This window comes from Ananas comosus, linkage group 22 (genome assembly GCF_001540865.1).
Source record: "Ananas comosus cultivar F153 linkage group 22, ASM154086v1, whole genome shotgun sequence".
NCBI classification, from domain to species: Eukaryota; Viridiplantae; Streptophyta; class Magnoliopsida; order Poales; family Bromeliaceae; genus Ananas; species Ananas comosus.
This window is the reverse complement of record NC_033642.1, coordinates 9,084,500-9,222,863: the sequence shown is the minus strand read 5'-3', so window position 1 is coordinate 9,222,863 and position 138,364 is coordinate 9,084,500. Positions and strand designations below refer to the sequence as shown.

The 138,364-nt window shown below is 37.4% G+C and overlaps 19 protein-coding genes across 26 annotated transcripts in view; 5 read left to right on the top strand and 14 right to left on the bottom strand.

The window, feature by feature from the left end:
• Positions 1 to 3,706, bottom strand: part of LOC109727340 — a 5,076-nt gene extending 1,370 nt beyond the window's left edge. The window contains exons 1-10 of one of the 4 annotated variants that reach the window (XM_020257423.1): positions 3,661 to 3,706; positions 2,418 to 2,558; positions 2,094 to 2,149; positions 1,861 to 1,997; positions 1,593 to 1,637; positions 1,282 to 1,335; positions 989 to 1,093; positions 676 to 882; positions 509 to 594; positions 1 to 219 (exon numbers count right to left, since the gene is read on the bottom strand). The exon at positions 1 to 219 is cut by the window's left edge and continues 662 nt beyond it. In XM_020257423.1, the coding sequence (XP_020113012.1) occupies positions 1 to 219; positions 509 to 594; positions 676 to 882; positions 989 to 1,093; positions 1,282 to 1,335; positions 1,593 to 1,637; positions 1,861 to 1,997; positions 2,094 to 2,149; positions 2,418 to 2,527 (1,019 nt within the window). In that variant the 5' untranslated portion in view covers positions 2,528 to 2,558; positions 3,661 to 3,706. Of the gene's footprint in view, positions 220 to 508; positions 595 to 675; positions 883 to 988; positions 1,094 to 1,281; positions 1,336 to 1,592; positions 1,638 to 1,860; positions 1,998 to 2,093; positions 2,559 to 3,660 lie in introns of those variants that run through there. The other 3 variants (XM_020257422.1, XM_020257425.1, XM_020257424.1) reach the window with 3 other exon arrangements.
• Positions 5,444 to 9,965, bottom strand: LOC109727136 (U-box domain-containing protein 33-like). Its single transcript, XM_020257035.1, has 10 exons — positions 9,783 to 9,965; positions 9,309 to 9,430; positions 9,049 to 9,143; positions 8,732 to 8,809; positions 8,358 to 8,505; positions 7,962 to 8,078; positions 7,607 to 7,723; positions 7,029 to 7,355; positions 6,187 to 6,853; positions 5,444 to 5,787 (listed from the first exon to the last, which is right to left on the bottom strand). Exons 1-10 carry the CDS (start codon positions 9,952 to 9,954, stop codon positions 5,738 to 5,740), a joined length of 1,893 nt encoding a protein of 630 aa, XP_020112624.1. The 5' UTR covers positions 9,955 to 9,965; the 3' UTR covers positions 5,444 to 5,737.
• LOC109727332 (U-box domain-containing protein 33-like) lies at positions 11,106 to 17,089 on the bottom strand. The gene is made up of 9 exons (XM_020257412.1): positions 16,945 to 17,089; positions 15,997 to 16,118; positions 15,671 to 15,792; positions 15,187 to 15,291; positions 14,318 to 14,699; positions 13,849 to 13,989; positions 12,877 to 13,338; positions 11,845 to 12,606; positions 11,106 to 11,594 (listed from the first exon to the last, which is right to left on the bottom strand). Exons 1-9 carry the CDS (start codon positions 17,015 to 17,017, stop codon positions 11,409 to 11,411), a joined length of 2,355 nt encoding a protein of 784 aa, XP_020113001.1. The 5' UTR covers positions 17,018 to 17,089; the 3' UTR covers positions 11,106 to 11,408.
• Positions 19,234 to 25,235, bottom strand: LOC109727059 (U-box domain-containing protein 33-like). The gene is made up of 9 exons (XM_020256931.1): positions 24,631 to 25,235; positions 23,484 to 23,605; positions 23,123 to 23,244; positions 22,737 to 22,841; positions 21,884 to 22,271; positions 21,594 to 21,734; positions 20,970 to 21,485; positions 20,030 to 20,761; positions 19,234 to 19,583 (listed from the first exon to the last, which is right to left on the bottom strand). Exons 1-9 carry the CDS (start codon positions 24,965 to 24,967, stop codon positions 19,398 to 19,400), a joined length of 2,649 nt encoding a protein of 882 aa, XP_020112520.1. The 5' UTR covers positions 24,968 to 25,235; the 3' UTR covers positions 19,234 to 19,397.
• On the bottom strand, positions 31,230 to 35,524 carry LOC109727060 (U-box domain-containing protein 33-like). The gene is made up of 8 exons (XM_020256932.1): positions 35,177 to 35,524; positions 34,558 to 34,679; positions 34,288 to 34,409; positions 33,574 to 34,027; positions 33,278 to 33,418; positions 32,653 to 33,183; positions 31,663 to 32,369; positions 31,230 to 31,544 (listed from the first exon to the last, which is right to left on the bottom strand). The coding sequence occupies exons 1-7, from the start codon at positions 35,508 to 35,510 to the stop codon at positions 31,692 to 31,694; spliced, it is 2,382 nt and encodes a 793-aa protein (XP_020112521.1). The 5' UTR covers positions 35,511 to 35,524; the 3' UTR covers positions 31,230 to 31,544; positions 31,663 to 31,691.
• LOC109727197 lies at positions 37,879 to 40,485 on the bottom strand. The gene is made up of 4 exons (XM_020257192.1): positions 40,463 to 40,485; positions 40,265 to 40,362; positions 39,294 to 39,406; positions 37,879 to 38,201 (listed from the first exon to the last, which is right to left on the bottom strand). The coding sequence occupies exons 2-4, from the start codon at positions 40,347 to 40,349 to the stop codon at positions 38,121 to 38,123; spliced, it is 279 nt and encodes a 92-aa protein (XP_020112781.1). The 5' UTR covers positions 40,350 to 40,362; positions 40,463 to 40,485; the 3' UTR covers positions 37,879 to 38,120.
• On the bottom strand, positions 41,164 to 49,523 carry LOC109727196 (beta-amylase 2, chloroplastic). The gene is made up of 10 exons (XM_020257191.1): positions 48,389 to 49,523; positions 46,479 to 46,718; positions 46,305 to 46,391; positions 46,005 to 46,208; positions 45,459 to 45,653; positions 45,170 to 45,334; positions 44,703 to 44,963; positions 44,194 to 44,412; positions 42,248 to 42,467; positions 41,164 to 41,723 (listed from the first exon to the last, which is right to left on the bottom strand). The coding sequence occupies exons 1-10, from the start codon at positions 48,962 to 48,964 to the stop codon at positions 41,695 to 41,697; spliced, it is 2,196 nt and encodes a 731-aa protein (XP_020112780.1). The 5' UTR covers positions 48,965 to 49,523; the 3' UTR covers positions 41,164 to 41,694.
• Positions 50,637 to 56,811, bottom strand: LOC109727134 (pentatricopeptide repeat-containing protein At5g14770, mitochondrial). The gene is made up of 6 exons (XM_020257034.1): positions 56,802 to 56,811; positions 51,959 to 54,910; positions 51,452 to 51,515; positions 51,192 to 51,339; positions 51,004 to 51,103; positions 50,637 to 50,926 (listed from the first exon to the last, which is right to left on the bottom strand). Exons 1-2 carry the CDS (start codon positions 56,809 to 56,811, stop codon positions 52,080 to 52,082), a joined length of 2,841 nt encoding a protein of 946 aa, XP_020112623.1. The 3' UTR covers positions 50,637 to 50,926; positions 51,004 to 51,103; positions 51,192 to 51,339; positions 51,452 to 51,515; positions 51,959 to 52,079.
• Positions 61,896 to 65,675, bottom strand: LOC109727471 (cytokinin hydroxylase). The gene is made up of 4 exons (XM_020257608.1): positions 65,330 to 65,675; positions 64,625 to 64,854; positions 63,185 to 63,793; positions 61,896 to 62,585 (listed from the first exon to the last, which is right to left on the bottom strand). Exons 1-4 carry the CDS (start codon positions 65,625 to 65,627, stop codon positions 62,154 to 62,156), a joined length of 1,569 nt encoding a protein of 522 aa, XP_020113197.1. The 5' UTR covers positions 65,628 to 65,675; the 3' UTR covers positions 61,896 to 62,153.
• LOC109727308 (probable serine/threonine-protein kinase At5g41260) lies at positions 76,368 to 84,545 on the bottom strand. 3 transcript variants are annotated; one of them, XM_020257372.1, is made up of 12 exons: positions 84,312 to 84,545; positions 84,072 to 84,231; positions 83,739 to 83,959; positions 82,296 to 82,431; positions 81,406 to 81,539; positions 81,217 to 81,322; positions 79,947 to 80,032; positions 78,891 to 79,079; positions 78,116 to 78,280; positions 77,666 to 77,779; positions 76,871 to 77,163; positions 76,368 to 76,752 (listed from the first exon to the last, which is right to left on the bottom strand). In XM_020257372.1, the coding sequence occupies exons 2-11, from the start codon at positions 84,151 to 84,153 to the stop codon at positions 76,918 to 76,920; spliced, it is 1,479 nt and encodes a 492-aa protein (XP_020112961.1). In that variant the 5' UTR covers positions 84,154 to 84,231; positions 84,312 to 84,545; the 3' UTR covers positions 76,368 to 76,752; positions 76,871 to 76,917. The 3 variants fall into 3 exon arrangements, with proteins under 3 accessions (XP_020112961.1, XP_020112960.1, XP_020112962.1); XM_020257371.1 differs by having other exon boundaries at positions 84,072 to 84,219; XM_020257373.1 differs by lacking the exons at positions 83,739 to 83,959; positions 84,072 to 84,231; positions 84,312 to 84,545 and adding an exon at positions 82,578 to 82,664.
• On the top strand, positions 88,061 to 101,593 carry LOC109727081. 2 transcript variants are annotated; one of them, XM_020256965.1, is made up of 33 exons: positions 88,061 to 88,424; positions 89,204 to 90,234; positions 90,989 to 91,046; positions 91,720 to 91,842; positions 92,165 to 92,222; positions 92,324 to 92,460; positions 92,653 to 92,811; positions 92,907 to 92,993; positions 93,293 to 93,481; positions 93,689 to 93,841; positions 93,922 to 94,113; positions 94,203 to 94,268; positions 94,574 to 94,669; positions 95,496 to 95,582; positions 95,721 to 95,837; positions 95,944 to 96,151; positions 96,274 to 96,338; positions 96,663 to 96,721; positions 96,822 to 96,953; positions 97,040 to 97,535; positions 97,618 to 97,800; positions 97,893 to 97,954; positions 98,034 to 98,109; positions 98,288 to 98,437; positions 98,522 to 98,655; positions 99,275 to 99,395; positions 99,472 to 99,545; positions 99,987 to 100,131; positions 100,242 to 100,391; positions 100,531 to 100,626; positions 100,709 to 100,804; positions 100,881 to 101,089; positions 101,200 to 101,398. In XM_020256965.1, exons 1-33 carry the CDS (start codon positions 88,110 to 88,112, stop codon positions 101,255 to 101,257), a joined length of 5,382 nt encoding a protein of 1,793 aa, XP_020112554.1. In that variant the 5' UTR covers positions 88,061 to 88,109; the 3' UTR covers positions 101,258 to 101,398. The 2 variants fall into 2 exon arrangements, with proteins under 2 accessions (XP_020112554.1, XP_020112553.1); XM_020256964.1 differs by having other exon boundaries at positions 88,062 to 88,424; positions 101,213 to 101,593.
• On the top strand, positions 102,237 to 104,390 carry LOC109726917. Its single transcript, XM_020256734.1, has 3 exons — positions 102,237 to 102,387; positions 102,502 to 102,563; positions 103,998 to 104,390. Exons 1-3 carry the CDS (start codon positions 102,330 to 102,332, stop codon positions 104,121 to 104,123), a joined length of 246 nt encoding a protein of 81 aa, XP_020112323.1. The 5' UTR covers positions 102,237 to 102,329; the 3' UTR covers positions 104,124 to 104,390.
• LOC109726916 (FT-interacting protein 1-like) lies at positions 104,396 to 108,102 on the bottom strand. The gene has a single exon (XM_020256733.1). It carries the CDS (start codon positions 107,740 to 107,742, stop codon positions 104,671 to 104,673), a length of 3,072 nt encoding a protein of 1,023 aa, XP_020112322.1. The 5' UTR covers positions 107,743 to 108,102; the 3' UTR covers positions 104,396 to 104,670.
• LOC109727317 (tubulin beta-2 chain) lies at positions 111,726 to 114,344 on the bottom strand. Its single transcript, XM_020257384.1, has 3 exons — positions 113,845 to 114,344; positions 113,084 to 113,353; positions 111,726 to 112,796 (listed from the first exon to the last, which is right to left on the bottom strand). Exons 1-3 carry the CDS (start codon positions 114,236 to 114,238, stop codon positions 112,117 to 112,119), a joined length of 1,344 nt encoding a protein of 447 aa, XP_020112973.1. The 5' UTR covers positions 114,239 to 114,344; the 3' UTR covers positions 111,726 to 112,116.
• LOC109727316 (RNA-binding protein NOB1) lies at positions 114,978 to 118,221 on the top strand. Its single transcript, XM_020257383.1, has 5 exons — positions 114,978 to 115,422; positions 115,972 to 116,938; positions 117,046 to 117,214; positions 117,527 to 117,646; positions 117,736 to 118,221. The coding sequence occupies exons 1-5, from the start codon at positions 115,095 to 115,097 to the stop codon at positions 117,880 to 117,882; spliced, it is 1,731 nt and encodes a 576-aa protein (XP_020112972.1). The 5' UTR covers positions 114,978 to 115,094; the 3' UTR covers positions 117,883 to 118,221.
• Positions 118,347 to 119,609, top strand: LOC109727318 (nuclear transcription factor Y subunit C-2-like). Its single transcript, XM_020257385.1, has one exon. It carries the CDS (start codon positions 118,948 to 118,950, stop codon positions 119,317 to 119,319), a length of 372 nt encoding a protein of 123 aa, XP_020112974.1. The 5' UTR covers positions 118,347 to 118,947; the 3' UTR covers positions 119,320 to 119,609.
• Positions 127,323 to 129,709, top strand: LOC109727314 (uncharacterized protein At3g61260-like). Its single transcript, XM_020257382.1, has 5 exons — positions 127,323 to 127,565; positions 128,487 to 128,540; positions 128,640 to 128,727; positions 128,977 to 129,058; positions 129,292 to 129,709. Exons 1-5 carry the CDS (start codon positions 127,475 to 127,477, stop codon positions 129,490 to 129,492), a joined length of 516 nt encoding a protein of 171 aa, XP_020112971.1. The 5' UTR covers positions 127,323 to 127,474; the 3' UTR covers positions 129,493 to 129,709.
• On the bottom strand, positions 130,224 to 135,366 carry LOC109727313 (acetyl-coenzyme A carboxylase carboxyl transferase subunit alpha, chloroplastic-like). Of its 2 annotated transcripts, none has more exons than XM_020257380.1 (11): positions 135,216 to 135,366; positions 134,261 to 134,712; positions 133,950 to 134,024; positions 133,599 to 133,706; positions 133,355 to 133,515; positions 132,937 to 133,051; positions 132,694 to 132,848; positions 132,517 to 132,568; positions 132,367 to 132,435; positions 131,938 to 132,015; positions 130,224 to 131,506 (listed from the first exon to the last, which is right to left on the bottom strand). In XM_020257380.1, exons 2-11 carry the CDS (start codon positions 134,630 to 134,632, stop codon positions 130,478 to 130,480), a joined length of 2,214 nt encoding a protein of 737 aa, XP_020112969.1. In that variant the 5' UTR covers positions 134,633 to 134,712; positions 135,216 to 135,366; the 3' UTR covers positions 130,224 to 130,477. The 2 variants fall into 2 exon arrangements, with proteins under 2 accessions (XP_020112969.1, XP_020112970.1); XM_020257381.1 differs by having other exon boundaries at positions 135,237 to 135,346.
• Positions 136,803 to 137,662, bottom strand: LOC109726968. Its single transcript, XM_020256798.1, has 3 exons — positions 137,559 to 137,662; positions 137,384 to 137,482; positions 136,803 to 137,303 (listed from the first exon to the last, which is right to left on the bottom strand). The coding sequence occupies exons 1-3, from the start codon at positions 137,571 to 137,573 to the stop codon at positions 136,815 to 136,817; spliced, it is 603 nt and encodes a 200-aa protein (XP_020112387.1). The 5' UTR covers positions 137,574 to 137,662; the 3' UTR covers positions 136,803 to 136,814.

Genomic DNA, 138,364 nt, shown 5'->3' with positions numbered 1-138,364 from the left:
TCAATATCAGGGTCAGATTGCCTAATTGGGTTCGGAGAGAGTAGTACTTCTGGTGTATTTGAGTCAGAATCGGGTGGAGAGCTAGGACTTGGCATTACACATATGGCTTGTGTAGACCCGGACGAACAAAAGTTATTATCTGGATGAGTCGAGTCCTTCAGTTTATTCTCTTTCTGCCTCAACTTTTTCATCCTTTTTTTCTCCAAAAGCTCCGCTTGCCTGCAAAGTAATTATTACCATCCAAACAATACCAAAACAGGAAAAAAATCATTCGACAGTTGACGAGAACCTAATCTTACGGGTGAAAGTCTGCCAACTGGCCTACATGGAATATTATCACTAAAAAGTGAAAGGATACCATCTTTTAGCAACTTCCGTACACATTCGTGTTATCATTAAATAGCTAGTACAGAGAGGTCAACGAATTAAATTTGGAAAATTTCTTCTAAAGATACAGTTTAATCAAGCCATATGAAATTGTTGTTCTGGACTCAAATTACCAACTTACCTTTTTTGAGCAGCTTCCTCTTCCTCTACAAGCAGCTTCTGGCATCGCAAAGCTTCTGCGGCCTTGTCAGCAAGCCATGCTTTGACCTACGCATTGAAATTTATTTACTTCTCCGAGTAAGAAATAATGAAAATTACGGAAAACCTTGGATAATGATTTTGCTCTACCAGCTTTTGTTCAAGAAGGAAACTAGTGCATGCGACAAGATTTTTCATCTCCAAAGCAGTTCTTCCAGCTTCTCCATTGAACAAGAACTTTTGCACAGGAACAGAAGTACCAGCACACAAGAAGGTCTTCTCACTTGCATCATCAAGAATGTTAAACAGTTCCTGTGATGATAATGGAAACCTGGATGGCTTGGCATGGACCATATCCTGAAAAAGCAAATTACCATTTTAAATTATGAAAATGACATGGATAGGATGGACATCAATGGCAATTAAGAAATAAGGAGAAAGGAGACATAGATGAGTATCATACCAAAAGAGAAGTGCCAGCCTTGGCATACGTCAGCGGCATTGATGCAAACCCTGGCTTGAACAACCATGAAGATAACGCTCTTATAATTGAAGAACCACTAACCTCCTGAACAACAAGTTACAAGAAGTCGAAAAACCAGGACATATTAAGTAACAGCACAAATTTAACAGGGGAACAAAGCGAACAAGCATCGACCATTAAAAACATGTCGAAATTATTTTGCAACAGGACTGTTTGATCGGGATACTTCTCAACACCAGAATACAAGAAAAGTTTAGTTCCCAAATAATGACCTCTATAGCCACGTCTGCGAGTGATAAAATATCTTTTGCCTCATCCAATGATAACTGGTCAGCACAGAGAAAGACCTTCATTAGTAGCAGATTGAGACAAAAAAAATTACATTTCTGATGGACAACGACCTAAGCTAAAGCATGACCAAATCATTGATCCAGATAAATATAGATCTTGGTTTGGGACTTTAGTAGGACATAAATTGGCCAATAATTATAGTTTCTAGGCGAGTAAGGTATACGAGTAAGTTTCACTATGAAGCAGTAATGAAGATCTAACTGAATAAATTCAACTTTCAAATGAAAATTACCTTATCCCAGAAAGCACCAATGTATTCTCTGTTCTTTGGAAAGTCCTGTAAACGTCAACTGAATGTCAGAATCCAGATTTTGATAGAATAAGCTACTTGAGTGGAAAAAAATTGTAATATTAGAATCCAGAAGATAAAATGGGGGGAAGAACTGATAAGCTGTTTGGTAAGGACAATTTCTTTTGTCGAAAAGAAAATTGTTACTTTCCTACTTTTTGTCGTTTATGATCATGAAAACATGCTTTATCAAATTAACAAAGACAAGTACCTTATCTACATTAAGAGACCGGCGGTGTACGCGGACATGGCGCCTATAGTTTATCGAAGAACAAAATTCTCGGGAACATTTTTCACATTTCTGCAATTGCACCTTTATTGGAGACAATAACGGCCATCCAGGAAGATCTGCCAGAAGGAAAAAGAATTAAGTTCTTTTGTCAGGCAAAACTCTGTTCTATTCAGCAAGAAACAAGACCTATGACTAGCTACAACCCCAAATACCTGCTTGTGACACTTGACATACATTTTTCAGGCTCACCATTCGCCCTTGCAGCAGCCTGAGCAAAAGCAACAACAGCATCAGAAATTCTCAGAGCTTGCATTTGATCAGATGTGCTCTTCGGCCTCATGCTCATCTCAGAGCTCCTATTATCAACATCTTCAAGATATCTATCCTGCCTTACTTCTATGCAATTCTCTAACTTTGGACTTTCTGAAACCCTGCTGCTCCCCGGCTGATCTATTCCTTGGAGCAAATTTAACCACTGGCTAGAACTATCACCAGCTCTGGAAAATGAAAACAATGGCTGTTTTTCTATTCCTTGCCTGGTAAAATTTTCAAGGGAGTCTTGCTCTTCCCTCTCTGGCTTCATGCTATTCCTCTCAAGCACCACTGAATCCGGGGTGCTACCTACGCTAACTTTGGCAACTGACATTTAGAGTCCCAAACTTTCAACGTGCCAGTCCCTATTATATGAAAGAATTCACAGGAAATGACAGCACTATGACAACTTGATAAGATATGACCAGATAAGCTAAAAACATGCATTTAAGCCGCTAAAAAATAAAAAAAAGTACATACAGCAGCAGTCTCTTCCACCACTAACTTAGTGGTAAGTGGGAAGTTGAAGTATCAAGAAGTGAATTCAGAAGGGGCGGATAGAACTCCATTAAAAAAGGAAGTGCACACACATCTTTTTCGAAAAGGTTAAATTCTTGAAAAAAGTCTCAGTTGTCATCAAAGCCTTACGTAAATAACAACTATCCAAGCTGAGTGGGCCAGAAGAACAAGCAAATTTTCAAAAGCAGCTTACAACCTAGTACAAACCCTCTAGAAACGGAGCCTACACCTTGAGGAAAATAAAACCACAATGAGAAACATGAACACGTTCGCGGTTACAATAACCGATCTCAGGCTCATGCAATCAACACATGAAATTCCAACAATTCAAATGGGAAAAACGTCCACACATGATGAAAGATTACAATTTTTAGGTGGCAAAACTATGAGAAAGCATCAAAATAAATGAATTGATCAGTGCTTCTGTCAATAAGGTAATATCAGCCTATCCAAATCACAAAAGCACCACTTGAAATGCTACTAATTAAGAAAATCAACTAGTCATCGAACAAGAAGGGAATTAGAAACGGAATCACTAGAGCTTACTCATATTAATGGATGCATTATCTAGATCAAAATACGTGTATATAGAGAACAACAATTATCAGATCCGGATGAAACTGTAAACCAAAAACAGTTCCAATTGCATTAAACTTTGAAGCACTAGGAAAACGGTTCCAAAAAACGTTTCCCATCACAATGTGCTCAAAGCAGCACTAATCTCACACACCAGATCCGCAAAATTGGAATTTGGAACAAATCAAACCATCACCGGTTTAATAAATGAAAAGAAAAATTAAGGATCATCATCCCTACCTAGAATACAATAAGAAATAACATTTGCAACACCAAAATTCATATTAAATTTCTTATCTACTTTCAACATCAGCAACACACCACTCAAACTAATAGAAAGCACGATTCAACAAGTGGAGCGTAATCACCTACCGATCACAGGGATCGAAGAGGACGAAGACGGTCGCGAAATCGAGAGGCCAACATGTGACAGTGGCTAGGGAGCCAACTCCAACATGATAATTTATATATATATATAAAAAAAAAGGGAAAAAAAAATAAAAAAGGAAAAGTTGGGACGTGGGAGAAATAGAGGGGGAGAGGGGGACGAGCGCGTAGCGTAGTGCAGCTTCGGGTGCTCTCCCGAGAAAAGTATTAATCAAATTAATTAATTAATTAATTAATTAATTAATTAATTATGGGTTTAAATATTCGGGGCAACGAGAGCCGTAGATCAGGACAGCTCCCTGATGATCCTTTTTCACCTGATTTGAGGGAAACCATTGCATGGACCTCGTCCACCACGTCGGCCGTAGACCATAAACTAAGTAATTTATTCTTGGGTAAAAACGTCCACCTAATTATAAAACCATTTTTGAGCCCATTACTTAATCTTTTAAAATTTTAATTATTCTAGCTAGTCTTTTAATTTATTGAATTTGAGTCGTTCAACGGATTGATTTTAAAATTTATATGCATTATTTATTTTTATAGATTTAATTAGTGTACTTCATGTAATTTCACAACTATAAATTTTTTTAATTAAATAATTAGTATAAATTTTAAAATTAAAATATTATTCACTGACTCTAATCAAACAAATTGAAAGATTTGATAGTAATATCAAAATTTATAAAGATCAGATTATCAATTTAAAATATTTCATAGTTTAAATAATTTTTGTATATGTTTAATTTTTTCTCTTGGTCATTCACATCCCTTTTATTTGAATTTCTCCAAATTCAAATAGAGGAAAGGTTCCCAAATCACAAAAAAAATTGTCCTACTTATATTTTACTATCTAAATTTTATGAATAATGAATTTTTTATAATAAAAAAATTCGAGCACATCGATGATAAGCTGATTAGAAAATTTTATTTTTCAATTTAAGTATATAAATTCTCACTTAAAGTATGATTTGCATACAGTTATGTAAGTGGCTAACTTTTGACAAACATAAGTGAAAAATTTTAACACTTCAAAATTTTAGGTGATAAATCATTAATCAGATAAATTCTGGATGATTAATTACAAACCAAGCTTTAATTAGTTTTGATTTATTTTACCTCAATTAAAGTAATTACTACCCAGTGTATCGCCGCACATTGATAGGCGGTCCAGGGCTAATGTGGTGGACCAGGTCCATAGAATATTCTTTCCGAAGGGTACCGAGTGTTTAAACACACTAGGCCGAACCCACTCGGGCCTACGGCCCATGCTATATATGGGCTGAATTTTGGCCCACTAACCCATTCGTACGATATATATTTTCGTGAACGCTGTTCACCACGTCATCCGTGGACCGCCCAATCAGCATCTATATATCCTCTTCTTCATCCCCGATCCGTCGATCTCGCGCCGCCTCTCGCCGTGGTCGGTGGTCGAAAGCGGGGTACTTTTCGCGTATCGCCCCCTCTATTTTTTCCGGTTCTCATTTGCCCCCTTGCTCGAATGAATTATTATTCTTGTTATTTTTGTTCTTTCGCTCTCACTTCACTGTTGAATCTCGATTCATTCCAATTTCTACACAATACCGTAGATAAATCTATATCAAGTACTTAATTTTAGGTACAACAATATATAGAGTACCCCCTCAACTATAGACCGTTATGAAATAGGCCCCTGGACTTCAGTTTACACTCTCCTCAATTTTTTTTTAATCATTGAATTTCAAATTTATAATATTTTCAACTAATTGCTAATAGATCCATCAAATTTAACAAAATTTCAACTTGAAAATCTATATTGAGTTGTAACAATAATAGGTTATGATGTCCAGGATCTCATGATCTTTCCTATACAAATTACAATCTCAAATTGTTCTAATCTTTGCCTTTGAAATAGTCGGCAAATGTTCGAGCTCAATTTCGACTGTTATTTCATAGTTTACATGCATAACTACAACTATGTACATGTACGTACACACTGTAATCTATGTTTCTTCATGTCCATTCACGTAGCGCGCACACTGTTAAATTCGAAAAGGTCTCTCCTTGTTCCGATCGTAGATCAAATCGCACCCTTTTTGATGCTCGTGCTTTCGAGTTTTCTTGATTTCCCTGCAAGTTCGAAAGAAAGTATCACGCAATAAGAGAAAAGCTAGAATTTTGTCTCTAACAATGTGTCGCTGCTGTCGCTGTCGCAGTCGCAGAGCCATTGTATGTTGTGCATTTTCTTAGAGAAACCTAAACTAACTTAAGTTGCTTCTGCGTCGAAGAACCTAGTAGTAAATGTGCAACAATTTTTTTCCCATGGAGATTAACTTGTGAGTTGAGAAGATCCTCAAAGGTCTCAATTTGCACACCTTGTGATCTTTTCAACTTTTCTGATGTTATCTGTTATTATCTGACACTTTTTTATGTATGAAGAACTCCATGTCAGGATATGAAGCATTTTTCGACTTTGTTACGCTTGCTCTTAAGTTTTTCTACCTACCTACACATGGCTTATTTTCTTACCTGCCATAGCCCGTAATATATCGAGTGTTCTCCATTCCTTTGATTCGAGGCTCGGCCTTTGCTTCCTTTCGAGGCTGCAGCACCTCAAGGCCAACCTCAGCAGCTTCTCAGCCTGCACTGCTGGCCAGTCTCCAGCAGAACCGTCGAGAATCTGCCTCGCGACCCCCCTCCTAAGCCCCTCCTCCACCTGCTCAGCTATATTCAATTCCAGAAGCCCTGTCAGAAGCTGTAAAGTTACGACACCATATGAATACACATCGGACTGAGGTGTTAACTCTCCCGTCATCAAGAATATAGGGTCCATGTACCCCGTAGTCCCCATCGGGTTCGTCTTTCGACAGATAGTTTCTTGGTTCGACGGGTCGTTGAGTATCGCTCTAGCAGTGCCAAAGTCTCCGAGGCGGCTTATATTGTTCTCATCGAGAAGTATATTCTGAGGCTTAAGATCGGCATGGATTATAGCGTATGGCTTGTTTGTGTGGAGGCAAATGAGGGCGGAGCGTTGCTCGCCGAGTATACGGACACGGTCTTGCCAGGATAGCGCGCGAACAAGCTGTTGCTTCAGTGTGCCACTGGGGAGGTATTCGTAGACAAGAGAACATGACTTTGAGCACACTCCCATTAGTTTAATTATATATGGGTTCTTGATCATGCCTAGCACATGAACCTGGAGAGACCATAGAAACTATTGGTTAGTGATCGGTTCTGTTGGGTAATCGGAAACACGTATTACATAATACTGATAAGATTGCTGTTGACTTACATATATTTTTTTTATCTGCTTAGAATGAGAATTTTTCAGAAGTGTTCTGTTGCATGGATTAAAAGGAAAGGAAATTCACCTCTTGCTGGAACTCGGGATGGCCTTGTTTGCTCTTCGGATTTAGCATCTTTATCGCAACCACGGCGCCACGCAGTTTGCCTCTGTAGACCGGGCCGTAACCTCCTTCGCCAATTATGTTTCTTCGGTTGAAATTGTTGGTTGCTCGCTTAAGTTCTGAGTGGGAGAATTCTGTGACATGTTCTGGAATTGGTGGATTTGGGTTGTCTCCAACACCTTTTAACTTCTGCTCTGAGAACACGGCCTTTCCTTTGCTTGCTATACTACTTTCGTTCTTTAGACGGATCTTTAACTTCTTGACCTCTCTTTTAAGCTGTTTAACCTCTGCCTGCAAAAGACGATATGTTCTGATTGTTTAGGTTGCCAGAAATTTTCGACATTTTAATCAATTGGAGCATCAGTTCCTCCATCCGTAAACTAATGCTTACATAATCACCAAATTTCTTGTTTCAATATTCATTTTTATAGAACCATAGTAATTGAAGTGGTTTTATCTTTAGTTGATGCTTTCTTTGTGACATGCTCAAACCGTATAAGTTTCCAGTTGTTGGGCCAAGCAAATTGGTGGGAGAGAATTACCCATAGTAATTGGACTTCAGCTGCATCATTCCTGAAGCTCTTATGCTTAACCGGGCGATCTGGAGCTTCTTCAGAAAACATCTCGCCTCCACTCTCATCAGTTGTGGTGTTGCTTTCCTTCAAAGCAAATAACATAAGTTAATAATATATGAAAGACTCAAGTCCATACAGATGTTTACTTTCAGGTGAACTATAAATTTTTGTTTATTTTCTGTTTGGCAGACAGTAGTATTTTAGACTAAAAACGACCTCCATACCATTTGCTCTCTCCCTTTCTCTCGCTATACGCTCTCACACATACACGGGTTAAAGTAGGTGTCTGTAAAATTAAATTGAGTTCTGGAACATTAGATACCGATGGCGATTCGTTTTCGCGAACTGTGGTCTCAGTTTTCTGACTCACGTCCGAGTGACATAAACTTCTGTCTGTGAGAGTGTGAATCTCATCTTGATCACTCGGTATTTCATCATCCTGCATAATCAGATTTATAAGATGGTTGTGATTAAGTTTTATTCAATCCTCGCACATAATGTTTCCATCAGCTTCCGTGATGTGGAGTTTGCTACGTGAGCATACTCCACTGTTTAGCCTGCATTTTGGAATTGCTTCGCTACTCCAAAAATTAGAAGCTTCTCAAAATCCGGAGTTTTAAATCATGATTATTTTTTCCTTTTCATCATACACGTAATGTTTGTGACAAGCGGTGCTTATGGTATTCTCTTTAGAGGATAGCTAATGATAAGTCGGCACCAGATCACTCGACGGCGTTGCGTATGCTTCAGATTCATTCGCTGCGTATGCTTCAGATTCATTGGTTAATGGCTCCAGTGCAGGTATAGACAATTCTTGACTTTCTTCATTCTCAACTTTTGTCTCAGTATCTTCTCGAATAGCTCCGCTGCACAAGAAATGTTGAAAGTTTCATTTATACGCCTGTGAGAAACTCATATACTATCTTTCTGCAATTCTGGATTTCTATTTATGACCTTTGAAAAACTGAATTCTCTGCATATAGTCCCTTGTACTGAAAAAAGTTTTGGTGACAGTCTGGATGAAGAAAGAAAACAAGAAATTGAGAGCAACTAATTTGGAGCAATGGCTGCTCTTTTGAATATCGAGCCTACCTGGTGGAGATGTGATTTCCATCGCGGACCAGCCATATCTGGCAGCATTCGAGCAGTTCAGCTTGCTTCGACATGGATCTGCATGTCAACTCATCATCTCATTCGAGTTTCTGAACCCAGTAAGATCAGGTGAGTGTATTTGCCTTACCGCGCACTTTCGTCATATTTAAGTTTAGAGAGTTAACCGATCAATGGATGCCAGGAAAGCATGAATTTTACTTCCTTTTCGTCTTAACAAATATCAATTGCGCATGCCTAAATTTAGAAAGCTGAAAAGCAAGAACCATAGGAACATAACGTCTTTAATTTCATATTACCTTGAAGCTGTAACCAATCTCTTTACTCGAAATGTTTTCACAAGATTTATAATACCTCTTAGAACATTTTCATCATTTACGTACTCTAACTTCACCTGCGTATTTACAAGTAAATGTTAGCCTCACGTACAAATCTCTTCCTCTGGTATCATAATAGAAAAAATTAGTTGTTTTTGAACGCAACCAATGCGTCAAGTTTATACGAAGAGTATGTTTGGTAATAGAAGAAATTCTCGTGCAAAGCAAACAATAGATAGTACCTTTCTTCTCGTACAGATGCGTTTGTACCGACACATCAATTTGAGCATTTCGTTCCTCTCATTTCTTCTGTGCAATTCCTGCTCTTGTTCATTTGCTAACTTGTGTGAAACTTTACCGCCCACTGCAGGTGTTGTAAAAGAATCTAATCAGCAATATCATCAATAATTTCTTAACGTTTTTGTCTGATAGCAAAAGGAACAGCGAAAAGTTTCAATTAGTCTACTGAAATAACAAATATCAGCAGCTGATCTTTTATCGGAACGCCTTTTCTGCTAAGTCACGTAAGAGATGTTTCCTAGAATTTGAAATCATTTAGCTCTTTTATGTTGGCTTTGGAACAGAAGCAGTAGCCAGTATGTTTCAGCGAAAGATCCAATTTGTAAGCTTATGTTTCTGCTGCAGCAGGTGTGCGTATATGAAAAGCAAATACTCAGATATATCGACATTCATTGCTATGGATTTGAAGAACTTACTGAAGGGCATCCACTTCGAAGGCCAATGAACATGGAGAAAGACGATTCGAGCCGTCGGGAAGTTCACCAAGACCCACGAGAGGTTGGTACTGTCTTTCTTAAATTCCTTCCCGAGCGTGACGTAAATCGCCTCCTCTGTATCTCGAGACGATCCATCTCTTCTCGAATACATGATCTTTATGCCCAGAAACAGAAATCAGAGAATGGCATGCATGCAAATCAGAAAAGGCAGAGGCTGCTGTGTTTCAAATATATCTGCGTGCTAGAGAAGGTGAAAAAGACATCAATAAAATAAGGTTTTGATCTACATATTTGAGACGAAAAAAATGAAACTTTTGATGCAGAAGGTTTTGGAGCCACTTCAATGATATTACAGAAAAGGAAATGGCCCGTACCTACAGCATAGTTTAATATATTCTATATTTTACATCAGTGCACGTAATATGATTCATCTGGTTTAATCGTGGTGTGAACTCGAAGAAATAGAGAGCTTCTAAAAAAATTTTCCGCGAAGTTGCGAAGTATTTTCAGTAATTGACTTCTAAGTTTATAATAATATGCATATGTTATCTTCTATAATTATAATAAGAAAAATAGAAATAGAAAAGAAAAAGGAGAGCTTTGTCTTTGTTGCTTGTGTGGAGAAAGTCGTTGCTTGCTGCTACGCGGGATTTGCTTAAATAAAGACTTTTGTTCAACGGTGAAGTGATTCACGCGGTTCCGGGTCGAGTGAACCGGACCGGACTACGTGAGCCCGGTTCGCACTGGTGTTGCTTTGGCCTGAAGTGACGAAAATGCCCCTGGAGGGTAGGCGAAATTACCACGGTTGGACATGTAATGCTGATATTAGGCAATTTATATACATTTCTAGGCCTATTATTTTAGGATAACACGTAATATGTCCCTATATACCCATTGTATAGTTCTTCGTTATTTTAAAATATTTTAAATATTTTCCCTTTTAATACCTGTTAAGTTATCTCAGATTAAACTCGGATTAAATTTTCACCTGAGTTAAAAAAAATCAAAAATACCTCTTTTGCTCTTAAGGGCAAATAAGATAATAGTTTCACAGAAATGACAATTATTGCTAATCGTTCACTAATAAAATTTACGTCTAAAAACATATCTGAAATAATTTGAAATATTAAAAAAATATTTTTAATATTAACTTTTTAAGAAAATGATATAGAATTACAAGAGTCTATTTAGAGTTCTCTTATTCTGTTTAAGATTATATTTTATTAGATTGATATATTAAGTAATATGATATAGAATTACAAGAGTCTATTTAGAGCTCTCATTATTCTGTAATGTCGTAAGTTCGATCCACACCTTTAACATTCATTTATTAAATAGATTAAATCTCTGTCTCTTCACATACCAATTCCACTATATATATTCATAAAGACAAATTACCAATCAAAAAATTCAAGGGAAGGAGCCAAACGTATATCTAAAAGGCTATAGCATCACATTTGATTCAGCATAGAAAAATGCCATTACAGTTCCCTCCCCCCTCACTTTCACTCCTTTTTCTCTGTATACACATTTATTTATTTATTTATTTATTTATCTAAACATGCATCATACAGACAAGTGAAGTCAAGGGGGGAAAAAAAAAAATCATTCTTGCTGCTGTAGCCATTCTTGGATTGCGGACCGCAGTGCGTGATTTGGGATAAGCTCGGAGTGCCGAAGCTTAAGGTTGGTCATCGGCGATGTCAAGTGGCCGCTCTCGAGCCATCCCAGAATGGCCTCGCCTTCGTAGGTGAAACCGTCCGCTGCGATGACCGGATCCCTCATGATCTCCTGTGATTCATAAAATTTAAAATAATAAAAAAAGCGTAAGCAAAAGAGTTCTTTTCAGTTCAAACAATTGAAAGCATCTATTCAAGTAGCTAAAAGATGAACTGAGGTTGAGTGTGATGAGAACAGAGCATAACAACAGCAAAAGTTGATGTTTCTGAAGATCATGGTTGTCAAATTTTACTGCATAATCAAGCAAAACATAGGCTGAATTCATAAAAAAGTTGAATTGTCAATCATGATAATCTCTCACCTGCAATATTGGACAAATAAAGTAGGATGGAATCCCGCGACCATCTTCAGAAACTGATCGAAAAGACAAGGAGGCCAACCCCAAAGAAGCAGACTTCATCATAGCCTCAAGCACCTTCGAAACCTCGCTTGCAAGATTAGGCCGGTTCTTTCTTTTAATCTCGCAGCACCGCAAACTAACCTGTGCCAAATTTTCAGCCTGCAAAAAGGGCCAATCTCCCGCCGATCGATCCAATATTGCTTGCAAAGAACCTTTTCCCATAGCCTCTCCAACATCTCTGGCTAGCCCAAAAGCTGATCTGCCCGTTAACAGGCGCAATATTACGAGCCCGAAAGAATAGACATCAGATTGCGGTGTGAGATTCCCTGTAATAATGTACTCAGGATCCACATAGGCGAAAGTGCCCTTAGGGTGGGTTTTATTGTAGAGGGTTGTTTTCTCATTGCATTGGTCGCTCAACCGAGAAATACCAGAATCACCGATTTTCGCCACATAGTTTGCATCAAGAAGAATGTTTGCAGGTTTTAAATCACCATGAACTACATTTAAATTAGAAGAATGGAGAAAAATCAGGGTAGAGCAGATCTCAGACATAATTCGGACTCGATGCTGCCAAGTAAGAGGCTTTGTGTTATTCGTGCAGATTAGTCGGTCTTCTAAGCTTCCATTAGGCATGAACTCGTAAACTAGAGCAGGAAATTCCATACATACTCCGATGAGGGTTACAAGGTTTGGATGTCTCACTTTGTTGAGAACATTAACCTGCAATAATTTAAAAGCGTAAGCTAGTTTGAATTCAATATTATATTCGGGGTTAATTACAACGTAGTCCTGAAGTTCGCCATCATTTACTTAAATCCTCAACAGTTTCATTTTTAACACTGTTGTCCAAGTCCAACTTTAAGGACTAAACTTGCAATCAATCCTTATGGTCATGTTTGTTATAAAAATTTTCAAACAATAGGAAGAAAAAACCTGCAATAAACCCCTTGACAGTTGACACATTTTTGATTAAAGATATTTAGAGCATACCTCTTCATAAAACTGCGAATGCAATGTTGGAGGGTTTAATATCTTTATAGCTACAGCAGTGTGATGGAGAAAACCCTTGTATACCGTTCCATATCCACCTTCGCCAATCTTCAGGGAGTTGTCAAAGTCATTTGTCGCCAGCTGAAGCTCCGAGTACGAGAACTCCACAACATTCACAGTTCCTTGAGTAGTTGCAGTTTGCTCCCTCTTTTGTTTACGCAACTCTTCTGCTTCTCTAACTGCATCATCTCGTTGCAGCAGCAATTCCTCGATACGAAGCTCTAAATGAATGTTTTGGTGTTCCAATGCGATTTTATTCTCGTGTTCGTTTTGGAGTTCATCAAGGGCTTCATCTCTCTGTTTTCTGAGTTTTTCTGCTTCCACCATTTCTCTTGTTAGTTTTTCTTCCATTTCTTTCTTTTGTTTCATCTCCTTGATGTGCAGAACATCTGATGCTTTGACCTGATGAAAGAGGCAAGCACATAAGACTGTCTATTTTGGCTGAGCTTCTGGAACGACTTTTCGACTCCGAAAAGCGTTAACAAGGTATGCGATAAACAACGAGTCTGAAGCTTTTGCTATAACAAGCAAATGAAATGAGCTTCTGAGCTGCAAAAACAGAAACTCCAATTTGAAGTTTCCGCATATGCTGCACTAGTAAGTTGTTTGAGGGATTTCACAGAAAAGCTGATGGTGGTCATTTCAATAATTTTGCTCAAACAAACACTTCTACAGAAGCTCTAACCAGGCCAAATAGGCCCTAAACATTTTTTTCCTGATTTTCTTTGATTATCTCCGAAGACAAATAGATGATTGAGATCAGTTACAGTGAAGTGCTTCCATAAAGCTCATCCTGATTCAACCCTCGCAGCGAAGTTATTACTAAATATGAGGATGGCTACTATAAGTACACTAAAATGATGAGTTAACTAAGTTGGCAAAGAGACCATCACAAAAAAAGTATTTACTTACTTTCTGCATAGCCTCATATAAATCTCTTTCAGCTCTTTGGCGTCGGCATGTCTCTTCATAAACCTCGCGCTTTAATTTTTCTGCCTCTTCAAGTGCACTTCGTAGTTTTTCATACAATTTATGGTTTGTCAGATCCTTTTCCTAGAAGAGAACAGGAATTATCTTTATATTAGATTATTCTTTCCACTTATTCCTCTTATCTCAATCTTTTGAACTAGAAAAGTATTGCACTAGTTTTGTGTCTGTTCACCACATTCGACGACCAACACAACAGTGGCATCCGGTTGTGAGTACAATGTTTTAGGCTCTTTCGACTGAATTATAATTGGAAAGACTTAATATATGTATGGATCATAATGCCACTCTCTACTATGGGTTTATATTCAATATCCCAAAGAAGTTTTAAATAATATTTACTATTTTCAGATTTTGAAACCGAAGAAATGAATAAAACTAAAAAGAAACACACCAATTGATGAGGTGGACACACAACTTGATGATCATCTTCTTTTCTTTGCACGTATTCCGATGAGCTCTTCAGCCCGTTAGAACTCGAAATATCATCCCAGCGGTCGGAAATGCTATCCTCTGCACTTGACCAACTACTTGGAGTTGACACATTGGACACTTCATGGAGTAATGTTACGGCTTTCGTCTCTCCATTAGAATCTGAAGTGAGAGAGCTTTTTCTTTCTTTCCAAATGTCCTGCATGGGTTTTGGAGTCCATGTCAATGATTTGTGCCGCACTAGAGGCAAGGCTACAAATAATTGGTCTTCTAATCTGCTAAATCCGGATCTTTGGCCCGCTATAGGTGGCTGCATCATTCCAAAACCTTGTTTGCCAGCTTCCCTATTTATTAGGTTCAAACGATTTTAGTTCAGAGAGTATAAAAGTCATAAGATCATCAAGAAACTAATTGAAGAACATCAAAGCAATACTACACTGTGAATCAGATAAAGGTTGTCAAATACCATTGAATTACCAAAGTCAATTCCTATGAAGTTTAACAGCATGACCTTGATTATCTACTTGATTATCCCCCTTTTTTAATTAAACAGAAAAAAAAAACATAAATTTGTATCAAACTTCAGGGTTAGTATAGGAAATAATTTTACCTGGACAGCAATGTCAAGCTAGTGAGGCACAGTGGTTTATCTACGAACAAGATGAGATGCAGAACAATGCAGTTCAAGTTACAACACTGTTTATTCCGAAAAAAAAATTCAAACATGGTGCTGTGTGGTGTTGTGAGAGCAATATTTAATAGTTAGTTCTCTTGTTATATGCTGCAATGTAGTCCAATACATTATGCTGATTCCGTGGACTGTATTCATACCTGGTGCATATCAAATTCCCTTTGCAAACAAACCAGATCGCACATGATGGACGAGCATGCCTTTGTACATTGAGCGCTTTCTTTGACTTGGGCATCTTCATTTTTCTAAATCATTAAAGCAGTGGTTAAGTTAGGCACAACTGGTTTCACTTTTACACGAGAGAGCGAGATTACAATGATTTCTGTTTTACTTCTGACAAAGAGACCCCCAAACATACAAAATACCAAAAGATAAAAAAAATTCGATGAACTTTTTAATTGAAATGACAGGTTTTCCTCTTGTAGAGTGAAGAGTGCACCAACAAGAAAACCAAATCTTATGTGACTTTGGAGAGTGCAGTTCACAGCACTATGAATTATTCTAATGTTCCACATATATTTCACAGTGAAATGCACACCAAACTTTACAAGTAAAACATCATCCCAGCCCCTTCTCCTCCTTCACGTGAAATGACACACATTTAGAAGAACTTGTGCTTCATACCTTGAATATTGCTTCTCTGACGCTGCTCCCATGACGAGCTTCGTAATCCCACGATCTGCAACAATCTCTACAAGTCCTTCCCCAACATCATCTCTCTCGATAACTACTTTCTCAGCTCGCACCTGTTTAATTAAAAACAAGAATACAAATAACTTACAACTGCCCAAAAACCAGGAGAATCCTTTTTCTTTCTCCAATAAAACCAACTTCCACCAAAACTTCTTGGTTAAAGCATTCCATTCCTAACTTATCAAGCTTTAATTTTCCTGGACATGGATGAACTAGGAGGTTAAGGAGAAGAGAGATGACAAAGCAGTGGATATTACCTTTTTACTTGAGCATATATTAAGGTATGCATTCATAGTTTTATAAATGGACGACATCTCCAGCTTTCGGTGTGCAGTCACCTCCTGCTCTTTGAGTTTGCTTGCAGGGAACCTGCAACCCACTGGAATCAAGAATGAAAAGAAAGCACTTGACAACTATTCCTAGGGAAAAACATATATGTAGTATATAGAAAAACAAAAAAAAAAAGCCTATATTGGGAAATACAACTGAAGGATTAAATACAATGAAACTCTACATATTAGATAAAGCTTAGCTTCTTTTTTTCCCATCATAGTTCAAAATCAATTATCTTAAAGCAGAAGACATTGAAAAAGTGGGATCTCACTAAATTACTAAAAAACGCCAAAAGGTAAAAGATTTTTGTCTTTAATCAACTTCTGTATTGGAGTTTGAGTCAAAATGGTAACATTCAAGAGATTTTACTTACAGGGATCATCTTATATTCTCACCATAGTTCATATCAATTGTTTTCAGAATTTTGTAAGGTTAAGTAATGAATTAATATAAAATGGAGACAAATTTTGATCAAATTAACCTGAGATATCAAATGGGTTCTCAACAAATCATCAAATCCACATAAAAAACGCTTTTCTTTTTTTTTTCTTGTTTTTTGCAATCAACTTCTGTGATTGGGATTGAGTTAAGAAGGTAATATTGATTAGATTCTTAAAGATAGGGATCATACTATATTCTCATCATAGTTCATAACGAGTTATTTCCTGGATTCATAAGCTTAACTACAAATGTAAGAAAAAAAAAAAAAGGAAAAATTTTGATCAAATTGAGGTGAGATATCAAATGGGTTCTCACCAAATCATCAATGCAACCCAAAGAGCACAAAAAAACACCGATTTATTTTTTAAAAAAAACACAAATATCTGGTATTTGATTAGGGTTAAGGTGTTGAGTATCGAAGAGACTCTTACTGATGGATATCATCTTCGGGGGGCAATGGACATGGACGAGGACGAGGGCGACGACCTTTTTTGGCCCCGCCATGTTCTCTATCGCCCACACCAGCGTCGCCTTCCCCTCCTTCACGTCCTTCCCCACCGCCACATACACCTTCTTCATCTCTCTCCTTCTGATTGTTCTCTTTTTTCTTCTCTTGCTTCCTCCTCCTCATCCTCTTCCACTACCCCTTCCCTCCTCCTCCACCACCACCTCCCTCGGCGGCGCCGCCTCCTCCGCCGCCGCACTTCGGAGGCGCCGCTCGAGACCAGGGGTGTGAGCGATCTCCATGGACGAGCTCGCCATCGCCATGATCGATCGTAGTAGTCGCCTCTTCCCCTTCCCTTTTTCTCTTTTTTTTTTTTTCGGTGGAGTCTCCTTTTCCCAGTTGGAGTGAAATGTAATTTGAGGAGAATATTGGGGGTTTCGAGAAATATTTGTAAACCTAATAAAAAAAGATGGAATTATGCGTCTCATTTTTTGTTCTTATTACACAATATTTTTTAATGCTAGTTAAGTTTAAAAAAGGAAATTTATGGGAGGCAATAATTAAATCTCTACTGGTTTAGAGAGTATTTTGTTTGGATTTAGTCCACCACGTCAGCTATGGACAGCTCATTTCATTCCATCTAATTATCTATTTTTTAAAAAAATAAATTTTAAAGTATTTAAATTGAACTCTATATGTGTTAACATTAGCTGTGAAAGGCTATGTTTTGGTATTGTAATACATTGAATACAGTAAAAAAAAGTACAATAAAAATTACTATGTTTGTTTTATAAATAATATCCTATGCAATATATCCCAATAAGTCAATTGTAATATATTTTTATAAACAAATTACGTGTGATAAGATAATATGATAAAATATTAATATATTTATTTTCTTCGATAATATGAGTAGGATTATTGTGTTATTAGGAGTACAGCAGCCTGTGTGCTTCTAAATTTTTAATCATTTATCAATTTTGATGAACGATGTGAGAGAGAAAAAAAATTAGATATCTTAATTTATCTTTTTTTTGAATTTCTCTTTTCTCTCTCATCTTAACCACTCATCAAAATTAACAAATAATTAAAAATTTAAAAGAGTGCTCCTAATAGCATAACAACCCTACTCATAATATATTGCGTTCACAAAAAGGCAATTATAATACATTTTTTATAATATTTTACTAAAAAATAAAGGGAAAACTTCAAAAAATCCTCATGTAGTTTTGTAGTTTCTCACTTTGCCCCCTGTGGTTTAAAATGTATCAAATTTCCCTCCTGTGGTTTTATTTTTATCTTTTCAGTAGCTTTTTCGTTAACATTTTATTAAATTATATACAAAAAACTTCAGACACTATCTACATTTATCAAATATTTACTTTAGTACCCTTTAATTTTAACTTTATCACTGATTTAAGAAAAAAAAAATAATGAAATTGATAAGAAAAATAGAAAAAAAAAATCACAGGGACAAATTAATACATTTTAAACCACAAGGGGGTAAAGTGAGAAACTTTGAAACCACAGGGGGTTTTTTGAAGTTTTCCCAAAAATAAAAAAGTGAAAAATATACACGTAGGTGACGTAGCAATGAGAGACAAAGCGAGTGGAAGTGGGAGTCGTCGGTCAACTATTACGGGACGACTTAAAAAAAAAAAAAAGAAAAATTCGCCGTGACATCAGCGCAAGTTACGCAACTTGCCACAGCGGAGTCGTCGCTCCTCCCCGTCTCTTCCGTTGACGTGGCACCGGTTCGGTCCACGCGGTTCAGTGAACCGGACATTGATGAAAGGAGAACCGGGTTGGGATGAGCTCTCCTTCGAAGCTTATATAATATACCCTCCGATTTGGGTCGGTTTTACGAAAAGGCCACAATTGGGCGCCCTGCATCTCAGGCCTAGATTCGGTCCACCACGTCAGCAAAGAGCCAACCAATTGTATTTCCTTTTTTTTTCCTAAGGTAAATTTACAATTCCTCTTATAGCTCATTTTTATTTTGCCACTACATAGTTTAAAAAATTTTATTTCACACTTCTATAATCTAGCTCATTTTTACTTTGTTAACTCGCAGTTTAAAAAATTTTACTTTGCTCCCTGTAATCTTATTTAGCATTTTTTTACGTTGTCGTATGATTTTTTTTAGCTTTCACTTTGTCATTCTATTTCACTCAGTATTTGTTAATGAAATAAAAATTAAATTACATAAAAACTAAAAAAACTTTTTAGATCACGAAATAGTGAAGTGAAAAATAAGCTAAACTACAGGCCGCATGTTATTTTTATAACAATTTAGATACAAGTACATAAACGAATTATTTGCATAACACTACACGACCCTACTCAAAAAAAATTTTAAAAAAATAATACGATATACAATACAACATGTACAATGGAATATACAATAAGTGTAAAAAAGGAAAAAAAGAATTTCTTATTTTAGCGGTGTTTCTGCAACCATTCATAGATTGCGGAGCGAAGGGCGTGGTTGGGAATGAGCTCGGAGCTGGTGAGCTTGAGGTTGGTCACGGGGGACGTATCGTGCCGACACTGAAGCCACCCTCTTATAGCCTCCCCCTCGTACGTGAACCCATCCGCTGCAATTTGTGGATCCTTCATGATCTCCTGTGCAATTAATTAATCATACCATCCATAATTAATCATATTTTCAAAATATATAAATAGAGAGAGATAGAGAGAGTAGGGCTAGAATACTATAAAAGAGTATTTGTTCCCTTTTGTTATGCAAGATTTTAGATTTTGGATTAATTTTTTTGATCATTTCTAACAATTGGATTAAATGTTATAACTCAATGGGGACCATTCAATCTTAGAAAGACCACGCAGCCGTAAGGGACTAATATCATTCTAATCCTATAATTTCTCATTCAAAGGTTAAAAATTTGATAACAAAAGGATCAAATACTATCAATAATATTTCAACCCAGCTCATATATATATATATATATATATATATAAGGAAAAAAAAATGTAATGCATTATTTGATGTAGAGTGTAGAACGTGTTAACTAATTTGTTGCAGAACTGTAAATCTTAGAATAAGCACTGACCTGAAGTATGGGGCAGAGAAAATAAGACGGCGCACTGCAGTTCCCGTCGGAATCCGACCTGAACGACCAGCGTGACGACGACAACGATGATAACGACAACCGCGCGGACAACGAGGCCACATTCATTACGGGCTCCAGCACCCTCCAGACATCCTTACCGAGATCCGGCCGTCTGCTCCGCCGCAGATCGCAGCATCTCAGACCCAACTCCGCCCGTATGAGCTGATCCCCCCTATCCAACGCCTCCCGCACCGCCTCCGCGATCCGATGCGCGCCCCTCCCCGTGAGCAAACGCAGCAGTATCACCCCGAAGGAGTACACGTCGCACTGCGGCGTGAGCGTCCCCGTGGCGAGGTAGTTCGGGTCGACGTAAGCTGCACCGCGGCCGCGGCGGAGTGGTAGTACTGTTCCATCGGCGGTGTTTGACGAAACAACTAGCAAGTCGGCGAGCTTCGTTGCGTGGTTGGCGTCGAGAAGGACGTTCTCGGGCTTGAGATTGCCGTGGACTATCGGTTTAGGCTTCTGGGAGTGGAGGAAGATCAGCGCAGCGCAAATCTCCGACGCGATGCGCATGCGGGCCTGCCATGCGAGAGGCGGGGACTGGCGGGCGCACCGGAGGCGGTCCTCGAGGTTTCCGTCGGGAACGAACTCGTACACGAGAGCGCGGGCCTCGCGGCATGCTCCGACGAGGGCCGCGAGGTTCGGATGCCGAACTTTGCTGAGAATTTCCACCTGCAACAAGTTGGTTACTCTTTGAGTAATCTGACGAATTATTTATCTTTGATTCTGTTAAATAATATGAACCGATCATTATTTTCTAAAAGTTTAAACTTGTATTATACTGCTGTAGCTTCTTTATAGAATATGAATTTACTTATATGCGAAATCAAGTTTTATTATAACTATCTAATTATGTATATTCAATTGAACAACAAATTACCTCTTGATTAAACTCAGATTCTCCTTTAGAATTTAACATCTTTACGGCCACCGTCGTACTGCGAAGAAAGCCCTTATACACGCTGCCACGCCCGCCATCTCCGATCTTCAACGACTCGTCAAAATTGTTAGTCGCCTGCTTCAGCTCCGAATACGTAAACACCGCGAAATTGGCGATGACTCCGTCGCGAGAGCTAGAACTTGGCTCCTCAGCCTCACCTTGAAAAACGTCTCTGACATTGCATTCTCGCTGTCGATCTCTATTCTCATCTCGCAGCATTCCGAGAGTACGGTATGCCTCCGATAATTTCCCTTCGAAATCCTCGATCATGCATTCGGAATCTCGGATTTGGAGTTCAAGTGCTAACCTTTGCTCATTTGCCTTCTTTAGTTGATCATGTATTTGACTAAGCTGCTGCTTATCCTCTTCAAATTCACCTTTCTCTCTCTCTAGTCTCTCCTCTATTTCCTTATTTTGTCTTACCTCTTTCATGAACAAATTTTCCGCTTCCTTGACCTAGGTACATAAGAGAACAGCTTAATGCCATTGTTCTTTTTGATGAGTAAATGTATTTTTATGGTATTGAAACTAGGTAGCTATAAACATCAAACCAATTGAGCTTACTTTGCGCGAAGCCTCGACCAAGTCTCTCTCAGCTTTTTGCCGCTGCCACGACTCTTCGTGCGCTTCACGTTTTAAATTTTCCAACTCCATGAATGCATCCCTTAGCTTTTCACTTGATTCTTGATCTACCTCAATATCTTCCTAAAAAACACCAACTTTTTTTTTATTTTTAGAAAATAATACTGTATTTCTTAAAGCTAGTTGTTCTACTTCATGGTTAGGAATATACATAAATTTCCTATATAAATTCCGAAGTGTAGATTAAAGTGAAAGAGATAAAATGCGCTAACCGAATAATCAGAAGGAAATGAAGCTTGCAAATCCTCTTCATACTCATATGGCGATGGCAAACCGGTCGATCCAGCTTTATTCCCTGCATCCTTATTTATCAATGAAGGTCCGGCGTTGCTATGCTCTTCAATTTCTGAACTGATCAGTTGATGATTCGAGGCTTGAAATCGCCTGGATTCCTCATTCCACTGATCTGCTTCACCACTAGAGGTCGAATTCGCCAATCTCAACCTTGCATGGAATGCTTCTTGCATGGTGGAAGACTCACACTTTCCTTGTTCTACTGATGTGGATTTGAATTGTTCGGATATGCGCGTCGATACGCTGGTCCAAGGACTCGTGCTGCTTGTAGATGATTCCGCCCTAAATGATCTTTCGCCAACTTCCCTATTAAAGGATGAGAATTCAAACAACACAACCATGAGAATTGAGAAAACTAATTTGAAGAAAAAAGGAAAAATATTGATTTTTTTGTTTCCTTCTAAGTATGTCCAAATATCAGTTCAGGTTTCAGCAAAACAGCAAAGAACAAATCAAATTAACCTGTAACTAACTTCTTTTTCTCTACATATATGATATATTAATAAAATGCATGCATATATAATCGATATTGGGGATAATTATTGGAGAATGAAAATACTTTAGGTACCTCTTTTGAATATTCTTATTATCATTAATGACTTGTATTGTACAAGTTAATCTGTGTGTGACACATCAGTAATATGTCAATAGCATATAAATATAATATTGTAGAGTCTCCATAGCAATGCACATCTACAAAACTTCTTAAATACAAAAACTAAGGGAGGCCACAAGAGATCTTCGCGTTTCTACTGATCTTGGGAATAATACCTTGCGCAAATTAGGTTTCCTTTGCAAACAAACAATATCTTGCATGAGGGATCAGCTTGCTGCTGGACAGTTTGAGCTGTCTTGGATTTCGGCGACTTCATTCTCCTGTTGATTAAAGTATTTGAATTGATTGAAGAAGTATATGAAGAACAATACAATTCAAGTAAAATAAAAGTATATAATAGCATACATATATATGAAGAGAAACTCTTATGTATTTCAACAATATTTTCTTTCATCATATGAATATATATTGAATTTGAAGTCACTTCGTACGTAGAAACATTAATACCGTAAAACAATTTGAGGGGGTGTTTGATCACTTATATTTGTAAATTTCATGCTACCAAGGAAAGTTTGGAATTGTCTAAAGCGCACGCGCGTACCTCGAATAATGTTTATCAGCTGCTGCTCCCATGACAAGCTTTGCAATCCCATGTTGAGCAATGAGCTCCACAATGCTTTTAGCAATATCATTCTCCTCGATTACGATCTTTTCGGCTTTAACCTGCAAAATCCGTAAACTTCTAAGATGGCCTCAAACAATATGTTCGTCGTACATGACCTCCAATAACATCGTATTGCGATTCCATTCTAATTTAGAACTATAGTTTGGCAAAAATATTATCATCTAATTAATCATAATGCATTAGTATACGATTAATATACAGCTATTGGTTGTGAGGCCATATAATAAATGTAAAATTAATAGAAAAATATGAGTTGAATTAGGAGCTAAAAATCAACCTTTTGACTCGCGCAAATATCCAAAAATTCTTCCATATTTTTATTCATCTTTTCCTTCTCTATAAGCCGGTATGCGATCACCTCCTGTTCTTGTAGCTGGCTAACAGGAAACCATGCTCCCACTGCAATCAAAAGAATTAAAAACTTCTTTATTTGAATATTTTGAAAATGAAATTTTGTGTTCCTTTTTAATTCTTTTGAATATTTAATTTGAAAATGAAATTTTGTGGTCGAAATGTGTGACAAACTAATGTCAACTAGGAGGAACAACTTAATATTACTGTCCAATTAAGGGAAAAAAAAACAATTGTAATTAAGAAGCATTATTATATATTTTATTTATGAGGTGAGGTTAGTGTGAAATAGGGAAAATAGATGATTAGACCAAAGAAATATAACTGTTTCAACAAAATAAAAGGAATGTTTAATTAAAACTTCTTTTTTTCAGTTTTTCGAGGAAAATTAATGCTGGTCGAGGACTTAATTTCCAAACATGAAATGATAGTATGAATTCATCAGCAAAATTAGTTCTAAGTTTGAGAAAAAATTAAATATGTATGATTCTCATCTCAAATAACTTCAAATAACTTGAAAGATCCCATCTATACAAGAACATATATATTTACTCTTAATTACTAGTGATCATCCCGAGCAATATCTCTTAAGCAAACATGGAGAATCCACCATGTTATTAATTACAAGAAAAATAAAGAAGATACATGAACACTTTGGTTGGATAGAGAGAATGAGAGTGAAGAAAAAACAAAGAGAGCAAAAATATTAAAAAAAAAAGAAAAAAAAATCGAAAATGACTTAATTTAGTATTAGCATGTGTAGAAGAGAAGAGAAAATGAAAGAAATTGGGTTTTAACAGTGTATTTTTCTTTTCTTCCTTTTTTCACTTTCTTAGATAAAAAAAAAAGAAAACTTGAAAGAAATATTAATTCACTCGCATTAATTGATCTTTCCTTTTTCTTCTAGAAGTTCTATGGAACTAGAGTTTAAAAAAAAGAATTTTCTCTCCTAACTTCTTCTTTTCTTTCTGCTTCTTTCTTTTTTATTCGAATAGAATAAAAGAAATTAAATTTCAAATGATCTCTAAAATGAACTAATTGCTCCTATTCACTCTAAAATGATAAACTCTTACGTATGTTGATCTTCATTGCAGGGCGATGGACGTGAACGACGACGATTTTCGTACTCGGCGAGATATTCCGCAGCACCCACATTAGATTGGCCCTCCCCTCCTTCACCTCCTTTCCGACCGCGACGTAAACCTCCTCCTCCTCCTCTTCTCCCCCACCGTCTCGAACCGATACCTCTTCCTCTTCTGCTTCCTCCCTTAGTACACTTCCGCCGCCGCTGCCGCAGCTGCTGCTGCTGCGGCCGCTCCCCACCGACCGCTCGCTCCCCGCACATAAGAATCTCCTCTCCATCTCCGGCTGAAGCAGCGTAACCGGCACGGCGCAGCTTAGCAAAGCCATGCAATCCAATGACTAACTAACTACATGAAGGCTAGGGCTCCTTTCCACAGCTATTCCTTTTGTTGATACTTCTACATCTCTCTCTCTCTCTCTCTATATATATATATATATGTGAGTGTGTGTGTGTCTAGCTTTAGAAGCACCTCTTGTTATAGCTTCCTTTATCGCTTTTGTTGCGCTCTCTTTCTCTCTTTTCCGAGATTCTGATAGGGCAAAGAGCTTGTGCAGGGTGAGAGAAAAAGAGCAAAAAATATTCCATGCACCAGATCGATCTATAAGTACATCTTATATATTATTATCCCTAGCTACTAAATTCTTTGCAACATAAATCTACCAACATCATAATCTAATTTATTCAATTGATTGTACCTAAAGCCAGTTTGTTACAAGCTTTATATGGTTGGTATCTGAAATTCTAATTAAGTTCGAAGCCTAATCATTTTATATTTCTAACTAAAATTTTTTTAAAAAAAACGAAGCGGATAGCTAACAAGCTAAATTTCTTTCAACAAATTTTTTTTCTCTAATTTATTCAAATTAATATATGTTCTACACCATTCATACATATACATAAATTTAGCCATCATTTTTATATAAATTGAAATAAGTTATACTTTTTTTATGCATAAAATCTTTGCATTTTATGGATTTACGTTGATGCATTTTATGTATTGAAATAAGTTATACTTTTTTTATGCTTAAAATCTTTGCATTTTATGGATTTACGTCTGATGGAAGTAGATGATTCAAATTGCAATTTCATAGCATTAAATATCAGAAGATATTAGATCCGGTGCATCAGTTGTACGGATACACTGGGTTCATGCAATTTCTGCGTTGAGATGACTAATTACTCCCGCGTCGAGGATATCCTTTATTCCGTCGTAGATCCGCGGCGCGCAGGCGCCACCTCCGGGCGCCCGCATACAAAAGCCTATACGTACGACGTGAACAAGGCGAAATTAGCGTAGCTCACTTGAACGGCTAGGATCTGATCGGGACTCTCACGTAGTGATGAACGGCCGGATGAACCGGTCGCATAGTTACTGTTTGTGCGGCATATGCGCGACAAGTTGCCCCGGTTGTTGAGAAGCAGCCAATAAGGTGGCGAGTACTTGGTTTATATATAAAAAATGGGTTTTAGTAATATTATTATATATATTTTTTTATAAAAATACTTTACATGTAATAGTAACTCCCCAAAATACTAGCTAGTACATGTATTAGTATATTTATACAGTAGGAATGTGCTAGTTATAAATACACTTCCCCAACTAAAAATCATTGGAAATTTTGAGATTTTGTGGATACATATTCCTTAATATATATACTTATTAATTTGTATACATGTTGTTTCTAATATTAACATTTATCCTCCAAAATGATTAAATGACCCTTTAATCGAACAAGCTAATGACATTTTCGTGAAGAAATTCAAGTCGATTATGATATTTTGATCAGGTTAAAGCTCTTTGAAAATTGATTTTTTTTTTCAACCAAAACTTTGAATTTAAATAAATATACATATATTTGTTTAATCTAAGAGATAGGATTAGGATTAGTTCGGATGCTGAGAGTAGGTTCTATTAGGTAAAAAGTAATTGGAACATATATATCTTGGTGTAACATATCATAGGTGTAGTGCTCTAAGTTATTCGAACAATGACTCATCAATAGGTGGTAGGTCCAATCCAACATAGTTAGGTGGAGTATACCGTATTTGACATTGACATTTTATTCTTTTCTATTTGTTTCTAAAGAAAAAAAAAGAATAATCATATCATTCGATCACTACGAAGAAATTAATGTAATCAATTGATAGAAACTTCCTCTTGCTCTACATTTTAGACTTAGACTTTTAAATCAACTGTTGTTAGAGATTCCACGATCACGCAGTACGGAAAGAGAGAACTCTTTTTATGTACCGATTTTTATTTCACTTGAGAATATTAGAGTTTGATGAGTATAACTACAGCTTCTGTAAAGTACTATTGAGTAAAGATGGTTTGAAGATACATATATATATATTAGTATGTTAACACGTTTTTCTGAACCTGTGTTTTAGTATAGTGATATTTTGAATAAGATAGTATTAGAGTCGATTCAAAATTCCTTCGTTAGGTCAGATTGTGAGTTATGCATCTGTCAATACTTCGAGGAGTACAGATGGAAGCTTTCCTATAACTTTTGGAACTTAATAATTACTTTAGGCTTTGGTCTCACAAAGTTAAATAGAAAGTGGGTCAATTTGTTAAGTCAAGTCATTAACTTTACTTAGGAGCTCTCTCAACCGACTTATGCGACGCTTGTATACATTACTTTATCCTCGTGAAAATTTTGGGCATGTTTTATGCCCTAATTAGTATTTATGAAATGTATGTATAAATTAATCAAAAACTTGCATACCAAATGTGATACTACATCTAGTGCTTAAGAAACCTGTAGCCAATAAAGATTAATTATGTTCACATTCCTAACCAAAATAAGAACTCTTATATACTATTGATTCACGTCAGTGTTTTAATATATTTTTCTAAGTCTATTTTTTTAGTATAGTGATATATATTTGATGATATCAGAGTCAATTCGAAATTCTTTTGTTAGGTGAGGTGTATCTATCAATACTTAGAGAGGGACACATGCATGGAAGCTTAATTTCATATAATTTTGGAACTAAATTACTTTAGGCTTTGATCTCACAAAAGTAAAATAGAAAAGTTGTGATAAGCATGGGTTTTATCACACGTGTTAATTTATTAAGTCGAGTCATTATTAATTAACTTTATTTAGAGCTCTCTCAACCAACTTAATTATCCGACGTTTGTATTACTTTATCCTCGTGAAAATTCATGGTTATGTAATAAATTAGTATTTGTGAAATGTATGTATAAATTAATCAAAACTTACATACCAAATATGATTCTACATCTATATATACATATACTTTAGAAATTAACCTGTAGCCAATAGAGAATATGTTCACAATCCTTATAACCAAAAGAAAAAACTCTTGCATATATACTATTGATATTTTGATAAGTTTATTTAGTATTATTATAATCTTTTTTCTATGTTATGTATGATAATATATATATATATATATATACTTAAGTAACATAATATACAAATAATTAACTTTTTGCAAGATCCACGTGTGGTCCAGATATGAATGCAACGGGGGACTTGGACTCAAATCATGTACGTAAGCGTGTTATATATTCGTAAGAACGAAGAAATTTCTGCAATATGACAAGGAAACGAACATTACAAGTAGTACGTGTAGCACCAAAAGAAACGTGACACACACTTATATTATATATATATAAATATATGGGAAAACTTCAAAAAACCCCCCTGTGATTTCACACTTTTTCATTTTAGTACCATGTGGTTTGAAGTGTATCAAGTTAGTACCCTGTGGTTTCTCACTTTATCACTTTAATACCCTGTGGTTTAAAATGTATCAAGCTAGTACTCTGTGGTTTTGCACTTTATCACTTTAGTACCCTGTGGTTTCATACTTTATCACTTTAGTACCTTGTGATTTAAAAAACTATAGGGTACTAACTTGATACAAAATTAAAACCACATGGTACTAAAGTGAAAAAGTGCAAAACCACAGGGTACTAACTTGATACACTTTAAACCATAGGGTACTTAAGTGATAAAGTGAGAAACCACGGGGTACTAACTTGATACATTTTAAACCACATGGTATTAAAGTGAAAAAAATTGAAACCACAAGGGGGGTTTTTGAAGTTTTCCCTAAATATATATAAGGTATATATGTAACCACTCTATTTGTCACGGTTCAATAAGAAAATAATCCTTGTTAGAATCACAAATTGACTTTGTTGACAAGTACTCTAACACTTATCGATCTTCTTGTTCATCATGCAAGAGTAATGCTATATATTTGTGAGAAATAACTCTTAATATATTTTCCAAAGAATCTACTACATCTCAAGACATTTTTAAAATATCCAATATATGGATCTGAATTAAATACAAGAAAATCAAATAAAACAACTTAGGAGCACCTTTTACTCTGATGCCATGGAAAATGTTTGATATTTAGTAGTTAACAATTTATAATATTTCGAAAATACTTATCTTCTTGTTCATCCACTATAGATATATATATTCTGATGCTTTGGAGTCTTTAATGTTTCAAAAATGCTTTAAAGTTCGCTCTTTCGATCGGTACCTATGTTGGGATATGAATTAAACCTCTGACATAGATTGAGTAATTTCGAAAGTAACAATAGTTTTTGTTCATTTGACGGTATTAAATGACTCAAATTAGTCACCTTAATTTTTTTTTTTTTTTCAAATGTACCTTTTACTATGTTCGATTTTAGTTGCAATTTCATCTCGCAGTTTGAACATTTAACAAAATAAAACGATCGACGGTACTAACATTGTTGGATGCGATCAATAATATTAATTCTAGTCGGTCCGTTCCAATCAATATAGAAAAATCAGCTAACGAGTTTAGGCCACAGTATAACCATTTCATTGTTATATATAAATTGGTTAAATATACATAAATTGGCTAATGAGTGTTAAGGTCACACAATTAGGAACCATATTATGGTTTATTTTGTACCTAATTATTAGACCAGTATCAAAAAAGAAATAAGATTCGATGCCAATTTAATTTTCTATTGTAATATTACTTTTTCAACAAATTAAATTCGTTCACCAAAATATCAATTGTATTTTTTATTAATCAACTCTCAGATCTGGTTATATAGAATTACATTAAAATCACTGTGGAATATTCAAAATCACTGTGGAATATGCTCTGATTCATTGTATTAAAAACAATAATAAAATTCATCTCTTCCTTACACGATTTTTTTTTTTAAAGGCATGCTCAGGTGTAATATATATACACACACTAATTTTAATTTCTTAATAAAATATTCAGGTTATAATACGATATTTTTTTCGAATAATTGTTAGGGAATTGGATAAGAATAAGCCATGGTATGTGTCTAAATGCTAATGTTGTCCAAATCTAAGAATTTAAGTGGTTTCTTTTTTTTTTGTTGAGTGAGTTTTGATGAGTTGTCACCGAGTTCAAATTTATAGACCCAAATTCTCACAAATTAATCATGTATATTACCCCGGTAAGCTACAAAAGATAATTTTGTTTGTTTTTGTTGATTATTTTTTTATTTTTTTATTTTGTCCTTATATATATATTATTCTGAAACCAGAGACACGAGTTCAAATTTAAGCTTATACGGGAGCTTAAATTTTTATCTCATGTTCAACAGTCAGAAATTTAACAAGTAGACTATTAGTCCTTGTTTGGTTGGGGGTTAAGAGGTTATTCCACCCCTTAACCCCCATATTATTTCCAAACACTCCAAAAAATGGGTGGGGTTAGCTAACCCCATCTAACCCCACCTCAAATAAATTATTCCGGGTTAGCTAACCCCACCTAACCCCACCAAACTCCAACCAAATATTATTTTCTATTCATAATAACTCACTATCTTTCTTATACCACCTACTCTAACCAATCATTATCCTTCTTTATCAATCATTATCTTCTTATCCTACCTACTCCAACCAAATACTATTTTTTATTATTCTAGACTAACTCCAACCCCGAACCAAACACAAAAAAACTTTAACCCACTTTAATCCTGAACTTAACTCTATCCCTGGAATAGCTACTTTTTTCTTAACCCCGAACCAAACGGAGGCTTAGTGGTTTCCTAAGATGTTAATTTTGCCGTCCTTTTTTCTCAAAAAAAAAAAAAAAAATTGCCGTCCTTAGTTGATTTCAAAATTAATATCGAGCCTAGTGTTTCTTATTAATCATATTTTTAACAATTCTAAATGTCCAAAACCAAATTGAAGAAATGATATTATTCAAATATTTATTGCCATTTTGAAACAATTAATCAGTTACATATAGATCATATGGAAAAGAAATAAAAAATTTACTCTCTATGTGAATTATTAACAGGACCATAAATGTGTAATGTGTTTATGTTTTTTTTTTTTGAGAGATAGGTATCACGCTACCCGTTTCGTTTATTTCATTTAAAAATAAACTTAGCTAAAAATGTGAATCAACTAGGATTCGAATATGGGTCTCGGGTACCAACCACCAAACCCTTTGTCACTTGCTCTAGGGACCGTCGATAATGTGTTTATGTTGAAGATCGAAAAAGCATGATATCCACAGCAGAACAAATTTAGGTACAACATAAAGAACCAAAATGGCATCTTATTTCTCATTTTGGAAACCTTCTTTGTACATCTTTGCATTCCAACTTCGACGCGAAATATACATGCAACTTCGCGACACAAATCGACAGGAAAAGTACACAAAATGCTTCAGAAAATAGTGTACAAGAAACTTTACGGAACATGAACATTAGCATTACTTTTTTTTTATGTAACAGTTGTGGACAGGAGCTAAAAAATTTCTGGCAAAAACCTTTACTTGAGATTGCTCTGGTGAATTCTCAAATCTTGAGGAATAACCATCAAATAATGAAGCTTTGTCATCGACAGTTCGCAGATTAATCAACCTCTCGCGATATCTCGACGCCTAAACATGAAAACAAAGGTGCAAACATTGTCAGAACATAACTTGTAGTTGAGGAAATTTAAGTAGATCAGTGTTACTGACACACCAACATTTCAGAAACTTCAGTTTGGAACTTCACCTGGGATGAAAATGAAAAGCGCCGACGAATTAACTAGCCTTCATCATAGGTTCCAGAATGTTCCAGGCCTCTCCAGCGAGATCCGGACGGTTCTTCCTCTTGATCTCGCAGCATTTCAGGCCCAATTCGGCCAACTGCTCAGCCTGCTCGAAAGGCCACTCTCCCGCAGAAGCATCCAGAATCTCACTCAACCGCCCTTTCTCTACCGCGTCATGCACTTCGTTAATAATCCCCAGGGCCGGTTTCCCCGTCAAAAGCCGCAAAAGTATGATCCCGTAGGAATAAACATCGGAGCACGGCCTTAGCTCTCCGGAGGCAAGAAACTCAGGGTCCATGTATACAAAAGTGCCCATAGGATGGGTGCACCGGAAAAGGATGGTGTTGGCATTGGATTCTAATAGGCGGCAAATGCCGAAGTCACCGAGCTGGCTCACAAAGTTGGCATCGAGGAGAATGTTGGCCGGCTTTAGGTCACCGTGGATTACGGTAAGGGGCTTATGAGTGTGGAGGAAGATCAATGCGGAGCACATCTCGGTCGCGATTCGTGTTCGTGCTTGCCATGTTAGCGGCGGGGTGTTGTTCTTGCAAGAGAGGCGGTCTTCGAGGCTACCGTTGGGAAGGAACTCGTACACGAGGGCCCAGGCTTCTGGGCACGCCCCGATTAGGGTCACGAGGTTCGGATGCCTCACTTTACTCAAAACATCCATCTACAAACGGAAAATTCGTATGCATAAATAAGAAAGCATAGCTAAGTTATTGTTTGTTCTGACTTCTGAAACAACTTCTCCATTCTAAAAGACGGAAGTTGCTGATGAGCTGGCATTAAGCTAACATAAAGACTCGAGCTTTATGTCATCACAGAAAGTTAGAATGAGTGCCGATTTCAATCTCTTCTTTTTTGCTGCAGCAAGAAGCTGTCAAAGGAGATCTTATATGATTTCTCAAACAGTTCTACTACCATAAATAAGATTTGGCATTGGTAGAATTTACCTCTTTGTGGAACTCCGATTTCCCTTGCATTCCTTGAGGATTCAACAGCTTTATAGCCACCGTGGTGTGGCGAAGAACACCCTTGTACACGCTTCCATACCCGCCTTCTCCAATCTTAAGCGACTCATCGAAATTGTTAGCCGCCTCCTCCAACTCCGCATAGGAGAACTCCGAGAAGTTCTCGGTCGAGCATTGGATGATTCCCAACTCTTTCACCCGCCGACGAAATCGCTCAGCTTCTTTTAACGCGTCATCGCGCTCCTGCCGCAGCTCCTCCTGCTCTCTCTCTAGTGAAAAGAGTAGGCAATGCGCCTCCGATAACTTCTCTTGAAGATCCTTGATAACGCGATTGCTGTTGATGATTTGGAGCTCCAATTGCGCCCTTTGCTCATGTTCTTTTTGGAGTTCTTCGCATATCTCATCTCTCTGCCGCTTAACATCTTCCAGTTCCGTTGCTTCTCTTCCCCGCATTCCGGGGACTTCTCTACTCGGCAGCATCTCTTTCGGATACGAATTGTTGAATGTTTTCGCCTGCAAAGTATATATGAACAGCGAAAATGAGAAAGAAAAAAAGGTCTATACCTAACTTTCACTTCTAGGACAACATGTAGATAGCGTATCTTACACTTTGCGGTGCGTCGCTTAAATCTCTTTCATCTATTTGGTGCCTAAGAGTCTCCTGATAAGCTTCGCGCCGTAGTTTTTCTGTCTCCGTCAGCATACTCTGAAAGTCCTTGTAAATCTCATTATTTGCTCCAACATCTTTCTGCGCAAATTATGAAGTTTATTCTGATGTAAAAATTACTTAAAAAGCAGTCACTAATCACATTATTTAGTTTGTTAGTATGAAATTTTGCTTAAATTAAACTGATGCAGATCTAATGAAATTTTCCGACGAGCTGAGATAACTGTGCAACTCACCATGTAATGGTGCAGAGATGAGAATTGTTGGTCTCCTTTCGATCCTTTGACTTCGTGAAACGGCGATCCATTTGCCGATTTTCCCTTAAACTTCAGGTCCGAATCCATGTCATTGAACACTTTGTCACTCACCGAATGGAACGAATTTTCGGAACCATGAGAAGCCTTTTTTGGGACCCCATCCCAGAGATTAATCACAATGCTACTCTGACCATTCGGATTACCGGGCCTGGTACCGGGTAAAGGTAAGGAGATTGGATCCACACTCGAATCAAAATTCGTGGATCGTGACCCGTGAATGGAGGTGTCGTGGGTCGGGCTCGAGAGGAAGCTCGCCAACTGAACCGGCCCCTGAGGTAATGTTCTTGAGCTCAGTTTCTCCGTATGGCTAGTTATCGAAGCTGAGCTCGGCGTTTGCGAACCCGTTAACCCGTATCCGTTAGGAACAGCCTCCCTGCAAGAACATATGTCAACATTGCTTTTGATAAACTTGGCTACAACTATTTATTAGATCACTCTTTGCTTCTTATTTAACAAATATGAATTACAGAAACAGATGTGTTTCATAATTGAATGAACTAAATCAAAATTTGTTCACACTTCACACCTTGTGTTTCCTGCTGACACAAAAGCAGTGCATAACTTTTTGAATCTAAAACTACATATTATGCAACAGATAAGCCCAGTTTGCGTCTTGTTTGTTAGAACACACACTTTGTAAATTGCTTATCTGCTGCTGCTCCCATGACAAGCTCAGTGATCTGATGCTGAGAAATAAGCATTACTATCCCTTCAACAATATCATCCATCTCAATCACCAGTTTCTCGGCCCGTACCTGTAATAAAACGCGCGTCAGAAAACACGGTACACCAAATTGAAAATTGAAGTCGTCGTAATGTTACGTTACGCGAATCAGAGGACTAAAATGGTCGGCAGTGTCAGATATCGGCGGAGAAATATCGGAAAGAAGAGGCAAAATTCACCTTAACGCGCGCGCACATTGTTTGGTACTTCAACATAGTTTTGTTCATCGTCTGAGTCTCGATCTGTCGGAACGTCGCGACTTCGTGGTCGTTTAGTTGGTCGGCGGGGAAATAACCTCCCACTGCAATCATGCACGCATGTCGCAATTTTACTCAGAATCAGAGTTTGATTAACATATGAAGAAAAAAAACAAATTGTTGCAACAAAAAATGGAGAAGAAAGCAAAATTTTAAATTCAGAAAAAATTTCATATTTGGAGAATCCACTCACTCTGTTATGTACCAACGAAATTGAGAATCGCCAACTCAAATCACCCAAAAAAACCCAATTTTTCCACATCCTCTTCAACCATTTCTACGTTACGACCTCAATTTGTTCCCCTCATTTTCTCAAATAAACAAGAGTTGAAAAAGTAAACGCAACTGAAACGGTGGAAACACCAACATGTTTTCTACTCAAATCACACATAAAAACCAAATCTTTCCCCCACCTCTTCACCTCCCCCTACACAAAAACATCTCAAAAACTCTCCTTTTCGTTCTCAAAAGCACAAAAAAGGAAAAAAAAAAAAAAAAGTGAACTTTAATGAGATGAAAACAGAGGAAGCAGAGGCCATACTCAAAGGGATGGTTTTCGCGGGGCGGTGGACGTGTAGTATAACGATCTTCTTCTCGCGGGGTACGTTTTGGAGCACCCATAAGAGATTCGCCTTCCACTCCTTCACGTCCTTCCCCGCCGCCACGTACACCTTCTCCCTCTCCGTCGGCGGCGCCGCCGCGGAGGGCTCTTCGCTGTGGAGGGTGGTCTCGGCATCGTCGAGGCCGCTGCTGCCGCTGCCGCTGCTCATGTCGGAGGGTCGGGTGCTCGTGCTCCGCGTCGACGCCGTCGTCGTGCTCCGATCCATCGACAGCGGCGGCGGCGATAGCACCGTTATGGTGCGGAAAAAGTTCATGGGAGCTCCCTCCTCCCTCTCCCTCTCTCTCTCTACCTCGCTATATTTCTCTCTCTCTATCCAAATGTAGAAGAAGAGGGAGAAGTAGAGGAGGAGAGAGGTGGTTTTATCGCGCGCGCGCGCGCTCTCTCTCTCTCTCTCTCTCTCTCTCTCTCTCTCTCTCTCTTATTGTTGAGGCTTTGAGAATTTTTAAAACCTTCGACCGTTGAAAAGATCTTTTTTTTTTTTCTTTTTTTTTTCTTTTTTTTGCTAAATTACAGAATTTTTTTTTTATAAATATTTGCTTTTTTATTTTTTGTTTATTTTTAAAAATCTATATTTTGTACCTTAATATTGCAAGTTGCTGCATTTAGCCCTTTATCCGTCAGCATTTTATTATTATTCCGTCCAATTTTTATAATTTACACAAAAAAATACACTTTAAAACGTATAAATATATTAAAAATTATTTTTTTCTTATAAAAAAAGTGAGGGTAATTTGTTTATTTTGCACTCTTTATTAAAGCCGTACTCCGTTGAAAATATTATTGAAATTTTAAGGGGCAAACTATAGATTTTTTTAAGTTAGAGAGGAAAAATGAAAAACGAATATTTATTAGAAGACTTTCCATAATTTAGCTTTTTTAAAAAAAAAATTTCAAAGAGAGCAAGTTACAAAGTTATTTTGCATCCTTTATTTTTTAAAATAAATTCAGTTAGAAATGTAAAACGAAAATTAAATTTTGAAGTAAAAAAATTTATATATTGACCGTTAAATTCTTAACCAATTGTGCTAGATATAATCAGCCATATTTTTCGATCTTACATTTTCAGATGTAAATATCCGAATAAACATCAGAATAGGTATATTTAATCTAATTAAAGATCAGTGAACAGTAACCTAGGATGATCAAATTCCGACCCTTTTGGGACCTCTCATTACACTATCTAAAAATTTAGTTTTACAGTAAAGTTAAACTTAATCTGTTTGACTTATGTCCTGGTCAAACAGTTCGCCCCGGTTCTCATAAAACAAAAGTCAACCAACCGCGTTTTTGATAGCAAATTATATATAAAGCTATAAATATATAGAAATACTTTTCAAAAAAAAATTTAAAAAAAAAATATTCAAGTGTTTTTCGCACTTTTCATGCTGGTATCAATTTTATAATCTGAAGAGAGCGCTGAATCTGGCCACAGTTCTTACAGTAGTTCTCTTCCACTACTCAACTTGTCTCTTCTTCTTTATTAGGGCAACTTGATTTTTAAGCTTGTTGTGTTTATCTACAAAAAGCACATTAACAAAAAGCACTTTGGCCAAGTTCAAGGAACTAAAGCAAGCACTAATTGTTGGCTTAAATAGACCAGCATCATGCCCTGTGGCGAAAAGTTATGCTAGGGCGAATCATGTTCGAAATGGCGTAAGACTGGATGAGCCGGGTCATGTTCGAAGTGACGTGAGACTGGTTGGGCCAAGTCATAATCGAGATCCGTGTGCGCTGTATTTGTACGCTATAAGTGAATTGGTTACGTATTTCTAACAGCTCGAGCTTTTGAGATTAATGGTTAGCACTAACGATCCGACACTAATTAGGCTCATAATCCACAGAGAATTTTGGTGGTTCGTCTTAAAATAAATAAACAAAAAAAAAAAAAGAGACAAGTTGAAGTTCTATAGGAATAGGATACAATACTAATTTCACCAACGACAGATCGCATTTATTGAATCTAGCCTTTCCTTTTCTACCTCTCACCATTATTAGCTAATTGAAGCTACGAGTTAACCTAACATTATTATTTTTTCCAAATGACAGGTCATATTTATTAAACTAGTCAAAATTGATCATTAGAGAAAATTAGATTCATTAAATATACCAAATCAATTGTAAACTTTGATATGTTCATAGCACCATCGAATTACAAAGTAAGCAGTTGCGAAAAGAGCAAACTATCTCTAGGGCTTTTTTAAATTTGGAATGTACTAACGATATTATACACAACTTTTCCATTGTCATAAAGGGGACAGAAACAAATAAAATCTGACTTTTAAGAAACCTCACAATTTTCTTATAAAATAATTTAAAGTCAACATTTAGAGGAGAATTTTGTTTGGCAACTTCATGCATGCAATCATAAAATACTCAAAATACTAACTTTAGAATGCTTAGATGGAAATTAATGGAAGAGTTTTTTTTTAAAAAAAAATATTTAGGACAAAAAGATGAAGGGGGGAAAAAAAAAAAAAAAAAGGGGGCCCTCCCTCGTTTACCTCTCTAATACTATAAATCACTTTTGCCCTTTTTGTTCCTTTTTATTCCTAGTACATTTTAGAAAGAGAAGAAAACAGGGATTCTGCAAAATCAAAACAAACTTGAATCGAAAACAAGAATTTAAACAAAACCGAAATGATTTGATTAAACTGGTAAGAACTTTAGAGCTCCGCTCCTCCAATGCATAAAAATGATGGTGAAAACCTCAGATCTATGTTGGTTAAACATGTGAGCTTAGAGATACATATATCACAGCGAGGAGAGAATAATATGTATTGCAAATACAAAGAGACTTTCACAATGAACTGATTATTTACTGTAATCACAAACGAGGGTTTTTGGCGTGAAGATCCTTTAAAATTTAAAGGCCCTTCTTGGGGCGTTTCGACGGCTTCGTCAACTGCTTTGTATCCTCAGAGGCCTTTCTCTCAATGTACTGCAGCTGCAGTGCAAGAAAATTATATAAAAGAAGAAGAAGAAGAATAAGAAGACAACAAATGGAAGAAATTAGAAATTTGGGCTGAAATGATTTCTTAGCAAAAAAATAAAATTTTAGGAAAATGTAGAAGGGCTAAACAACAGAAGGATTAGCTGATGCATTTGCAAATCTTAAGGTTGTGATAGGACAAATAGTTGATTTATTTAATAGTAGAAGAGAAATATATAAAAAGAAGGCGCCGAGGTTAACATGAAATATCCAGTTTAGCTTCTTCATGTCCTAGTGTAGAATAAGTGAAACATGGAAACCATTTTATAGGAGGGGGTGAAATTGTCATTTTCCGAGAACAACTAACAAAGACAAAAGTTTTTAGATAGTCTAAGAACATGTAGACACAGACAAGTTCATATTCTTCTTCTAGCAGTAAGAATGGCGAATCTCACACATTAAGCGCAAAAATGGTGGAGGCATAATAAAATAAAAGATCGGCATTAATATATATTTAAGAAGAGTGTATAATTTGTGGATTGGCTAATATGGAACACTATTAGTGTGACACCTCAGGATTTATAGCAGTCCTATATATGAGATATAATATGGCTTAAAACTTTTAATCAGGCTATAGCATTATGGGTGAAAGGTAGGCCCAAAAGGTTAAAAGGGTTAAGTGCGCTAGAATTAGAGTAGTCCTAGAATGGGTGATCCTCTAGGAAGCGGAGCATCGCAATTTGTAATTTAAAGCATCCTCCTAGAACTACAAAAGGAATTAAGTTTTTCTAACAAGTTTAAGAGCTTACTTCCCTTAAACCACTTGGTATTATTCATTGGAGCATCAACCAACCAACAAAGAGAAAAAGAAAAAACACGGAAAGGATTTCCGGTGAACGAAACCAAGCCACGTCAACTAGTTGAGGTCGTTGTATGCAGAAGAAACATTAACAGTATATTCTACGTGTTCTGCATACCTTCACAGCATATTGTTAATTAAATCCGGCATGCATTCCATGATTTGCTAATAATCTAACTATTGGAAGACATGATTTCAGAAGGACACTCCATAAAGAGTTGAAAGCTGGATATCAGAAAGAAACTGACCTCCTCCCACTTTCTCTGAAGTTGCAGAAGTTCCTGACAGTGGGCAACACACTCGGTATGGTATGCAGCTGCAAGCTCTTTGATCAAGGCCTTCCTTTTGATGATGCCAATCACTAAAGAATAAAAATAGGAAGAATAAGAAAGAATTTCTCTCTAGAAGATCACTATTATGTGCAGTCTTTTTCTTTTTCTTTTTCTTTTTTTGTAATTTTGAATTTGCTGTGACTAGAATAGCATGCTGCAGAATGTGAGGGTAAGGAGCCGGAGATACTGGAACAAGCAGAGCAGCCTTTCAACATGTAAATGTACGATAGACATGTATCTCTCAAAATACCCAGACATTCCATTTGGGTGCTTACAAGGCAACTATGCAACAAAGCCCGAGCAAAGCAAATCTGAACTCGACTCATGAGCGAAACCATGTCGACCTCTTACTCTTCTATGTCGGATAGAGAGGACAAAAATCATGGTTCTCAATTAAAAAAAAACATATACTTTTTCCTAGAGCTTCTTTTTTTTTAATAATCAAAATGCATATATCATAAATGCATCATCATCTCCAAAGCCTTGATTAATACCTTTCATACAAAACATAGATAGTAACAAAACACGTAGACGAACAACTCAAGTTTATTTTCATCGTACTATTGTGCATTCAACTTATTCATCGAAAAGGGTAACGATTCAATCATTTTTCTAATAACAATGGGCACATAAAATCCATGCAAACGAAAACTTCAACCAAATATAATTCGTCGACGCGAGTATTGGTTTGAATCACTATTAGGCAGATGATCTAACATCAATTCCATATGTTCAACAATTACACGTCAATTAGAGAAACTGAGAGTGAATAGCACTTTAATCTACATACCAATCAAACAAGCTTCAAAATACAAGTAAACTAAGTGGAAATTGTGGGGATAATTCAAAACTTGGATGCCAAATTAAAATTTCAAAAAATAACTCACTCCGGCTCGGATCAAATAGGGCAGGTTCTTCTTTGGGGGTTTTTGTAGGTTGCTCCGCATCACCATCCTTCGCCTTCGTATCCATGGCGAGCCCACACCTGCTTAAATCACCCCAAAAAGTGTTAAAAAGAGCTTCTTTTAAGCACAAAGAAGCTGTGATTTGACCCTAAAGCACTCGCAACGAGTACATGAACTTACAAAAAGACCAAAATTTTTCCACAATAGCAAGAGCTGGGGTTTGTGCCATTACCCACCAACACGAAGGAAACCCTAGGAGAAACTCGATTTCGCTGCTCGACGTAGACGATCGCAGGGATTCGATCCTGGGATTAGGGTTTTACGAGCGATAGAGATTGGATGCTCTAAGAGCTCGTCTCCCTCCTTTCTCCTCTTCTCTCACCACGTGAACGAATTAATAAAATAAAATAAAAGTTGTTTGGTTTCGGCTTCACGAGCGTGATAAAAAGGTAACGAGACCCCTCAACGATCGCGTATTTTGAAATGGATCCGGTAACCTATTGGGAATCAACAACTTCATTAACTATTAGTTGTGAATAGTCATAAACTTTACAAATTATTCAATTTAAAAGGCACTCAAAAGAGTTTGAGTTTAGCACAAATTATTGTTGGATATGATAAATTTGAATTTAATTGACATCAATAAATTCAATTAAAAACTTAATACTTGAAGAGGTCGTTGCTTCGCCACCGAATTACCATATCGAGAGCAAGTACAATGAATCGTAAGAGATAGCATTTGATTCGAAAATAAGCTATTCTTATTTATTTCTTAAATAGTTGAGAGTCAGATCATACATGAATTGTATAACGAAGAGCCTGTTTGATCTAACGGCACACCAGTCATTTATGGAAGTAACAAGCTTCGATGCCGAAACAAGTAAGGTTCAAAAAGAAAAAAGTAAATACATGAGAAATTTTCTCTTTATTCTGTGTCTTACATCTTACACAGAATACATAAATGAATAACAGATTCAAGATGAGTACACAATGAACACAAATACCATCTTTGGAGTGAAAGGTTCTTTGGAGTGAAAGGTGCTTTGTACAACAGCTGTTACTCCATTAGCACAGTAAGTTTTTCACAAGAGAAGAACAAGAGAGCTAAAATCTGAAAAAGCTCCAGGCTCTTCCTAGAAAGGAATAAGTTTCAGATTCCGAATTGAAGCTAAGTGGAAATTTACAAGATTAGCAAGAGTTGCGACAACTTTCGCAAATGAGATCATAGAACACTGATGATGTATTTTCCTAAAGAAGAAGAGCAGTTGCAAGATGCTAAAATGAGACCTATGCTGTACTATGAGTGAAATTTTCTTTAAAGATCGGGAGGCGAAGCCCCTCAAGAAGGAAAAAAGAAAACCTCTGATAAATATCAAGAAAAGTAAATGACTCTCCTGTTGCATTTTTAAAATCTATACCAGGATATCAAGAACTGCTTCGCCTGCAAATTAAAGAACAGTATTCAGCGTACAACAATCCACAAAATAACTAGTGTATTATGCTGGCAAAAAGAATAAAAGAAGAAAAGCTATGTTGCCAAGATTGATGGAATATTAAAAGCAATTACAAGATCATCGTTTAGTTATTCAAGTATTTAGTGAGGAAATAGCCGGTGTACTAATATGACAAAGTGTTGATGTATATGTGTCATGTGTGCTAATGATGAATGGTGCATAAACAATGATTAAGAACAATAAAATAGATGTTATCTAAAAGAAATGAGGTCTTAACTGTTGTGGGGAAGTGTAGAATAAAGAAAAATAGGGGGGAGGCAAGAAGCGAAGAGGTAACTCACAGAAGGTGTTAATGGCACATTAAAATCAACTAGACTTTTTAGGCATGTTTTTGAACAAGTATCTCTTTCCAAACTCTTAGAAATGAACTCAAACTTTTAGCGATATTTCCTAAAAATGAAATATAGAAAGGTTTATATAGATTAAGGTGAAGAAACATGCTAATATTTACCATGCATCTGCTTGACAAAGCGCTCGAATTCTAAGAAGTTCTGTCTCTCCAAGAGAGTGGGGCTAAGCCTAAGATAAGTAAAAGCTATCAAATGCCGTCCATCTGGATCATCCAACGGCTTAGCATTTTCCAATATCTTGTTGTATCCATCTCTGTCATAGCATGGAAGAGCATTTTCACTAGCCACCAGTATACCAGCATCCCATGCAGCATTCACAACCTGAATATGATAATAGAATTATTTAACTGATTGCAGGAAATAACTGGAAATACTAAAATGATGTGATTTATAACCAAACATATTGCTGCCTACTTTAATCTCTTCTCAAATTGTAATAAGATCAAGGTTGATATCATGCAGTCCCTGAGCATTTTCATGAATAGCTTTTACTCTAAATATTTATCACAAGTACAGTTAAATTTATTACCTAAACTAGGGCAAGAATTATCGAAAAATTCTTCACAGGGAAATTACAGGAGAACTCAACAGACTCGACAGTATTATGGTAATGACAGCAGAAATGGGTATGGTGGTGGCGGCAGCACTAGACAGTGGTGTTGGTGGTACCAGCAGTAGTGGCAACAACGAGGGTGACAGAAGGCGGCAGAATAGGGGCAGTGTTGGAGATGGTCTTAGTTGTCGCGGTGGTGAAGGCGGAAAAACTTTGAGAAGATTTGATGATAGAGGAAAGTAATGATGAGAGCTCATGCCAATAGCGGAAGCAGAAATGACAATAATAGCAACAATGAAGGATTGCTTGATGATACTGGTGGTATGGTGGAAGAGTCACAAGATGCATACCCACTATGTCCTACTTATAGTCAAAGCATTCTTTCCAAGTAAACTAGATTACTCAGCAGATATGAGATTACTATGAAAAGGCGAGTGTTTGGGATCCCATGTTTTTGGAATTATGAGAATGCAATAAATCATGGATTCCCGACATGCACCAACTTCCCACACAAATCTGTGATTCCTAGTTAGCATTTTCCCAAAAAATCTCCAAGGATAACATGAACCTAAGGGATCCTTAGGGAAAAAGAAAAGATCACAGAGTAACTACAGCTGACGTAAAACTGCCAAGATAAACAGATACGTATCAGAAGTACATATAACATAATCTAAAGTCTGCTACTTCATGTAAACGTCAGAAGTACCGGAGACAGACTCTGCAGTCCGAACCGACAAAACTTTGCTACAGAATAATTTAAAGACCAAAAGTTTCCTGGTTATCGTGTCATAGACTGCTGCTACAGGATGGACCCAAACTGAAAGAGAATATTACCTATGTAAATGAGCCAGTCCTACTTATACTATAGTCAAGGCATTCTTTCCAAGTAACCAGACGAAAGAACCAATATAACATTACTAAGAAACGAATGTGTATAGATTTGCATGTTTCTTGAGAATAAGAGATCGCTAAAATCCTGAATTCCCGACAAGCACCAACTTCACCACGCAGATAACAACATCAAAATTTATAATACCTAGTTAGCATTTCTGAAAAGACTTAGGACCTAATCCCTCAGAAAGAAGGAAAGGTTATGAATTATAGATTATGCCAGGATAAAACAGACACATGTAGCTACAAAGTAAATAAAGGATAATGAACTGCCTTGACAAATTCTAAAATTTGCCACTTCATGCAAACATTTGTAATGCCTGGCATATAGGCTCGGCGATCCAAAACAACAAAACATTGCTAGGGAATAACTCAAAGACCAAACCAAGGTGGTTTTTCTTTGGTTGTTATGAATATGAGGATGGCATTTCTAAGACTTTGTATAACATCAAACTGGAAATGAAGGTAGCCTATGTAAGCAAGCTCCTATTAAACAAACCCGCCCTTTTTTTCCATGAGAAGCAAACCTGCTTACTGAAAAAAAAAAAAAAAGAAAATAAAAAGAGTTGCATTAAAACCAATTAGACTTGAATTTTTCAATACCTGCCATACTAAACCCTCTGGATCTGCCATAGCATCAGGGTAGTCCATGTTATGGTCCAAAGTACGCAATTCAACACATGTGAAATTTAAAGCCACACCATGCTTCTTTAAAACAGCAGCGATTGCGGCATAACCATCACGGTTGCATGGGTTATAAAACCCAGCAGTCAATTCAGCAGCATGACTGGCGGTTTTGTACCACCAATGCACACCAGATATCTGTTGCAAAAAAGAAGTAACAGTCAAGAAAGCTTGTGATGCAAAGGAAAGCATTAAACCGACACTGGTGAAGACCCATAAAAGTAATAATACAGAGAAATGTATTAAAAAAAATTAAAAAAACATCAAACAAGAATTGTTTATAACAACTAAATATCAAGCAACAAGAATAACCTACTAAACATCAGAAATAATCTATTCCGCATGATTTTCATCAGGTTTAACTTGAAGACTGAAAATTCAAGAAGAGCTAGAATAGCTAGACCCAATCAAGAATAATGTAAACTGACCTTTGCGGCAATTTGTGAGCCCTCAAAAGCCAACTTGGCCAGTGACAGTACACGATCGGCATGATCGACCAACACTTGAGAGTACCAACCAAGAAAGAACCTACCATAATAACTATCATAACTTCCTCCATCGGAAAAAAATTCAGTTTCATGAGGCTGAGAAGTATATGTCCCTGCATTATCTGGTCCTGTTGCCCAGAAAGTGTGGCCCCGAGCTTCTGCTGCCTTTCTCAGACTTCTCATCAAGTACTTATCATAACACTGGAAAAAGAGTTTATTCTAATTAATAAAACCTTACTTCTTCAAGGACAAATCAGGAAGATATTGAGGTAATGCATGAAGTATAAGTAGAAATACACAAAAGTCGGCTCCACTAAGTGAACAAAATATAATTAGAAGTAGCAAAAGTATCCTGTTCTAGATCATGTGAGGAAAGAAAGCATTTGAAGTTAAAAAAATTATATCACCTGAAATTCCCCAATGCCAGGATATCTCCATCCATTCTTTGCTGGATAAGATGGATAGCGTAGCTCCCCACAAGGTCCTAATCCAATTTCAACATCTGAGATGACGCCATTTTCAAAGAACTGGTTGAATTCTACTCGAAAGCTTCTCATATAGTCAAAGTAGACCTGCAGTGAATTTAAAAGGAGGGAAAAATGAAGAGAAACATCTCCAAATAAGATAATTTAAAACGGTATTTTATTTACTCTAACATCAGGCAACACAACATTATCTAATATGAAAGACCCACACCTCAAGTGCCGTTCGGCCTTTTAGTACTCTTTCCTTGTCAATGCCCCAGGAAAGGCACTCAGTGTTGCGCCTTCCTTCCCTATCTGTGAAATAAATGTCTTGATTGCTGTTGCCGATTTCTATCACCCAACTGGGTAGAGGAATTGTAACATCGTCACCGACATTACCACCGCATTCATGAAACGACATAACTGCCTAAATATTATAGACAGAAAAATGTCAATAACAAATCTAGGGAACATTTACAGTTAGATGAGAAACAAGAATCATCAGAAACATCCAATATGAAAATGCCGTATTCTTCGAGCTCTGATATTTTCAGGAAGCCCAAATACATCTTCATAGATTTGAATATTGGAAAGCAACATGGTTACTAGCGGAACATACACTATTATCAAATACCCCTGCCAATCTAAGCATGCAATTATTGATGCTGGGGCATAAAAGTCCAGTATCCAGAAACAGTGCATTCAACACTTCCTATGATTCCTTCTACTCTCTTCCTTCCAAGCAAGGATAGCAGGTGACAGTGTAAGAGAACAATACCTGCAACTTGAGCTTCATCTCGCTCACAATCCGAAACAGCTCCTTATAACCGTCCCAGTTGTACTTCCCCGGCGAATGTGCTTCGACGATCCCCCACCAGCAGTCGACCATCACCCCATCAACGTTGATGGATTTCAACTCCTCCAGATACTTCACCAGACCCTCCGGATCGGCCATCTCGCACTTCATGTTGATCACTCCAAGCTATAATCCCCCGAAAACAGAGCCAATCAATTAATCAAACAAAACTAAGCCCCTCGTAAATGCTGGCTCAAAAAACCAAAAGAACAAACAGCTCACAGGCAGCATCACGTATACGGGGATGCACGGCGTGCCGACATATTCACGATCTGGCACCAGAGCCCTCCCACGCGCATCCATCCCCTGCTACAACCAATCGACACTAGTTGAGAGATCGAAATCGAGAGAGAGAGAGAGAGAGAGAGAGAGAGAGAGAGAGAGAGAGAGAGAGACCTGTTTGTTGTCGCCGGAGAGGAGGAGGTCGTCGGCGGGGCTCCGGATGGGGACGCAGCGCGGGAGGAAGGAGGAGGAGGAGGGGGAGGGTGAGGGAGAGGGGGAGGGGGTGAAGACGCCGCGGAGGCGACCGGTGCGGTAGTCGAGGGTGCGGAAGCTGGCGCCGGCGGGGGAGACGCCGCGCAGAGGCGGCGCCGTCGCCGGAGGGGCTCCTTCTCCGGCTCCGGCGAGTCTCGCGGCCTGAGGAGGGAGGAGGAGGGGGCGGAGGGAGGAGAACGAGGACGACGACGACGCCGCCGCCGCCAAGGTTAGATCGTGGAACATTCGACAAGGTTCGAGAATGTGCACGTGTAGAGAGGAAGTGAGATTGTGTAGCACTTAAAAGAGAGAAGGAGAGAGAACGATGGTGAGCTTTGCTTTGCTTTGCAGAGTTTTTCCATGAAAAATAAACTTGTCTTATGCAGCTCACATAGTCGTCACATGGAGAATTGGATCTAGTTGGATAAAATCTTCTTTGTATAAATATATATAATAGAATATCATATATATATATATATATATATACTATTATATATAATTAGCTCCTATGCTTCTAAAAGTACCAAGTCATTTGTACTTGTAAGTTTTAGCCCTTAAATTAATAATGTGCGGTTAGGATGATGTCGACCCTCTTGGGTTGATGTCGTGTTGGTTGAATATATAATCTAAGCGGTGAAAATGATCAAAGGCGTAAATCTAAACGGTAAAAAATCACAAATACCAAGGTTTGATTACTTTTACAAGCACCATAGCCGAACTCATATATATATATATATATATATATATATATATATATATATATATAAAATTGAGATTCAATACCTTTAAAAGTAACAAATTAGTGGTGCTTATAGATTTTCGATCATTGGATTCAAAGATATATGATTAGGATGATGTAGACTCTTTAGGGTTAAATGGGTGGCTGGTTAAATAGTATAATCTAACAGTTGAAAATGATTAAAGGCGTAGATTTAACGGTATTTATGAAAAAACTTATTAGGCAATTGATAGGGTATGATAGGAATACCCCTATTACTAAAGGTGGACGGTTTGGATTTTAAGCTTCAGACGTGATGATGCACGAATCTCAAGGCGAATCCGGTGAACAAAAAGGCATCATTTGTCAGTGCGGATAACCTGATACTGATGCTGACATGACTATAAATTAAGATTTCTATATTATTCATAGGCTTCGTATAAACTCTCCGTTTTTTTTCTCTTTCTATGTTGATGGTGTGTCATCTATTTTTCTTTTTTTTTTTATTTAAATAAACCTAAACGAAAGATATTCAAAAATAAATATACTTTTCATAATTTAAACTAAAAATAATATAGAGTCCGGCTACTATACTATTAATAGCACGAAGCACTTGATGCTATCAAGTTTTCCGCCGTTAAATCTATCCTCTTGATCATTTTCACCCGTTAGATCATACTATTCAACCAACCATCCACTCAATCCTAAAAGGTCAATATCATCCTAACCACACATCTCTTAACCCAATGGTCGAAAAATTTGATAGTATTACTGACTTGGTATTATTAATAGCAAAATAGCCTAATTCAAATAATATTACGCATTATGATTGCGTAATAAAATTTTATTCCTAAAATAATAAAATACCTTACTAATTATTGCGGCCTTGATTAGCCATACCAATAACCTCCCCTATCATCTACCATTTATTACTTCCCTTCCGTTCCCACACCTTAAATAACTACTTAGACCTCCTACTCCTTCCTACACACTATAACTACTGAAGAGGAAGAGGATAGAGAGAGGAGAGGGGGTGTGGTTGTTTGTGTATCTAAGAGAGAGAGATGTTAAAGAGAGGGAGATAGAGAAAGAGAGGTGAATTGAGAATTGTTACCTGAGAGTGAGAGTGAGAGTGAGAGTGAGAGTGAGAGTGGGAGGAGGAGGAGGAGGAGGGGAAGGTGGTGCCGTCGGGGAGGACGACCCAGCCGGCTTCGCGGGCGAGGGCGGCGATGACTTCGTTGATGTCGGCGCGAACGCGCAGGTTATAATTGCCGTGGCGGCGCAGCCCCGCGAGGATCCTCGCGGTTATCGCCCTCCGGTGCCGCTCCCGCAGCTTCGTCCTCTCCTTCTCCTCCCTCCCCCTACTCCTCCTCCCTCCTCCCCCCACACCCCCCATTCCCCCCACCACCACCACCTCCCCCTCCTCCGCCGCCGCCGCCGCACGCGGCGGCGCCGCCTCGAAGTACCGCCCGCCGTAAACCCTAACCGCGGCGGCGGCGGCTTCGTCGGCGCGGGCGATCGCCATGCCGCGCTTCATCGCCACCGCATCGTCGTCGAGGTCGTCGCCGCCGCCGCCGTCGTCGTCGTCCTCCTCCTCCTCCTCCTTCACCTCCATCTCCTCGTCGTCGTCGTCGTCCTCGCTCGGTACTCCTCCTCCTCCTCCCCCCAACTTCTCCATCTCCCGCGCCATTTCTGCGATCTCAGTCTCTTGCTACTCCGATTGCGGTGTTTGAGCTAAAACACTAGCTGAATCTAAATCTACCCCCCGTTTCAGCGTTTACACGTAGATCCATGCTTCACCCGCACGATTATAGCTCCACGGATCATAGAACGACACCGATTTCATCCGGATCTTAGCTGGATAAGAGTCCAAAACGCGATCCACTCCTCACGTAAATCGAATTCGAGTTAAGATTTAGGGCGAATCCGAGCCAAAACCAAGAGCTCCTCTCCCTCGCCGCTGCTCCGAAGGAGGAGGAGGAGAAGAAGAAGAGCCCTCGTCGCGGAGCGGGAGGCGCCGCACCACGGGAGACCGCCGCGGCTCCGGCGGGCGAGGCGGCGCAGGAGATCCGGCGCCGCGGGGCTCTCCGGCGAGCGGCGGCGGATCCCGGCGGCGGCGCCGGAGCGGGGGCTCGGGTCCGTGTGAAGGGGGAAGGGGGCTCGGGGCGTGTTAGGGTTTCGCTCGTGTGCGGCCGCGTGCCTAGGTTTTTGTTTTGGCACGGACGAGCTCGCGTGGGATCGGACGGGCGGTCGCTCGACACGTGTCCGGCTCGGACGGTGGAGATCGCTCGCGCGTTGTGCGCGCACTAAGGCACGCTTATGAGACCCTTCCCCCGCGGTTAGAAAAGTGTGAGGCTCCTCCGCGTTAGTTAGCGTCGTTAGCTCATGTAATTCGCGTTAGTTTTGTTGGTTACGGAAAGGTAGGGGGAGTGGATAACGTGTGGACCTCCCTCATTAATCGACCAATTAAAATTAAGCACGCATTAAAAAAATCAGATATAAATTTTTATTTTGAGCTGAATTGAAAATAAATAATGTGGTTTTATTGGGATAAACTAATTTTGAGTAGCTATAAAAAATAATTATTTTAGTACCGCTATCTGTTGAAAAATAATTTTTAAAGAATTTAAAATTGAAATCATTTAATTCTGAAAAAAAAAGGAAAAAATAATTAAAAATAATTTTGAGTTTGATTAGGCAGTTTTAAAGTTCACTTTTAAATGAAAAAAAAAAAACACTTAATCCTGACGGTTTAGTGTGAAAATAATTTGAAATTGATTTTAACCTCAATTTTTTTTAACTGTATAAATAATAAATAAATGCCATAAACTGCGTAAAATCATAGTGGTGCTCTTCTGCTTACATGAGATTCTTTTGATTTCGGGTTCATTAAATTGCTCTAGTAATCTACCTACTAATAACCATCTTTTACGGTCAACATCCTCGAAATCACCAACAGCTAAGGAGACGTTTGGACCAACGTTCACGACATTTAAACCCTATAATATTCCTGGAGATCATTATATTGTTTTCAACTGTTTTTTTTTTTTTTTTTGTGAAGAGAGAGAGAGGACGAAAGCATGCTATTTATTTTATTTATTTTTTATAAAAACAAATTAGCTAAAAATATAAAGCAATTAAATTCGAATTTAAACCTTGAATATAACCACCAAATTTTTATCACCTGTGCTAGGAAGGAACTGGTTCTTCTATTGTCAAATAAAACCCACGTATACAGAGGCTTTCCAAGATACGAAACAAAAATTAAAAATATACAACAGTGCCCGATACACAGCTATAGGCTTATAGGTGCGACTTCGAGAAACTCGAGTATCATGTGATGCAAAATGAAGGGAAAAAAAAAAAAAAAGGATATGCCTACGTCAGAGGCAAGATATCGAAGAACTATAAATCAATAGAAATAAAATCTGATTAGGAAGATCAGACTATTTTAAGAAACAAATTTATGGACATACAGAAAAACGTTTGCATCAGCCCCCTCTTATGGATACTCCAGTCACGGAAAAGCGGCGAAATCTCCAAGTGCAAATTGCAAATTTATTCGAAGAAGATCACGAATCACATGCTTCTTGTTGCGCGAGTCTAGCGCAGATAATAGCAGCCATAGAATTTGTCATCTGATGTTGCTTTTCTGCAACAAAATTCAGACTGTTTGTGCAAAAACTATAAAGAAAGAAACTAAAAAAAAAATATTTCAAAATATCTTACCTCTTTAAACTGAAAAAAGATAGCCGAAAGCCTCAGAAAGTCTACGCTTTTCCCCACAACTACTAGCAGCAAAAGCCATTGTTTTCGACCCTGCAAATTTCTGTGAAGTTCGTAAAGATGATGACTTCACATTTACAAAAGGTGTAGCAAAGCAATTCAAACAGGTGATGGTGACTTGCGACACTTACTGATTAAAATGGCTATCGTAGATATTGAAGATGAGTTCTCAATTTGAGAGAACCAGTCACCAGTTTTCTCGCTGGAGAGATACTTCAGCCAATTGTCAGAAAGATCCATTCCATAATCCACACAGCAAGCAGGATATTCTGGTATCACCTGTAGGACAGACAAAGACCCGTAATAATGAAAAATCAGGTATTCTCATGTTGGAGAATGGAGATCGGCAATCTTATCACCAACATGCAGAAACAATTCAATGTAACAGTACCTGGGATATCACTTGCATAGTCACATGAACATACCATCTGCTTAGCTAAACGAATAAATCAGCTCTGCCCAAAAGAAAAAAAATTGTATGAGAAATTATCAACATATATTGAAAGAACTTGGTTTTGATTAGTATTACAAGTATTACAAGCAAATATTACGAGAAGCAGTATTTGCCAACAAAAATTTCATGGCAGTGTGTCAATGTTCTCATACACAAAGTCTAATAAAAAAAAACAGAACGGAAATAAATGGAAGGTTTGTCATTTTAGCCTGTTCTTAGAGTGGAAATATAGGGAATCATAGAAGAGTTGAGAATCAAAGGCCTAAAACTTCCAAGTATTCTTAGAATTTGGGCGTCAACAGCAAAAGAGGAGGGGAAAAAAACTAATATCTACAATTACTTCAGCATAGACTGCTATAATTAAAGCACTAAATGATAATTCATAAAAATTCGCACGCAACCACACTCGATGCAGTTAATGAGATGCAAAAAGATAACTCGTACCCCAAATATTTTTGACATACAAACCACCAGCTGCGTGATTCGAAACCCTTCTGGAAATAGGTACTAACACACTTACTATGAAATGCTTCCTTCAATTCCCACTCTGATCATTCATAAGCACTCATACTTTATATAAGTTTTTAAGTACCCTCTGAGCTCTCCACTTCTTTCCTGGTCTTGAAAATGCACTACAGATAAACTTTAGAGTACTTTCCGAAGGAGTAAATCCCCTTTCATTCATCTCCTTAAGCAGTCTTCTTACCTCAACCCCATTTGGAAGCTTCGACCATCCGCTTATAAGGATATCGTATGTGGAAGAGTTAGGCGATACGCCTCTCTTTTGCATCTCATTGAACAATTCTTTAGCTTGGTTCATCATTCCCACCTTAGCAAAATCACTTATAAGCACATTATATGTGCTAAGTTTAGGAACAAACCCTTTGCTTACCATCTCGCAGTATAGCCTTACACATTCCCTTTTGTTGCCTTGTTTTCCATGACCTGTAATTAAAATATCGTAAGTAACATTATCAGGAGTAAATCCTCTATTATGCATTTCATCAAGTACTTTTTCTGCTTCTCCTATCTTTCCAAAAGATGAAAGGCCACCTAGTAGAGTATTATAAGTCGCTATATTTGGTGACACGCCTCCATTTAACATCTGAGAGTAAGTAGCAAATGCTTTTTCTATATGGCCACTCTTGCAATGTCCGAGTATAAGAGAGTTAAAGGTAATTGTATCGGCTAAAATTCCCTTTCCTATCATTTCCTCTAAAACCCAAGTAGCTTTTCGTGTCATCCCATGTGTACACAAAATATGAACGAGAGTGTTGTAGACAATTGAATCAGCATGAAGTCCCATTCTCATCATTAACTCGTGAACTTGCAAAATCAATTCTGGCTTCCCGCTCTTAGAACAAGCTTGCATCACTTTTCTATAGGAAGAAGGGTTAGGCGATAACCCCGAATCGGCCATTTCATGCAACAAAAGCATTGCGTTTTGTACATTCCCTGCCTCAAAGAGGCTTGCAATTAAGGAATTGTAAGTGATTAGATTGGGCATTACATTGTTACCCTTCATCTCATTAAAAAGTTCTAGACCCTTCTCCACCTTTCCCTCTCTGCAATGTGCTGCGATAACAGTGTTATATGTCGCATTATCAGGAGTTAAGCCCATCTTTTTCATCTCTACAAAGAAAGATCTTGCTTCTTCATACTTTCCAAGCAAGCAAAGACAATTTATAAAGACGTTGTAGAAGACAACATCAGGCACGAGATTTTTCTCCATCAACTCCTGAGCGGCTTTCAAAGCAGCAGGCGTGTTCCCCGTTTTGAAAAGCCCGTCCATGAGAGACGTGTAATTGACACAATCAACCGTTAGACCCTTCTTCTTCATATCCTCAAACAAGCTTTCGGCCTCATCCATCCTCCGGTTCTTCTTTAAGCCGTTCACCAGTGCATCAAGCACAAAATTATTAACTTCTAGACCTTCTGATAGCATATCCTGATACAAGTCAAGAGCCGCTTCCGGCTTTTGCATCTTAAAGAAGCCGTCAATAAGGGTTCCATAAGTTACAATGCTGGGAGTTATGTTTCTTTCCCTCATCTCCCTAAAAAAATCAACAGCCTTGGAAAGCAATCCTTTTTTCAAATACCCGTTGATGATGGAAGAGTAGGTGATAACATTCGGACTAATAGATCTCTCCTCCATTTCCAACAATACCAATTCTACGCTATTCATATCTCCGACTTTGCAGTGCCCGTCAATCAAAACCGAAAAAGCAATAAGATTCGGAATGATATTAGATGACAAAATCAGTTGAAACGTATCTTTTGCTTCGCCAATCTTTCCATTTTTGAAAAGTCCATCCATTAAAACCGTATAGAAAACCAAATCCATAACAACACCTCTAGCGACCATTCGACCAAAAAGAGCCAACGATTCCCTAGTTTTCCCTGACTTAGACAACGAATCAAAAAGATTGCAATAAGTTACGTGATTAGGAGCAACACCCATAGTCTCCATCTCCCTAAAAAGAGCATAAGCTTCTAAAAATCTACCACTCTTGCAAAGGCCATTAATGAGAGCACTAAAAGTAACCACATCCGGCAAGATCCCGCCTTTAACCATCTCCTCGTACAACTCGAAAGCTTCTTCGAGCCCCTCCCTCCTGCAATATTCACCGATAAAAGTAGTGTAAGTCACAACATTCGACTCCGCATCCTTTTTCATTTCATCCATCACACTACTCGCCGACCCAAATTCCCCAATTCTACAAAGCCCATTGATCAAAGTGTTATAGCTAATCAAATCCGGATTGATGCCTTCTGTCTTCATCCTCTCCACCAATTCACTCGCCCTACTCATCGCACCGATCTTACAATAACCATCGATCAGCGAATTAAACCCGACTACGTCCGCGCCGACCCCTCCGCGCGCCAACATACTGAGCAAGGCCTCGGCTTTCTCCACCAGCCCTTTTCGGCACAACCCGGCAACCAAAGTGTTGCCGCTAACGACATCAAATCCAACACCCTTCTTCACCATCTCCGACAACAACCCGACGGCCGATTCTGGCAATTCTCGCACGCAGAACCCCCAAATGACCAAATTATAGCTCACGGTGTCGGCTTCGACGGTTCTAAGAAGATTCAAAGCGTCTTGCAACATACCCATTTTGCAAAAAGCGTGGATCAGCGCATTGTGGGTGAAGAGATCCCCCTTTTGGTGGGGGGGGAGGAGGTGGGAGTAGAGGGAGGGTACCTGTGAGGCGAAGCCGAGGGAGTTGAGCCTGTGGAGGAGGAGGTTGAGGGAGCGGAGGGGAGGGGCGAGGCCGAGGGCGCGCATGCGGCGGAGCGCGGCGGCGGCGGCGGAGGGGCGGGCGCAGGCGAGGTAAGCGTGCGCGAGGGAGACGAAGAAGGAGGCGTAGAGGTGGGATTTGGAGACGGGTACTGGGTTTGGAGGGTTTGAAGGGTTTCATGGAGAGAGAGGAGAAAGAGGAAGGAGATGAGTGAGGAGCGAGTGAGAGAGAGAGATCCTTCACAATAGGGTGGAGTTATAGTGTGCGTATGCTCCAGAAAATATTTTTTACGATGGAAAAATAACTTTTCATCCATTTATAATAGTTTTTAAAATATATATATATTTTAAAAAAAACAAATTCCAAACCAAACAAAAAAATAATAATTTTGTTTAAAAAAAATTATGTATGAAACAATTGCTTAGTGCATTAGTTCTTATTCCGGAGATTTTTTTAGACAGCGGAAGTTTCAACTCGGCAGGTGCATATTTGCAGAGTTTGATCATATTAGTAGCAGGTGAATTTATAGTTGTTATTGGACAAACAGCGATCAAATAAAAAAAATTTCTAATTTAGAGGAGCTATAGGAATAATAGTTACAAAAATTATTATCTAGCACAGTAGTTCTCATCCTAAATACATAAAAAAATAATAATAATAAATAATAATAATAATAAAAAGAAAGCCGTAAGGGGTCGCGCCAGGTCCGGGCCTATACAAGGCCAGTTGGGTCGGGCCTCGATTGGCCCGGGCTTCAATCTTTTTCCCAAAATAGTTTCGGATCTATTAGGTTACAACCCAAACCCAGCTCGAGTCCGACCCAAGATCCAAAACTATGTGCTTCAGCGTGCCAATGTGTATATCTCTTCCTCTATCACACACAAATATAAAAATATATCCATAAATATGTATACTATACGAATTATATTACTATACTATCGATAGTAACAAGTACATAGTACTATCGAGTTTTTGGCCGTTGGATGAAAGAATGTGGGGCTAGAATAATAGTGGTCCCCTCAGATTGAGTAGGTGGTTAGTTGAATAGTATAATCTAATAGGTGAAAATAATCGAATGATAAATCTAACAGCAAAGAACTCGATAGTATCAAAAATTTGGTACCATCGATAGTATAATATCCGGACTCCATATTATACTACTGTTTATGATAATTTTACGCTTAAATTATTGATTGTTGATATATTTATATTTATGTATAATTTACTGCAAATGAACCTAAAGTAGGCCCGATATATATCGGGCTCCGCTTCGGGCCCAACCGATTAGCAACCCAACTATGTGGATTTGATCTAACCCCACATGAAATATTGTCTTAGCCGTGCTATTAAAAGAAGCACTATTTAAATATTTCCTACCGCGACATAAGCTTAAGATGTTGCTTCTTAGCCAAACGCTTAGCTACAACTTCTGCAGTCGGTCGCAGAAGAAGAAGTGTTCGATTTGTATTGAATAAAAGTTTGAATATGGTGATAAACTAGAATAAACGATACACAAAAGGACGGATAAAAGAGATGCAAATTTAGCATTCCTCTGTTCAAAATTCAATGCTTTGAAGTGCGAAAGAAGGCGAGATGAAACAAATAATAACTAACATTAAGAGAGTCTATTGACTAGTAAACCTCATTGTGCACTTGTATCCCGCGAAAAACATGTATAAAAACGTTGCGCATAAAAATTGACACAAGATATCAAATTGTACTAAGAATGTTGAATTACCGGGCCGATTGACTCGAATTTAGTAAGAGTTCGATGTATCTAACCATAACCTGATCCATTGACACATCCAATGTTTGGATTTAGTCCACATGACTAAGTTTTTATTCTTTTGAATCACACGTGCACGGCTTCAACATCAAACCTACAATTGCACGGGTTGCTTAATTTGTTATTTTATATAGGAAACAATATTTGCATGCTTTTCTTAAATTTTTCGTTTTAATAAAAGAGTTAGTAAGTGGCTAATACAAAATCCTTTAAATGAGGCACCTAAAATGTTGAAACGTGTAAAAAGCAACTCTACCTTGATCCATCGATTACTTGTTTAGAAATATTATTGAAAAAAAAAGGATCACTTTTGAAGGGCAAAAAATACACATAGAAAATATCGGTGTTTGCCACTTAAAAATGTTTTTTTTTTTTTTGAGAGAGATAGGTAGCACGCTACCCGCTTCGTTTATTTTATTTAGAAATAAACTTAGCTAGAAATATAAATCAACTAGGATTCGAACTTGGGTCTCGGATACCAACCACCAAACCCTTTGCCACTTACTCTAGAGACGGTCGGTGCCACTTAAAAATGTTTCTATTGATGTTATATAGTAACGATATAGAATTGAGCTAGAATACTTTTAAGGCTTCATTTGGTTCGGATAAAAGCAAGAACTAGTTATACCGGGGATAGATACAAGTATGGATTTTAATAAGAATAAGGGTATTTTTTTATTTGGATGAAAATATGAGTATAAGCTGGAAATAGAAAAATTATGTTTGGATGAAAATGTGAGTATAAGGTGGAATAGTTGGTAGTTACAAATAGAAAATAATAATATTACGCTTATAATTGAATTTAAAATTTTAAATTTATAATTTTAAATTGAAAATTTTAACTTTTAAATTTTAAATTTTGAAATTAAAATTTAAAATTTTAATTTTCAAAATTTTAATTTTAAATATCAAATTATAAATTTAAAACCAAATTTAAATTTGAAAGATATAAAATATCAAATTTAAAATTTAAAAACTAAAAATATCATATTTAAAATTTAAAATTTAAAAATATCAAATTTAAAATTTAAAATTATAAACTTAAATTTTAAAATTATAAATTTAAATTTTAAATTCTAAATTATAAATTTTTAAAATAAATTTAAATAAAAGATCTAAATCTCTCTCCTCTCATCACGGATTCTCTCCTCACCTACTTCTCTCTCTCTCTCATCACCTAACGTAACCGGGGTCGGTGGAACAAGTTATCTTCCACCCTGGGCTGGGAACACTTGTTCCCACCTAATTACCGTCACAACATGGGAGGTGGGATCAAGTTGTTCCCACCTTCACCTCCAAAACTGTTTTGGGTAAAGAGGAGAAGTACCCCCTGTATCCCCCTATTGTACCGCGGTCCAAAACTTAACGTTAAAAATACTTACTCTCTTGGCGCTTCTCTAGATTTGTTTAAAAACCATTGGATCTACTTCTTGATTACTAATATACTTGGATCAAACACTATTCCACGTACCCGACTACCATCATTTCCCATACCTCACACTCTCTCCAATCCAGTTAAAAACTTCAAAAACCACCAACCTCTTTGTGCTTTGAGAGTTTGTAGGCTCAACCTAACGATATATATATATATATAATATATATATATTATATATATAGAGAGAGAGAGAGAGAGAGAAAGAGAGAGAGCAGGGCTGCTCTGCTCTCAGGAGCACCGAGGTCTCCGTGCTCCTGAGCCGTTTTCGATGATGAAATTTTCGAATCGACGATCGGCTCCGTTAGACTTGATCTAGCGTATTTAAAGTTTCTAGAAAATAATTTTTGCTATTTTTTAATATCATTACCTAGTGATCGGAAGGATTCAAAATCAATAATTTTTAATGGTTGATATCTACTGTTTTCAAGTTTAACGGTGTAGAAGTATTCAAATCAAATGAAATTTTGATACAAAATTTTTTATACTATCTACAACAAGATTAATATTTCTGATCGAAAATTTTAGTGCTATATCACCATCTTTTATAGAATTTTTATTTTCAGCCGTTAAAAATTATTGATTTTGAATCCTTTCGATTGCTAAGTAAATGATATCGAAAAATTACAAAAATTATTTTCTAGAAACTTCAAATACGCTAGATCAAGTCTAACAGAGCCGATCGTCGATTCGAAAATTCTATCATTAAAAACGGCTCAGGAGCACGGAGGCCTCCATGCTCCTGAGAGCACAGCAGTTCTACTCTATATATATATATATATATATATATAGGGAGAGAGAGAGAGAGAGAGAGAGAGAGTGAGAGAGAGTTTTCGGCTACTATACTTTTATGAGTAAGATCGTTCTTGTACACAAAAATCGTTTTTGATGATAGAGCTTCCGAATCGATGATCCATACCGTTAAACATTATCTAGAATATTTAAAACTTCTAGAAATCAAATTTCATAATTTTTCGATATCATTTACCTTACTATCAAAAGCTTAAAAAATTAACAATTTTTAACGGCAGGTATGGGATACTTGCTAGTTTAACGATATAAAAGAATCAGAATCAATTGAATTTTTGATAGAAAATTATATTCACTATCTAGATAAAAATCAATAACTCCGATCTTAAATTGAAGGATCCGATCATCCATTTTTAGGACGTCATTCAATTTTGACTGTTCATTTTATGTCCGCTTGATGGACTTTATTATGATTTTGAAAAATTACGAAATTTATTTTTTAGAAGTTTCAAATATTTTAGATCATATTTAACGGAGTGGATCATCGATTTGAAAGCTCCATCATCGAAAATAATTTATGAGTACAAAGGGCTCTATACTCATAAGAGTATAGTAGCCCTAACCTCTCTCTCTATATATATATATAGAGAGAGAGAGAGTCCGGCTGCTATACTCTTATGAGTACGATCGTATTCATACTCATATATGAGTACGATCATGTTCATACTCATATATGAGTACGATCGTTTTCGTACTCATAACTTGTTTTCGATGACAGCACTTTCAAATCGATGATGCATATTGTTAAATATTATTTAGAGCATTTAAAATTTCTAGAAATCAAATTTCATAATTTTTTGATATCATTTATCTTACGATCAAAAAATTTTAAAATTGATAATTTTTAACGGCCGATGTAGAGTACTTGCTAGTTTAACAGTGTAAAAGAATCAAAATCGGTTGAATTTTTGATAAAAAATTCTATTCACTATTTAGATAAAGAATAATAACTGATCATAAATTAAAGTATCATCCATTTTTAAGATATCTTTCGATTTTGACCATTCATTTTACGCACGTTTGATTCACTTTTTTATGATTTCCAAAAATTACGAAATTTATTTTCTAAAAGTTTTAAATATTCTAGATCATATTTGACAGTGTGAATCGTCGATTCGGAAACATCATTATTAAAAATAACTTATAAGTACGAAAGAACTCTATACTTATAAGAGTATATTGACCCTACTCTCTCTCTCTCTCTCTCTCTCTCTCTCTCTATATATATATATATATAAGTTTTTGCCACTCTTTACTACCTAATATTTATAGTACCTGAAAAGGTCAAAAAGTGTGAAGTGAAAATCATGCCATAAAATACAAACACGTGAAAATCATGCCATAAAATACAAAAACGCGCGGAGCTATATATATCCTTTCCTTTTTTATAAAAGGAAAAAAAAAAAGGTGGCAACCTCTTTGTTATGAGGACATTTTGAAATATTAGAACACGTACCTTTCTTGGATTGATACTGAAATTTCAACTATCTTGATTTGACTATTGCATTGTTGAATTCAAAGTTTTGTTAAAATTAATGATTTCACTATCAACTGCATATTTCTAAAAGGTAAAAAAAACTTGTAAAATTATTAAATTTACTAGAATTATCAATGAATTTAATAAAATTTCTGATTAATTTAATACAGCTTGAATCGTTCGTGTATTAAGAATGGCTCCCTTCAAACCACATGGCATTTTTTTGGCTCCATATATATCACCTTTTCCTTGGTCTTAGATGTCTCAATTTGTTCATGTGACACGAGATATTGACCACTAATTAAGTCCAATTGTTTGCACTTCAAAATTACATATGCTTAATTTTAATTACTGTCGCATCATCAATTACAATATTACTACATCACTTACATATGAATCATCACATCAATATTTAGTCAACTAAATTAGATTGTAAAATTTAATTATAACAATTTAAAAAGATTGAGTAAAAAACTGCAGCAAATTAAAATATGGGAACCAAAGTGTCACGTGTCTCATAATTTACAAACCAAAAGTATAATGATAAAAATATACAAAACATGCTTGAATTATAGACCATTTCGAATTGGCTATACAACATTTTAAAATTTTAAATTTACCGCCCAACTTTTCTATTTGTTTGGTTTGAGTCAGCCAATGATATTTTGACTTCAAATTTAAGCTAATTATTTATTTTAATAAATTTATAATTGTGAGAATTAAATGATATATAATAACTAAATTTGTAAAGGTGATCAACACATTCAAATTTTAAAGTCAAAAACATTATTTACTGACTCAAAAAACATAAATAGAAAATTTGAATAGTAAAATAAAAAATTTGAGAGGTTAGATAGTGGATTCAAAATGATCCATAATTCAGATAAATTACACAGTGTAACTTATCTAGGTCGTACCAAACACCGTATTCATCAATCACCACACGAGTTTTACTTGGACCTTCAACAAGTGTTTTAAATTCAACTACAACTTGAAATATTATATTTTGAAAAAGGCCCAGGGAAAAAGACAGTTTGTAGTTTATTTAATTTGCATTGGTGTTGAGAAGTTTCGAATCGCTTTCGCAGAACTAATTGAAGAATCCCACCAACATGCAAATTGCAGATAAGGTTGAATTTGAATTTGAATTGGATCCAAACCTAGCATTGCTAAGCTAACTAAGAATATCCATACATTATTTAGAGAAAACTAGGAAAATGTTGACCTTTAATTATTGACTCAAATGCCATGTTATCCCAAGGTAATCCAAAAACTTAGGTTTTTAGATCAGTATTTTTAATATTCATATTTAATTCTCCGCCTCGCGTATATATATATATAGATTCAAAATTTTTTAATAAATACAAGATGTGGGTTTGAATTAAAGTGAAGGAAATTAAATAACAGCAGGAGCCTACAAATGAAACGCGAATTCAAGAACCTTTCAAACTCATTACCTTTTGCTCTAATATCATATTAAGTTTTTAGGTAACGATATTTTTAATATTTATTCAACATATATAAAAAACAGTATTACAAAAATTAATTAATAAGTATTGAATATAAAATATTTAAATATAGTTTTTACAGTAGTTAGTAATTTTACATGGCATCAGATAAGAAAGCGACATATTAAATTCAACAAATCAACTCACTGATAGGAGTGATTAATTAATTGGAACATCAATGTATATATGAGAACATAGTGTACATATGATTAGAAAACAAGTGCACAAGCCATATATAAAAGTTCAGATCGAGTTTGTGCATGAAATATCAGCATATACACGCACAAACCTTCATTAATTAATCCTACATGTCCACCAAAATTAAGTGTGTGTGTGTGTGTGTGTGTGTATATATATATATATATATATGTATTTCTCTACTTAGTTAATGGGATTAATAACTAATTGTATCCCATTAGAAGGCCTAAGAGACAACATGATCCTAGGCTCATGTTTATATTTGGGAGACAATTGTAAAGAGAACCTCTTTAGTATGAGACTGAGCACAATCTTATACTCCATCAGAGTGAGGTTCCTCCCCACACAAATCCTCCCCCCGAATCCGAAGGGCAAGAACCCCATCCGGTGCTTGCACCCGCCGCCTGCGCCAGCGCTGAACCTCTCCGGCTTGAACTCGTTTACGTCATCGCCCCACAGCGACGCGTCGTGGTGCAACCCAACCACGTCGACCCACATGTTGGTTCCCTTCGGGATGACCAGCGACTCGCCGATCGCAATGTCTTCGCGCGCTTGCCGTTGTACGTTCGGCGCGGGGGAGTAAAGCCTCAGTACCTCATTCAGGACCCAACTCATCTGCATGGTTGCATGGAGAATTGTAAGATGAACTGGAGATCACAAATATAGATCAAGTAATTGGCGAGAGAATTCGATATGATCAAATATATAAGCAAACGAACTTATTAGAAAAAGTGTTTTCATCGAAATCGCGTAAAATATAGCTTTTAATTGGTTGAAGCTAGAAGTTCCTCAAGGAGTAGAGGTGATAATCAAGTTTAGCTAATAGAAGTCCAGAGCTCTAGCTAGCTTTCATGATAAAGTAAACTGATTTTCTTTGTCTTAAAAATAGAAACTTTAATATCAAACTTTTGCATTTGTGTAGCTATTACTGCAAGCTACATTGTGCTGAGATACTCAACATGAAACTACAGAAGTTTTTACAATTAATGTATCTAATAAACAACATGTTAAACTTAATGAAATGCCCATTTAGCTCCACTTAAAAGCTCTATATTCTTTACTTATCTTTCTCAAACAGAGATTAAACTGTGTAAGAAAAGAAACCAGGCCCAAGGAGGCATTTTAATTAGGTTCTTGGTTCATTCACTTACTACAACCATATATACCAAAACATTGACACATAAAATCATACGAGTTAAGGTTAGTAGCACTACCTTCGTAAGTTTCGACAGCCCGTCGGAGTCGAGCGATCCGCCAGCGGAGTGCTCTGCGATCTCCTCCCGGAGAGCCGCCTGCCACTCGGGGTACATCGCCAGCAAGAGCAGCGTCCACGAGAGCGCGAGCGCCGTCGTCTCGTGACCGCCGAAGAAGAATGTCTTGCACTCGTCCACGAGCTCCCTCGTCGTGAGCTTCCGCGCCTTCTCCTTGCCCTCACCCTCGCCCTCTCCCGCGAGAAGGAGACTCAAGAGGTCCTGCCCCCCGCGCCCCTTTCTCGCCCGTGCTTCGACGATTGCGAGGAGGAGGTGGTCGATCTCCCTTCCGAGCCGCCATGCTTTGTAGGTCTGCTTGAGGTACAATAGGTTGCTAAACGGGACGCCGACCAGGCGGTTCGACTCGAAGAGAGTGGCTTGCAAGCGTCGGAGCTTCTTGAACACTCTCACGCCGTTCTCTTCGCCTAGGCCGAAGCTTGTTTTCGCGATGATCTCGGCCGCGTTCGTGGTGATCTCTCTCTCTACATCAATCTCTTTTTGGCCTGAGGCCACTATCTTGCTCCAGCTATCTAGCATCTTGGTTGTGGACTCCTCCATTAGGTTTATCATGGCCTGCATGCATGCATGCATGGAAAAAGAAATTAAGGTAATATTAATGGAATGGAATTAATTAGACCCTACAGCTATACTATAGCTTCTAGAAGAATTTATTTACATTGACAAAAGAAAACACATGCATGCATGTAGAAAAAGAAAAGGAAAAAAAATCAAAGCTTTTACTATTGCACACAGAAAATCTTGTTGTGCCAAACAAGTCCAAGTTTCGACAAAGAAGGAACCACATATGTGGCCAAAAATAAAAGCAGAAGCATGATCAACCAGTCCATTAAAGAAATTTCTATTTCAAAACTTTTTACTATCGTAACAACAGAATTACAAATACACCAAATAAGCCAAACATACTCTACCTTAGGAGCGCGACCACATCGAGTAACTTCTTAATGAAATCTAGTTGAGTGAGTCGTATGATTCATCATATGCTCGAATCTTAAAGGTCTATTTCAATCTAAAAGTTTTCTGCATGAATCTCAACACTATATTGAACGACAGGTGCAAAGAATACTCAAGAAAGTTAAGTGAGGTGCTACAAGCTGGTTTAGACTTAGTTTGGTATTGAAACATATCTGATGTTGTTAGACAAAATGGAGTTAGGAAAAAAGTATATAGAGATATGTTTCTGGGTTCTTCAGTGGAAACGCAGAAAATATATTATAATCGACTCATCGCAATATGCGGAACGCAATGTTACTTGAAAACAAACAGAATATTTTTCTATCGTAATTTCTCACCGCACGTAATACAATCTTTCCGCAATCCCAAACGAAGGCTTAATCTTCTTTCTACTAGCTTTTTAGAGAGAGAGAGAGAGAGAGAGGGGCGTACGTTGAGATTGGTGCAGGAGAAAGCTGGCGAAATGATGTGCCTGTGATGAGCCCAATCCCCACCCTCGACCATGAGCAAACCCTTGCCAAACAGGGGCTTCCTGTCCTTCTTGAACACGTTGGGCTTCCCCCACTTCCTGCTCAGAGTCCCCGAAGTCACCACTTTCAGGAACTCGGGATCCGCGATGTACAAGAACGGCTCAGTTCCTAACCAGTATATGAACACCTTCCCTACAATAGTTACCATGCACGCATGCATGCATGCATGCACGCATCAAAATTAAACACCATATGTACATAAACTCATAATTAAGCACACATCTATATATATATATTCAAAAGAATAAGATTGTCGCATAAAATATAGTATAATATCGAATAACACCGCAACCAAGTATGATTTTTGTTAAGATCAAATTTACAAACGAGGTTAATTATTTCCACGTGAAATAGCGACATAAAGTGTAAGCTCAAACCAAACAGGCTTAAGTTAATTTCTAAGTTGAACGAGTTTCATTAAACATATATATATATATATACATCCCATCTCTATCAAGATGGGTGTTTTTTCTCTCTTTGACGAATTTTCGTCGGATCACCCAATGTTCGATTTCGAACAAGGAAGAAAAAAAGAAGGAAAACTACGACGAAACCAAGTTAGAATTTTGGGGGGTTTGATTTTTTGCGCGTGGGCGGGCTAGCTTACCAAAAGTTTTCCTCCATCGTGCGAAGTAGGGGAAGACGGTGGAGTGGATGTCGTTAGTAAAGCTCGAAGAACAAGAAGAAGCAGTAGCAGAAGCAGAAGAAGAAGAACCATGTTGTTTCTTGCTCATCTCAACCAAGTTTCCGAACGGAAAATTCGGCGAAGGCCCGTCGAAGCCGTTCCTGCGAAGCCGACGACTCACTCCGACGGGCGCGAGCCAAAGAAGAGAAAATAAGCTACAGAGAAAGCCACAAATAAGGAGGCCCCCCATGGCTAGAAGAAGCTGCAGCAGCAGCTCCATATATATATGGATGAGGTGGTTAGTTTTGTACTACAAAAAGAAGCGCTTTTACCCTGTGCTTGTGTGTATTTGAGCAGGGGAAGGGGGGGTGCTTATATAGTGGGAGCAACTCTTTTTTTTTTTTTTTTTTTTTTTTTTTTNTTTTTTTGCCCTTCGTTTTTTGATTAGGGGGTTGTGAACGGTCAAGGGGCCGTTCTTTGACCTGAGAAAGTCAACAGAGGAGAAAACCATGCGGGCTCGTTTTTGGGTTATTATTTTTATTATTATTATTATTATTATCATCTTTTTTTACAGCTTGGTGGTCGTACGTTCAAATTTCAAATTCCCTGCACGTGGACTCCTGTCTTTTGGTGAACCCGGTCCACCGGTGCAACCACCTACCCACTCCTAATGCACGAATTGAAAAGTTTGCATGCACCGGGTGCATGCTCCACACAGCATCACACACCGCATCGTATTTTTTACTGCACTTTTACATCCAGGTTTATTTTGGTATTGAAGTGTATCTAACGCTATTAGATAAACTAGAATTAGAGTAAAAATAAATAGAAATATATTTTTGTGTTTTTCGATGGAGCCGTTAAAAATATATCATAATCGATTAATCATGATATATAGAACGCAATATTACATACAGATCTAAATAGAATATTTTGTTATCGTACTTTTTCACCGCACGTACCGCAATCTTCCTCCAATTCCAAACGAATGTTAAACTTGTGGCTTATTTAATTAGCTCTCCAAACTGTTGTAGAATTATATGTAATTTTGTTGATTGAGTGGAGAAACACTCCATTTATATACACAATAACTTTTTTCTATAGTAGTTCCAGAAGCACCAAATCAAAAAAGTTATCCTTCGAAGGATCAAAATACTTTTCTTTTTCTTTTTATCTGAATTAATAGCAGGTGCAATTCACAAGAATCAAAACAACTCAACTATTGTAGAAATAACACTTTTCTAGATAATAGTGATCGAGTTCAAATACACTTGGTAAATTTGTCATGTAGAATCAATTATGTAGAAATAACATTTTACATATATAACATACGATTAAAATTTACATCAATCTCTCGACCGTTATCATTCAGTAAGTCAGCTTGATAAATACAGTACATTTGTGCTTTATATTGTATTAGGAAAAACAGCTTAATTTGAATATGCAGTACATTTGTTAGATGTCATGTTCGAAATATATTTCTATTGGTAAATCGATCTAAACTATATATATATATATATATATATATATATATATATATATATATATATATCGGCGCATATCAAAGCATCAGTAACTTAATTTTCAAATTCAATGAGCTTGTGGGGTCGAGTGTTGTTTTCAACACAGCTCTGTAGAATTGAAAAGGTGCTTTTCCTTGTTGATCACAACTAGCAATTGATTGAAAAAACAGAATACGTGAAAGCGCTGTTTCAACAAACTAATCTGAATTTGAGATAGCTTCCTACGACAGTATATGTTGAAGCTAATCTGAATTTGAGATAGCTTCTTACAACAGTATATATATATATATATATATATATATAGGTCTTTTATGCTATTAGAAGCACGGAGAACTTTGTGCTCTTAATCCATTTTTTATGATGAAGTTTTCGAATCGATGATAAGCTACATTAGATTTGATCTAGCATATTTCAAATATTTAAAAAATAAATTTTATAATTTTTTGATATTATTTACCTAGTAATCGAGAGGTTCAAAATAAACGGCTGAAAATAAAAATCTTATAAAAAGTAGTGGTGATATAGTATTAAATTCGATTAGAGATATTGATCTTGATGTAAATAGTATAAATTTTTTGTTATCACAATTTATCTGATTTGAATACTTCTATACCATTAAACTTGCAAACGATATACATCAATCATAAAAATTTGTTGATTTTGATCTTTTGATCGCTAGGTAAATGATATCGAAAAATCGCAAAATTTATTTTCTAGATATTTCAAATACGCTAGATCAAGTCTAACGAAGCCGATAGTCGATTCAAAAACTCCATCATCCAAAAGGCTTAGGATCACGGAAAAACCTCCGTGCTCCTAATAGCATGCATACAAAACCTACTATATATATATCTGTATATGCTAGGGCTACTATATTCTTATGAGTATAGAGCTCTTCATACTCATAAGTTGTTTTCAATGATGGAGTTTCCGAATCAATGATCCACTTCGTTAAATATGATTTAAAGTATTTGAAACTTCTAGAAAATAAATTTCGTAAGTTTTCAAAATCATAATAAAGTTCATCAAACAGGTATAAAATAAACGGTCAAAATCGAAGTTATTTATTTTTATCTATGTAGTTAATAGAATTTTCTATCAAAAATTCAACCGATTTTAATTTTTTTGCATCATTAAACTAGCAAATATCTTATACCGGTCGTTAAAAATTGTCAATTTTGTAACTTTTTGATCGTAAGGTAAATGATGTCGAAAAATTATAAAATTTGATTTCTATATATTTTAAATGCTCTAGATAATATTTAACAGTGTGAATCGTCGATTCGAAAGCTCTATTATCGAAAACAACTTATGAATACGAGCACGATCGTCCTTATAAGAGTATAATAATCGGACTCTATATATATATATATATATATATATATATCCCAACGTGGCGCTACATGTGTGGAAACTCCGTTTGCTATCGACATACCCCCGACGTGCGGCTACACGTGTGGAAATTAACTCCGTTTGCTATCGACAAATCCCCGACGTGCGGCTACACGTGTGGAAACTCCGTTTGCTATCGAGAGAAGCGCTTCTCCGTTCCGTTTCGAGCTTGGCTGGTGGTGTGGGAATGCTAAATACGACACCAGAGAGTGGGTTCCAAAAGATTTTTTTTTTTTTAAAAAAAAGATATATATAACTTTTCAATTTGAGTTTCTAATTTTTCTTTTGTAAAAGGTTGCTCTAACCAATTTCTTTTTTTTCTAAAAAAAAAAAGAAGTTAAAATAACATTATCAGTATTTTTATCTTTAATTCTTCGTTTTTTAATCCCCACATATTTACTCTAAATTATGTGCATCATATACAATACATGTTTCTTTATTGTAATTTTGTTCCTTATTGTCTAATAATATATTTTATAAATTTTACATACAAATCATCAAATGCGTGGTATAAAACCATGAAAAAAGAATAAAAGATAAGAGAGTTTAATTAGTTAAAATACTTTTAGAAGTATCAATCAATCTGTTAGTATTTTCACGTATTGTCGAAATTTATTGAGCATCCAAATCAACAATTAGCACAATTATTTCCTGTTCAACTGAACTGTAGTTATCAACTTTTAACAGCAAATATAAAATATATCTAAGGTCATTTATTCACTAGGTAAATGATATTGTAAATTTATAAAATCTAATTTCTAAAATATTCTCGCTCTATTCAAGATAAAATTACTACAAAAACGCAACCACTCCTTTTTTTTTTCAAAAAATAGATTCAAAATTAAAAAATCATACTTAAAAAGTGAAAAAAATAATATTCAAAATAGAGAAGCAAAGTAAAAAATAAAAAAAGGTATAACATAGTGGTCAAGTACAAAATGCGCTAAATCATAGCAAAATAAAAACGTAACTTTTTAAATCATAGAATAATAAAATAAAGGAAAAACTTCAAAAAACCCCCCTGTGGTTTCCTAGCTTCTCACTTTGCCCCCCTGTGGTTTAAAATGTATCAATTTGCCCCTTTGTAGTTTCTTTTTTCTCTTTTTCTTATCAATTTTATTATTTTTTTTTCTTAAATCAGTAATAAAGTTAAAATTAAAGGGTACTAAAGCGAATATTTGATAAATCTAGATGGGTATCTAAAGTTTTTTGTATATAATTTAATGAAATATTAACAAAAAAGCTACCGAAAAGATAAAAACGAAACCACAGGGGAGGAATTTGGTACATTTTAAACCACAGGGGGGCAAAGTGAGAAACTACGAAACTACAGGGAAGATTTTTGAAGTTTTCCCTAAAATAAAATTAAGCTAAATTGCAGGGGGCAAAATAAAAGACGAGCAATGTTACCCGTGCAGTCCAAAGTGAGGTGCACATCTTACACTATAAATAACTTTACTTTCACATCATTTTTTTTTTATTTTTTTTACTAATAATTATTTAAATTTTAAAAAAAAAATTTGTTGTACAAAGATATTTTGCAAACAAAAATCTCATACAGAACACGTGGGGCAGGAAATCTGCCACGTGGCCAACCGGGGCGAGTGGCGATGGTGACGTGGCACGTTTCGGCGCCGCTCCACGCGTTTGTGCTCGGCATTCGGTCGGTTCGCAAATCGACGCGCACCCGCCCGCGTGCCGCACGCGCCAGAATAAGCCTCAGTGGATTGAGCAACAATGGTACCTCTCCACACCTTATTATCATCAACTTTTGTGTTTTTTTTTTTTTTTAATGTTTTTATATTAAAAATTAAAAAATATGCTGCGAAATCTTTTGCGGATCGGGCATAATCAACTATTCCAAAAGCGGAAGGACGCACGCACCGATCGTATTTAACGGTTCAGTCGCAGTGCTTATCAATTTTAACTTGATTCAACTTATCTGAATATTAGATCTATTTTTGAATCTTTTGTCATTAGATATATTGTAGACTGTAATTTAACTTATTAATCTATTAAATCTATTAGGGCTTGTAATAATTAGCGAACGTCGATCCTTGCACTGTAGAATGTACTATGATTTACTCTTTAGTAGCAGGTTGTGCTGATATCAGGTTTTGTAGATTTATTCTGTGCAAGGACTAAATAAAAAAAATAAAAAATAAAGGCATCTTTCATAATGGTTGTCCTCTTTTCCAATTTAATATATTAGTTGAAAAAAATTTTTAAAAGAAAACTTCAAATATCATTCCTGTATTTTCACACTTTCTTATTTTATTACTTTATGGTTTAAAATGTATGACTTTCGTACCATATATTTTTATTATTCTCTTTTTGTTATTTCATTCACTAATTTTTTTCATTAAATCACTGACAAAGTTAAAACTAAAGTGTATTAAAATGAATATTCGATAAACTATAAGTGAGCTATCTTAAGCTTTTAGTATACGATTTGGGCATCTTATGGCCGCCGCACTTAATGATCTTGTTGAACATGCCGCCGGCATTGGCAGTGGCAGTGGCGGAGTGCCACGGTCGCTTGGGGGTAGGGCGAGCCTTGCGCGGAGGAGGTGGGTAATCTTCTGGTTTTGGCGCTCCGACGCGACGCGCGGGGTGGAGGGGCTAGCCCTGGCGAGAGTGGTCACCATGAAAAGTAGAGTGTAATTTTTTCTAAAACAGTGTAACTTGTGTCGAAAAAGTATAATTGTTATATCAAAGAGTACAACATTTATCTTAAACAGTATAATTTTTTTTATGAAATAGTGCAACTTTATTTTAATAATGCAATCTTCATCTTTATCTTCCTTCTTCTCTAATTCTTGATCTTTCTATAATAACGACGATATATAATGATCCTTCAATGAGAAATTTTTTTCTTTATTTTTTTTGTTTTTTATTCGTTTTTTTTATTCTCTGTATTTTTTTCCGCTTCTTGGACATGGGCGCATCTTCATCCTCACCTTCACGGGCGGCAAGCACCTCCTCAGCTACAATCTCATTGCTTCCGTCCGCTTGGACCTTACCGATACCCACTCCGGGTTCTCCTTCTCCGGCGTCGGCGGAGGTGGAGGGGGCTCCGAGTTCTTTTCGCCCGATGCCAACGTCAGTGTTGGCACCGGCTGAGGTGGAGGAAGAGGAGGTAACTTCATCCTCGTTACCGTTGCCAAGGGTCGCGAAGGTCGTAGAAGAGGGTGGAAAAAAAAAAAAAAGANAAAAAAAAAAAAAGAGAGAAAGAGAAAAAAGAATGAAAGTATTTTAGTCACTTTTCTAAAAATTTGATCCGATTTTACAAAATTTAAAATAGTAGACTATTTTTGCAAATCCATAAAACGAGTAATTGTTTTTAGAGCAAATTGACTCTTTTTTTTTTAATTTACTATTATTACGGTTTGTTACCTCGTAATTCATCTTGACTAATAACTTTTGAGGAAAGAATTTTTGGAAGCAAAAGTACTCGAATATGTGGCATGTAAGAGGATCGCTAAGTAATTCATCGTCCTCTTCTATCCCGTTTAATATAATAATATTATTATTATAATTATATAAGCCACTGTTTGGTGGGGGTTAAGGGGTGGAATAACCCCTTAACCCCTAATTTATATCCAAACACCACTTTTTTGGGGTGGGGTTAGTAAACCCCACCCCAAACCGGATTAGTGGGGTTTACTAACCCCACTCCCCCTCCCAACTTTAACCCCGTACGTATTTCGAGCCTTCACATTTTTCTTCTTTATCAAGCATTAACCCCACTCCCCTTCCCAACTTTAACCCTGCACGCATTCCGAGCTCTCACATTTTTCTTCTTTATCAATCATTATCTTTTTATCCTACCTACTTCAATCAAACATTTTTTTTCACTATTCTAGACTAACTTCAACCTCCAACCAAACATAAAAAAATTTTAACACCATTTTAATCCTGAACTTAACTCTATTCCTGAAATAGCTATTTTTTCTTAACCCCGAATCAAACGGGGGCTAAAAGAAAATGAGTAGAAAAAAGTAATGAGATACGCACTGAAATTAATGAGAATAGTATGCAGCTCGTGCGAAAACATATGCGTGCACGGATGGTGGGTCGGATCTGATGCTTCAGCAACGACGTGGAGGAAGGGCGGAAAGTAGGAAAGGAGTGGAAGGCGACAATAATGCAGCATAATAATAATAATTTGAGGACATTAATTCATTCATTCAGCACCGGTCATGGTGTGTGTGAAAAGAATGATAACAAAATGCACGAATCAAATGCCTTGGCTCCACCCCCTCTCCCGGCCATTGATTATTGCTTACTCATAATTGGCATATTAGTTGTGAGAATAATGTGGCTTCGATCACATGATAATTTGACTGCGAAAAGATTATTATATTATTTATGATGAAAAAAGTACGATAAAAAAAATATCTTGTTTATTCTTTTGTACGTATTGTTATTAATTGCTATATGTTTTTGTTAATTCCAACTCTATTTTGCCTGAGAATGTACGGTTGATGAACTTTAATACAGTAGGAATTTTTAATTAAATGGAATTTAATTCAAATTGCATTTAGTTATGCCTTATCTTATTTTGCTTTTGATAATATCTTTGCCCAGCTTGAATTCAAGCAGAACAAGATCCTTTTTTATTTTTTAGTTAGCTAGATTTATAATTGATGCTAAACGTGATATATATTAAGTTGCATTAATTCACATTTTCAACATGCCTCTTTTCGGAGAAAAATTTTGTGGGCGTCGTCCCCAAACAAGTTGTTTTGGGACGATGCTGATGGGAGCTTCGTGCTATGCGGGCACCCATCGTGACCTTCGGAAACAAAAAAAAAAAAATATTGTGGGCTCTGATTTTTTAGAGAGAGAGAGAGAAAGAAGCAGCTGACGGTCGCGATGGGCGCCGGCACAACACACGGCACCGATCGGCTCCATCCCCAAACAACTTGTTTGGGGACAGATGCCCACAAAATTTTTGTCCTCCTTTTTTATGGCCCCGTTGAATGGAATTTGATATATTAAATGTTGAAGGTGGTTGCGACTGAACATCTCATAGAATAAAAGAGATTAGAAATAATTTTGATACTATATATATAACCCAAAATAATCCATATATATAGAGAGAGTGAGAGAGTCTGGTTACTATGTTTTTATGAGTATAGATCTCTTCGTACTCACTCATATATATATATATATATATATATATATATATAGTTGAGCTAGGATACTTTTAGAAGCACCACCCACTTGGTGCTTCTAAATTTCTAACCCTTGGATCCACTCCATAATTATTAATATTCCTTGGATCAAACACTATTCCACCTACCACCACCTACCACCATTATCTCAACCTCACATATCTCCATCCAAGGACTAAAAATACTAAACCACCATCCACTTGGTACTTCTAAAAGTATTCTAGCTCCACTATATATATATATGTTCGGCCGTTAGATGTATTCGTTAACCATTTTTATCTGTTAAATCATACTATTCAACCAAACACCCACTAAATTCTAAGGAACTGCTATCATCCTAACATGGGACCACTATCATTCTAATCGCACATCCCTTCATTCAACAACAGAAAATTTATAAATACAAAGAGCTCTACATTTATAAGAGTATAGAAGCTCTACTCTCGCTCTCACCATATATATAGTAGAGCTACCAATTTATAAGAGTATAGAAGCTCTACTCTCGCTCTCACCATATATATAGTAGAGCTACCATACTATCAGAAGCATAAAGTGGTTGGTGTTTTCGATTTTTTAGTCCTTAGATCAACCCATTGATCATTTTTAACCATTGGATTAATATTATTAACCAATGAGAACCACTCAACCCTAGGGGGGCCACTCAATCCTAAAAAGACCATTATCATCCCAACTGTAGAATTTTTGATCTAAGGGCTAAAAAATCAAAAGCACCAACTAATTTATGCTTCTGATAGCATAGTAGCTCTACACTATAATTTTATTTATATATATGTATATATAAAAGAAAATATTTTTACCAACCGACAAAGAATGACAATGATGACGTCTTGCATGATTCGGCCAACCAAAATTATGAGTTTGGCACCTCTCGAAAAAAAAAAAAAAAAAAAGAAAAACAAACAAACAAACAATTTAGCTGAAAAGAGTAGATATTAAAAGATAAACAATATTACTTGTACACTTATAAAAGCAAGTATAATTCTTACATCTTTCACTCAAAAAGAAAATTAAAAAAAAAATTGTCCAACGCAGAGCCACACGTTTCCACGCGCACACAGGAAGAGGGAGTGGAAGATTACAAGTCGGAGCATCGACAAGGAAATTAATAATAAAAAAAATGTTTACTCAAAAAGTAGAATAAAAAAAATGGCAAACTCAGAGCGCACCTATTTCAAAGAACACATTAGAATGAGAAAGTGGTAGATTACGAGTTAGAGCATCAACAAGGAAATTAATGGAAAAAAAAAATCCTTTTGAAGTAACAGGTTAATGAGTAGGTGATCCAAGCGTCCACTAGTAGCCTTAGTCATATGAACACGTATTAATTAAGCTGCGATTTCGTTTTCAAGCGCTGGAATGTTAGGCATCTCATATTGCACTTGAAGCACTTCCCTACCTCATCTTTATATATTTGATTAATGTTAAGGCGTGGTCCCTTTGGAAAAATTGTTAATGCATTGCATAATTAATGTGTTGCACACAAATGTAATCAATGTATAATTAATGCATTGCATAATTAATGTGTTGCATAATTAATGCATTGCATATTCAGATTGATTCTGATGTAATCAAGATAGGTCAAGTCAATGCACCAAGCAGATAAAAAAATTATGAGTGTATTAAAACAAAGAGAGGAGGCTTAGAACTAATTATGATATTATGTTACTTACAAGGCCAATCCAATAAAAAATGATCTGGAAATAAACTTAACATAGGCGATGATCAGAATGCGTTACAACAAAATATATATATTTTTAATTATTTTGCTGAGAAATAAACTCAGTTAAATATGCAGAGCAACTCAATTTTGAACTTAAGATCTCGAGTGCTAACTTTCAAACTCTTAGCCAACCGTCCTAGGTACGATGAAAAATAGTGTCCACAATATCCTGCTGCCGTATAAAACAATCGGGCCGTTAAATAAATGGAAACAAAGCGAGAGGAATTTACATTGTTCTGGGCATGGGCCATCCAAATCCAAATTGGATTCGTTGAATTCGTGAAACACGTTTCTTTAAATTGATTGATGAAGTTTGTCCCTTATTCGGGAAACCCAGAATAAAAAAAGGAGACGACAAAAATAAACCTTTCTTTAAAATAAGGAAAAACAGCTACGTGCGTCGCCTAAATTTTCACCAAAGTACCTAGCTACCTAAAAAATTTCATCTCACAACACGCTCCTCAACGTTCTCTTTTTTTCTTGTTTTTTCTTTTTTCCCGAACGGGGCGCTTTACAATACGTGCTTACCCTTCTACAGGAGGAACCAAGTTCAGATAAAACACATTTATCTAAGTAAAACGAGTCTAAATTCATCCTCCAATTTTCCCAAAGAAATTATTGAAGGGACTTGAAACGAACACGTACGAGACTTGAAAAAGAGAGAGGAAAGAAGAGGCAAATTCTCTCAGTGACAGGAACGGTTCATTTGGTTGGTCACACGGAACACACGTTAAGGAAGATGTAAAAGGTTAGACCAACAAACCCAAACCATAAAATCTTAAAATGCCACAAGTTAAAGCCACTGAAATCAATCATACAGTGTCGTATTTCGTATTTCTTCTGGTAGGAGAATATGAAAAAAATTTTAAAAAAATACTATCATGTAGACGCATCTTACTCCTTAATCCTAGGATTTAAAAAGATTTCAAAAAAAATTGAGCACTTTACACCACAAGAAGAAGAGGGTGCACGGATAATGTTGCTCTAAAAAATTAGCAACTGAAAATGAGAACTTGAATGAAAGTGAGAAAGCATTAGCAAGAGTTTCAAGAACAAAGGACATTTTACTCTGAAAAATTATTGAAAGAGGAGAGGATCACTCTCACCTACTGCAGCCCCCTGAATCCGCGGTCCAACGCAGCCTCACGATTCGAGCACAGGGTGTATTGAACAGCTCACCAAACTGTGGCAACAAGACCAACAATATACGCAAAACTTTAACAAATCACATTGTTTATGAATGCAAGAAATAGATCCAAAGAAGGTCTAATGTCGGGATTCGAGAACCACGATAACAAATTGGACCATTCCACTGCTATACAAAGATGCGAAAGATCAACAATATACACCATGAGCCCTTTGTGAAATAACACTTTATAAAGCAACAAACAAAGAAAACATTTTCGCATCTTAACAGAGAGAGAAGAGAGAGAGATCCATTTGCAAACTTTTGCATGGGTGTTGCAGTAATGTCCTCCATATGTACATAAGAATAGGGGCTGACCTAGCCACTTCTAAGTACTGACCAAAAACTGCTTCAGCATCCAACAGTGTTGTTCATGCGTTAACCTAACAAACAAACACAAAATACCCTTCAAGATCTCGTAAGTTTCATGATTAAATTTCAGAAAATTAAAGATAATTTATATTTTGATTTCGGATAATTTCCTTCAATAGGAAAATTTACCGGAATTCGGGCTCACTTTTACCCAGCCATAAATTGATTTATGGTTGTTAGTGTACCCCATTCTTTTTTGCTTCTAAGGAAGAGCCATCTTTAAGTGCTTCTCGAGCTTCGTTTTCCATTCCTAGGGCGAAAAGGGCGGCGGCCTGTAGATAAAATGCAGTAGGCCAAGTCGGAGATATGACTAGTGCTTGCATTGCATCACTAAGTGCTTGTTGTGGCATATCATTCATCAGGTATGACAAGCAACGACGGGCGAAAATTGTTGGAGAAACCATTGTCCCAACTTCAATAAACTGCGAGCAAGACAAATGAAATAACCATTTATCGCACATTAATAAGTGGCACGAAAGGAAACTTTTCCATATAGTTTAGTGCTATGGTATTTCTATGTCCCTAATTTGTATAAGAGTTGACAACCAACGATAACAAAAACACCAACTATATACTGGATAAGAGCGATAGTTGCAAATTAAATAACCTACACGATAACATGTTTCAAAAACAAGTTATTTTAGGACTACAGAAAAGATACAACCTCCAAGGAAAAAAAAGAAGAGATCTTCATTCATTATAAGATAAAATGCTATGCATGTAATGGCTCTTATTACGACTATCAAAATTCAAAAAACAAATGCCATTAGCTTTACAACAAATGACATAAAGAAAAAGAAAGGATACGTACAACAGTAGGCATCTCCATAGACACTGTTGCTCTAGGTATTCACATATTAAAAAAAAAAAAAAATTGAACCATGGTCAACTTAAATAAATTAAACATAGGAAATGTATATTAACCTGGGAGTAGCACTCAATTGCAGAATTAAAGTCTTTGTGCCTGAATGCAGTATCACCCTTCTTCTTTGAGTTCAGTGTTTCTTGCATTTGGCTGGTCCACATCTGAAATGATAACTGCAAATCAAGGATAAAAGTGTCACAAAGAGAGAGAGAGAGAGAGAGAGAGAGAGAGAGAGAGAGAGGAGGGTTAAAGAAAACAGTTAAAATGAATATATTAAGCCCCCGCAGACGACCAAATAACTGACTATTAGTGGAGCATCAATTCATAACAGTGAACTTCTTTCTTCATATTATTAGTACGGACCAAAAATTATTAATAAATAACTTCCACAGTGTTAACGACAACTTTCATATGAAGTTGTTAACAGCAACTTTCATAGACATGTAAGACTAAACAGATAGATCACATCTGCCAGTGGACACTCAAAATTGAAGAATTTTTTTTTATACCTCATTAGCTGTCCCCTCATCGTCCTTGTAACCAGTCTTTTCAAGAATCTCATGTATTGCTGTTAAATCCACTCTAGAACAAGCTTCGCCCAGTGGAGAAAGAGATAGTGACTCCAATGTCGATGTACCGCCACGAGGTATATCCATCAGCTCATATGAAGGAACCTGCATAGGTATCTCACAAATCATTATTAACAACAAATTTGAATCACTATTGATAAGTGACTCTATACATGGAGAAATATGCAGCAGTAAGTGATTCAAATGTATTGAACTTTGTCGGCAATACAACGTCACAATTAAATATCTGAAATTTCATTAAACTTTGAATGGTACTGTCTAGATATCAAAAGACCAAGGGTAAAGATATATGAAGACATCCTCAACTATATACCATTTTGAAATAAACCCCTTTTGTCAATTGAGCACCGTTTATTTTCTTCTTTTGATTTCAGGTACTTCGCCGGTTGATTCGGGAATTCATTAAACTCGATAGTAAATTAATTAAATTTAATGGCCCTGCCTGGCCTTTTCAGCTGACAGAACTGCACATTTTGTTGCCGATTAACAAATGGTAGCTAAAGTAGGCATTAAAATTAATGGAGTCCCCAATTAGCAAGGAGCGGCTATATTTCAAAATGGCCGATAAGTTCAGGGGTCTCCGTAAATCTTTACCACGACCAATTTCAACAAGATCATGGATGATAGGCGACATAATTGAACAGAAAAGTAATTCACAATGAAGAGTGAATCTAGAAAGAGGATGAATATTCACCTGAGTCTCCTTTTGAAGCGGAGTCAAAGATAGCACCAAAGACCTCACATTAGGCCGCTCTCGTTGCTCATAGTGTAGGCATCTCGAAGCTAAGCGTACTAGCTCTGTTCCATCCTCATTTGAAAATTGCCCTTCCAAGCATGAGTCTGTCAGCATATTGAAGTTGCGATTTCTTATCAAGTCAAGGGCCTGCCGAAACATCCAAGAGCAAATTAGATACTGCACCACACAGAAATATAAGGTTGGGCTTGGGCCTGATTCTATTCCGACAGCAAGTCCCTGTATTGCTGTTTCTCCTCAGCTGTAAGAAGCACACTGATAAATATAGGGCAAGGGTCCTCCTCTGTTACAAGGTTGAGCTCAAGGAGTTCATCCACAGTCGCCTGGCCACCATCTTCCAGCTCCTTGGGTGCAGGGGCTGCATCAGCAACCTCCCCATCATGCGTAACCGTTCATTGCTCCATAAAGGTTTAGAAAGATTGCGGGCCGCCAAAGACCTAAACTATAAGCTCCAGAGCATCAAGACAAAATCAACCTCAAATAACTCAGTGCTATGCGAAGTGTAGTCTTAGCGTCTATATTAAACTATGTATGACACCATGCTCAGGGCCCTATTCATTTCTTAATGGAATCTGGGCCGATTCACTGATTAAAAAACTGGGTTTTATTTTATTTAAGGCCAAATTAGCCTGAGATTTTACAATACAATGGTCTTGATTTAGCAGCACTTAGCCACTAGCACTACTTCGACTAGGTCCCGTACCCTGAGCTATTATTTCTTAGTAGTGCTAAGCTATGAAAATTAGATCTCTTTCCCCTCTGCGCTCTTTCTTGTCTGCTTCGGAGAAATCTTTAAAGGTTCCGCCCCTCTCAGCAGTCACAAATTTCTGTCGATAACAATCTTTGCACAGCCATAGTTTACCGCTAAATTCTAGATTTTCTAGAAGTCCATACTTGATGTCAAGGTGTACCAAGAAATAGCTTGTATGAAGGGGAACAACGAAGCAACCCATAGTAGATAGGAATCACAAGAAGCTAATTAGAGATAAAACTTACATGACTAGGAGGAATGTGCTTCCCACTAAGCACGTCAACCAATAACGTGCCAAAGCTGTATATGACACTTTCAGGTGTTATTCTTCCTACATATCCAATGAGAAGAGAACAAACCAAATTAAAAGCAAGTATTGAAATATTACTTGATTACACATCAATTTGGTATTTACATATCTAATATGAAACAAAAAGCAAGGATGCAAAAATAATTTCATGATAATTGATTCAGCAAATAAGCATGAAAAGAGATCAAAAAGTACCAAGTCAAGTTTAAGTTACAAAGCAAAGAAGAAAAATCAGGTGCATGAGAGTTCAACAACAATAACCAATCTATGACAACCCCATTTTGCAAAGCCTACAATTATAGCTCCTAATGACAACTGAACAATGTACCCAGAACTCTTCCTTGATACAGTAATAATCCTTCTCATTGCATTAACAGATACACTAAACCGACAAGTATGGTGCACATTTAAACCTTAAAAGTCACTACTCTCTTTTTAAAGCAACTCTTTTGATAACTGTTAAATCATATGTTGTCCAGAATCAAAAAAGGAGTGTAAGCAGCATTAAGTTATCAATTCCAGCTTCTTTTTCTTTCTGTGGTCTCTTTTTGCTTTTCCATCTTCATACTATATTTTACATATAACCATCCATATATTTTGGACTATAAATACAACAAATCTTAATAATATGAACTGATAGCTTCTCCCGAATAAGGAGAATATTACAAAACCAGTCCTCATTGATTACATATTAATGGCCCTGTTTGGATGTTGGAACAAGTTATTTCATGATAAGTTGTATGCTATGAGGATTATTATTATTATTATTATTATTATTATTATTATTATTATTATTGATGTGGCTACAACCTAGGATTTGATATTAAGCTATAACTTCATCCTCTCAGGATAATGCTTTCCACCTACGTGATGACTTACCTATTCTCCGGCAAAAATGATTTAGAGGCTGTCTATACTCTATACTATGTGTTTATAGACATTAAATTTCCCATCAACCAGTTATTACATTTCTATTGATTAAACAAAGAGACAAGGTCAAACAAGACATTCATGGATCCTTCCAGGCCCTACATAAAGAAGTTGATCAACTTTTGGGTCATAGTGAGAGTGCTCATACATCACCTATATATAAGCTCGATCGTAAATTCTATATGGAAAAACCCCAAAATGAATTTTATAGTACATTTAGCCAAATGCAAATGAGCTCTCCGAGTAGGAAATCTTCACTTCAAAAGGATACCTACCAGTTCTCATATATTCAGGTGGTGTAAATGCCAAATTCGTGCTATAACTTTTCCCATCCCTACTGTTCTTCATCAAGCCAAAACAGGACAGCCTGGGGTTACAATCCTGCAAAGCATAACTCCATAGTAAGACAGACTAGAAACAAAGAATTATGATTGCACTGCACTGATAATTGGCATAATACTAACATCATCAAATAGTACTCTATACGCATTAAGGTCATGATACAGCGCACGCCCCTTGTTAGTGCAATATTCCAAGGCCTCAGCTAGATAGAGTACTACCCTTAATCTCATAGACCATTTCATCGGTTTTGATTCCCCTGAAAAACAAAGACAGAAAAAAAAAGAGCTGCCGTCAATACTATGAAATTTTGGATTTGCATCCATGTGTAGAGTGAGGAGGGAAGAGTAAATACTAAAGAAAATGACAGCATTGATATCTCAGAAAGGGCGAAAAAGAAAGGTCTTGATGGAGATTTGTGTAATTGGCCAGAGAAGGAAAAGGGCATTAGTAATAATACATCCCTGCAGGTACAAATAGTACGAACAGAGAACGAAAAAAGAGAATTATGTCATAGATTTCCAAAGTCAATGAGCTACAACATTGTGCAGTTACACATGGCCACATAGAACCTTTATTCCTTCTTTTCTTTGGTTCCCCCCCACCACAAACCACCACCTCCCCCACGACAAACCACCACCACCACAAACCACCCCCCACCCCTCCCCCTCTTTTTCACACGGGGAGGGCGTAGCACACTTGAAAATGAAAATAGTTAGCTAATTATTAATATCTGAACAGGTTCAGTTTATATAGCTAACAAGCTAAGTTTTGAGCGCCTATGTTTGCACTCAACTAGAGCAGATCGAGCGGAATACACTCTGTGATTATCAAGCTGAAGAATCCATGGTTTGGCTTGATTCAATTCATTTTCAGCCCATAAAAAGACAAGATTTCTCAAAAACAATCATAATTGAACATAAAGTACACCTATTAAATGCTATTTCCAAATTAAAGACGTCGGAATAACCGAATAGCAAATGTAATATGGCAGCTATATCCAATACAAACTTACAATGAAAAAGATGTTTTGCAAGAGTATCATTAGGCATATACTCTGCCACAAGTAGCCTCTCTTCACCTTCACAGCAGCAGCCAAGTAAATTTGCCAACCTATGGTTCCGAAGTTGACCAACAGCTTTTGCTTCTTCCTACATAAAAAAAGTAATATTAGAGCTAACATATGCTACCTTTCAGTATATTATCACAAAGAAATTGCTCCATCTTCAAGATATATATGTGCTGTCCAGTGCAATCGAAAATAAATCGAAATGAGGTTAGGTTAAGATGCAAGAACCAAAATGCAGTAAAATTTTGGACAAGAGAAACCAATAGCAGAAACAGTTAGTACACTTCTCATATCAACATAATTTCTATAGTTTGCACTATATTAAGATTCCACAATTTTTGACACCATATGTTTCAACAAATAACAGCCACACAAAATCGCCCACTCATCATGTGGTCCAAATAACATGTGATCAGCTCCGCTTAAAATGTACCGAATTACGGAAAATATTAGAGCCACCCAAATCTGCCTACCTTAGTCTCCACTAAAAAAGAGGCTGCTTCGCTCCTTGCAAAATCGTTTGCAGACAACACAACTAAACTATGTTTACATGTTTACACGTATAAACCAGAAGAGAACAGCAGTGATGCCAAAGTAGAGAGAGAATAAAGACAACAGCCTAAATTTGAAAAGAGTGATGTTCATCGCTCATGAGAACTTCTCTACAATTTGTGTAGAATAATCTTCTCTACAATTTGTGTAATAATCGATTTGATAGGAAACGAGCCCATGAATAGATTTAACACTCAAAGTTGCGTGCACGATGAATTTGTAAGGCACGTGGAATTGACATATCAGGTAAAAGACGGGAATTTAACCCATTAGAACATAGCACAGAAATTTAACCCGTTCAATGTTGAAGGTGGGGATCAAGCCCACAACCTCACGTAATGACGAGATTCAAAATTAGCTTTGGTACCATATTACCCAATAGATCGATTTGATGGGAAACAGGCCTTGGAATATATTTAACAGATCTAAATTTCCTTGCTAAGCTAACACAAACAAGCATAGTTACTTGTACAACCAAATGCATAATATGCAACATTCCTGTTGAAAGAAATGCTATCTCATAGTTAGCAACATTAACATTTCCGGCAAAAACTAAGGAAAATGAAATTGAGCAATTCCTAATAAAAATGTCTTTGCATACTCCCCACCTAAGAGCATCTTGACAATTAAAGATTACAAAACTTATGCAAAGAAAGGGGCTTAAATGTTTTATCAAACAAAGTTACGAGCAACTAGTGAGAGTTACTAAGTCAGCCCCAGATATTCTAAATTCGAACAAAGCAGTGCCGCATTCTTGATAAAGTACCATTCAAAATAGTTTAACAACCATCTACGAGATCCACCAAAATTAATTAGAAAAGGTGATGAACCAAATACCAAGAACTGCCGTGGATCAGGCCACGCCAATCTATTAAACCGCTTCACAGCGATTCTCCGCTGCGCATCCAATTTCCCTTTATACACTACATTGGGGGCCTTCTCCCCGTGCTCCGATACGATATTCTCGACGGCGAATCCCGACGTGGCCAATTTCAGCTGCTCGAAAGAGAATTCCTGGAACGGTGGTACGTCGTACGTCTCGCCCTTCTCCTCGCTCTCTACAGAAACACACATCACAAATCTCACCCAACATACACATCACAAATCTCACGCAATATATACAACCAAATCCACCGACCGATCTACGGATACTAAGTCCAAGCCACTCACCAACATCGGGAGCTTCGAGAACCGTCCCTTTGAACTGCGATCCGAAACAACACGCCATCGCCTTCGACACCCGAGCTCCCATCGCGATCTACTGTAGAATCCACCCCCAAATCCAAGCTCTTCTACTGCTTCCGCAATCCAAAGCGAACTACAACTCCAACTTCACCGATCATCACACTACCTCGACCACTAATTACTCAAATTCAAGCTCAAATCGAAGAAGAAACCCATCAAAATTACCTTATTCTTCGGCGAATTCGACGAACAGCAACTCCGAAGCTCGATCTACGACTCTCGGAGGAGGTTTAGAGAGGAGAGTGTGGGGAGGGAGAGGGGGAAAAGAAGAGATCGGATCTCGGGTTATTGTGAGAGAGGGAGAGAGATAAAAAAAAAAAAAATTCCCCCAAAACAAACACGAAATGGTCGATGCGGTTATTTTTATACCAACACGCCGTCCTTTGAAAACCCTAGAATTATGAGTGCGATTAATCACATCATAACATATTCTATTCGAGTATTTGGTTACTCACGAGTCGTACTTACAATAATTTAATTCCAATTAAAATCTTAAATTAAATTTAATAATTACTTTTCCGTATTTTGCGATATACTCATGAACAGTAGAGTAGCGATAACGAAGCGTTTGCGAAGCTCGCGTCGTCGAGCGCGTGCAAGACGCCGCCGCCGCTGCGTCGCTGTACCTTACGCAGTACGTCAAGATTTTTTTGGATGAACTCGGTCTACCACGTCACCCGTGCACAAGCTTTTTTTAAATGCTGGTTTACTTATTATTATTATTATTAACATAGCTAGACCGCTAGCGTTTTACGGTAAAGGTATACCGATCAACTAAATTATTTATAATGAACTGAATATTTATTTATATTGGTATTCAAAAATTTATGATATTTTTTACATCAATTTTAAAGCTAGAAAAGGAAATCTCACGGTTATTTGAAGGTAAAAATATACAAAATTTATCTCATTAATCACCGATTTGAATTTGACTATAAAAACTTTATTTTACTATCTTGCTTTTAAATTTATTTGATTTGAGATAATTGCTGACTCTTTAACTTCAAAATTTTTTTTATGTTTACAAATTTAGATAGTATATTTTGCACAATTTATATTCATTAAAATAAATAATTAGCTTATGTTTTGTTTTTAAAAAGCTATCAAATCATCTAAATCAAAGAAATTGAAAAATTAGGTACTAAAATTAAAATTTTAAAAAGTTAAGCAGCCGAATAAAAAAGGTTTATAGTTCATATAAATTTCATACATTTTTATCTTCTCTAAACTCTTGTTGAGTTGTGGCCTACCATTAAAATTTAAAATACCAAAAATTACAATATAATAAAATCTCCCATTTAGTACATTTGAGTGAATCGATCAATTTATTCTTCCATGTATTTAGCTAAAAAGTAATTTTTTGAAAAATGCATTTATATTTTTATATAGTGGTATTTTGTACTTTATATACCGCTAATGTGCTGATAAATATTTAGTAATTTTAGACTGGTATATAAACTAATCAAAAATCTTTTTATAATTCATATGCAAATATGGTACCTGTTTGTAACGGGAACATTGCTAAATTAAATTAGATGAGAGTGGTGTTAACTTTAAGAAAAGGAATTTTAATTGGTCCGGTCTCCTACACCGGGTCTAGGCAACGGTCCACCACACCTGGCGCCGCAATCGTGAAGCGCCCGCAGAGGACGACTCTTAGGCCGTTGGTTTGGAGTGGATTCTCGGCGTTTACGCGAGCCGTGGGCGCATGCGGACACCCTCATATCCGCCGTCCATCAATTCGTCGGCTCATCTCCACCGCCCAGAAACGGACGGCGGAGATTTACTGGGCGTGAGTCGGAGGGTGGATCGCGTGCGTCGCATCTGTTTTAGTGGGATTAGTTATACGGTTTTCGTTGACCGTAGAATTATTCGGCGGTCGCTGATTTTATTCTACCTACTCCCACTATTTTACCCCTTTGCAATATAAATAAATAAATAAATAAATATTTCGAACTTTTAAATATTTATTTATTTGAAGTTTATTAAAAACCAGCCATTATTTAATGCCTAAATTTAATCAATTTTTTATTAATTCCAGTGTCTTTTTATTCTAAGTAAGAAATAAAAAAAAAGGTTTTGTTTTTTTTGACTTCATTTTCTAAACTCAAGTTGTTAGATAGCCTACTATCTGTTTATATAAATATTTTATTTAACCAAGGATTTAAGTATCAATCGGTACAATAATTTTCTAAATAAAATTCAAAATATTTAATAAAAATATATAATAAACAGTTAAAATATTTTGTTGTTGAAAATATAAATATTTTTATTTCATTATATGTTGACATATATGCATTTTTTGGGACCGACACATATGGACACGATCTGGTATGCACTATGTCATACCGTACTGACAAATTTTTGATAAATATCACACCACTACACTAAAATCCTTGTGTTTTATAAATTAATATTATTTAATTATCATTAACATGTAAGATGAACTTGACGCAAACTACCGACCAGTAACAAAATTGAGCGAATCCATTTATTAAAGTATTCAATCACATATAGGTCTAAAATTATATATATTTATAAAAAAAAATAAATAAGTTCATCCATAGCAAGCTTAACTATAACTATAACTATAAATATAATAGTGAAGCAAAGTATAAGTGACCAATGATCGCGACACATTAGATGGTGATCTTAATAATTGCCACAAAGCTTGTACACGCAGGAGGGTGTTACATAAATAATCCTCAAAAAGAAAAGGGAATAATAGTTAGTGGGCCCCTATATTTGCATATGAAGTTGTTTATCTACTAAGTTTTATATTATTATTATTATATATTTTTTTGTAATATTTATATGAGTACTAGATTGCTTAATATATGTGTATAATTATAGTAAATATTTTTTTGTAATATTTATATGAGTACTAGATTGCTTAATATATGTGTATAATTATAGTAAATATTTTTTTGTAATATTTATATGAGTACTAGATTGCTTAATATATGTGTATAATTATAGTAATTAGTAAGGTCATTTTCGAATGACCTGTAACTCGTCTAAAGTCAATGTGTGAAATGAATTTTGTACTTACATTCCATGCATGTTTTTTTTTTTAAATTAGAAAATTATATCTGGTTTTATTCCCTCCTCAATAATCGGGCTAATTTTTTTTTGACTTTTTTTTTTTTTTGACCGGCCAAAAACATGAATATTGTCACGTCAATGGAAATTGATTTGTTTGGAATGTGGTGTCGATGTAAGCATACTGCATACGGTTTGACATTTTATAAAATTTATTTGACTCTATTTTTATTTATCAGTGCCAATCTATTATGATAAAATATTGTAATTTTTTTTTATTTAGAACTAAAAATACGTTTATGAATCTCAAAAGTTGAGTAAGAATTTTTTTTTCGCTTTCGATTATGCACTATAAATAATTTATTTGGAATGCTTTAATATACCGGTCATTCTAACATCACTAAATAGTACATCATTAATTAAATAATAATAATAATAAATAATATATTATTTTACAGATCAAATACGCCTAAATAATATAGTGGATGGGGATTAAACATATGGTGTTATATAAATAAATATTAAAAATGCTACTAATTTTAGCTACTTAAGCGTATGCAGAGAATAATAACAAATTTATTTATTTATACGGTGATATCAGAATAGAAGATTCTGAATGGTTTGAAAATTTTCATATGATTTAGCCTGTTTATTTTGGACTCGGTACAAATCTAAAGTGGCAAAAAAAAAAAAAAGATTCAGATTGGGTCGGACTTAAAAGTAGGCCCACCCGAAAGAAGTAACGGACTATTTGCATCATTAGGAAAGCCCAAATAGTGGCCGCTTAATACGGCCCATATAGTCTCTCACGTGACGCATCACGTGCGCCAACACTTCGCCCACTAAAGCCCACTCCACCGTTCTCCTCCTCCAACTACCCGAGCTTCTTCCCCCCCGCGCCAACGCAAACCGAAACCCTAGATGGGGAAGGGTCGCCCCCGCGCCGTCGAGAAGGGCGGCGCCGCCCACCTCTCCGACCCCTCATCCTCCGCCGCCGCCGCCTCCTCCTCCTCCGCCGCCTCCTGCGGCGGCGGCGACGGCGGCGGCGGCGTCGGCGTCCCCCACGCCCCCGTGTTCTACCCCACGGAGGAGGAGTTCGTGGACCCGCTCGCCTACATAGACCAGATCCGGCCCCTCGCCGAGCCCTTCGGGATCTGCCGCATCGTACCTCCCAAATCCTGGGCTCCTCCCTTCGCCCTCGACCTCGCCTCGTTCTCGTTCCCCACCAAGTCTCAGGCATAGTCACTGTGTTCTCTGATTTTATTTTTTCTTTTTTTGAGAAATTTTAGAGATTTTTCACGAATTATTTGTTGCTCCACTATTTCTGTGTTGTTCGCTACTGTTATATATGAATTTTGACAAAAAAACCATTGAAAATTATGGATGACCTGTGAATTAATTTGCTAAATTAAGTATTTTATGCATTGTTCATCAACAAATGAATTATCTATTATGTTTTAGCTTCCATTCATTGCATATTTTCTTTTGTATATTTCTCACGGTTTACGTATACTTTTTTATGACAAGGTAAACTGGTATGGATATTGGATTACCTCCCTTAATGACCTATAATTAAGGGAAACTCCCTCAGCTCCCATTTGGTTTCGTATGAGATATTTTGATCAATGTAATTGGGGGTTTCGTTAAAATTAATTGCTCTACTAGTTAATAGTTGTTAGCAGCAACAGATTCCTCACTTTTTTTAGCTGGAATGTAATCAATACACGTAAAACTTTGACGGAATCACTGATTTATTCAATGAAATGTCCAATTTCATCCATTGAAATAATAACTCGAATTAAAATAAGTCTGTGTAAATAAAATAACTATAATTCAGCTGTCTATTTCACATTGGCCTGTGGTTCAGGTGCTCTAGGTACATTTTTACCTATGTTTTATATTTTTTGGATTACTGTAGCATTTCTTTTTTCTGAATTCTAAATTTTTGTTGATCCCTAAACATTTTGATCTTGCCATGTTTAATCCGAATGCCTAACTTGTGACTCTGGCGCCAGGCTATTAATTGCCTCCAGGCGCGGCCCCCATCCTGTGACCCGGACACCTTCCGCCTTGAATACCGCCGCTTCCTCACATCCCATCTCGGGCGCAAGCCCAAGCGCAATCCTGTATTTGATGGTGAGGAGCTTGATCTCTGCCGCCTTTTTAATGCTGTGAAGCGGTTCGGAGGCTACGACAAGGTCTGCGCCAAGAAGCGTTGGGGTGATGTCATCCGCCTTGTGCGGCCGGCCCGGCCATACATCGGAGGGAAGATCTCGGAGTGCTCGAAGCATGTCCTGTCCCAGCTCTACTGGGAGCATTTATACGAGTATGAGGAGTATACTGGTCAGTTGGATCGGGGTATTAAGAAACCTCCACGGAAGAGGAGAAGGAAGAATTCAGATACTGCTGAAAACGCTGTAACTGTTGTTAATGAGCAATTGGATCAGGTCTGCGAGCAGTGCAAGAGCGGATTGCACGGAGATGTTATGCTCCTATGCGATCGGTGTGATAAGGGCTGGCACTTATACTGCCTCTCGCCACCATTGGAGAGCATTCCTTCGGGAAATTGGTACTGCTTGCAGTGTGTGAACTCCGATAAGGATAGCTTTGGCTTTGTTCCGAGGCGGAAAAAGTGTACAGTTGAAGTTTTTAAGCGTTTGGACGAGCGGGTGAGGAGGAAGTGGTTTGGGCAGAAAGATCCAACCCGACTTCAGATTGAGAAACGGTTTTGGGAGATTGTGGAGGGTAGGGCTGGCGAAGTGGAGGTCATGTATGGAAGTGATTTGGATACTTCATTGTACGGTAGTGGTTTTCCTCGTGATGGTGATCCGGTACCAAGTTCGCTAAAGCCGGATGTGTGGAGGGACTATTGCTCTAGCCCATGGAACCTTAACAATTTTCCAAAATTACCAGGGTCGATGCTTCGGGCTGTTCAAGAAAATGTTGCCGGTGTTATGGTCCCCTGGCTTTATATTGGAATGTTATTCTCGTCCTTCTGTTGGCATGTCGAGGATCATTGTTTTTATTCAATTAATTATTTACACTGGTATGATTTTGCTTGTATGCTACATGCTTTTCATGAATTTAAGATCTATGAAGTATCAGCTATGTTATGCTTAGTTGTTACATGCTTCAAGGAAACTTAACAACTTAGAATCAGTGTTTAACAATGACAACTAACTTGATTTTTGTTTTTAATATGTTGTGGATAATTGTCCAAAACTTCTGAAACCCACTCATTTTGATCGATTTTGGTGGGTCCCAAACCAAAACAATGTTGATACTTGATACCTATTTGCAGATTTCTTTAGGCAGTTTTTCCTGAAAGTTGCCCAATTTCAACGGGCGTAAACCAGTTATTTATTTGGTCTTTTTTAGTCCTTTCATGTTGTTCATTGTTTGGAAACATGTGGTTGTGTCATGTGTCATTGTCTTGTCAACCAACTCTAATAAAGGAAAAAAATAACTCATTTCCTTAATATGAAGCTTTTTGGAAATAATGGCCAAGAAATTCATATCAAGCTCCCATATGCTTTCGTATTCATTATATTTCCTAATCCCTCTCTGAAGCTTTGGTCGCACCGAAATCTTGACGGTTGTGAGTGCATTTCCAAATTGTAATCTATATTTCCATATTTTGCATTTGGCTGATCACAAGTATTCAGTATTCTTTGATGGCAATCTATATTTCCATATAACTGGTTTATATTGTCATTATCAAGTGCCTACTTGCACAGTAAAGCATAGTATTTAAATTTAAAATGAATATTCAGTTTAAATTGTCACTCACATTATTTCAGGGGGGAGCCAAAGTTTTGGTATGGGGTACCTGGTACTGAAGCCAATGCTTTTGAGCAGGTAGTTTTTGGAATCTAGTGCAAGATCAGTACTTTCCATATCTTATAACTACACATTATTGTCAGAATTATAGTGGTTGTCCCTCCCTCTCTCTTTCTCTCTCTCGTGCACGTGCACCCCCACGCAGCATCTCATACACTTCATTAAATTCTTATAACACTTGTTATATCTTTATTTGCATCTCTTGGTATGGTTAAAACATGCAAGAGGATCTTACATTTTTAATCTTTTATACTCAGTTAAACTTTAATCAAGTTTAACTGGTTATGCAGTAATTTTCATGAGTATCTTACATTTTCATACTCAGTTAAATTTAAGTTTAACTGGTTATGCAGACATTTTCATGTCCTTTTGCCCTATTGTTCAAGGCTCAAAGCAGTTTGATTTACGAGTCTTGCCACCTGCCACAAGGTATTGTAATGGAAGTAGTTGAAGATGGGAAAAATAGGGTTCTAAAACACTTTACTGTTAGTGTATAACCATTTTACTTGTTAGGTTACATCAAATGACATTCTGAAGTTGACCGTGCATGCAAATATGTTAAAAAAAATTTAAATGCTCTGTGGGTTTTATAGTTACATGACAACATTTATTCTGTTTTTTCTTTTGTGATTTTACTTGCTAGTATGTGAATAAGAATATGAAGTAAGTTGTTGCTCCATTTATTTTGTAGGTTATGCAAAGTGCCCTTCCGGATCTATTTGATGCACAACCAGATCTGCTGTTTCAGCTTGTCACGATGCTTAACCCATCTGTTCTGCAAGAAAATGGCGTTCCTGTTTATAGTGTTGTGCAGGTTAGTAGCATCTTGTTTATTTATTTACATATTTTTTATTTTTAAATGCTATATGTTGCACGATCCTTTTCGCCAGAAGCATATTTTATGTCTACCTGAAGAACCTGAGAATTATTGCCTGATGGTGCATCTGCACTTCAACGCTTTATTAGAGGAAGTGCTTTTTACTATTAATGGGAGAATTTAATACCATCTTTGAAGTGTATTTGTTAGAGGAAATGCTTTACTATCAGTGAGGGAATTTAATATTATGTTTGAAGTTTCCTAAATCTTAATGTTTTAAGACACTATTCTGATTTGTTTGGCCTTTTCTTCTCTTCAGGAGCCTGGAAACTTTGTGATTACTTTTCCAAGGTCCTTCCATGGAGGTTTTAATTTTGGTAGTTATTTACCTCTTCTTTTTTTTCTTTTTTGAGAATTTACCTTTTCCGTGACTTCTATTCTGCACTCAGAAGACTTAGTTTTGTTGCTGGGTTTCCAGGTTTAAATTGTGCTGAGGCTGTCAATTTCGCTCCTGCTGATTGGCTTCCTCACGGTGGAGTTGGAGCTGAACTATACCGTCTGTATCATAAGGCACCAGTTATATCCCATGAGGAACTTCTTTATGTGGTTGCAAAGGTTTGTAGTTTTCCTTTTTTTCATTGATTCAGACTAATTGAATTTTCTGCCCATCTATTTCTTTGCCATACATGGGACTAAAGAATTGTTCAGTTTTTTTTATTTGAAGTGATATTCAGCCATGATTACAACCTCTTATTTTATTCTTGAATTGCTGATTTTATTTTTATTTTTGTTTTGGGTGCTGGACAGGATGGTTCTGATACCAAAGCATTGCCTTACCTTAAGGGAGAGTTAGAAAGAGTATTTATGAGGGAGAAAAGGTGTAGAGAGGAATTGTGGATTAATGGTATTGTTAAGTCAAGTTTTATGTCTCCAAAGAGTCATCCGGAATTTGTTGGCACTGAAGAGGTATATTTTGGTCTCTTTTTTTTTTTTTTTTTTTGATGTGAACACTTTTATGATGCTTTTCTGGTGTACTTGAAAATTTTATGAATGTTTTGCAGGATCCGACGTGCATTATTTGCAAACAGTATTTGTACCTTTCAGCCATTACGTGCAGCTGTAGGCCAGCTACATATGTTTGTCTTGAGGTTCGTTGTTTATTGAAATTATTTTTTCTTAATGTTAACTTATCTCTATCTTAGTTTAAACAATTCTTGACACTTAAAGAATGCCCAGTAGTTGGAGCGTCCACCTAACTTTTAACTTTTGCCTTCGAAACTTCTGAATTTAACTAACCAATCGATGCAAGTAATCTATCTTTTAAGTTACAAGGTATTTAAAACTTGTTAAGTTTTTGGTTTCTGATAATAATAGAAAGCTTAAGTTATTCCTAATTCAGGTTTACTAACATTTAATTCCTCTTTTTTTCCCTTTTTTTTTTTTTCAGCACTGGAAGCATCTGTGTGAATGTAGTCCTGACAAGCATCACTTTGTTTATCGTCACACTCTTGCAGAGCTGGGTGACCTTGTCCATCTGTGCTCTCCTACTTCCAAGACTACAATCACTGAGGAGATAACTCAATATCCTCGGTGGCATCGCTTAATTCCCAGTGAACAAAGTGCAATGATTAAGAAGGTTTCTTCTAACTACTACACTTTCTATTTTATCCTCGGAAAGCAGCTTCTGTCTCAAATTATGTCTTCTGTCAAGGGCATCTTGGATTGGTTCGCCTCTTCCATATGCTTGAATAATATCTTTCATCAGGATGCTGAATCTCTAGGCTTTTATAATGTTGGTTAGATCTACTGTTATCTCTTTGGATAATGTGGTTTAGTAATTCAGGTAAAAGGTGGCACCATATCTTATACACAGCTTGCTGAAGATTGGCTTTCAAATTCTTACCACATTCTTGAGAAGCCATTCTCAGATGCTGCTTATAATACTGTCCTGAAGGATGCTGAGCAATTTCTTTGGGCCGATCACAGCATGGATCCTGTATGTGTGTGAATTTTCTTTTGACTGATTGAATATATTTTAAGTCCTTAATTTTGCTTAATCATTGTTCATATGATTAGGTTCGTGACATGGTTAACAAATTGACCGAAGCTCAAAAGTGGGCAATTAAAGTGAGAAGCTCTCTATCGATAATAAGTGATAATGTGCATTCAAAGAACAAGCGCATGAAGAAAGTGATGTTTAATGAAGTCAAGGAATTACTCAGTTTCAATCCTCTTCCCTGCTGCGAACCTGAGATTACGAAGTTGGAGGTCAGTAAAAGTTTTTGCTGGATATCATATCTTTTGTCTTGCCTTAAAGCCACAGCTAACTCTTTTTCATGTTTTCGTTTACGTTGCAGGCCTATGCTGCGGATGCTAGTAAGCTGGTCGCTAAAATAAGCAATGCTCTTTCATCTCGATTAAATGTAAATATCTACTGGAAAATGATATTCTTATGATAATGGGCCTCTTTGAACTGAAATCCACTCATTATCTAGATATTGCATACATGCTGGACAAGCATATACTAATTCTCTCCCATATAATACTATATATATCACAGAAGCTTCAACTTGAGCTTTATGATTAGCAATACGTAGTGCAGATTGTTTTGTGCTGAATTTAGCCTATGATGTGTTCTATCAACTATTGCGCTACTTTCTAATTTTATCCACAAATTACTTGTTGGGGATTCATTTTGTGAATTCTTGACATGACATGGCTACTCCAGATAAGCGAGTTGGAAGAATTGCATTCTAAGGCTGCTGCATTTCCAATTAATTTGACAGAAGCTGCGGTGTTAGAAAGTGAAATTTCTTCTGCTAAGGTATGGCTCTTGAGGACTCTGTCCATATTGCTTTACGATGTCAATATGTTTGTACTTCCATTTGAAGTTGGTAGTGAAGTTGAACTTACATGACCCAGATTCAAGCGCATAGTAAAGAATGAATTGGTTCATGGGAGGGTGAGCTGTTAATTTAAGTAGTTAAAAGTTCGTGGAAAATGGGTGTTAGAAGGAAAATTTTGAATTTAGTAATGTACTGTTTGCGCAAATGAACTAGTAGTACATCTATAGGACGAAGGAGCAATAATAAGTCTGACATGGTATAAATGAAATTTGTGTGGAGTGTAACCTCTATTTGCCATGTATTGTGTGAAAATATATTCCTATAAGTAAGCCTTTAAAATTGACTTTTAATTATCGTAGTACTTGAGTTTAAGGATGTGTCTTATATGACGTCCACTATCAGGTCTTATTGCCCATTGAACATATCATTACTCACCTTTACAATACTTTGGAATTCTTCTTTAGAAACTCTCATTATTCACTTTTTGATACTACATTTATGTTTCTTTGTCAAAGGTTTGGAAGATGTTTTTGTCAGGCAAGCTCTCAACTTTAGTAGAAAATCAATATTGAGGAACTTACAATACCTGTGTGGATTAGTTATTGCATTGGCTGAATTATTACAATCAAAGTTGCATTTTTGAAGCATGATACCTTAAAGCTTGATGATCAATCTCAGTACCAATCAAAATAACTACCTCTTCTCCACTTCTAAACCTTTTATCCTAATAATCTTCAGTTTTTAATTAAATATTTAAATGTCAAACTCTTGTATTGCTGGCTTAGAATTTTCAGTGTCCTGCAGCTGTGGTTGAAAAATGTACGAGATTGCCTGTCAGAGAAAAATCCTGGCATCATTGAAATTGATTTCTTTAACAAGTTGAAATCAGAGGTATGCAGCTTTTGTAGCGAGTTGATTTCTAATCTAGCCTTTTATTGGTTAGTATCTTTTTAATCTGATCAGAAAACATTCAGAGAATATGCAGATCTATTATTTAATACACATCTGACATTTTATAAATATTAATAGATGCTACAGCTTCACGTTCAGCTTCCGGAGATGGATTTGCTTTTAAACCTGTGCACAGAAGCTGACTCTTGGAAAGAGCGGTGCCAAGATTACCTAAATGGTCCCCTTAACTTGAAGGTTGCAATCCTTGTATAACCACTCGCTATTTTTTGTTTTGTTTGCTTGGAAAAATATTTATGCATCAAGTATCAAAGTAACACTTTTTGGCACTCAAAATTTACAGGAGCTTGAGAAGTTTCTGCTGGCTGCAGAAAATGTCAGAGTTAGCATTCCAGAGCTCAAAATCCTTAGGCAACACTATTCTGATTCTTGTTCGTGGATTTGCCGTTGTAATAATGTTCTCCAAAATCTTAACGAACGGGACGATCACATGAAAAATGTTGAAGAGCTGTCACGTATCCTGAAGGATGGGGAATCACTGCATATACAAGGTAAAATTCCTTTAATTCCATATGTTTGCCAAAATAATCGACAGAAATAGTTTGAGTCCTATTTATTCCTCCAACTTGGTTTCAAAAATCTTCTGCATAAAATCTATTTTTCCCTGATATAGGGGAAGAGCTGGCTGCTGTGGAACTAGAATTAAATAAGTCAATGTGTAGAAAGAGAGCATCTGAGGTAACATGTTGTCTCGAACATTTGTCTGTTCACCTTGCTTGCTGATGAGTGCAAAGCATTGTTATGATTCCATTGTATGTAGATGTCCTTTTTATTTTATTTCATATTAAGATCCAACGTTCAGCAAGTATTTCTTTTCTTGTTATACATTTCCCTAGAGTTTCCCGTACAGACAGAAGTGTAGTTTTGTGCACATTTATATTTTGATGGATTTCATTTTGTTCTGAGTTTCAGAACTTGATTATTCTTGGTGATGTACAATGCATCTTAGTCTTTTTGTTGTCTTATTTATTTGAATAATTTGATTATGTAATATTTGAGCAGGCACTCTCTCTTCGTACACCATTGGAGATAATCCAGCAAGTACTGGCAGAAGCTTCTTTGTAAGTTCTCAATACTGTGGCCAATTTGAAGTCTTTTAGACCAAAAAAAAAAAATTATAGACATATGGGCTTTGACCTGCCACTTTTCTCTCTTTCCCAGATTAGAAATTGATACAGAGCAACTGTTCATTGAGATCTCTAGAGTGCTTCGTGCAGCCATCTCTTGGGAAGAAAGAGCTAGATTTGTTCTTGAGCATGTGTCTTGCATCTCCGAATTTGAGGGCCTTATACGGTATATTACATACTATTCTATGCTTTATTCTTTACATGCTGGGTTTTAGTTTTATGCTGATTCCATTTGATGCTACAAAATTTCAGGGCCTCAGAAGATATATTTGCAATTCTTCCTTCTTTTCCTGATATTGAGGATGCGGTATCAGTGGCTCGCCGTTGGATGCTTAAATCTCAGCCATACCTAGGACGTACTATTTGTGACAAGAATTCCTTTGAGCTCATGCTTAAAGTCGATGATTTGAAGGATTTGGTTGGTCAATCTAGATACTTAAAGGTCAACCTAGATACTCCTCAGAGACTTCAGAACATTCTGCTTGATGTTGAGAAATGGATGCACAAAGCCTCTAATTTATTGGAGAATATAAGATCTTTGTTGTATATGAATGATGCTGACTTTATAGTCAACAATTGCCTTAAAACTAAAATTCAGCAACTGCTTAATGAAATTGATTCCACGAGGAAAATTGGGATATCCCTTGGTTTTGAGTTTAAGGAGTTGCCTGAACTACAGCACGCATCTTTGACAATGAAATGGGCTTTGGTTGCAATTTCTTTCTGCTTCATGATTCCTTTGCTCAAGGTAATGGATTAATACCTGGTGGATATTTACCTATATCTTCCTCTACGTTACAAGTGGAATTTTTCATTGTTTGGTCATACAGGAGGTTGATCGCTTACTTAAGGATATGGATCATATTCCAGCTGTATTTTCTGGTAGTAATTTAGTTAAAAGGTTGTTGAATATCACAAGATGGCTTAGAAAAGCACTCGTCCTACTTCCTGATCCTCAAATCTCAAAGAGGTGCAATGTGAAGGATGTTGAAAATTTTTTAGAGGAATCTCAGGTCTGTTCTTTCATTTTGGATTGTTATGAGTATTTGGAGTGCTTGATCGATAATAGTCATTTCACTTAACAAAATACATTGCATATTTGCAGGAAGTAGAGGTGCCACATGCTATGATGGTTTCCCGCCTCAAAAATGCCATTGAGACACACCGGTGAGTCCGAGTTAAACCCAATTAGTGATAAGGGAGAGTAGATTTTGTACTTTCTTTGACACCATATTTTTTTTTCCAGTTCCTGGATAGACCGATGCCATGCTTTCTTCATATCGCCTGGAAAACAATCTTGGGGTTTTCTTCTGGAACTGAAGGTAAGCTTATTGCTGCAGCACCACTGTTGGCTTCTTCTTTACATCTATAAGTTTCATCATGTTGCTAGATTATCAAATCTTGGAGCTATATATGTGCTATATTTCTAAGTCCCATTGAATGCATCGTAATCTTTTGATTTGCTATTGTGAATTATGATCTAGAATTTGTTCATGGCAGGAAAGCGGTAAATCTAATGCTTTTGATTGTCCTGAGATGGACAAGGTTGTCTCCGAGATAGAAAAGGTTGAGAAATGGATGTTGCAGTGTCGTGGTTTTGTGCAACCTTTAGTTGGAGACCTTGGTTCTCTGTCCAGTGAGCTCTTGAAAGTAGGTTAATTTGTGTTGTTTATGCACCCTGTTCGTTGTAGGGAATTATTCTGACTAAGACCTGCTCTAAATATATAAACTCAGATCCAAAGATCTCTGGATAAGGCTCTGTGCTTATATGGTGGATCAAGTGTTTGTACGAGACAAGAAATCTGTGTCTGCTGTCCGAATGATACAGACAATGAGAGAGTCTATACATGCCTGATATGTGAGGACCGGTAAGGTACTTGAGTTAATATTACTTGTTCCCTGATACTTATCTTGTTGTAACTCAGTTTTTTGTTTTTTTTTTTTTTTTTTTTTGGTGGTCTAACGAAGTGTAGAATAATGACTGAACTCATATATTGTTCATTTTGGTTGCCCCGAGTTGGACAAGTTTCTCCTTTTGTATAAAGTGTAGAATAAATGATGGGAATAAGAGTCTAAAATTGAAAAAAAAAAAAAGTATCAGGGTTACCTAACCTCCTTAGAAGGTTGTGGTTCCCAATCTTTCAATTTTGCCAGTGGGTTCCCAAATCCTTGCATTCTGTTGCAACTTTTTTTTATGTATTTGGACGAATATAGCAGCATAGACATCATGTAAGAAATTCATCAGTTACGTAGCATGTAGTTGGATGACTATCACATAGATACTATCATCTTCTAAGGATGAATATAGTTAGATGACTCTCACAATTGAATGGTTGGTGCCCAAACCAAAAAGTGCTAAAAAGCGTGAGGTCCCTTGTACAACTTACTGATCTTCACTTCTTTTTTTTTTTCTTTTGCATCCAGTGCTTTGCTATATGATGGGCTGCTAGTAGAACTTTTGAGTGATTTATCTCTTAACTTTCACAGGTTCCATTTCTCATGCATGTGGCCGACTTCTGCTAGTGCAGACATGAAAAATAAGAAGACATGTCTGCTTTGCCTCTCTATAGAAAAGGGAGATGCAGCACTAATTGGAAGACTGTCGTGGGTAAAGTCATCTTCGTTTGGAAGTCCCAATTGATTGCTAACAGATCATAAATTCTGATGTCTGGATGTTTTTGCAGGTATCGAAAGGGAAGCGTCCTAAATTCAATTCATTTGTTAAACTTATATCTGTAGCAAACTCTTTCTACACAAGGTAATTAACACATATTTGTGCTGCTATCATGCCTTTAACATCTTATAAACATCTAGAGCACTTTAATTTTGGAATAGCCTTGATTTACATAAATATGCTTTCTTCTGATTTACATAAATAGCCTTGGAATAGCCTTGATTTACATAAATATGATTTACATAAATATGCTTTCTTCTGAATAGGCAGTGCTGACCTCTATTTAGTATTAAATACTCTAGATTTTTAGATTTTTCTGCATGAATCTTCTCGGGCACAATTTTATTTTTTTTCTAATCTCTGTTAATAACTTTGCATTTGCATCTATAGCCTAATATATGTGAGATGCTACTGGGTGGATACGTCGGATAGATTATTGATGATTTAATGTCAGTCTGAAAATTTTCCATCTAAGAGTAACTTTCGCAGGCCACAGTTGCTTGATTAGATAATATTGTTTTATAGGGTTGAAGAGCTGGATTTGCTGAAAGAAATAGTTGAACAGGCACTGAAATGCAAGTCATATTTAACGCAAATAGTTATCCATGCTATTTCTTATCGGGAGAAAGATCTTAGCTCTATCTCAGAAAGCCTCCTGCTGGCTGTAAAGGTGGCGCTTGATGTGCTTTTTCCATTTTTCTTTATTTTCATCTCTTGCTATTATAACTTATGATAGATTCTTTCTATTCGTGTCTTCATCTGGGTAATGGTTATTTACAGGCATTAACAGTGTCTGGAGTGTACGATCGGCAAGATAGCTTAAGCCTCGAATCCGCATTGACTGAACATTCGTGGAAAATAAGAACCAATAAACTCTTGAGGGCTTCGAGAAAACCAAACATTTACCAAATTCAGCATCTCGAGAAAGCGGTACAGTATCAGCTTCTTAGTGCATGCTAGTTGTTATATGTAAACTCATGCTTTTGCAGAAATAACTCTCTATTTTGTCAACTACATGCTCATAGATTGCTTACGAAATTTATGTGGATTATCCATGCGGATTGTGCAGGGTTCAGCTTTAGGCATACCATCTGGTGACCATTTCATGATGGAAATTATTAATGCAAAGAAAACCAGTTTGCATTGGTTAGCGAATGCAAAACAGGTTGAGAATGAATTTTAATATCATGCTTGAAACAACTTCCATGTAGAAAAAAAAAATTGCACTAATACACCCTGTTATTCAGGTTACTTCAGATTCAGGGAAACTTGCTCTGAGTGAAGTTTATAAACTTATTAGCGAAGGCGAAAGTTTACCTGTCCATTTTGATACAGAATTGAAGGTATATAAACTGATGCTGGAACGTGAATTTGCTTCAGGGATCAATAAGTTCACTCTCATTTTTCACTCCTGTGCAGTTACTAAAAGTTCGCAGCGAGCTTTACTGCATCTGTCGAAAGCCTGATGATAAGAGGGCCATGATCGCTTGCGACCAGTGCGATGAGTGGTATCACTTTGATTGCATTAATTTGTGCAAGCCCCTTCCCAAGGCATTCTATTGCCCTGCATGTTTCCCAGCTAATGGAGAGTTCATTTCGCTCCTGCGATCAGCCTCTCGCGAACACAGGTGGCTATTTGGATGCTGGGGGATTGTTCATGTTCTCTTTTGATTCATAAACTATTTATTTAATGCTTTGCTTTGTGTTCAAGATGTTCTTTCTTTAACCAATGTGCTAGTTCTCTCTTGCAGCCCGTGCACCGATGGAGAACCAGGCACGCCTCCGGGTTGCCGTAATGGATTGGAAGGAAGGGAACTCAATAATGCTAACCCTAGTTCACAGAAAAAGCCGCCAGTGAGAATAGACCTGATTAAGTTATTGAGATGCAACAGTGAGATCCATAATTTATGGAGAGGGAACAAAAGGCCGCTTCGAAGAACAACTCGAAGACGAAGCGTGCCTGAGTGCCTCTCTTAGTTTGTTTTTTTTTTTTTTTTAATTATTTTTTTGGTCCTTTTCCTGTGTATATATATTAACTTCTTCATTTACATTTTCAATGTGTCATTCATTTCACCATTGATTCGTCAGTGGTTTCATCAGCAATAAGATTATTATTCTCTCTTTGGGTACTATCTCTTTGTTACTTCAAAACACTGGAGTACACATATATGGGCCTTTGTTTAGCTTCTGTATGTGATTTTAATCTTGGGCTCTATTTGTGTGACATTTACTTGAAACATTCTAACTCCACATAAATAGATGGATAAATTGCTGTGGTACTTCTCATAGCTTCCATGGTGGTCCATTTCACTCTGTTTAGAGTAAGGTTAAGAAAATTCAACCCTTTTTCTTTATTTTGAGCTTGATTTTAATAAAAAACTTTTTTTTTTTTCGAAAGAATAGTTTTGTTTATGAAAGAGTATTTTTTTCACATTTTCGGAAACTAAACGAAAGTTTCGGAGGTTTGGCCCAACAATTATTTTTTTCAGCAACCAAAAGAATGGTTAGGCTCGACCCAAGAACCCCAGGTATTATCTTCCAAGCATTTAATAAACGTTTTAATCGGTTAAAAATGATGTAGCACAAAACCCTATCTATATTTTAAGCTAAAAAACCACTCTTCACCATAAAAAAAAAAAAGAAAAAAGAAAAAAAGAGATGAAGAGCTAGGATTAGACTCAAAGCCCAATAAATTCGGACTCGAGCCCAAATCCAACTTCGGGTTTGGTCGAATTAGGGGTCTGGGTTCACACGCGACGCGGCGCAACGTTCGATTAGGGTTCCTTTATATTCCTCGAGCTTTAAAAAAAAAGCACGACACGTACAAAGCGGCGTCTAGGGTTTCGAAGAGGGATCGAGAGGAAGAAGATGTCGAAGAAGAACAACCTCGCGAAGAGGAAGAAGCAGCACCAATTCGACCTCCAGAGTACGAAATTTTAATCGTTTAAGCTTTTTTTTTTTTTTTCTTTGTTGTTGCTTTTTTATTCGTTCAATTTGATTGGTTCTCGTCGTGGTTTATGCTTCTGTTGTGGAATCGCAGGAGAGCGAGAGGAGAGGGAGAAGCAGGCGAAGAATCTCCAAGCGAAGAAGTCGAAGATGAAGGTGATCTTCTCTTTCTCTTACTTGTAAACACTAACATCATCGATCTCTCTCTATATATATGTAGTTTTGTTATCTGAGTGGTTTTATTTGATTGTTGTGGTGTGAATTTTAGTTTGGTGGGAAAAAAAAAAGGATTTTTATTATCATCGATCAATATACTAGTAAACGATGGGTACTGAACCATCTTATCATTGGTACTCTTAAGTGTTTCACTGAAGCTGAGCGAGAATTATGAGAGTAACATTGGAGGTTTTGGTGTTTAATGGTGATTGGTAGACACAAACTTCCTATAATTAATGCCTTGCAATCACATGTAAGAGGCAAGATGTGAAATACTCTTGTAATATGATGAAAAGTATGCGAAATATGACTAAAAATGGGAATGGGAATTTTTTTTCTTTTTTATTCTCATAACAATCTTTTCGAGTTTTCTACAATGAGTTCTTTTCCTTTATTTTATGGATTTATTGTAGTTAAAATTGTATATCTTGATCGAAGATGCTGTAGAACTACGCATTTGAAACCACCGGGGAACTCTACATTGTGGATGGCCGATTATACGTGCTTCTCTTTTAGCGGGGTTCATATTAACTTCTATTGTATACCCTGACCGAGACATGCATGTTTTATCTAGGTGTAGTATCGGCGTCAGTGCCCCCAAAATATGCTTGTTTTGTGTTCCATGTAATATATCCTTTGCTGGATTGTGCCAATTTGATGGATAGTTCATGCCTCTGTGTTTCTAGTTGGTGGCAAAACATGTCTGTTGTTGGGGGCTTTTTCTATTATATACGAATGTTTAATTGCATTACGACCACCATGCCGCAAACACCTTGGTTCTGCTTTTTAATGTTTGTGTTATATCCTTATTTTGGATCTCATATGGAAAAGGTTGCGTGACTATTACTAGAAACTTGCTACACATCTCATATATTGATAAGATCATTCGAGTGCTTCTCTCACTACTGTTACCATCAACAATTTTGCCAGATGATTCAGTTTTCGCTGCTTTGTTGCATTTTGTCATGTATGCCAAGAAGGTACTGCCTAAATCTCCTGATTTGTAAGAGCCAACATTTCCAATGTCCTCTATGTAATTACGGAGTTCCAAACCGGAACATTATGTTGTATCTCTTTAACACACTGTCCTTAAACTCATCCGCATGTAGTTTCGCTACGAAACCCTTTGATTTGTCGATTGATGTTATCTCAAGTAAGATACTTCTACGCATAATTCTAGCATGAATTCAGGCTGAGAAACAGCAGAGAATCCTTAACATTTTACTATTTGCCGTAAACAATTTGAGGTATTCCGGACTACATTTTGACATGCTGGCACCTGATGGTTAACATCGAGACTCTACTAAGTTCCATTTTATATTACTTGTGAAATGTGTCGCGCTGAAACGGGTACTTTTTCGTGCCTTGATACAGATAGATAGCGGTAATACGAAGAGGAGAAATGCTGGAAAATTTAAGGTTGGTAAGAAGAAGCTGAAAACCAAGCTATCAGCACTAGCAAAGGCCAAAGCAGCGCAAGCAATGGAGCTCGACAAATAGAACCGGTAGATGGGTGGTGAATGAGCACAAGTTGTTTTTTCACTGCGGTTGCTTGGATTCCGCCGATTTTGATCTTTCGCCGCTGTATAATGATGTACATGCAGTGGCTCTCTTTCTTTTTCCTGTTCAAGTTACCAAGGTTTTTTTTTTTTCATTTTTTTCGTTTAGGCCTTGAAATAGTTGTAATTCGTGAGTTGGCGCGGCAAGTTTTACTTATTGTACTTAAACATAATCTTTAGTGTTGTTTGGACATGTGTTTTAACCTCATTTCTGTGTTAAGACCATTTGCAGAGTCATTAGAATACAGCGAAGTGAAAAGAGGAGGGACGAAATTGCAGTATCGGATAGTGCAGGGACTATTCATACATTTTGCCCAACAGTATATGAAACATCGAAGAAAATGCGTAATTTAGATTTTTAGATAAGAAATAGAGAAATTCTACAAGGAGGATGGTTACAAAGGGTTTGTTTCATAGCATCATTAGAAAGTTGAAACCATCTAAAACAGAACATTAGAGCAAAGCACAACACAACTACAGAACAAATTTCATAGCATGCTATCTATTCTCGCTGGCAGCCGCCGGAAGAAGTTTGCCGGCGCGGAGGGCGTCTTCTGCCGGAACCGCGGGTGCCTCATGGTGTAGAACCCCAGCAGCGCGACCACGACGCGGAGCGGCGTCACGTACGCGACGGCCGCCGCCACGGAGCAGAGCAGCACGAACACCGACGTCGCCCGCGGGTCCCTCCAGCTGATCAGAGCCTGGATCCTCTCCCCCTGCGTCGCGACGTCCCCCACCAGCATCTGCACCTTCCCCGCGACGCACCTCAGCCGGTCGTACCTCTTCTTCACCACCTCCGCCTCTTTGCTCGTCGGGAGCGCATCGAACTCCTCGTCGAGCTCGTCAGGGTCGGCGTTCTCCGCCTGGGAGAGCTTCGTGTTCATGTGTGGAGGGTACTGTGCTCGGTGCCGATAGTTCCAGAGCCCTATGAAGGACATGTACAAGAACGCCGTCGGGAGTATCAGCTCCGGAAAGCACACAAGCATTGTGAACAGAACGTGAACCAGAACGCTCGCGACAGGTTTCGTCCACGTGCATATCGCCTTAAACCACTTCCCGGCCTCGAACAAGCGCGAGAAGACCGACGTCAGCCTGAAGAAGTTTGCTTTGCTCCGCCGCATGCTCCATAAGTGACAGTCGACGTCGGACATGAACTCCACGACTTCTTTTCGTAGCGGCGGCTCCATTCTGCCCAGCCGCGCCGCAAGGATCTGGATGGCGTGGTGGCAGAGCACGTCGATCTGAAATAGCATCAGCGGGCGGACGTAGTGCATCTTCGGAAGCAGGGGCCGCGCGTACATCGACATCATGCCGACGAACGACGTCGAGGAGAACCTTACGGCAAGATGAAGCTCCCCCATCTTTTTCAACCCCGACGGCTGCAGGACGAGAAGCGGGTAGGAATGGGTGTACACGCGACCCGTTTCGAGTGTCGAGAGCCGGATTCGGATCTTTCCGATAACAGCGTCTTGTCCCTCCTTTCCGTCTTTTGAATCTTTTGCATCTTTCTTACCATTTCCCTTCTCGCCAATTTGGCAGTTGTCGAAAACGCCGACCGTTAGGACGGTTGCCGGATCATAGATCTCCCAGGTGTGCTGCTCGTTGAACCGTGGGCACAGGCTGTTGATCATGGTTCGAGTCCGAATCCACTTCTTCCCGTACTTCGCCACGCAGTACGCATCGGTCATGCCCTTTCCATCTTTTGTTTTCATCGGAAGAAGCCCGGTTGCCCCGAGTATGCCGACCTGGAGCACGCCGACAGCCGGCTTCCACAGCTGCTTCGCTGACGGTCTAAAGTCGCTGCTATACTGCGTCGACTCATCTAGCACGTGATATCCTCCCTCCAAGAATACCCGCAAATGAATGCGGCTCGCGGGCTTGTCCTTCTTGGCCTTATCGCCATCGGCAGCGTCCTTCTTCGGTTTATCGGCATCAGCACCATTCGGCTTTTCAAGATTGAACCACCGGCTATGGAATGTCCGGTCATCGACTCGCTTCTCCACCTTAAAAAGCGGAATAGTAACTCGACCGATCACCTCATCTTTATCCAGCTTGACGCGATCTTCAACCGACAGAACTAGCTGATCCTCGAAAGGCTCGGCAGCCACAAACATTATTTCTTCATTCCAGAAATATTTGGATCTCCGCGACTTCATTTTTCTCGTCCTGAAGTGCTGGTCTCCGATCTGCGCCTTGACGAACACCTCCGGAGTGCGGTCCTTGTCGGCTATTTCAATATCTAGCGCCTCGATGATGTTGACTCGCACGTACCAGAGCCTCGGAGCATGGTAGACTTTCGACCGCACATGCGGGCTCGCGGCCACTGAGGCATCTGCGGCTGCATTCGCCACATCGGACTGCCACGCGTCAGGAAAGGCCTCGTCAGCTTGAGTTCCGATCCAGACCGCGAGCATCAGCTCGCCTTTGATTTTCTCTTCCTTCTTGTCATCGAGACGGTACCACTCTGGTGCCAACTGAGAATCCAGCGGAGCTCGCATCGGCACATCATTTATATTGAACCGAACACGCCCAATGTACTCATCCTTCTCTTGCTTCTTATCTTTGATCTGAACTTCGAGGATCGTCGAGTGCATACATTCGTGGGAGAAGGCGAACACCTCATTCCACTCCGGATTCGGTTTCTTCTCAAGCTGCTTTGTGGCGGCCTTAGAGATCCCGAACTTCAACTCAGTGAATGGATCAGTGCTTTCCGGTAGGTCCTTTGCTTTGACAACTCGGACGAAAAGATACTGCATCGGCTCGACAAGATCATACATAGTGCTTGGCTTCTCCGCGTGTATGACTTGGCCACCAACGATCTGTCCGAAGCCGAGGGATGGGTTTGTTTTTTTAAGTGCATATTCAGCCTCTTTCTTCGAGGGTGCCCGTGAGCACATGTTCGCAAATTTCGGTGACTCGCATTTGGATTTTGGCGACTCGCATTTGAATTGGCCTGCATCACGCTTTACTGGCTCTTCACTTGTGGTGACCGGAGGACAATGTTCATGCTGATTGTGGGCCTCTTTTCCAATACTATGAAATGTACGTCTCGGTCCACCTGACCGATCTCGAGCCGGATTAGGCTTAGGGTTTAAGACTTGTTTCTGAGGATGAATTTTCGTAGCAGGATCGATAGCCGGAAGAGGATTTGAAGCTTTGATTGACGGATCAACGGTGAGGAAAACTTTGAGCCCTAGTTCTCCTCTCACACGCGAAAAAAAAATGTTGTTTTCCAACGGATAATGCATCACGGCTGCGTCGGAGGAGGGCACAAAGGAGGTTCCCGCGAGCCGGACTTTGCCGAGAAAGGATCTAGAGTTTCTTTCTGTGTTGATGCTGTAGATAGAAGCTTCAAGAGAAAGGTTGGGGATAGAAGAAGGGTCCGAGATGTTGAAGAAGAAGCGCTCGTTCCACACCGGATTGAGTTCTTTCTCCTTGACGGTGGTGCGGAATTTTTGGCCGTTGAATTCAAGCTCGACGTGAGGGTTCGAAGAGCCCTTCTCCTTGGGCATGAGATTGTACGCATTGATCACTTCGACACCGAGCTTGTAACTACCCATTCTTGACGAACGTAACCTTTTTCAACTCAGTTGAAGGACGAACTAACAAATAAGGAGTTCTACGTCACATGGGATAGAAAAATCAGTGTTTAGAACAACAAATTAGGAAACATTATACTCAGAAAGCAAATTCTGGAGCACAACCAATGAAGAAGAGCACAACTAATGAAGAAACTCAGTTATCTGATGGTTTCAGAAACAAATTTGACCACCACAAATAACTAAATAGAGACCCAAAATAGAAAGATAAGCATTGCACATTGAATGCAGAAGATTCTTGTGAGCCTTCCATAAATTCAAAAGTAGTCTAAGCTTCACATTATTTAATTCCATAATGCTATTACAAAACTGAAATAGAATTTTTAGTAATAAAACAAAGGGAGGAGAACTTGTAATAATAAAACAATAATGTGATTGAATTGGCTCCATAAGTTTCAGTACTTTGAAATGCTTTGAGATTTAACTAACAGGAAAACTAATATTAGCTTCATCTAATTTCCTTTAAATTGAGTAAGAATTGAAATAATAGAACTATTAACAAGATCAAAATGGTTGAAAATATCCTAATAAGGATCTCATAACTAGGTAACTCAGAAATTGCAAGCAAGGCAACTTAAGATATATATTATAAATAAAAAGGTATAAAACTCTTTTTAAGGTGGAATAGTTTTGGACTTTAACTTGTGGTATAAAATATAGACATTTAAAACAAGAGATATTTGTCCTAACCTAGAGTTTTGCAAATTTCTCAAACTAAAACACATAGCAGAACATGTGAAGTATGACCATCATGAAAAAGATCGAAAAAGAATTAATCATACATGTTAAAGTTAATGAACAACAACACTAATGTTATCTAATTAAAAGTCAACTGTACCATCTAGAAAGAATTTCCGAAAGCCGGGGACTCGGTCAACGCAAAAGGGGAGTCTAGGTCAACACACTTCAGCTCAAAATTTTTTTAGGGCATCAATTTGGATTATTCATCTTGTTTCAACTAATGGCACTTATTTGGCTCAAGTCAACTACTGCCAGGAAGGATTAGGTAGCAACTTACTAATTATTTCGAGGTTTTTGAGTCCCTCGAGCAATTTGAACTTCAAAAATCCTTGAATTTTATTTGTTTGTTGATGCCTTGATGCTCATTAAGGTTAAAACCTCTGCACCAACAAAAATTTAGCGGGATTGTCTCTAGTGTGAGAGAGTCACATCCGTTATTTATCTGCTTTAAGATTCGTGCTGATTTACGTGATGAACCGTAGATATGGCGGTCTAATATTGAGGACCGAGGACCGTCCTCATCAAAATTTTATCCGTCTCTGTACTATCCCGATATCGGGACTCGATCTGTGCACATTGTACATAAACATTTTAGTCGTAAACTTCTTTGTACATTTCACTACAGTTCTCGACTGGCAAATAAAAATCCAACTTTTATCGTAAAACGATCTTCTAAGCCTGTTTTAAGCAAACTAAAATATTTGAGCATTTAACGGGGGCTTAATTATTTGTAATACATGCAAAATATTTAACAACTAAAAGGTGATACCCATATATTTTGCCCTAATCATTGATCATAGAATTTTCGAAATGCCTAACTTATGTGGAGTACTTGGACAATGGGTCATTTGAAAAATAAAAAAATCTACATTTAACTTTATTTAGTGAAATAATCAAATTCAAACTATCACAACATGCCCAATTTCATAAGCATACTAATTACTAAGAATACTAAATTCTCAGTGATCAAAAAACCAAAAAAAGCCAAAAACCCTAGCTAGCTTCATCATCATATCATCATCATCATCATATACACGAAAGATCATCAAATCTCTCTCTATTTAGAGATCAAAACAAAGCTAAAAAACAGTTGAATTAATCAAAATTAGACGAAAATCGGATCAAATTGCACTGTTTAGTTCCTCACCTTTCGGAGCTCAATTATCGACTTAGCACCCTCGATTCCCCCCAAATTCTAGCTCAATCGAAACCCTAGTTTTGGGAAATGAGAGCTCGGGATCGAAGCTTCGATCGATCGATCGCCATTGCCGTTGACGAGAGCTCTCGCTTCGCTCGATTCCTTTTCCTTCCCCGTTTCTACTTCGTCTCCCGCGCTTCTCGCTCTCTAATTTATAGAGTTAGGTTGATTTTTTTAAAAAAATAAAAATAGAAAAAAAAAAAAAACAAAATGTAATAAAACCGCCTCAACTATACTCCTTTTAAAAAAAGGCCCTTATTTGATTGAAAATGTTATAAAATTTAATAACTTTGTTAGCTGGTGGTAAATAAAAAAAGGTTGATGGAGCAATTTCAATAACCTTTATAGTTGAGGGGTCTCCATACATTTTAACCATAATAATTTTTTTAAAAAAATTTATTAAGCACGTCAAATACTCGATGGAATTTCGCAACGTTTTAAAAATAATAATAAAATTAAAAGATGGTGGTAACATACTCGTTGAAACGTCTCGGGCATATGGAGAATCATTGACCGTTAAATTTAAATCCAAGGGGGGTGGGCCCACGGAATGAACGGGGATGCGGTGGGTACGCAATATTTACCTGCACCAGGTGCATCCTCACATCTCATGCACCACGCTCCATATTTTGTGATTTTTCGAGAAATTAATATTTTGTGATAAATGCTTCACAAAATTTGGAGACTTAATCAACCTAATGACTCAAGTAAACGAGTAAACTTATGTTTAGCTTTTATTTGATTAACGATTTATTTTAAAATCCGACATAATGATTTTTTAACATAACTATAAAATTTGTGCAGCTTATTTTAACTTTTTAAGTTCAAATTGCTACATATAGTTCGAAAAAAAGGGTTTAGCAATTTGAACTATATGTAGCAATTTGAAATAAAAACAAAAAAAAAAAGTTCAAAGGGTTCTAACACACATTTCCTTCTTTTTTTTTTTTTTGGAATCTAAAATTCGACTAGAAAGAAATTGGTGGATTTGTCGTTTTCATGCTGAAATATAATATAAAATCCGAGATCCAACCTGGAATTTTCCGACCTAGCCCAACTAACACTGACACCTTAAAACATTTTTTAGCCTTGTATAATTTGTAAATTCAATATTTTACATTTTAAAAAATCAAAATAGTAGATTCCTTTTCCTATAATAGGAAAAATTCTAAAATGCAACGGGTATATTAGTGACGTGGCGTAATAAACCAATCAAATTAATCCTTTTAAAAATATATGTCCCATCATGTTTGTAAAAAAAAATTTTTATTGTTACTTTTGTTTAAAAAGAAGGAATGTGATTGGCTTGTTATTGATGACATGGTGCAAGTGTGACAGTGTAGATTCCTTTTCCTATAATAGGGGGTAAAAGTTTCTTCTTATAAAGTTACACCACATATGATCATAGAGGTATATGCTTCTCCATTCCATAGTTAGACTACAAAAATTACAACTTAAACCGAATTGGCGCAGTTTGCGTAGCATGTTATCGCTTGCGAAAAGCTAATGAATAATGTTTACTTATCATAGAATCTAGAGTTTTTTCATGCTTTTTATAATTAAAGTAATTTTTGACCTTAAATAACAAGGTATCGGAGTTAGAACTATCTCTGCTGCCACTGTTTAGAATAGTTAATTTATTCTTTCTTCTTATATTTATAATTTCAGTTTGAATTCTCTTAAACAATGCTTATGATCGAACTATTCTTTCAAAGAATATAATTTCTCTTTAAAGACAATACCTCCTAAATTATTATAATAATAATCATAACAATTGACTATCACAACAAGATAAGAATTGGTGGTCACACTCCCATTATCTATATTATAGATGACATTCTAAGCATTTTAATTATCTATTTTTTAAAAAAAGTCTAAACTAAAAAATATAATCTTTATGAGGATAAACAATGAGATAATCCCATGGACAAGGTCACCAATTCCACTATTCATGTTCAAACAGGTTTTGCAATGTGAGTATACAAATCACAAAGTGCACAATAACTAAAGCAAAACAAGATAACCCACCAAAATTAAAGGTTTGATCATGATGAATACAGATGATTGCAGTTCACAATTTAAACTTTGCAGATACTACTAATTCGACGCTAACTAAATTTAAATTCGAAAAGGATCTTCAGAGCACAACAGTTACCAACAACAATCAAACTAAAGGACTCGGCAATACTACATTCGGCGAATTCGAAGATGTGTTGCACAGGTTAGCTCCAGCACAAACTAAACTATGAAAGCAACAAAACATTGCTTGCGCCGGTTAAGGAAGGAATACGCCTAATTCGCCAAGTACTAGTCTTAAGCAAAAAACAAATTTAAGATGTTCGAAACAAGCATGGATCCTAAACAAGCAGAGTTTGTTTGTAACAAATGAGAGCAAATTAAGCCTCTTCGTAATCACCTTCCTCCTCGTCCGCGTACTCGCCCTCCTCGTCGGCGGTCGCATCCTGGTATTGCTGGTATTCCGATACCAGATCATTCATGTTGCTCTCCGCCTCGGTGAACTCCATTTCGTCCATCCCTTCGCCCGTGTACCAATGCAAGAAGGCCTTTCGCCTGAACATGGCCGTGAACTGCTCACTGACCCTGCGGAACATCTCCTGGATCGAGGTCGAGTTCCCGATGAACGTCGAGGCCATCTTCAGTCCCGTCGGGGGGATGTCGCAGACGGTGGACTTGACATTGTTGGGGATCCACTCCACGAAGTAGGACGAGTTCTTGTTCTGGACGTTGAGCATCTGCTCGTCCACTTCCTTGGTGCTCATCTTGCCGCGGAACATGGCGGAGGCGGTGAGGTAGCGGCCGTGGCGGGGGTCGGCGGCGCACATCATGTTCTTGGCGTCCCACATCTGCTGGGTCAGCTCAGGGACGGTGAGGGCCCGGTACTGCTGCGACCCGCGGGAGGTGAGCGGGGCGAACCCCACCATGAAGAAGTGGAGGCGGGGGAAGGGGATGAGGTTGACGGCGAGCTTGCGGAGGTCGGAGTTCAGCTGGCCCGGGAAGCGGAGGCAGCAGGTCACCCCGCTCATCGTCGCCGATATCAGGTGATTAAGATCACCAACTGAAAATGCACATCATTCACACAAGCATCATCAGTATTTACGGAATTCGCTAGTGCTTCGAAAAAGCCGCTACTTGACTAGAGTTGTTCAATGAACATTAAGTGCAAGAATTTAAGTGCCATGACACAGAGTCGTACCGAAAATTTGCCAACACAGTATAACATGGTGCGTGTTGAAAATTTGCCAATATCTAGTTGACACAGTATGATACGATGGATACGGCTCATACTGATGGAAACTTAAATCTTTGATTAAAAGCATCGAAGTAAACAGAAGATGTGCTTACAACTAGGAGTGGTGAGCTTGAGAGTGCGGAAGCAAATGTCGTAGAGGGCTTCATTGTCGAGCACCATGCACTCGTCAGCATTCTCGACCAGCTGGTGAACGGAGAGCGTGGCGTTGTAAGGCTCGACGACCGTGTCGGAGACCTTCGGGGAGGGGAAGACGGAGAAGGTGAGCATCATGCGGTCCGGGTACTCCTCCCTTATCTTCGAGATGAGCAGCGTGCCCATGCCGGATCCCGTTCCGCCGCCTAAAGAGTGGCAAACCTGGAACCCTGAAAATTTAGGCCAAGCAAATAGTTAGCAATGAAAAAACTAAGCAACAATTCACGAAAACCAAATAAGTTGGAACTAGAATAATAATAATGTGAAGAGGAATAGGGTCATGTAACAAGGCAAATAGTGATCTTTATTGAGAACAATGAATCCCCTCTAATTATAGAAATAAGCATTAGGCCTGAAATATAGAAGCACCACCCAAATGAAATGAAATGTGCAGTCACTTATGAAACATCAAAAATAGAATTAAAACTTGAAATTCTAACCCAAGATCAAAATCTAACTATAAATTTGAAAAATTAAATCTAAATTTAAATTTTGAATTTCAATCCGAACAAAAATTAACCTGCAAAAAATAGATTGGGGACCGAGGGAGGAATTTTCACATGAACAATACAAAGAGAGAGAAGAAAAAGAAAAATCAACAAACAAGCATGAATGAAGAGAAAAAAAAGAGAAAGAGAGAAAATTGGGGGAAAAATCTCACCCTGCAAACAGTCACAGTTCTCGGCCTCCTTCCTCACGACGTCGAGGACGGAGTCGATGAGCTCGGCACCCTCGGTGTAGTGCCCCTTAGCCCAGTTGTTCCCGGCCCCGGATTGGCCGAAGACGAAGTTGTCGGGCCTGAAGATCTGGCCGTAGGTCCCGGATCGGACGCTGTCCATGGTGCCGGGCTCCAGATCCATGAGCACCGCGCGGGGCACGAAGCGGCCGCAGCTCGCCTCGTTGTAGTACACGTTGATCCGCTCGAGCTGGAGCTCGGAGTCGCCCTGGTACCTCCCCGTCGCGTCGATCCCGTGCTCCGCGCACACCACCTCCCAGAACTTGGCCCCGATCTGGTTCCCGCATTGCCCCCCCTGGATGTGCAGGATCTCTCGCATCTCGTCGCCGATCGAGCCCTCGGTGAGGGTTTTGAGGAGGCGGAGATCAAAGATCGGAGATGAGAGATCGGAGAGTGTAGGTGAAATGGAGAATGGGGGAGAAGCGAGAGGAGACGCTAGGGTTTTATAAAAGGAAGGGTCGGGGAAGAGAACGGTCGTTAACGGCGCTAGGTTACTGTCAGAGTGGAGAAATTATTAGCTGCACCCGGTGTATAGGTATATCTCTCATACATCTCATCCTAAAATCGAAACTGTAATAAGATATTAAAAAGGCTTATAATTCGCAAATTATGAGATTAAGACATCTTTCTATTTGTATACCTTTAACTTTAGTAACAGGTTTTAAAATTTAAAATATATTTGAAGATAGTGCATATTATAATTCTTTTTTTTTTAATGATTTATCATCAAATTTGCCTGGGTGCATCGAGGCGTACGGATACACATGGAGCAGGCAATAATTTCTAGGTGAGAGGGGCGGCGTGGTTTTGGGCGACGGCGTTTAGTGGTGAACGTTATTACGTTAACGGACGTTTTTGGGGTTGTGGAGCGGAGGGAATTCGAATTTTGAAATTGAGATTTTTGAATTTTGAACGGTCGGGAGGGAGCGAGCGCTCGCAACCCTAATTCGTGCGTCACGTGCTGGGCACGTGGGCCTAATTTCACGAGCCCAGCATTTTGGGCCGAGGCCAATTACGGCCCAGTTTTTGGATTTTTTGGGGGCAACTCGTGAAACAAAAACCCTAACTAGGTCGAAAGCGTCGGAGCATCCATCGTTTCCCCTCCACATCCACCTCTCGAGAAACCCTAGCCCCTCCTAAACCTCCTACGAGCTCCTACATCACCACGATCTCCAATGGAGGTGGCGGCGGCGGAGACGGCGACGGCGGAGACGGCGACGGCGCCATGTTGGAGCGCGGTTGTGCGGAATCGCGCGACGGAGCCCCAGGAGCCGGTCCCGAGCCGCGTCTTCGGGAGCTTCAACTCGAGCAAGGGGATCGCGGTGGCGGTGGTGGACGCGAACGCGATCATCCATGGCGACAAGCTCGCGGGATCCGCGGACAAGTTCGTCTCGGTGGCGGAGGTGTTGGAGGAGGTGCGCGACCCCGTATCGCGCCAAAGGCTCTCCTTTTTGCCCTTCCCCATCGAGACCATGGATCCGTCCCCGGAGTTCATCAAGAAAGGTGAGAATTACGAATTGGTGATTAGAGACTACAGTGGTTTAGCTTTTTGCAAGGTTTGATTACTTATACTGTTCTGTATTTGATTTCATGAATCAAGTATTAGGTTTTGATTTATAGCATCAATAACCATGTTGGTTGAAATCTTGGTATTTAGAGAATTGCTGTTGTTGCTTAAGCTGTAATTGGCATTATATAGCGTCAAATTGTAGCTTTTTTGTCTATTTTTTTTCACTTTAGTGTTATGTGGACTTAAAGTTTACTTCAAATTTGTTAAGTTTGTGCTTTCCGATATTGCTTATGTACTGTAATCTGAAGACTGAAACCTAAGTTCCTGATTATTCACGCCACATGATGCGATTGTGCAGCGAAAAATTAAATTTTGTAAATGGTGTTTGATACCGATTTTGATATTCTGTATCTTTATTATTTGTTATGATTTAAGGTTTGTTCTGATTTTGGATTAACTGATTGAGGGCTTGTGGTTTATTTTACCATTATGCGTAGCTTGTGGAACAGTTCAACTTACATATATGCTGTTCGTTTTCACAGTGGTTAAGTTTGCGAGGGAGACAGGAGACCTGCACACCCTCTCTGATGTGGATATTAAGATCATTGCTTTAGCTTACATGTTAGAAGCACAGATTCATGGAACTAGCCATTTAAGAGAACAACCTCCGCCACTTCGTGTGGTAAATGTCAAAAATCTAGCTGAGGCTGATATGCCCGGTTGGGGTTCGAATGTGCCTAATCTGGCAGAGTGGGAAGCTCTTGAGCAGATATCGGAGGGTGGGGAAAATCATGGTTCTCGAATACTCCCATTAAAGGATCTTAACAATCAAGCTATTCCTGCTTCTAATAGTGCTCCCAGCACTGATGAACATGATGGAGGGCATCGAAATTTGGGTAGGCCTGGGCTGTTCACTGCTCCGAAAAAAGAGGTCAAAATAGAGGGTAAAAAGATGGTGGCTGATGGAATAGATGCTTCTCAGGGGGAGGATACTGAAAACTCGAATGATTGGCTTCCTTCCGTTAGTCGGAGCACGCATAGAAGGTTCTTGAGAAGGAAGGCAAGGCGCGAATTGTTAGCATCTCGGGAAACTAGCGAGCTTGGCGAATGTGAAAATCGAGAGGAAAAGTCTTGTGATGAGAGGCATGCTGAACATGATGTACCGGTGGAGGATAAAATTGAAAAGTTAAATATTTCCGATGAAGAGGAAGAGAATGAATTAAATGTGGTTGAGAGCGGACTAGGCCATGTGGATCCTGCTGGTGAGGGAGATGACAATATTACCTGTGATGAGGAACTGGATGGCGTCGAGATAAGTAGTCAGACTGATGAGAGCACTGCAACTTCTTTGATGGATGATGGTAGCAGTGAGCAGAGCTGGATGCTGAGGTCCCTATCCGACTCAACTGTGGCTTGTGTGACTAGTGATTACGCCATGCAAAATGTTATTCTACAAATTGGTCTTCGATTATTAGCACCGGGCGGTATGCAGATTCGGCAATTGCACAGGTATACCAACATCAAAACTACCATGTTTCATCTTTGCCTTTGCTAATCGTATTCCTTTTTCCAAGTGTACCAGAAGATTTCTTAATTGAGTTATTTATGTGCCGTAGGTGGGTTCTAAAATGTCATGCCTGCAACAAAGTGACTCAAGAAATCGGGAGAATATTTTGTCCTAAATGTGGCAATGGTGGAACTCTACGAAAAGTATCTGTTACGGTTGGCGAAAATGGTATTGTTTTGGCTGCACGTAAGCAACGTTTTATTCTTCGAGGGACGAAAGTAAGCCCTGTATTTTGTATTTCAAATGCTTGTCTGTTAATGTTCAATTTGCATGAATCTGTTTCTCTTTCTTTTATTTTTCTTACATCTTGTATTTCAATAACCATGTTGAAGTTACATTTCTACATCACAAAGGTGGGTCTTATTGCTAAGTTAATGGTTTTGGGTTTATACCTGTCCTTTCTCATTTTTGACCTAAACCTGCCGCAACCTTGCACAATCCTGAAGTGTATTTTCAGCTGAATTTGCTATTTATTTTATTCTTCATTTTGCTTTGTCTAGCCTCTCATTACTGTTATCTTTTATGCCCAGTTTTCCCTTCCCTTGCCTCAAGGTGGAAGAGAAGCCATCACCAAGAACCTCATTCTGCGAGAAGATCAGCTCCCTCACAAGCTTCTGTACCCTAAGTCGAAAAAGAAATCGAGCAAGCAGGTTATTTTCTCCCCATGAGTTGTTCTTGTTCTGCCTACATGGATGCATGTAAATAATGTTATACTAATTCGGTCTCTGTGTTCTTTCAGGATCTGGAATTTCTTGGTGCGGATGATATATTTTCCCACGCCGGTGAAAGGAGGGCTCCACTGAAGCCTCCCGTGAGACAAGCACTTGCACTTTACGGCGGGAAAAGAAACCCTAACGATAACCATTATTCTCGGCGTAAGCACTAGAAGACTACACTGGAAACCGTAAGCAGTTGCTTGCTCCGACGCTGTCAAAAGAAAGATTGAAGCTATTTTTGCCACATGGAAGCTGATAAGATTAACTGCTCGCAAAGCTCATTGTGGTATTATGAAGAATTTTTTTTTTTCGACCGTTTAGAGTTTTCCAAATTTTGGGTTTTTTGCCTTTCTTGTTAAAATCATTTTGTCAGTTCCTTTCTGAGGTGCAATTTTAGAATCTTTGAGATTGTGTAATCTTAGAGTGTGCAGGAGCTAAAACTCTAAAACTCAGTGTTATCAGTTGGATGGTTTGTATGGAACCAATGAAGAATTGCTACATTACACAAATATCAGAGGCATTAAAAAAAGAAAAAAAAAAATCAGAGTCAAAAAAGTGTACATGGTAATTGGCTGTGTGGGCATTAGATCATTGCCAATGTAAGCATTGATATATAAATACTATATTTCATTATTTTTCCAAAATTGGCCAATTTGTTGGCATATTAGTGTGCCCACAAGACTCTTTTGTTGCACCATGTGGCTTTAGACAATGTTTAGTTTCAAGTATTTGAGTTGAGTATTATTTGAGAAGCTGCTTGATACGTAGGTAAGCCAAGACCAGGTACATTCGCCAAAAAAAAAAAAAANAAAAAAAAAAAACAAAAAAAAAAAACAAAAAAAAGAAACATTGAGAGCCAATATTTTGCACCATATTTATTGTCATACACTATACACTTGCAACTTAGGGAATGACCCTTTCTATTTTTCAATTACAACCTACAAACCACTTAATTTTCTATGTATATATAAAATCTCATATAGTAAAACAAATCCCATAAATATTTTTATGTACTTCAATCAATAAATCCACATGTAATGTACAACTTATTCAACCACTCATATCTTTCTTTTTTGTCACCACTCCATGATATTAATTTATTTACATGCCGGCCCTGCAATCCATTTTTGGCCGGCATTCTCTCTACTATTAATTAACCACCAAATCATTCACTTTCATGCACACAAGTAGTGTACTTTTTCTCAGACCAAACAGTAACAATTTGCGAGATCGCGATGCGGCAGGCGGGCGCGTACTCGGGTTTGCTGTCCGGCGGCATCGGCGCCCGGACCGGCCCGCACTCTCTGCCGCTCGCGAGGATAAAGAAGATAATGAAGCGGTCGGCGTCGGGGTCGACGGCGGCGGGGGACGAGGTGCGGATGATATCCGGCGAGGCGCCGATTGTGTTCTCCAAGGCCTGCGAGCTCTTCGTCGAGGAGCTCACGCGGCGGGCGTGGGCCGTCACGGTCCGCGGGAAGCGGCGGACCCTCCACAAGGACGACGTGGCCGCCGCCATCGCCGCCACCGACATATTCGACTTTCTCGTCGAGCTGGTCTCAGAGTCTAACGGCAACAGCAGCGGCGGCAGCGGGCGGGTTCTGTCGTGAGGTGACCTGCCTCATGACAATTAGTAATTCAGGTGCAGTGCGTACTAACAAAATAAATTTTAAAGCTTAATCTCAATTATTTATCACTCTTTAAATAGAAAGAACGATAGATCATCACACGAATGATTAGTGAGGTTTCAAACCACGATATAATGTGAATTAGTGATGAACGACTAAGATCGGGCCTTTAATGTTTAATTTATTAGTGTGTCCTTCGTCATCGTAAGCAAGACACATTATCTTTGGAATGTATTTACTTTGGTTGTAGCATACAAAGAATATGAAGATAATAATAGTATGTTGAATTTGATTTTGCTAATCTTAGCGCGTTAATGATGATAATACATTGGGTGTTCATGATGTTTAATTATACAGAATTAAATAATTGCATCGAACAGTTTGGGTCCGCCAAAAAAGGTTTGAACTTTGTCAAATTAACTTGAAATTTTACGAAAAAATTAAACATTAGTAAATTACAAACTCATAGATAATTACTTCATTCGTCAGTAGTAAACTCATGGATAATGATAAACTCATGGATCATGCTATCAAACTTCGTTCAATAAACAATTTACGCACTTTGAGATTGCATTACATTCTATAAAACGCAATGATCGCGAGGATTAACAACTAATCTGCGCCGAGAAGCATTGAAAGATCACATCCTCCCTTCCCCCTCTCTCGTAGACCAGTTTGCGTCATCTGAGCCGTCGATCTCATCTACTCATTCACCTCGTCACCACATCTTGATTCTAATGTACATATCCATATATACCAACCCAAAAAAAAAAAAAAAAAAGATCCACTCAATTGTAGCTCAATAATCACAAGCCCTTGTAACACAACGGTAACTATTTGTGTTGTGTAGGTTAGGTAAGTGTTGGTATTAATTTGCTAGTTGGACTACATACAATGTACCACGGATGGCTAGGAATTTGTGTATAGATGTCGGCGTTTGTATAGGAGTCGGCGCCGATTCCTATTATAAATGTCAGTTTACATGTTTTGGCCTTTTTACCTTTTTGTTTTATATATAATATATATATATATATATATATATATATATATATTTTTTCGTTTTCCTGGGAAAGGGCTTCTTCGTTTTTACTGTTTGTGTAGAGAGAGAAAGAGAGAGAGAGGGAATCTACTGAAACATATGATTTTTTCAGTAACGAATAGCAAAACACTCCGTCATATTATAAAATAACTAATCAAAATGGTACAGATATATTGTAAAGATTAGATGATAAAATTTGGAATTTTCAAAAGTTCCGATTAGATACGGCCCATTGAAAGAATGATATTCTCATCTAAGCCCATTTAAGTAGCCCTGATCAAGTAACAATCAACTCATGCTTTTCTTTGGTTCCTAAGTAGAGTAGATCCAAACTAAAGAAACTCACTAATATTCAAGCTAAAAGTGATTTTTTTTTTGAGAGAGAGAGAGATAGGTAGCAAGCTATCCGCTTCGTTTATTTCATTTAAAAATAAACTTAACTGGAAATGTGAATCAACTAGGATTCGAACTTGTGACTTCAGGTACCAACTAGGGGTGGCAATCCAGCTCGCTGTTCGCGAGCCCGCTCGTGTTCGACTCGAAATGAGTTTGAGATCGAATCGTTTGTTTAGCAAACAAGCCGAATTTTTCGGCTCGTTTAATAAACGAGCCAAACACGAGCTAGAGTCAACTCGCTCGCGTTCGGCTCGATAACAACTCGAATACATATATTTTATATTTATATAATTTATTTAATTTATATTTTTATATATAAATAAATAATTATATATAATATATTTTTTTTATTTTATTTTTAGCAAAATAAAAATATAAATCCGAGCTTAATTATAAAAAGACTCATTTATATGTAAAGTTTCAACTATTAGATCAAAGTCTAATGAATAAGATTTTATAAATTTATTTTTTATGAGCCAGCTCTTGTTCGGCTCGAAATAAACTCGAGATCGAATCACAGTGAACACGAACAAGCCCTAACTCGCTCGTGTTCGGCTCGTTTACACCCCTAGTACGAATCACCAAGCCCTTTGCCGCTTGCTCTAGGAACAATCGGTTGAAGCTAAAAGTGATTTTGAAGAATAAAAATTACTAGTTTGGTTTGTACTCAATTATGAAAACCAAAGTGAAACTGAAAAGATAATATTGTTTATATGATAATGGTAGGTCAAAAGTGGTAGGTAAAAAGTGCATGGCATCTCCACATTTACTCTCTCACTCAAATCCTTCAAACAAGTGCAATGATAGTTCTTGCAGAAAAATGTCGTATGTACTGTTGTACATTTTACACCACATCGATTCAAATAATATTAAAAAGCTATTAATTATAAATTAATTTGTTTCATGCTTAATATTAAAATATAATATGCGTGTGAAAGTTTTTTGACAAATATATTTCAGTAAAAAAATAGGGTAAATTTTACCAAGTGGGAAAGTTTGGCACGGATCGAATCAGTTGGCTCCACCTATAACATTTCTTTAAAAATCACACTTAGAGATACTCAGACTAATCAAGATACTAAAGTAGGCTCAAAAATATACTCATACTTTAATATATTTGTAATCCAGAATACCTGCCGTGTGTGATGATCTAGTCCAAATAACGATCCAAAATATTTAAACCTAACTTTTCTTTTTTTTTTGAGAGAGATAGGTAGCACGTCACTCGCTTCGTTTATTTTATTTAGAAATAAACTTAGCTGGAAATATGAATCAACTAAGATTCGAACTTGGGTCTCGGGTATCAACCACCAAACCTAACTTATTAATATCAATATACTAGTCATATATAAATGTCTGATGCTCTCTCATAATATCTGATCTGAAACTACTACGACATGATATAGAATAAAAAAAAAAACTTCAAATATTATTCTTGTAGTTTCACACTTTCTATTGTAGTACCTTGTATTTTAACATACATCAATTTAGCACCCCGAGCTTTTTTTTTTTCTTTTTATTATTCCCTCCACTAATTTTTTTTAGTTAGATCATTGATAAAGTTAAAATAAAAAAGTACTAAAGTGAATATTCAATAAGCCTACATGGAGTATCTCAAGTTTTTTTTGTATATAATTTAACAAAATGTTAATGGAAGAACTGCCGAAAAGAAAAAAAAATAAAACCACGGGATTCTAAATTGATACACTTTAAATCACATAATACTAAAATAAGAAGCGCTAAACTACAGAGGTGGCATTTGAAGTTTACCTTAGGCTAAATTATATAAAACTCTCCTATCAAAATTCGAATTTTCACTTTTCCCTTCCTGTCATTTAAAAACTTACACTTTACCCCCTTGTAAAATAAAAAATGTGCACTTCATCCCCTACCGTTAGTGATCCGTTAGGGTTCCGTTAAAAAATATTTTTTTAACCAAAAATACCCATCCATCCTCTTCCCTGTTGCTTCACCTCCCTCCGCCTCGCCGTCGCCTTGCCGCCTCACCCTCCTCCACTGCCTCACTCTCACCCTCACCCTCGTCCACATCCTCTTCGCCTTTCTCCACCGCTCGCCCTCACACGCCTCTGTATCCATGCCCACTCCGATCTCCTTCCTATCGTCGCCGCAATGGGGGGCAACGCGAGTACAGGAAGAGCGAGCGAGCATGTGGAAGAAAATGGAGTCGAAGCTGCGATTGAGCGAGGCGCGAAGAGCGGAAGACGAATGGCGATGGCTCAGCGAGGTTGGGAGAGAAGACGAAGATGGTGAGAGGCATTTTGGTCATTTTGTCACAGTGTACCCCCTGTGAACATTTCTCATTTTTCAAGAGGGTAAAATATAAATTTTTAAATGACAGAAGGAAAAAAGAAAAAATGGGTATTGACAAAGAATTTTCTGTAATTTGGCATTTACCTTGTAATAAAGTAAGATAGGCAACCGATATATTTGTTACGCATTATAATTGCCACATGATAGGGCANACTCACATCTTTGTGGGGCACATTAAATTGCGACACTTTTGTTTATAGCAAAATAATTAATAAATTATTAGTCATTAATTATCTTAGAGACAAAGAATTTTCTGTAATTTGGCATTTACCTTGTAATAAAGTAAGATAGGCAACCGATATATTTGTTACGCATTATAATTGCCACATGATAGGGCACTACAAACTTTGTCTCTAAGATAATTAATGACTAATAATTTATTAATTATTTTGCTATAAACAAAAGTGTCGCAATTTAATGTGCCCCACAAAGATGTGAGTGGGAGGTGATGCATTGAGTTAGTAAGATCACGTTTCTAATTCATTGCGATACGCGGAACGCGCCATCAATTGCCAAATGTGTGGGCCAACACAAACATTATTTGATTTATTAAGAGGCCTAAAATTATTAAATAAATTTAAAAAGAAAAGACTCTATTAATAAATAATTAAAAAGTGTCGGACTTAATCGGTTTTAGTTCCGAAACTTCCAGCGTTTTGCCGACACAAAAACAACGACCCCCATTAAGTGTCGCCACGCATTCATTTTATTTTATTTTATTTTATTTTATTTTATTTGTGTGGGTGAATATTTCCACAGTTTTATAACGTTTTCGTTTCGATATTTAAATTAGAGATCTACGCGTTATTTTAAAAAAAGGGTAAAAAAGTATAAGATTTATTTAAACTATAGGCCATTTTGATTTGATTATCTGACCTATTAAAATATTTAATTTATTTGATTTGAATCAGTTAACTGCACTTTGATTTTAAAATTTAAATGTGTTGTTTATTTTTACAGATTAATTAATATATTTTAACAATTCTAATAATTATAAATTTATTGAAATAAATAATTAGTTTAAAATTTGAAATCAAATTATTGTTGACTAATTTAAATCAAATAAACAGAGAGTTTGATAGTAAAATTAAAATTGTGAAAGATTAGATAACAAAATAAAAAGTACTTTATAGTTCGGATAAGTTTTAACAAGCTTATCATCAATTAAAGTAATATTTATTATTTTAACAAAAAATTTAAGAAAATAATTAGATAAAAGTAATGGATCACACACTTAATTATAACGAATTAGAAAATCATGCTATAAGCTATAAAATTAAAACTATACCCTAGATTGAAAAAAGAAATTTTAAAAACAACATTTGTTAATATATTATCAAGCGAGCGATAATTGTGGTGAAACTAATCTTTAAGTTTTTTCTATTCTAAATTAGGTTATGGTAGGAGCACTTGTGATAAATTTATATACCTAAAGGAATATATGTAACAAACATTTCTCTTTACCATATTACAAAACATATTAAATTAAATTTTTAAAATTTATATTCAAATATAACATCAAATATACATACTATATAATATAAAATGTATTCCGGTTTGGATTCGGTTCGGATAGGGATAAAATCCACACTCGTATGCGAATATGTCAATGTTTCGTATTTATTACTCATATTCAAAACCATATCAGTTTAGTATCGAATAAATTTGTACCTCATTGAAAGAAAGAAAAATCATATGTTATTCGCATCTCCATATCCGTTTGATTGGGGGTTAAGAGGTGGAATAACCTCTTAACCCTCATTTTATCCCCAAACATTTCTAAAAATGGGTGGGATTAGCTAATCCCAGTTAACCCCACCTTATTCCGGGTTGCTAACCCCACCTAACCCCACCAAAAATCAAACACTATTTTCTATTCATAATAACCCACTATCATTCTTATCCCACCTGCTCCAACCAAACACTCTTTTTCACTATTCTGAATTAACTTAATCCCGAAACAAACACAAAAATATTCTAATCCCACCTTAACCCTAAACTTAACCCTATCCCTGGAATAACTAGTTTTTCCTTAATCCCGAACCAAACAATAAAAATAAAAATAATTAAATTAACGATACTTCTAATTAAGTGATTTTACGTGAATCAAATTGATATGCGGTTGGATGGCGAATGGAACGATCTCACGGTGGGGATCGTCTCTCACCAAATATTTTGTTCGCGTGGTACACGCAATCCATCACATCTGGTACCTACTTTTGTGCGAGATCGGACCGCACGTTCTTCCACGATCGTACGGTCGTGATTGAATCCTCATCAGCGGCGCGTTTGTTCCTATTATTTATGATCAGTGGCTAAATTGTAATTTGGGACGAGTCTTAGGTTCTTTAGTTAGCGCTCGTCCAATATCTTTCCCTCTCGCACGATGCTAATCATACAAGCGTCCGCACGTACGATCTACGCGTTAACACCACTTTTTGAGAAACTTTTGCATGAACCCAGTGTATAAGCACATCCCAATATCCCATGTACCATTCCTCTAAAAATGTATTACAGTGACTCAAAATTAAAGCCCCTATTAATTATAGGGCTGTTTAGTTCTACATGCATAGCTGTAAATGTACTCCGTTGCAACTACATGTAAATCTAAATTCGATATTTTAATTTAATATATTTAAATTTAATTATTACAGTTGGAATTATATCAGTTACAATTATATGAGGATACTCCATTATAATAGTTGAAACTACGCCGAAATTAGCCACAGCCACAGCTCCAACTGCAACAGTTTGTGAAAGTAATTTTTTAAAATAGATAAGGCCATCTCACTAATCAATTTTTAAATGTATTTTTATTAAAAAAAAATGAAGATAATCTCGTCATCACATCTATAAACTGATAAAATTTTAAAAAATATATTTCTCAACTCCATGCAATAAAATAAATTATTTATATTTGCAGTATTTTCTATTATATCCAACCAAATAAAATATATGTGGTTATAACTGTTATATTTCTAATTATGTGTATCTTCACTTATAATGTATTTCTAACTACATCGAATCAAATGGTCATTATATACATTATATAATATTCAATAGAACTATATACTAGAAATCAAAAAATTTGGACCCATATAAGTCACTAATCAAATAATAACTCTTCCTTTACTATCGTTGATCATATAGTCCATATAATTCCCGAGTAATAAATTTTTAAATTTTATTTATATATTTTTTGTTTATAGATTCTTTGGATGGTGTATATGTTGCATCATATAGGGATGCAAATGAATTGGTTTGATGGAGTGTTTGTCCAAGAAAGGTTAGTAGGGCCAAAAATAAGAAAAAATAATAATAATTTGCTTTCAATCCATCGTGATCGGCTAAGAAAATAGAGCGAAAAGCAGAATAACTCTTTTTTTTTTCTTGATCCGTCCCGATCTGCTAACGAAATAGAGTAGAAAACAGAAAATTTTAATCTATTAAAAACTTGTTAAAATTCAATCTGTAAAAATTCATTATCGTCTTGACTCAAACTCCAGATAGGGTGGGGAATGGGAGCAAAATTTTAGGATTAAAATATATTGGTCATAAATCCGGCCCAATTTGTCGAGAAAATAGAGCGTAAAGCGGAGGACTCCTCCCACCCCCGGATTCATCTCGTTTACGGTTTTCTATTTGTGGACTTAAATTTTAGGAAAAACTTCAAAAAACCCCCCGTGGTTTCGCACTTTTTCATTTTAGTACTATATGGTTTAAGGTGTATCAAGTTAGTACTCTGTGGTTTCTCACTTTATTACTTTAGTACCCTGTGGTTTAAAGTGTATCAAGTTAGTATTCTGTGGTTTTATTTTTGTATCAAATTAGTACCCTGTGGTTTTATTTTTGTATCAAGTTAGCAACCTGTGATTTTTAAACCACAGGGTACTAAAGTGATAAAGTGCGAAACCACATGGTACTAACTTATACACTTTAAACCACAGGGTACTAAAGTGAAAAAGTGTAAAACCACAGGATACTAACTTGATACACTTTAAACCACAGGGTACTAAAGTGAGAATAAATGAAACCACAAGTGGGTATTTGAAGTTTTTCCTAAATTTTAACTAACACAAATTATAAAAAAAAAAATACATACACGGATACACCAGGTGTTCTCAGGGATGTTACAAAACAAAATAATAAAAATAAAAAATTATTATTATTATTATTATTTCGAGGTTATATAAAGCTTCCGAGAGCGGAGAGAGCGAAACTATTGTACATAGAGAGAGAGAGAGAGAGAGAGAGAGAGAGAGAGAGCACTATAAATCCCTAAAAAATTGTGGGAAAATTCGGAGCTCTCGAGCGAAATTAGTGGTTCGTCGGTGGATTTGGGGGGAGGAGTAGGAGATTAAGGGATCGGAAATGGGAGAGGAGCCATCGAAGGAGTCGGAGGTGGAGGCGGCGAAGGAGGAGAAGGCGCACGATAGCCCCAAGGACGTCGTCCCCGTGGAGAGTACGATCTCTGTTTCTTTTCATTTTTTTTTTTTAAAAATTTTGTTTAATCTGTTTTTGTCTAATTTGTGTGCATTGTTGAGGATTTGTTGAGCGAAAGATGCAAATTTTAGGATGGAATCGATAGGATTTTATCGCGATCGAGGCTTAGTTACGTAGATGTAGATGTTATGTGTAGTTTTTTGTTTTTTTAGGTGATTTATATTATTTTTCTGAGAGGAATTTGGAGAAAATTAGTATAGAGTGTGTGTGTGTGTGTGTGTGTGTGTGTGTGTGTGTGTGTGTGTGTATTTGCTTTTTAGAAATTTCTTATGTCCTTTGTATGAGAAATTATAGGGTGGGTTCATGTTAAATTATCTTTTTTCTGTGTAATTAGCTTTTGTTCTTTTTGTTTTTTTCGTAGGAAACTTTAATTACAGGGTTTTAAGGCATTGGATATTGGATTATTAGAATAGAGGATATAATTAATCACCTTTTAAACTATTAATTTGATTTAGAGAGAGTAGAATATATGTACCTTAAAATGCAAATATTTAGATTTTTTGGAATTTGAAATATGTTTTAGTAGTCTCAAAAGTATACCTTTTTTTTTTTTAGTGGAATTGCTCTTGATAAAATTTTACTGTAGCTTTTTGAACCTAAAATATAATGTTTAGGTGGGGGAAAAAAGAGAAAATCATACCCTCACCATCAATAAGATTCATAAGAGGAAAAAAAATATGCAACTCTATCACTACCGATATCTTTGCGAAAGAGAAAATGGGGTGTTGGTTCACCTATGAGATAAAATTATTACTTTTTTTTTCACAGTAATATTGTTACTTTGGCCTTTCGCGTTTTCTCGGATCTCCACATATAGTTTTAGTAATTACTTACATGTGTTTCCTTCTTTATAACTTCACATATTTTTTTTACTTACCAGAGGTAGCAGATGCTCCTTCTCCAAAGAAAGCCCCAGCAAGTTCAAAGGATAGAGGTGCGAGAAAAGAATATTACGAGTGGAATTGAAATGTGTTTGTAGTGCTATATCTCGCATAAACAAACGAGATTTACCTGATAAAAGTTGTTCTCACAGATGCTGCTCTTGCGCAAGTAGAGTTGGAGAAAAGAAACTCTATAAGTAGGGCGTGGGAGGACAACGAGAAGACCAAAGCCGAGAATAAGTAAGATGGTCTCACACTTCGCGGCTTCAGCTTCTTCAGTACTCACTCACATCCTATCCCTAGTGGGATAATAATTCCAAGTTGGTCTTCAGTATAAGAGTTTCTAGTTTTGCCGAGGACTACAATTGTTCACTTGTTAAAGAAGTTGAAGCGATTCCTTTTGCTTTCTAAGATGTTCTTTTCTACAGTAATTTTGCAGTTTTGTGTTCAAAGGAATGATAACAAGTTTCTGTTTAATGTGCTAAACAGAGCTCAGAAAAATATGTCATCTATTCTCTCATGGGAGAACACCAAAAAGGCAGCTGTGGAAGCCAAATTGAAGCAAAATGAGGTGAGTTATTCTATTTTGTTTGTAATATCACTATATGAGTAGTTTCCGCTTAAACCGACGCGTACTTAAGAGCTTTTTAAGGTGTTTGTTTCTGCAGTGTAGTCCAATTCAACTTGTGGTAAGCCACTTATTCCATACTAGAATTCATAGTGAAAATGGGTCTAGTGTGGAGCAAATGATTTATGCCTAAATCTTTGTCCCTCTTCTAATAAAGTACAGCTATATGGTGGCAGGAATCAGTAGAAAGGAAGAGAGCGGGGTACGCGGAGAAGATGAAGAACAAAGCAGCGAAGATCCACAAGGAAGCGGAGGAGAAGAGAGCGCACGTGGAGGCCAAGCGCAGGGAAGAGGTGCTGAAGGCGGAAGAGGAGGCCGCAAAGCATCGCTCCGCAGGCACCATTCCGAAGAAGATCCTCGGCTGCTTCAGTGCCTGAATGCAAACAGGCGAAGTGTATAGTTCTGTTGTATCTCCAGGAATTGTGTGGTTGTTGTGTGGGGATGTGTAGATGGTGGGAGTTTTGATTTGAGATTTGTGAGTCTAGTAGTTTGTATTTAAAGTTTGTTTGTCTGTGTGTGCAGATATAGAAATAATTTTCCTCGAATAAATAGATTGTGTGGGGTTTTTTAGCAAACTAGTAATAATGTTCATTATATGTGAGTCTCTAACACTTTTGGTTTTGTTATTTTCCTCACAAAAAAAAAAAAAAAAAAATCTTAATTTTCGTTCCTGCACAAACAATTGTCAACAGTCATTACTCACTGCCACTGTTAGCTTTCACCCTCCTTAGTAATGATTACATCAGAAATTCTCTTAGGATGCGTTTGATTCGAGTTATCCTGACAGAATTACAGACAATCCTGTCAGAATTACTGTGTTTGGTTTATCCGCTATTTAATTTAGTCGTTAATATAGCATTACAAATCGAGCAGAATTACACCAAAAATATTAACGAGAGGAGTCGTGTATCTTGCAGAATGAAATGATGAACTTTTTTCTTTTTTTTTCTTTTTTTTTTTTTTGTTGTGGGTAAGCGGCGGTAAGCCCCATCCAAAGCACAGCTTGGGTGACAAATTTCCAGAGAAGTTGCAGATCAAAATCTCTCACTTCTTAGATCAGCAACCAAAGAAAGCTCAAATGAAGAGGTTAATGTACATGAGAATCTAATTAAGCTCTAAATCAGGAGCAACAAAGAACTCCATATGTTACATTTATTACTTTGGAAACCTTTTCCAGTGTCAAAATATCCGATACAGAAGCCAAAATGTTTTCCGCGCATCGAAATCTCAAATAAATAAGACCATTCACCATGGAGGAAAAAGGATACGACAAAAAAGTTTCCGTAAATTACTGGGGGGATAGCAAGAGAAATTCTACAATAATTATGCACGAACAACAAAAGTATCACAAGAGCAACTACCTCATCCCCAATTTGTGCCGACGCTGACAGTTTCCGGCACTTGCTCCTCCTCCGTGCTACTTTCGGCTTCCTCATTCAGCTCTATTTCGACCTTCTTCTTGAGCTCCGCCAAATCTAAAACTGCAGAAATCTCCTCTCTGATCTCATTCCCCAAAGCCTCCACCTTCTCCTTGTTCGCGCCACTAGCAATCTCGGCCTTCAACTCGTCTATCTTCCATCTTAAACCCGCCATGTCAATCGCTTTATCTATCTCGCTCTTTATCACGTCGTCCGCCTTCTTCACCTTATCTTCCAAAACTGGAGGGGCAGAAAGTGCTTTTCTCTGGCTCGACCCCACCACCTCGAGATTCGCCGATTTCAGCATGTTCTCGATCTCCTCCTTGGCCTTCTCGACCTCCTTCACTTGTTCCTCCTCTAATTTCTCTCCCTTTGCGACCTTCTCCCTCGCATTTCTCAATATCTCAATTTGGTCCTTCACCTGTGCTTGGAGCTTCTCATTAAGTTCCTTCTTCAGCTTCTCTCCCCTCAGCGACTTCTCGTGCAGCTTCGTGACCTCGGATACCATTTGAAGCTTTTGCTTCAAGGACATGAAGGACCCTGGACGAGATAAATTGTGGTTAAATTCTTGTACTAGCCTGTCTACTTTCTCCTTTAATACTGGGTTAAGTGCTTGATCGGAAGCATTAGGGGATTTGGAAAGCTCCATCTTAAGGGCTTCTAGCTTCTCCTGCAAGCCCATTGATATAAAGGCATTCATCATTTCCTTGTCGACTTCTTCTTTCAGCTTCTCAACTGCCTCGTCAGAGATCGTAGGAACTGGGGTCTTCCCTTTGGCGTCTTGTGTGGTCTTCTTGAGATTTTCAATTTCTACCTCTAAATCGGCGGTAATTTGAGAAAGATCTTCCTCCTTTTTCTTCATGTTGCGCTTCTTCTCCGGGTCCACTGCCTCCCCTTCGACAAAACCACCAAGGATTCGGAACTTCATATGCCGCTGAGAAAGTAAGCTATCTACATCCATTGGTGCAAGTTCCTGAAGAAGAGGGAGAGAAGAAAGCTTTCAGTGTCTTAACAAAGACCTATGATACAAAAACATGGGCAATGGCTTATTGCGAAAGTGATATATTGTTAATATGAGAAAAGAGCACTGAAACATTGGTTTTGTTCTACGCAGGTAAAAGTTGCACAATGGAACACGATGAAAGCTTTAAATGTAATAAAAAGCCCAATTTAAAAGTAGTTTGTTGATATTAGAAAAACAATAACTCTCAATGCCCGGGAAAATTACTATCAAATAACAGATCTTCTGAAAAAGGTACAGGATCATCTGTGAATTGGTAAATGCTTCACATATTCATGTATAACTTTGGTGTTTAATCTAATTGCAGAGAAAGAGATAAAGGTATCCAAAAGGCTCGGTTGATGCTTTCATCAATGCGTATTAAAAGGTAAAGCAAGATATACCTTCATGGCCTTGGTGACCATCAGCTTTATCTGCTGGGAAGTCCAGGCAGGATCTGTATGTGCACCACCCAGAGGTTCCTGATAAAAATTTGATCATAAACTGGATAAGTAAAATAAATGAACATAATAATGTGAACCCTAATCTCCTAAAAACTGTACGCTTGTTACCTAAGATTATCAGTGTCATAGTCTTTAACTCATAAAAACTGCAGAAGCTTATTGAGCACCCTTACAATGTTTATCATAGTCTTTCATATTACTTGAGTATTATATAGATCCAAACAGACCTGCACACTTCTAAGTAACTAGATTTTATTCCTTAGAATTTGATTGTAATTGATGCAAAGGTGCGATCCAGCATTTTAAATCAGCAATCACATGGATAGTCTTAGATAACCATGTGTAACACAACAAGTTCAAGTATCTTACTGGGATGATCCCATCCGCGATTTTCAGCTTACACAGTTCGCCAGCTGTGATTCGCAGTTTCTCGGCAGCCTGAACAAGCAATTACAAAAATTTTAGAGCAAGAGGAAATATCATTGATCATAAAACAGCAAGGATGGGACAACAATGTACCTTAGGGGCTGCTTTCGATGACTTCCACAAGATGGCAGCACATGCTTCCGGGCTGCACAAGAAAACCAGAAGTCAGTACATTAAATATAACAAAGCATAGAAAGTTGCAGTAACAATTAAAAAAGTGCAAGGAGAACACAGATTCTGGGTATGCAATGTTTGAGACTGTTAAAATACCTGGCAACAAAAAATACAGCATTCTCCAGCATAAATATCTTATTTGAACAGCCAATAGCAAGAGCTCCCCCAGATCCACCTTCACCAATAACAACAGTGACAATTGGAACCTTGAGCCCAAACATAGCTCTCAGGTTGTAAGCTATCGCTTCTCCCTGCAATCATGGGAGAAGTCAAATGCACTGCTAACTTATCCGTACCAAAATGTATTCCTAAAGCAACAGAAGAGAACGGTGTGAGTACCTGACCAAGTTCCTCAGATTTGAGATCAGCATATGCTCCAGGAGTGTCAATAAATGTGATGATAGGAAATCCATGATGGTCAGCATACCGCATCATCCGCAAGGCCTTCCGATAGCTATGCAGCAAGAATTAAGCTCAGTAGGCTCATTGCATATTCATCACAGCAACTAAGATTCATCACGGTTAGCTCATTGTGTATTGATCACAGCTCCAAGAAGCTAAGGCCTCATATGGCCTAAAATTGTAAGCATTTTTTTTCTTTAATTCTTAACATAGAGAGAGAAGTATTAAAACCGGCTTGGCAGAATGCATTTTTCAGAATAATTCACATACAAATATTTTAGCAGTAACTGATATAAGTTTCTCTTTGTATAGAATTAGTTTCTTAAAACAAAAATCAGCAATATTTATTCATTACCCATGTGGAGTTGGCATTCCAAAATTACGTTGTATATTTTCCTTTGTATTCCTGCCTTTCTGGTGACCAATGAACATATAGCTTTTGCCATCTATGCTTCCTATTCCTGTAACAACGGCAGGATCATCATATCCTGCACGGTCTCCATGAAGCTCCACCCACTAAACAAATTATAAACCAAAATCCATCATCAGCAATCATATGTTTGAAAAAGTAATACAAGTGCCGAAATGGGAGAAAATACCTTGTCGGTGATGTTTAAAACATGGTCAAGAAAAGTTGGCCTGTTGGGATGGCGAGCAATGTTCAACCGTTGGATTGGAGTTAAATGTGTGTATAGATCTTTCACGGCCTGTATGAAACATGATTAAGATGCAAATTACTAGAATAAAAACAGGTCAAATGTCTAATGGACAAAGCATCGCAAATTTGAAAAATATGCTATTCAAAATCTAGATAAATATAACAATCATTCAAGTGCAACACACTGTAAACACATGTACTCAGAAATATGGTAAAACACTTCGTTGGTAATAATGCACAAAGATAATTCCTCATGTGCTTTTAAAGACTTAGAATGAGGTCAAAACGGAACCTGCTGATACTTGCTTTCCAATAAATTAATTTGATCGCTGAAGTCCAGACCAGTTTCATCAGCCATCTTCCGCACCTACAAAAAGGAAGTTCAGAGGACAAGAGTAAGTACGAAGCGGTGCAAAATAACTGGAGAGAGGCAAAACATCGATGGGTTAAAGTATCTATCGTAAACAAGTACATCTGATATCTAAGATGAAAAGCTATCAAGAATAACGGAAATTGATGTATAGACGCAAATAATTACAAAATGAACCAGAAATGGTAAAGAAGAAAAAGAATGGAAAGAGTTCCGAGCTAAGAAGAGCTCACATCAATGATCTTCTTCTCAAGATCAACCAATGGCTTCTCAAAAGAAAGGGTGACTGGCTTTGGCTTGTCAGTTAGAGGCTTGAAGTGAGAGAGGTAACTCAAGTGTCCGCTTTTCAAATTCGGATCAATATCATCTGGCCAGGGGTACTCATGCTTCTGGCCCTTCTTAATCCTCGCAAAAACGCCAATTCTGCGCCCATTTTGACCACTAGATTTCCACAAATGACCAAACAAAATTCCACTACTGCCGCTAAATAGATTCCTTTGCAGATCAGCACCAAAGGAAGTGCTTCTTAAATTTATATGCGACCCGGATACATAGCTGTAACTCTCCGATCTACTTATTGTAGGCGAAAAAGATAAAGAACTCATCTTTGGAGTCCTTGGTTGCTATTTGAACCGGCCGTTCTTTTGCAGTGTAAGAATAAATGGATCTCAGATACCTAAAATTCCTGCATCAGTAGCATCAACCTCGTAAATAATTTTTTTTTAAAAAAAAATCATTTCACCTTTCATCAGATGAAATTATCGATGTCCAGTCGAATTGTTACTCTAAATTAGTAAATTGCTTGGCAAACTAAAACTAAGAGTAATGTGCTAATATTTCCTAACTGGACGTGCGTAAATCGGAACAAATGTAAGAATTAATGCCAATTTTCTGAACATTAAAAATGCACAGGATGAAATTGTGAAAAATGGAATTTTGGGGAAAGAATTCCTCAAAATAACTCAAGTTACTCAAAACCAAGCTCATGTGTGTAGCGATGTTCACAGAATAGGCACCATTGAAAAACTTTGATTAGATGATAAAATCTACTAATTCGGATCAACCGACTCGCAATTCATAAATCGTAAAGAGGTCCACAAATTCTTTCATTGATCGGCTCATTGAATCGTAATCGAGCTAAATAAAAAACAAGGAGAAAAATTCATCAAAACGGGAGGATCGGAGTACCTCAAAATCGCTCCGACCCACCTTTTGCAACACGGATCGATGAAACGAAGCAGGGTATCGGCGGGGGGTGGGGTATGGGCGGGGGTGGGGGAATGAGGATCTTAAAACTAGGGCTTGGGAGCTAAAAACTAGGGCTCCGCTCCACCTGTTTGCTGAACGAGGAGGAGCTCGGGGGCGATGATCACGAAGACGCTTGTGGACCCCACATTCCCTAGCGAAATTATGGTCCTGGACCAGGTCTACCACATCATCCGTGGACCGCACAGAGCTGTTCACTTTTGGCGCATCCGAAATAATAATAATAATAATAATAATAATAATAATATATTCATTCAAATTTTTCATAAATATTTATTTAACATTGTTGTAATTTGAATTTAACATGAATTACTCTGGATTCGAACTTTACTATATTGCATGGCTATTTATAATTGTTCAGTCCTAATTTTTTTATTTAAAATTAATAAACTAAAGTAATCTTTAAATTAGAAAATACAATATAGAGGGGATGATAGTGATGGGTAAATAGCTGGATATGCGTGGTCTATTGATGACATGGTGAGCCCGGTCCAGGAAGTAGATTCAACGGGCCGGGAGTGGATGAGCGGGGCCTATGTCCTACGTATTTGGACTTCGTGATGCTCGTCGTTTTCAGCACACGAGGTGGCGCCGATCGGACGGCTGCGGGAGATTGTTCGGGTCAAATGTACGGTTGGGCTTTTGTTTCTGCATTGTTGGGTTCCTGATTTGTTGTTGCTAGGGGGAGTCGCCAGCTTGTCAGTTCCGACTGGCATAAGTATTTGCTCGAGTCTCCAAAAATATTATTTTTAAAAATTTAAATAACAAAATCAAAAAAATTATTAGATTTTATCATTACTAACTGATTAGATTTGCTTAAATTTAATAAGTTTGATTCCCTTCTATAAAATATTAGATCTCTTATTAATCGGTGTACGTTATTTTTAGAGAGAGAAAGATAGTATTTTATCTATTTCTTTCATGCTTCGAATTTGAAATTTGGAGTGCCAACTATTGTGTCTCTATTTGATTAGTTTATAAATGCATATGGTAAATTATGTGTCGAAGTATGCAAGTTCATGGATGTATAATTCTGCATCATAAAACACAAACCATGAGAAAAAAATGAATAGTATACATTGTGGAATGCATCCACTTGGTCGAGAATCTGTGCACAACTTGAGTTTTTGCAGAACCAGGTGAGAAGGAACCATTCCCTCAATTCTTAAGTCCCCCCTTCGAACTAGAGATGTGAATCGATAAAATATCCTAAAATTTTAAATTCAAATTCAATATATTGGAAGGTAATTTGATAGCATCCACTAATCAGATAGCTAAGTCCTAACAAACGTAATTAATTGTACATGTCGAACTATAGTTTTGTCGATCTTTATGGCGTCTTGTCGACAAAGAAACAAACAGAAATGACTGAAAATGATGACACTCTATTTTAGGAAGAGATATAAAAGGAAGGGAAAATGAAGAGGAAAAGAAAAACAACAGAATCAAATTAAATTGTATGATCAAAGAAATTAGAATGGGAAGCAGATATAGAGTTGCGGGGTGAAATGAAAATTAGATTCAGGTAGGGGGCAAACCGCTAAAATCTGTTCCGTCGCGGATCCGAACCTTGGACGCGATGAACGCATTCAAAATCGCCACAGAGACGATCAGGAAGCAGAGCGTCGCGACGCGCACCTTCGCCCAGAAGATCGGATCGGACGGCCCAGATCTCTTCCGTGAACTGGCGCACGAATCTCGGAGCGAGATGTCTGCCAGAGCGTCCAGAAGCTTCCTCGATCCCCGGCTCAACTCCTCCGATCTCCCGATCTCGACCAGAGTTTCCAGAAGCTTCTTCGATCTCCCGATCTCGACCGGAGATCGGCCGATCTCCATCAAAGCTTGCTGGAGACGAATTACAGCCGTTGGATCCGCCGCTGCATTTTCACCCGTCTTCTTCAGCTTGTCGATCGCATCGGAATCGGCGACTTCGCCATCACGATCGCCGGATTCGTGGATTCCGATCTCCTCCGCCTCGGATGGAGCCAAGGAAGGGGGTATCGTGGTGCTCTGCGAATCGGAAACAGAGAAATCAAAATTAAACGAAGAAAATAGCATGAGATCTCAAAATCGCTAGGTTTTGAGCTCACTTCGGATGGATCCTCGACGATACTCTTCGTCTCCGATGGATCCGGAGATAGCTCGTCCGACACGGCCGAGAAATCAGAGCTCAGGCACTTCGCCACGATCTGCGAGAAGCAAAGAGGAGAGCGGTGAAGGGAGGTGTACGCGATAGAGCGAAGGGCAAAGGATGCGGAGATGAACCTTTTGGGGCTTCATGTCGCTCGAATTCGCATCGGATCGCTTCGGGGCGGAGACGATTAGGGTTTCCCTCGATCGCGCGCGGAGAGAGGGACGTGGAGTTTGAACGTTCGAAGGCTTCATCATGGTTTGGAGCGGGAAATGGAAAACCACGAGTGAACGGTATTTATAGGCGCAGAGCCGCGGAGTCGTTCGAACTTCTACGAGTTACCTGGAACGAGTCTACCAAATCATCCCCTGGACCGAGGCGTTAAAAACTTAAAAGTTAGCTTGTATACCATAATAAGAAAGATTAATAAACTTCAAGCACCATCTATGTGAATTCACATTTTCTCACTTTAATATTTTATAGTTTAAAATATATCAATTTAGTATTCTGTAGTTTTATTTTTCTCTTTTCAGCAGTCATTCCGTTAATTTTTTATTAAACCATATACAAAAAATTTCAGATATCTGACCTATAGTTTATCGAATATTCACTTTAATATTCTTTAGTTTTAATTTTGTTATAGACAACGTGGTATGTATATGTAGTTTAAAATTGTCAGTAGGAAGCACTAGTTTACTCCCAAATGTACTTGAATATACCGTTTGATCGCTTATAACAGTTCATTCTTGGATACTTTTTTTTCCGTTCACATTATCGAGTGAACTGATATTTCATTTCCTTTTCATTTTCTAAGTATCTTAATTAATATATCAGTCCTAAAGCATGCAATTTTCTGAAACTTCTAACAGAGATAGGGGACCATCATCGTGGTGATCCCTAAACAATTGTCGAGGTTCAACTTCAAGTTCGATGCTTCATG

Bases quoted from the DNA above. Each gene is read 5' to 3' on its own strand.
- LOC109727136 (XM_020257035.1), bottom strand. From the start codon at position 9,954: ATGTATTCGAGAAGAGATGGATCGTCTCGAGATACAGAGGAGGCGATT. The intron at 8,506-8,731 runs GTAGGCTCGATA...TTTCTTGTGCAG, and splicing joins GGAAATCACATCTCCACCAG to CGGAGCTATTCGAGAAGATA. The intron at 5,788-6,186 runs GTAAGAAAATAA...TCGAACTTGCAG, and splicing joins TATATTACGGGCTATGGCAG to GGAAATCAAGAAAACTCGAA.
- LOC109727332 (XM_020257412.1), bottom strand. From the start codon at position 17,017: ATGGCGGGGCCAAAAAAGGTCGTCGCCCTCGTCCTCGTCCATGTCCAT. The intron at 13,990-14,317 runs GTGTGTTTCTTT...GTTCTCTTCTAG, and splicing joins TGTGTCCACCTCATCAATTG to GAAAAGGATCTGACAAACCA. The intron at 13,339-13,848 runs GTAAGTAAATAC...CTCTTTCATCAG, and splicing joins TATATGAGGCTATGCAGAAA to GTCAAAGCATCAGATGTTCT.
- LOC109727059 (XM_020256931.1), bottom strand. From the start codon at position 24,967: ATGGCTTTGCTAAGCTGCGCCGTGCCGGTTACGCTGCTTCAGCCGGAG. The intron at 23,245-23,483 runs GTTGATTTTTAG...CGGATTTTGCAG, and splicing joins ATATTTGCGCGAGTCAAAAG to GTTAAAGCCGAAAAGATCGT. The intron at 22,272-22,736 runs GTATTATTCCCA...ATCCTTTAATAG, and splicing joins GGAAACCTAATTTGCGCAAG to GGAAGTTGGCGAAAGATCAT.
- LOC109727060 (XM_020256932.1), bottom strand. From the start codon at position 35,510: ATGAACTTTTTCCGCACCATAACGGTGCTATCGCCGCCGCCGCTGTCG. The intron at 34,410-34,557 runs GTGAATTTTGCC...GTTTTATTACAG, and splicing joins CAATGTGCGCGCGCGTTAAG to GTACGGGCCGAGAAACTGGT. The intron at 32,370-32,652 runs GTAAATTCTACC...TTCCGTTTGTAG, and splicing joins AATCGGAGTTCCACAAAGAG to ATGGATGTTTTGAGTAAAGT.
- LOC109727197 (XM_020257192.1), bottom strand. From the start codon at position 40,349: ATGGATACGAAGGCGAAGGATGGTGATGCGGAGCAACCTACAAAAACC. The intron at 39,407-40,264 runs GTGAGTTATTTT...TTTATTCTTTAG, and splicing joins CCTATTTGATCCGAGCCGGA to TGATTGGCATCATCAAAAGG. The intron at 38,202-39,293 runs GTCAGTTTCTTT...CTTGCACTGCAG, and splicing joins TTCAGAGAAAGTGGGAGGAG to CTGCAGTACATTGAGAGAAA.
- LOC109727196 (XM_020257191.1), bottom strand. From the start codon at position 48,964: ATGGCGCGGGAGATGGAGAAGTTGGGGGGAGGAGGAGGAGGAGTACCG. The intron at 44,964-45,169 runs GTGATATAATTT...CTCTTTTTCCAG, and splicing joins CTGGCATTGGGGAATTTCAG to TGTTATGATAAGTACTTGAT. The intron at 42,468-44,193 runs GTATTGAAAAAT...TATCATATTCAG, and splicing joins CAGAGGGTTTAGTATGGCAG to GTTGTGAATGCTGCATGGGA.
- LOC109727471 (XM_020257608.1), bottom strand. From the start codon at position 65,627: ATGGAGCTGCTGCTGCAGCTTCTTCTAGCCATGGGGGGCCTCCTTATT. The intron at 64,855-65,329 runs GTAAGCTAGCCC...TAACTATTGTAG, and splicing joins ACGATGGAGGAAAACTTTTG to GGAAGGTGTTCATATACTGG. The intron at 63,794-64,624 runs GTACGCCCCTCT...GCATGCATGCAG, and splicing joins TCTCCTGCACCAATCTCAAC to GCCATGATAAACCTAATGGA.
- LOC109727308 (XM_020257372.1), bottom strand. From the start codon at position 84,153: ATGGGAGCTCGGGTGTCGAAGGCGATGGCGTGTTGTTTCGGATCGCAG. The intron at 82,432-83,738 runs GTATTTGGTTCA...TTTTTTATGTAG, and splicing joins CTGATCCACGGCAGTTCTTG to GAAGAAGCAAAAGCTGTTGG. The intron at 79,080-79,946 runs GTAAGTTTTATC...ATGTTTCGGCAG, and splicing joins AGCACATTCCTCCTAGTCAT to GCCCTTGACTTGATAAGAAA.
- LOC109727081 (XM_020256964.1), top strand. From the start codon at position 88,110: ATGGGGAAGGGTCGCCCCCGCGCCGTCGAGAAGGGCGGCGCCGCCCAC. The intron at 97,955-98,033 runs GTGAGTCCGAGT...TTTTTTTTCCAG, and splicing joins AATGCCATTGAGACACACCG to TTCCTGGATAGACCGATGCC. The intron at 100,627-100,708 runs GTTGAGAATGAA...CCTGTTATTCAG, and splicing joins GGTTAGCGAATGCAAAACAG to GTTACTTCAGATTCAGGGAA.
- LOC109726917 (XM_020256734.1), top strand. From the start codon at position 102,330: ATGTCGAAGAAGAACAACCTCGCGAAGAGGAAGAAGCAGCACCAATTC. The intron at 102,388-102,501 runs GTACGAAATTTT...GTGGAATCGCAG, and splicing joins GCACCAATTCGACCTCCAGA to GAGAGCGAGAGGAGAGGGAG. The intron at 102,564-103,997 runs GTGATCTTCTCT...GCCTTGATACAG, and splicing joins CGAAGAAGTCGAAGATGAAG to ATAGATAGCGGTAATACGAA.
- LOC109726916 (XM_020256733.1), bottom strand. From the start codon at position 107,742: ATGGGTAGTTACAAGCTCGGTGTCGAAGTGATCAATGCGTACAATCTC.
- LOC109727317 (XM_020257384.1), bottom strand. From the start codon at position 114,238: ATGCGAGAGATCCTGCACATCCAGGGGGGGCAATGCGGGAACCAGATC. The intron at 113,354-113,844 runs GTGAGATTTTTC...CTAAATTTTCAG, and splicing joins GAACTGTGACTGTTTGCAGG to GGTTCCAGGTTTGCCACTCT. The intron at 112,797-113,083 runs GTAAGCACATCT...GTGCATTTTCAG, and splicing joins CAAGCTCACCACTCCTAGTT to TTGGTGATCTTAATCACCTG.
- LOC109727316 (XM_020257383.1), top strand. From the start codon at position 115,095: ATGGAGGTGGCGGCGGCGGAGACGGCGACGGCGGAGACGGCGACGGCG. The intron at 116,939-117,045 runs GTATACCAACAT...TATGTGCCGTAG, and splicing joins CAGATTCGGCAATTGCACAG to GTGGGTTCTAAAATGTCATG. The intron at 117,647-117,735 runs GTTATTTTCTCC...GTGTTCTTTCAG, and splicing joins AAAAGAAATCGAGCAAGCAG to GATCTGGAATTTCTTGGTGC.
- LOC109727318 (XM_020257385.1), top strand. From the start codon at position 118,948: ATGCGGCAGGCGGGCGCGTACTCGGGTTTGCTGTCCGGCGGCATCGGC.
- LOC109727314 (XM_020257382.1), top strand. From the start codon at position 127,475: ATGGGAGAGGAGCCATCGAAGGAGTCGGAGGTGGAGGCGGCGAAGGAG. The intron at 127,566-128,486 runs GTACGATCTCTG...TTTACTTACCAG, and splicing joins GGACGTCGTCCCCGTGGAGA to AGGTAGCAGATGCTCCTTCT. The intron at 128,541-128,639 runs GTGCGAGAAAAG...TTGTTCTCACAG, and splicing joins AGCAAGTTCAAAGGATAGAG to ATGCTGCTCTTGCGCAAGTA.
- LOC109727313 (XM_020257380.1), bottom strand. From the start codon at position 134,632: ATGAGTTCTTTATCTTTTTCGCCTACAATAAGTAGATCGGAGAGTTAC. The intron at 133,707-133,949 runs GTTCCGTTTTGA...TGTTTCATACAG, and splicing joins TGGAAAGCAAGTATCAGCAG to GCCGTGAAAGATCTATACAC. The intron at 132,849-132,936 runs GTACTCACACCG...CCATGATTGCAG, and splicing joins AATCTGAGGAACTTGGTCAG to GGAGAAGCGATAGCTTACAA.
- LOC109726968 (XM_020256798.1), bottom strand. The intron at 137,304-137,383 runs GTGAGCTCAAAA...TCCGATTCGCAG, and splicing joins TCGTCGAGGATCCATCCGAA to AGCACCACGATACCCCCTTC.